The sequence below is a fragment of the Rhipicephalus sanguineus genome, chromosome 4 (assembly GCF_013339695.2).
Source record: "Rhipicephalus sanguineus isolate Rsan-2018 chromosome 4, BIME_Rsan_1.4, whole genome shotgun sequence".
In the NCBI taxonomy this organism is placed as follows: domain Eukaryota; kingdom Metazoa; phylum Arthropoda; class Arachnida; order Ixodida; family Ixodidae; genus Rhipicephalus; species Rhipicephalus sanguineus.
The window spans coordinates 150,744,701-150,888,879 of NC_051179.1; the positions used below are offsets into that span (position 1 = coordinate 150,744,701).

Genomic DNA, 144,179 nt, shown 5'->3' on the forward strand with positions numbered 1-144,179 from the left:
GGACGAAAAGAAGACACGTACAGCAGACAAACTTCAAAAAAATTTTAGATGAAGGGGTACTTATGAGTGCAGAAAGGGATGTGACTGTGGTGACGTAACGAGGTCTCCAACGCATTGAAAAGGCAATCTTTTTATCTAAAAATCACACTGACGGCCGTCTAATGTACGTGCCTTCAGACCGCACAAAAGAAAGCCTCGGGGATCTCTCTTTCTATTGGGTCCCTGTAACGTGCCAAAAGCTCGGTCTGATCAAAGTTTGGACAGCAAAATTGCAACGCTTACAGTTGGACGACACTTAAACATACTTACATATGTCTCATTGACATTTTGATTATTATTTACGCATACCTTATATGCATCAACAAAGTCATTTGACAGGGGGCCAAATACAAAGGTCAGAACAAAGTTCGTTATTAATGAAAACGCCTTGCAAGTACAACAAGGTAGCGGTAAGTATAAAGCGAATCATATCTCAAGTTAAATTTGTAGTGTGCACGTACCTCACAGGAGTACGGCCACTAGCGTGGGTTCGGACTTAGCGAGCCACAGGGCCGCGTTTGCCGTCGCCTCGCGTGAACTAGCGCGCCGCTGCACACGTACGTTCGAGCGCAAAGGCGCCGAGCGCAACGCGGCAAGTACACAGTACTGCTCTCGAGATCCGCAACGGTTTATTGCCTGCGGCAACACCACAAAACGCAGTACAACACCCGCTCCCAAAGGTGGCGGGAGAAGCAAAACAGGGTTCACCACGCCACGGGCGAAAATACAACACAAAGGGTGCCGCCAGCACGTCTCCGCGGGCAAAAGGGCTCACGGCGACACGCCGCTGAGAGAAAACGGGTCCCTCGCGACTATGCTGCGTACTCTAACGATCCGCGACCACAGGGCCCGATCGCTCGAGTGAGGGCAAACTCCGCGCGCGTTGGCTTCGATACGTACGGTTTCGGCGTAGTATGACCACGCGCGAATGCACCGCACCACTCTTCAGCCTAGCGTTCGGAAAAGACAACGTAAGGTAAGCGCCCGCCGCTGGCGCAAGGCACCGTTAGCGAGCTCCGTCCGAGCGAGCCCAAAAGAGGAGCCGACGGACGGGAGAGAAAAACGTGCTCACCCTACGAGGTCCAGAGAGAGTCGCCCCCTTCCGCCGCGCGAAACGTCTCGCGAGACGCGAAACTCGAGCGCAGCGCCACCGTCGAGGTCAGACGCCGGGAGAGTGAGGTTAACGTCACTCCCCCGCTCGCCCAGCGCCGTAAGACGGCGGAGGAGGGGAGCGTCAAATGATCGGAAGTGGGGATGGCAGAAATAGGCGAAAAACCAGCGCAATGGCGACGGGCAAGCCTCAATCCCCACAAATTACAACGTATAATGTTTCAGAAGACAAAGACTCATACGCTCTACAAGACGATAACTATATGCATCATTAAACGCAACAAAATGTAAATGAACAGTTTATTACTCATATGGAGTACGTACGTGTTGCACAAATTGTACAGATTTCCAGTATATGCATATACTGTCAATCTCTGCAACTTGTGTAATGCGGAAGTACTCCATATGTGTAATAGACGGTGCATTTTCGGCGCATAACGGCGCCCAACACAACAAAAACCTAAGCGACAGCCTCAAGTTGATGAGAAAAAAATGTGTGAATCATGGGCACAAACGGACGAACTAAGCGTTATCGATGAAGTGTTGGAGCAGACACTCGCGAAAGTTATTGCGATTGTGCTGTTGGGCAATGTTCCACAGGCAGATGGCGCGCGGGAGAGACGTGAATAACGTGAATTTGCAAGCATTTTTAGTTCCGCGAATGCAGCTGAAGTTGTAGTTATTATGTAATCTATGCGATAAGTAAGTGGGATGTTGTAATTGTTCTAGTGGTGACCAAGTGGCATTGGTATATAATTATGAAGGGGATATAAAAGGGCAATGTCTCTACGGTTTTTTAGCGGATGGAGTTAAATTCGAGCTTTAACTGGGCTACGTGAACTTATTATAATTCCGAGAGTTGAACGTCAAAGCTCTCTTCTGGATCATTCTAACTTGCCTATTAAGTATTTTTGATGAGGCGACAAGGTGGATGAAGCGAACAGTAACTGGGGTCTGAGGAATGTTTGCTAAGCTTGTTTACGCGTCAGGTGAGTACTTGTGGAGTTACAATAGTTATGATAATTAACTAACTAAACTTCATTCACAAAAGATACTATCGACTACTCCTATGTACAATATGCGCTAGGTTTGCATCGTGTAACAGCGTTACTTTTTTTTAATTATTGGTGCTTGGGAGCTTATACACCCTGTGTACCTGGTTGCAGGGGGATTTGATAGATATTTTTTGTGCATTCTGTGTACTCTACCGCATTTTTTTTATCTTAAGGGTCTGCTTTTACTAGGTCATCATTGGCCAATTTCCACGGCGCACTAAAGACAAAATCAATATGCCTGTGCGCAACCTTCCCTGCGAAACTTTGTGCCAACACGGGATGATTCGTTTCCTCGTTCTATCAGCTGGTTTTTCTTTGCTACCTCCTTGAATTTCCTATTCGAGCTTTTGAAAAAGCTTATCGCAAACGCTGGAAGCTGAATAAGAGCATGGAAAGTAAAACCACACCATTGCTCTGAGAAACATGCTCTACAGTACACACAATGCCAAGATACGTCAAACCCCCTTAAGTTGCAAATAGGGGTGTGTAGGCCAAAGAAAACGTTATTACAATGAAACGGTGCGAGGACGCAACTCGATTGTAAGTAAAAATGCAGGTGGGCATACGGCAGAGCACTGTAAGTGTTCCAGTTGCTGTCCAAACCTAAATCAGAGCAAGTTTTTGGCCCGTTCCAGGGCCAGATTAGAAAGAAAGATCCTCGAGGCTTTTAACAGCTGGGCTGTTTAAGCTCGGAGTAAGGCCGCTGTCCCAGAGAGTGATCTCGGCTGGTATGGGCCACTAAAAGTGGACACGAGTCAAGCAGCTCCTTGCTTATCACAGCCATGCATTGTATAGTATAGCAAGGGGGTGAGAAGGGAAACTGAGCGTGGAGAGGCAGGAAAGGAGGAAGGCAGAGGGGAAAGCATGACATAGCCTTGTATAGCATAGTTTAGCAAGGGTATTGCAAAGAGAACTGAAGGACTGATGTTAGGGTGAGGAGGAGGGAATAAAGGGGACCATGAGGCGATGCGAAGCCGGAGCACTTGCACGATCGCGTTCCGTTGGCGTTCGTTGGGCATGCTACCGACCTGGCGACGTGGAACGCGAAGAGGGACGCTACGCGCGTCGTATCTTCCATCTAGCCTGGCCGTTAATTCTCACAGGGCGAGCGGGGAACGCGGTCGACAGGCGGGCGAGAGGGGGGCAGCGTAGGAGAGGAGAGAGAAGGGGAGGGGTCGCGCATGCGCTCGACCTCATCGCGGCGTTGCGCAGGAGAGAATTTCGGCATGTCTAGCCCGCGTTTCAGAGGAAGAGTGGAAAGGGGGAGGGGAGAGTGGAAGTGGAGAGGGGTATGAGAGATGGGAAGGGGAGAGGGGTGGGGAGAGGGAAAGTGGAGAGGGGAACGGGAGAGGCTTAGAGGACATGGGGAATGGTGAGGAGGAGTGGAGAAGAGGTGTGTGGAGAGGGTATGCGCATGCGCAGTAAGGGCGGTCACGCCGCACACCACCACCACCACCACCGGATTGAGCTCCGCCTTAAGATACTTCGCATCTAAAAAAGAGATGACAGGGTGAACCATAGCATAACCATATAAGTATAGCTTAGTAAGGGGTGGGAAAGCGAAGTAAGGTGAGAGTTAGGAGGAACGCAATGAGGAGAGAGGGCACTATAAAAAGGGATAGCAAATAATTACCTTAAATGATGAAATTAAAGGGACTGACAACTTTTTTTAGGGCACCTGTTTCCTTTAGCGCAACGGAAAGGTAACTGGTCAGAGTGTAGTCACGGAATGGTAACGTGGAAAACGCCGTAAAACGTTTTTAATCAGAATTTTTCTATCTGCGGCGAATATGAAGTCTTATACACACACTTGACAGCATATGCTGCAGACAGTGAGCGCGAGAGCGTTTCGTGTTCGAGTGCGACGGTTTACTGCGCATGCGTGCACTCCCCGCGCCTGCGCCGCGGCTAGACATGGGCCACTGGCGGCCGCGAAGGAAGAGCCGCTTCTCGGCGTGCAAGTCCTTTTACCTCGTAGGCAGCACAGAACAGAGGCGGGATAGATAATAATATACATACTCTAACTTTGAGGACCAATTATGGTGCGCATGACAGCATATCTGACTACAGCAAAGTGACCGACTTCATAATCCAGCTTCAAGGCCTTTCCGCTAGGCTGCGCGACATACCGGTTTTTGTTACTTTTAGGCGTGATTTAAACATATATATCCGACTCACAACACGAAAAGGATGCTGGAATCTGTCACTATATTTCACCGTCTTTGCATTTCTACAGGATCTAATCAGATGTTCTGGCCAGCTGTCAGTCCCTTTAAACATGCTACTGACGGAGGTCTATTTGTGGGATCTGTCTTTATCGGTTCGACGAAGGCTTTTGACATTATAAACCATCGCGTAGTACTTTCTAAACTCGAATCATGTGGCATGTCTGGTCCTCCACTAAACTTTATTAAAAGCTACCGCATTAACCAGTATCAAATGGCACACGTTAACGGTCATCTTTCATCGCCAAAGTTGATTAACGTAGGTGTCTCGCAGGGATAAATTTAAGCCCACTTTTATTTTTGATGTTTATTTAGGCCCACCTCTATTTTTATGAGACGACAAAACCACCTTTGCATCAAATAGATCAGTTTCTTCGCTGTAGGCTAACCTTATCACAGACTTAAATTACCCAACATTATTGTCCCAAAACAATCAGCTGCAAATTAATGCTACCAAAACCGTCTTTCAGGTGTTCCGTTCCCCGTGAATGTCACTTGATATACCACATTCCCTTCACATCGGCGATTACGCCATAAATGTTTCCAATGAAACGCGGTTTCTTTGTGCATTCTTAGATAGTGAACTAAAATTGTATGGACATCCCACATCACTAGATTAAAAAGATTGCATTTGGAATCCACGTTATCATCAAGACACGAACTTATTTTCCACCTCAGATCACAGTTTCTTCATGGCGTGCCTTTATTCAACGCCATATTTCGTACTGTGTATCATCTTGGGTCAACCCAAATTTCACTCACATCGAACGTTCGCAGCGACTTCAGAATCAAGCAGTTAGACAAAAGACTTTTAGCCCATTTTCTTTGTGCTGTAGCTCGTTGTTTCCTAAGCTTAACATACTTCCATTACGACAATTTTGCTTCTATTTCCTGTGTGAGGTTTTGAAAAATCTTGTCTCAAAAGTACCATTCATCCCTTTTCCTTGAAAGAGGCTCCCCTGAAAGTGTGTATAATATATGCTTCTTGTAAGCGAAGCTTCTGGGAGTTGCAGATTTCGGAAGAGGGAGGGGGGCGTAGCAGGGTTTTGATTCGCGAAAAAGCCGGCGCCGTAAGTGTGTACGGATATTCGGGTGTACGCAAATGAGGCCCTCGAAGGTGCGCCGGGCACATCCGTATGTCTACGCGCCTCTTTCAAATAACTGATGCTCTCTCGATCCTGAACTTGTCGGTGACCAGTGGTTTCTGATCTTAAAACTGATCTTTTATCGAGGTCACTTGTCATTTCAAATTCGCACATTTCAATGTTGCCTTTCATCGTTGAATTTCATTGTTTCATGTACGACCGTCGGTTCTCCCTCTTGTAACAAAAGTGCTGAACTGATAAGCACATGGGTGAAGATCCAATGCCCGGCATGTAGCAAGAAAAAAGTTTGGAGGAAGCATTGCGCAATGCGATAAAAAGAAAGAAAGAAAACAAAATAGGAGGTCAGGCGCGCACACGCCAAGCTTCGCTTTCCCGCATTTTCCCGATAGGGGAAGCGCTCCTATGTTTTTTAAATGCGAAGCATTTCTCAGCGAACTTCTGCGACTTTGAGCGTATCTATCTATCTATCTATCTATCTATCTATCTATCTATCTATCTATCTATCTATCTATCTATCTATCTATCTAGCCACCTACAACTTTGTGCTCTCCTGGTCATTTCGTTAATCGGATGTATACCAAAATTGGTATGGCAAAACATGACCGTATTACGAACATAAATGACAGGTCATAACATGAAAATCATGAAACGCATGTCATGAACAGCATGATTTACATTCCACGGCCTTGGGGCTCTTGCGGCCGTTCCGTTAGCTTCATATATACCAAAATTGGTATGGCGTGACAAGAGTTCATGACGAACATAATGACAGGTCCTAACGCGCAAATCATGACACGCATGTCATGTGCAGCATGACTTACATGACATGGTCTCGGCGTGCTAGCTGCCGTTTAAATAAATGGATATATACGACAAGTGGTATGACGAGACATTTCTGTATGACGAACATAACTGACACGTGGTAAGATGAAAATCATGACATGCATGTCATGTACGACATGATTACATGTCACGCTCATGGCTTCCTCTCGGCCGTTTCGCTAGATTGATATACACCAAAATTGGTATTGCGCGATGTGACTATATGAAGGACATGAATAACAGGTGGTAACATGAAAACCATGTCATGCATGTCATGTATGTCATGATTCACATGCCATGCTCATGGTGTGTTCGCGGCCGTTTCGCTAGCTTGACATAGACCACAATTGGTATTGCGCGACGAGACTGCATGAGGAACGTAAATGAGAGTGGTAACATGACAATCATGACATGCAAGTCATGTACGACATGATTTACATGCCACGCTCATGGTGCGCTCGTGGCCGATTCGCTAGATTGATATACACCAAAATTGGTATTGCGCGATGTGACTGTATGAAGAACGTAAATACCAGTTGCTAACATGAAAACCATACATGCTTGTCATGATTTACATGCCACTCTCATGGCGCATTAGCGGCCGTTTCGCTAGCTTGATATACACCAATATTGGTATTGCGCGTCCCGACGAACGTAAATATTGGTATTGCCGACGAACGTAAATGAGAGGTGGTAACGTGAAAATCATGGCATGCAAGTCGTGTATGACATGATGTACATGCCACGCTCATAATGCGCTCGCGGCCGTTTCGCTAGATTGATATATACTAAAATTGGTATTGCGCGATGTGACTCTGTGAAGAACATGAACAACAGGTGGTAACATGGAAACCATGGCATGCATGTCATGGATGTCATGATTTACATGCCACGCTCATGGTGCATTCGCGGCCGTTTCGCTAGCTTGATATACACCAAAGCTGGTATTGCGCGACCCGACTGTATGACGAACATAAGTGACAGGTGGAAACATGAAAACCATGATATGCATGTCATGTATGGCATGGTTTACGTGCCATACTCGTGGTGCACTCGCGACCATTTCGCTCGTTTGATATGTAACAAAATTGGTATTGCGCGATGTGAATGTATGACGAACATAAATGGCAGGTCCTAACATGCGAATCATGTTATATGGATGCCATGTACGGTATGATTTACATGACACTGTCATGGTGCGCTTCCGGCCGTTTTGTTAACTTGATATATACCAAAAAATGTGTGGCATGACACGAGTGCGCCATGAACATAAATGACAGGTCATGCATTGTATATACCAGAATATACGTTTCATAAGCATGGTATATACCAGACTGTGCATGCATGCGTGCATGGCAAACATGCGATATATCGTGAACTAGATGCCATGGCATGAATGGTTTCATTTGGCTCAAAGACAAACAAAGCGATGTATACAGCTCTTTGCTGGCTGCTTCGCATTACATCGATTCCCACAGTGCGTGGGATCTGCCGCATTTTTCCCCTCCTTTTTTATGCGTTACATTTTTTTACTGCGATAGCAATTATATGGACAGTCTCAGCCGGTTTTTGCCGCCGCCGTCATACGCCCTATATATATATATATATATATATATATATATATATATATGTATATATATATATATATATTGTGAAGAAGAAGATGCGCCTCCATCCAGCAGCATCGCCAACGCTCGGCTCGCTCGGCTCGTGTTTTCGGATCGCCGCTGTGCCTCTGGACGCTTCTTCTCGCTCGCTTGCCGCTGACGACCATTACGTCTTTCAACGACCAATAAACCTCTTCACATTTGGTGGAGGGTGCTGTTCATCCCCGTCGCTACACCCTGGAGCTGCGTAGCCGGACGCTACCGCCGATCATGACTGACCACGCAAACCCACCGGCGCCTTCGCCCCTGTCCGTCACCTGCACCGGGCTTCCTCGGCTCCGGGACCCAAAGGTCTTCAGCGGTGCAGATGAGACCGACGTGGAAGACTGGCTTGACCACTACGAACTGGTGAGCGCGCATAATAAGTGGGATGACCCCGACAAGCTAGGCTACGTCATATTTTATCTGACTGGCGTTGCCGAATTGTGGTACAACAACCACAAACAGAACATCCCTACATGGACCGTCTTCAAGACGTCCTGCTCTGAAGTATTCGGTCGACCAGCTGTCCGCAAGCAGCGCGCAGAGCAACGCTTGCGCGTCCGCTCACAGCAGACTGGAGAAAGCTTCACAAGCTATATTGAGGACGTCGTCGACCTTTGTCGACGTGTCAACGACACCATGCCCGAAGCTGACAGGATCAAACAAATCCTGAAGGGCATTGACGATGGCGCATTCCAAATGCTCTTGCCTAGGAATCCGGGCACAGTTTCAGAAGTCGTCAGCTTGTGTCAGAGCTACGACGAGTTGAAGAAGCAGCGCGCTCTGACTCGGCAGCCTCCACGGGGTGGCGAGTCGCTGTGCAGTCTCGACACCATGCCTGACCATTCGACGTTGCTTCAGCAGGTTCGAGACTTCGTCCGCGAGGAAGTTGCCCGCCAACTTTCCTTAATGCCTTTTACTCACGAGCCTACCGCCCGTCTGCCCACCCCCCTCCGCACTGTTATTTCGGAGGAGGTTGCCCACGCTGTTCCCCTTGCGCGCCGCGAGCCGCCTCCATCCAGCCCTGTTCACTACGCGCGTGCATCGGAGCCTGTGGCCGCTCCTGTCGCCTATGCGCAAGCCGTGCAGCCTGTAGCCGCGCCCTTCACGTATGCTGACGTTCTGCGTAGGCTTCCGCAACCACCTTACACTACGCACTCGCAGCCCACGCAACCGCCTGTCTATCCTTCCACTTGGGCAGCACCGACAATCGCCAATCCATGGAGGACGCCTGATAATCGACCGATTTGCTACGCCTGCTACACTCCTGGACACGTCGCCCGCTATTGCCGCCGTCGCCCCCAAACTTTCGGCGACCGTGCCCGGTCGTCGCAAGCCGGAAGCCAGCCCTTCCTCCAATACGTTCCTGGCCCATCACCGCGCGATGCCCCTACTCACCGCCCTGACTTCCAGCCGCAGCGCTCACCATCTCCTCGGCGGCGATCGCCGTCCCCCATGCGTCGCCGGCCCGGACCCTCCGACCAGGAAAACTAAACGCCGCAGTTCAAGAGGCAAGAACTGCGCCATCTCCGAACTGTCCAAGCCCTCACTCCTCCCCAACTAACGTGGTCGCCATAACTGTTGAAGGTGTTCGTACTTTTGCCCTTGTGGACACCGGCGCCGCCGTTTCTGTCATAGCCGCTAATCTCTGCCGTGTATTACGAAAGGTAACGACGCCGCTTTCGGGACTGTCGCTCCACACCGCAAGCGCGCAGCAAGTGACGCCTCTCGCAGCCTGCACTGCAAGAGTGGTCATTGAAGGCAATCTGTACATCGTTGAGTTCATTGTCCTTTCTGCCTGTTCGCATGACGTCATCCTCGGGTGGGACTTCCTATCCCGCCATAATGCCGTCATCGACTGCGCACGCGCCGAAGTTGAGTTTTCCCCATTGTGTGACGCCCCATTACTTGACGCTCTTCATCAGCCGCCCAAGCTGCTCGTTCGTGAGGATACCGACATTCCGCCTGGCACTTTCGCACTGGTCCCTGTTTCCTGCAACGCCCACACCGACGCTACAGTCTTTTTCACGCCGTCCGATGTCTTCACGAGTCGTAGAGCTCTGCCGCTACCTTTCGCAACGATTGACATCGCCGCCGGCAGCAGCAATATATTCGTCTTGAATCCGCTCTCTGCACCTGTCACGCTGCTTGCAGGCGAATGTCTCGGCCGCGTGGAAGATCTCGACTCTTCGTCTTTGGTTGACGTCCCGGATGACTGCTGCGACCCACCAAATGCCCTGTCGGCACACGGGGAGTCATCCAGTCATATATTTTCCAGTGCCATCGCCGATACCCTCACCCCTGCCGAACACGCTGACCTACTTGCTCTTCTGCACGAGTTCCGGAATTCTTTCGATGTGTCGCAACCTCAACTGGGCCGCACGTCGCAAGTACAACATTACGTTGACACCGGTTTACACCAGCCGCTGCGTCAAAGACCATACCGCGTCTCCGCTGAAGAGCGCCGCGTCATTAACAACCAAGTCGAAGACATGCTTCGTAGAGACGTTATTCGACCATCGCACAGTCCCTGGGCGTCTCCTGTCGTACTGGTGCGTAAGAAAGATGGATCTATCCGGTTTTGCGTGGACTACCGTCGTTTGAATAAGATAACCCGCAAGGACGTCTATCCTTTGCCGCGCATTGACGACGCCATTGACACCCTTCACGGAGCAGAATTCTTCTCGTCACTGGACTTGCGGTCTGGCTATTGGCAAGTTCCTATGGCTGAAGCCGATCGTCAGAAGACTGCGTTTATTACACCTGATGGCCTATACGAGTTTAACGTCATGCCCTTTGGACTTTGTAACGCGCCTGCTACGTTTGAACGACTTATGGATAATACGCTACGTGGTCTAAAGTGGTCTATGTGCCTGTGTTACCTCGACGATGTCGTGGTTTTCTCCCATGATTTCCCTACACAACTCCGTCGCCTCAGGCACGTTTTGACTTGTCTGACCAACGCTGGCCTTCAGCTTAACCTCAAGAAATGCCGCTTCGCTGCCCGGGAGCTCGTCATCTTAGGCCACATCGTGTCCAAACAGGGCGTATTACCTGACCCTGCAAAACTTCGTGCAGTCGCGGAATTCCCTAAGCCCACGACCATGAAGGAACTTCGAAGTTTTGTAGGTCTATGCTCCTATTTCCGGCGCTTTGTTCGCAATTTTGCATCCATCATGTCACCGTTAACCCAGCTTCTTCGCGGCGACGTGAACCTCTCTTCCTGGTCCTCTGCATGTGACGTAGCCTTCGCTACACTGCGCCGCCTGCTCACCTCCCCACCTATTCTTCGTCACTTCGATCCGACGGCTCCTACCGAAGTACACACAGACGCCAGCGGGGTCGGGCTTGGCGCTGTCCTCGCTCAACGAAAGCCCGGCTATTCCGAATACGTCGTCGCCTATGCTAGTCGCACGCTGACGAAAGCCGAAACGAATTACAGCGTGACTGAAAAAGAGTGTTTGGCTCTGGTGTGGGCGCTTGGAAAGTTCCGGCCGTACTTATACGGCCGCCCGTTCGATCTAGCAACCGATCACCACGCGCTTTGCTGGCTCGCCACGTTGAAGGACCCTTCTGGCCGCCTAGCGCGATGGGCACTTCGCATCCAGGAGTACGACATTCGCGTCGTATACCGCTGCGGACGCAAACACTCTGACGCCGACGCCCTCTCCCGCTCACCTTTACCGCCAGATCCAGCGTGCGCAACCACATGCGTCCACCCCTTGTCATCTCTCGATCTCGACTCCATTGCCACCGAACAACGTCGTGACCCGTGGATCGCTTCTCTTCTTGATTATCTATGTGGAACATCCACCATTCCTGTATCTCGATCCCTCCGTCGTCAAGCTTCCCATTTCACCATCCGCGATCAACTGCTTCATCGCCGCAACTACGCTGCCGATGGCCGCCGATGGCTACTGGTCATTCCACGCAGCTTGCGATCCCAAGTATGCGCCTCTCTTCACGACGATCCGCAATGTGGCCATGCCGGGGTGTTCAAGACATACGAGCGCCTTCGCCATCGCTATTACTGGCGCGGCATGTACAATTTTGCGCGGAAATTCGTGCAGTGCTGTCCTGACTGCCAACGACGCAAATCGACACCTTTACGTGCGCCCGGCGCATTGCAGCCGCTTCCATGCCCTGCCAAGCCATTTGATCGCGTCGGCGTTGACCTCTACGGTCCCCTTCCAATGACCGCAGATGGCAACCGGTGGATTATCGTGCCTGTCGACCACCTGACACGCTACGCCGAAACTGCCGCTTTGCCTAGCGCTACCGCTCGGGATGTCGCCTCTTTCATTTTACGTCACTTCATCCTTCGACATGGCGCCCCTCGAGAGCTCCTTAGTGACCGAGGCCGCGCTTTTCTCTCCGAGGTCGTCGAAGCTCTGCTCTCGGAATGCCACGTCATTCATCGGACAACCACAGCATACCACCCGCAGACTAACGGGCTCACAACGGTTTAACCGCACCCTGGGTGATATGCTCTCGATGTACGTCGCATCTGACCATAGCAACTGGGACCGTGTTCTCCCTTATGTAACATTCGCATACAACACCGCGATACAAACAACTACCGGATTTTCGCCTTTCTTTCTCCTTTACGGACGCGAGCCTTCACATACTATTGACACCCTACTTCCCTACCGTCCTGATGCTTCCGAGTGTCCACCTGTCTCCGAAGCTGCTCGACAAGCCGAAGAGTGCCGCCAGCTCGCCCGCACGTTTACCTCGCAAGAGCAGCAGCGACAGAAAGAAAACCGCAGCACTTCACTTCCAGACCCTAGCTATGCCCCAGGGTCTCTCGTATGGCTCTCTGTCCCATACCAGACTCCGGGACTCTCCTCGAAGCTCGTTCCAAGGTACGAGGGCCCTTACACCATCTTGGAGAAAACCTCTCCAGTTAATTTTCTTATCGAGCCAGTTTCTCGATCGGATGACATGCGCCGGCGTGGACGTGACATCGTCCATGTTTCCCGCCTCAAGCCGTACCATGAGCCTCTACCTGAAACTTCTTAGGTCGCCAGGATGGCTCCTTTTTCAGCGGGGGCGATTGTGAAGAAGAAGATGCGCCTCCATCCAGCAGCATCGCCAACGCTCGGCTCGCTCGGCTCGTGTTTTCGGATCGCCGCTGAGCCTCTGGACGCTTCTTCTCGCTCGCTTGCCGCTGACGACCATTACGTCTTTCAACGACCAATAAACCTCTTCACAATATATATATATATATATATATGTGTATATATATATATATAGAGAGAGAGAGAGAGAGAGAGAAATGCTTCCGAAGCGCGGAATTGAACTAGCGACCTCTCGCGCGGCAGCGCGTGGCGCTCACCACTACGCCGCAAAGCGCAGAGCCTTCAAGTAGCTAACGGCGAGCGTTATATACACACCCTTTACCGCTGGCAGAACTCAGAGACGGCAGGCACTTATACGCGTTTCTTCATTACCAGCGAGATGGCGCAACGGGCGCATTTAAAAGTCGTCGGCCAGCTCTCTCGCTTCTTCTAATAGTTGCGCAGGGAGAACCTTGCCCTTCCGCTGTCTGCTCGCGCGGTATTTGCTGCCGGGGGTAGATGTTTCTGCAGCGTAGCAGCGCGTCCATCATGGGCCACTTTTCTTGCTATCGCATTCATTGGTTCGTCCCTGGAGCGAAACTGTGAATTTTTCTCTTTACGCAAGTTACACCATGATGACCACATCAGTGTCCTGTTGCTGACGCAACAACATTTAACGTTCGCAACACCTTCCGAGTCTCGCTTCGCAGAGGTCAGGTTCCGGCTTTTTCAATTTGTAATGGGTACGTGTTCCCATCCAAGGAAGCTGAGTTGCCTAATGTGTACACTCGGTTGCCGAGCAGCTGACACCCCTTCCCCCTTCCGTATACTCTTTCCCTATGGCATTCGGGGGCCTGTGATGAACCTGCGCGTCAAAACGGTTGCTTTACTCCAGCACTTCATCGAAGCATTGAGGATGACGAAGTCATCCCGGGTAACCTAAACGATATTCTACGGCCAATGCACAAAATCATAGCACTTGCTAGCTTGCGCGCTGCGCGTTCACGGAGTTAAGCGTGACGGTAATTTTTTATCGAATATTTTTTCAGTATACACACTAGTGGTGCTCCGACATGCGGATCGCACCATCACGACTCGGGAATGCTGAGGATGGAACAGCGACAAAATAAGGATCTAAATAACCATGACTAAGAAATGGCGAAAGTGGTATGACAACTATTGAACGACAACGTAAAGCTGTGCCCTCTATGACGTAGACGCAATGGTTGCGTCAGCGCGAGGACTATCGAAGAACAGCTAGAGCGTGTGAGAACAGGGGAGTGCCCGGAACGATCTTCGGAAAGTGAAGCCCAAACGGGGTATATTCGCTTGTGGCGCTGCGATCGGTAGTCAGTATGGAAATATTCTCATTGCTACAGTAACGTACTTCGTTAACCGGGGCACGTCATTTCATGAGTTCTGCGTTCCTTGTGAAAGACCCAAGCTCGTTGGATAAGCTGAATGAGTAAGCGAACACCCCGACCGAAACATTCCAATGATACAGTAGCAGGCAACTGAGCTATTGTTAAGAATCGTTCTTTGAAGCATCCATTCACTTTCACTCATCACCGCGACTAGTGCGCCTTGCAGCTTCTTGACGTAACCAGGCACCAAAGATTCTGAAGTCAGCGATGATAGGAATGTCGAGACTACATTTCTTCAATTTGCGAGGTTCCACACTAACATCTTCCAGTACGTTCATCTCCGCTGGAGCATTTTGCATAGCGTCCTGGGAACATGAAAACAATCACGGAACATATTCGGCGTTTCGTTAGCTTGATAGCCTGTTAGTTTTGGTCATGTTGATCTGCTGCCGTCTCCCTAAGGTACAGCAGGCGGCACGTAGTACCTCAACTTTTTGAAGGAAAGCGACTTGCCTCTATACTGTCGTGTACTAACTGAATATTTCGGCAATTGTGACAGGTCATTCTGTTTCGTTTAAAGGTGAAGGCAGTTTAAAAAATGAAATAAAATGAGATTTCTAATCCGCCAGCTTAGAGATCCTCGCGAATGACGTGTTTGGTGGCGCTGGATTAGAACACACGCACTACCAGTTCTTGTACGCATAGGTGCAGGGAAGATGCCTGGCAAGATGCCAGGAAAACAGCGCCACGGTAGCAGTTGTTTTTCTAGCCGATTTAATACCGTTTCTTTACGTATGTATGTATGTATGTATGTATGTATGTATGTATGTATGTATGTATGTATGTATGTATGTATGTATGTATGTATGTATGTATGTATGTATGTATCGCAAGAGTACATTAGGTCCACTCAGCGATCTTTAGGGCATCTTGACTGCAGACTATTAATTGTGCGGCGAAAATTGTTAAGGTTACGGCATGTACTGCGGCACATAGAGGCAACATGCGGCAAGGTCGTTGTTGTACGTAACTATATATATATATATATATACAAAAAGGTATTTCGAATTACTTACTCATGGGTCAGCATGATAGCAACAGCGAGAAAGCTTAAAGTGAACATCTTTGTCGAAAACATCTCAAGGTATGTCTGCGTAATCCTCTCTCTTACAAAAACATCTTTTGCGGAAGTGGGGCCATTTTTATGCAACAGTAGTGACGTCAGCAATGTATTTCTCTCCTTGTTCTCCAACGCCGAGGCTATTGTCGCCGTCCAAGAAAGGCCAGCAATACTTTATATTTAAAAAAAAACGCGTGTGCGTGTCATTTTCCCGAAAGAAACGCTCACGCTGTTCTCTGAACTCCGCGCCGTATAAATGCAATTTTGTAGCATTTCTAGTGCACACGGACTATTTACAGCTATCTAAAAGAAAGGAACGAACGGACGTAGAGAGGCGGCACGGACAAGTGCTGTCTTCCATATAAAGTTTGTATTCAAAAACAGACAAACATTAAGGACAATTGCACAATTGCGAATCTGCGGAAGCAAAGAAGAAAGTGGAACACAAGAACTGCACAAAAAAAAACAACCTAATAACAATATAAAGCGTTATCTACGCCTCCGCAGGGAAGCGATAGAGAGAAATAATAATTTTTTAATAAGTACCCCGCAGTTGTAGGCCTGGTTTATCGCCAGGCTCGCTACTGCAGGTGTCGGGTGTTGACTATGGTATATACACTGATCATATATACACAGAGATAAGACGTATAGTCACGCACACACAAATACACAAAAGAGTCATTCGTAAAATTTTGTTAAGGTGTGTAGTCTTCTAGAACACCAACAGCGCTTTTAACGCAATAGCTTTAAAGAGCTCGTTTGGCATAAATTCCGGTGTCGGCGTCATTGGCTGCGATTGGAAAATCGGGTCATTTTTAGCTTTGTTACAGCGGAGCGCTAGACACGGTGAAAACGAAGGAAAACGCACAACACTGCGCCGAAAACTAGCAACCGCCACCGTGTTTATCGTTCTCGTTCTCTTTTTTTTTATGTCCGTGTCTAGATTTTCGCTGCAACGAAGTTCAGGTTGAATCCTATCCGACTGTCCCAGTCTGAGAAATCGACATTGTCCATGAGCGAGAAATCGCGAAAAATGCAAATAATGTATGTCATAGCTCCAAGGCGGCATTGTGCCCAGTGCATCTACGTCGTAAGCAGGTGCCCTACCACACGGCCACATCAGGGCTGGGAACTGCTCTGGAAAAACCCTATGTTGTGTGAGGAGTCGCGTTAACGCATGCAATATTCTGTGGCAGAAGAGTAAAATCGCACCGGGCCTCACACCGTCCTAATCGCAGAATGAGTGGGTAGTTTCAAGGACCGCCCATTACAGAGCGCTCACATGTATTAAATGCGAAGCGTTTCTTAGCGAACCTTAGATACTTTGAGCGTTTCTATCTATCTATCTATCTATCTATCTATCTATCTATCTATCTATCTATCTATCTATCTATCTATCTATCTATCTATCTATCTATCTATCTATCTATCTATCTATCTATCTATCTATCTATCTATCTATCTATCTATCTATCTATCTATCTATCTATCTATCTATCTATCTATCTATCTATCTAGCCGCCTACGTCTGGGTGCTCTCGTAATCGCCTCCTTAACTTGGTGTAGACAAAAATCTGCATGGGAGGGTAAGATTGTTTGACGAATATGACTGTCTGGTCATGACATGAATAACGTGAAAATCCCGTCGCCTACGTCGTCAAACCCTTCCCTCCAGACATTTGTGGCACATACCCGTTTACCACGGGCCGCTGTATACGGGTATGAGCCACAGGTGATTGACAGTTGATATCTATGAGGGAACAGCGAGTACAGGCACTGGTAATTTAAATGTGAGAGCGTTAAGAAAAACTGGCATCGGCAGCGTTGACCCAACGAATAAAAGAATGAAAATTCGGATCGCAGCAGGAATCGAACCCAGGCATTTTACGTGGCAGTCAAGTATTTTAGCACGTAGCCACGCCAGGTCTAGAAACTGCTTCGGAAAAACAGCCTATGCAGGCGTAATGTCGGTGCAAAGTCAATTGTGGTTGGGGTGCCAACTATGATATTTTTTAACGAAGCAATAAACACTGTAAATGTACTCCTACGAAACAGGCGTCATGTCATGTTAACGTCTATGGTTCCAGTGTTGGATCCGCTTTTATAGCAGTCTAATAAACTTTACATTTTATTCCTTTAAGTCAGCAAGCTACATTCAAGCGTTGCTCGACTCCGGATGAATACGCTAACGAAAGCTACGTAGGATATTCACATCATCGTACCTTAAAGTGCACTTCGTTTCGATAATACTGACGTATGTGCTCTAACGTGAGAGCGGACGTTACGTCAGACCGCAAGTTACCCTTTTAACGCCAGTGTTTTCGACGTGCCTGGTAAGTCCACAATGTGCACACAGCTACCACACTTACAAAAAACACGTCGATCGTTTTTTCTCGCACCTGCTTTTTGTCTCCGTTATTTCTATCTTTCATTCCCCTTTCACCTTCCGCCTGTCGGAGGGAAACAATCTAGCGAGCCAGCAAGAGAATGTGCTTACATTGTTAAACATCTCGCGAGCATGAACGGCAGGAGACTGATATATTAATAACGTTTGCGGCTTCTCTGTTTGGCGGTGCATTGTTCACACTGCTAAAGCACAAAACACGCACATAAAAGTAACCAAGAAGAGAGAGGAGAAGGTGGTCCCTTTCCGCAAGCTGTTTTTACTAAGAACAGCTCGCGCAGCACTGCGAACACTCTGTATATAAATATAAGAAAAGGTTTAAGGCAGGAAAAAAGAAGTGAAAAAAACAAACAAACCGAAAAGAATCTAGCACGCCCCCGAGTCGATATCGGCCAGACCCACGCAATTTTTCTCTGTGATGTGTTAGGTAATCATGTTCGCTTTTCATATTTCTATAGTGGGATTGCAATTATTTAGAAGTGGTGATGCAGGCTGCGTATGAGATTGTTTTGTGCGTTCATATTTCTTCCTCCCGCAACGCTGCATATGTCTCGGAGGTGCGAAAATGTGGTGGTTCGTGAGTGCGCATAAACTATGCACTACCTCGAAGGATCTCTGCGCTTGCGCTAGTTTCTCTTCAGATTTTGTCTGCATACATAGCTAGGGCTGATACCCGCCGCACCATGAATCGCTACCTATAATATATTTTATGAGTTCATAATCACCCTTAAGCAAACGTCATTAATTGTTTACAGAAGTCACATCGATAAACAACAGCTCGTGATAAACACAGGGGCCGCACGTTTCGGCGTCGCTTCTTAACTATCTGTACGGACTGATGTGATGGTGTTATTTTTATCCCTCTTTTTTCGTGTAAATACGCAAGCTGCCTTCAATAATAAGTGTTGTTTGAATGTCATCACTATGTCCAGTCTGGAATGAAAGTACACGTAAAAGCAGCACTTTGTCCTGTGTTCACTTTTATTTCCCTGTGTGCGTATGGTCCTGCGACATAAATTCTTTTTATTTAGCAATACTGCCGATCTCACAGGAGATCATTGCAGGGAAGGCATACATATAGAAAGAAAAGAAGTACAATCTAATCATATGTACTATGCGAAACAATAAGTGATCAATACACATGAAAATCAGTGGTAGCAGTACGCCTAGTACGATTACAAATCATAGCAAAAACTACTGATTACTACAATTATAGTGGTAGGCTGCGGAAGGATGCAATCAGGTTATTGAAACACAGAGTCCGGATACAAGTTACGAGGAGAAAAAAAAAACAGATGAAAAACAATAAGGTTCACAGAAACTGCTCGGCATGCACATTTACTTCTACAATATCTACGACAACATTTAAAGATGAGACATTAGTAGTAAAAGGAATAAGTTGGTTTCATTCTCTTTTGATTCCCGAGAAGTATGAATATTTAAAGCAATTTGAGTTAAAAGTGTATTAAGTATTTCAGAGTGACCGTAATGTGTTAATCTAGAGCGACGCAGTCTGGTGCGATGTCGCTGTCTCACGCCCCCACTTTTGCAGTGAAGGTCTTGCTGTCGAAAAATGAGGAGGAATAAACATTATTCAAAAGAGAGCCGACGGCACAGTCGATCAGGGTGGGTGGCGTCCCTTGTCCAGGATGCCTTGGGCCTGAGCTGACAGCTTGGTCAAGTTCTGAGATGGGCATTAGGAACTTTAGATCCGCGTAACAAAAGCACACAATTTGCACCAAAGATGCCTGATCAAATTTGTCATGATTTTGAAACGTCTTAAGCAAAACAGTAAAAAAAATCAGGCAAAGCTTGCACTAAACCAGGCTTGAAGCAGTGAAACAGGACGATTCTGAAGACTAATCTGGTTGCTTCTAGGTTGTTCCTAAGCCTTAGCTAGGTGATGCAGGTTGTTTCTAGGTTCCTTCTAGGTCGTAGCTAGGCTTTAGCTAGGTGATGCTAGGTTCTTTCTACATTGATTCTCAGCGCAGAGAGGCTCGAGTTAAACCGCAGACAGTCAGACACGACACGGACGTCCAAACTCCAGAGACAGAACCTTGCGCTGAAACCAAGCGTTCGCACCTCTCGTAGATCTACGGGCACGACTACGTTGGCGTGGGCCTTCCATCGCTTCGGTGTCTTCTCGCAGCCGCCGCAGCCTTTCCCGTTCCCTAGCACTCTCTCCTTGCACGTACTCGGGGTATTCGGCTCGCTGCCGTCGCTTCACAGCCATTTGTTGGGCTAACTGTTGCTTCTTCCATTTATTGAAAGAAAGAAGATGACTTTTAAGCGCTCGTTTTTCTTTGTTTGACAGAGTATTAATGTGAACCAGCAAACATTAATGCCAACGAAAGTATAGGGAATGTTATTGGTAGTAATTACGATATAAGTGTGAAGAAAGCAAAGTGGACGAAAAGAGAACCTGCCAGCGGCACGTTATCTTTTCGTCCCCTTCGTTTTCTTCACACTTATATCCCAATTACTACAAATAACATCCCCTATACTTTTGTTGGAAGTATGGTCTGTTAGTTCTCATTAATACTTCTTCCATCTATTGGAAGTTCTGTGTAGTGGTATTTACCCAATTTCTATGGCGCATACCTCTTTATGATGATGATAGTTTTTTGGTACGGGGTGAACAAAGAACGACTTGCTAAGCAGCTTCGCCATTGAAAGACACCCGTTGAGCCTCACTTGTCCAGAAAAATTACCAATATCGCACTAAACGGCGTTTGAGGAAAACGCTGCCTTATCGCTGTACGCTAACGTTACATCGGGCCTATAGAGTAAGATGGCGGAGGTCTCGTTTCACTTTCAGGACATGATTTCCACTTCAGTACCCACCACGGTGGTCGACTGGTCACGGTGCTCGGCTGCCGACCCGAAGGTCACGGGACTGAATGCCGGCCGCGGCGGCCACATTTTCGGTGGAGGCGAAAATCCTTGAAGCCCGTGTAGTTCGATTTAGGGCCATGTTGAAGAACCCCTGGTTGTTGCAATTTTCGGAGCCCTCCACTGCTGCGTCACTTCGTAATCGTATCGTGGTTTTGGGATGTTAAACCCCAACGATTATTATTATTTCCACTCCAACAAATTTCGTAAACTTCCTTGCATTTGTCGAAGAAATATCTCGCAATGACTGCAATCGAACGACACGTATTTAACACTGCATGCCAATTTTTCTTTGCGCTGTTCTTGCCTTTATTGCTAAAATTTACCTCATAGGCATTCATATATATATATATATATATATATATATATATATATATATATATATATATATATATATATATATATATATATATATATATATTGTTGTCTGTAGGCCATTGACTGGCTAGGACAACATGACAGCTGCAGTGTAGCCAAGCTCCTTCCCACATTAGGACATTACTCGTATTGAATCCTGATCCAAACTACCGTCGTACCAGAAGTCGGCTACAGCGTTATAGAAGTTCTCACTGGCCGTGGTCAGTTCGAGAGACCATTCCCAGCTTCCCTTTTCCCACCTCTAATTTTTTTCTCGCGCCTGCTTTTTGTCTCCGCTATTTCTTTCTGTCTTTAATTCCCCTTTCACCTTCCCCCTATCGGAGGGAAACAAAATTGCAAGTTTACAGCAGTATATCACTACGCGATACCAAAATTTGTCCGTCCTGTGTACGCTAAAACACATAGCGCATATGTGCCACATAAATTCGGCAAGCCCACTACTTACCACTCGTAGAGTAAAGATGACGAAGGGTGTCACTTGTCCCGTTAATCGGGTTGGCAATCGCCGGGCGGATTCCAAGGGCTGGCGTCTCGGCCCTCCGAAAACGCACCACGAAAGCGCGGACAATTTAGAGTTGGTCCTTTGGTGAGCCAGCGAACGCCGGTTGTGGTCCAAAGACCGAGTCAGAGCCGAGAGTCGATAACACAAACGAAAACGAAATATATTCTCAGTTAAGGCAATACAAATATCACAAGCACGTGCACACTCGGCTGGTACCAGTTACAAGTTCACAATATAACTCAGATGGTGTTTATACAACGGGAGCTAAATAAACAGATCACCCGCTACAAAATGCAATCGCATGCATTACAACTATTCAAGTACCGTTAAAGTCCCGAACGTACAACGGCGTATCCAGTCCACAATTCTTGGACGGTAATAGAATGCTTCTCTTCTAGGAAACACTCATGCCAGCTCCAGCGTTGATCGTCGTAGCTCAACCGTCGTCGTAACTTGTCACGGCTCACACGGCGTCGTCATCCAATTCTTCCAGATTGACGATCGACTGACCGCACACCATCATAAACACGTATTCTTTGGCTAACGGAGCCACACTCAGCTTACTTCACCATCACCGGGCCGACTGACTCACTCACTCCTTCACTGACTTCTTCACTCACTGACTACTGTCTCCTTCTGCCGTTTGAAAGCGGCCGCGCGCGCTTTATAATGCGCTCGTTTGTGACAAAGGGAAACGCAGGCGGAAAAGACGAAAGATTTGTGGATAGACGTAACCAATGATTAAAAAAGGCTTTAACAAACCGTCCAGATTAACCCAAGGAGGTCCTTGGATTAACCCATTGATAAAAACTGGGGCCACATGTTTCACCTCCGCTGGTTAATCATCTGTACGGAGTGGTTGGGTGGTGCTTTTTATTATGGTTAACCACCCTCTCTTCCTCGATGGTCTTTGATCACTCTTGTCTAGATGTCTGGCAAGCACAATCGTCATCACCGCCCAGAGCGTTAGAAATGCAACGCCTGTAGCCACATCATCGTCCTTAACATCATCATCATCATTTTACCAAGCCGCTAAGAAGAGAAGAACCAGGCTTCCAGCGAAACATGTCCGGCGGCATTCACTCCGGCGGAGGCATTCTTTTGGCGAGCACGGCGCCGCACGAGCGCCGACAGTGGGCCTCAGAACTCCAGGTGACCCTGTCATGCGCCAGTGTCGCCTTCGGCCTCGTCAGCGCCTGGCGTCTACCAGCGCTACTCTACGACAACGGCGGAGGCATGTATCTTGCGTCTCCTGGTAGCTGTTTAGCGTGCTAACGACGACTATCAATTGGACTACATAGTGGATTACAGTGGACGCATTATTGATGCAGTGCAGATTACTTCTAACTTCAATATGACCGCTGTCTTACCATGTACCAAACTTTTGTATCAATGTAGTTCTGGTTTATGTTCAGGATCGTTCCTGCTGGCATACACAGTGCTTCTGCCTGTGTTGGGCTACCCTCTGCTCTACCTGGAGCTGCTGCTGGGACATTACGCCCGCCTCGGCCCTGGCGCACTCACGCGCTGCCTGCCCATCGCCAAGGGTACGCATCTCTCTATACCAACAATCCTTGTTTCATCAAATGGCGCCGTCATGTGATGGTGTTTCTAGCGCTAAGAATGTGGGGGAAAAAGAACGCGGTAAACAGCCAGTGACAACAAAGGTATTTGTAGAAGTAGAGGTGTAGAAAAAGTAGGCGCATCCGTGTCTTGCACAGAAAATTCCCAAGGGAAGTCGTATGGGCGCGTTTCGCTGCGTAACAGTGTGATATCACAACAAAATACAAGGAGATGCCAAGAGAGGGGCCAGGAAGTTGAGTAGCGTATTACAACACTCAGCGTGATAATAAAATCATGACATTACAGCTGTCACAACAATTAGCTATGCCATGCCGAAAAGGATTGCGCCGCTACAGTTTCGCTAAAGCAAGTAATTATCGTACAGTCGCAGCAAGAAGAAAGCGAGGCAACATAGTGGCAATAAGGGCATACTATACAACACACACTCGGCAAAGAAAAAATAGCACATCACTACAGCTGTCAGGACAAGGTAACCCAGTTGGCGCAAAAAAAAAGCAGGCCTGCAGTTGTGGAAGAAGAGTGTCACTATAGTTGCGGCAAAAGCAGCAATATACAACTATAGCGAGAAAAAAAGCAGGAGTGTACAGTTCCGCAGCAAGAAACCGCACGACATAGTCGGTGCAGAAATTGAGCAGACCACTAAAATTTTGCCAGGTCTCCTAAATCGAAATAATTTTTGCGCACTATATGACAGTATCCCGTTGAGTAGTTTGTTGAAGAACGCATGACGTGCAAACACGTTCACAAGAGAAGCGAACCTCCTTCGCCGTCAATCTCTGCCAACCAGCACAAATAATGTCTCTCGTATTAAAGTAGTCTCTCGCTTTTATTTCCACGAGATGTGGGTTTGGCTTTTTGAGCAATAAGATTCCTAAATTATACAGGAACTTGAATGCTGGAATGCCATACAGGACTGGAATGCCATCTACGATATCCAAACATTGCAAACAATCGCAGACAACAGCGTTATATTCCGGGGATGGACAAACAAGGTTGTAATTAACAGGCATAGCTGATGTTCAGATTGAAAGCTTCAATGAACGCATTCCAATTACCGACGGCGGCAATGTCATCGGCCGCAGCCCTGACCGCTGGTGTTTGTCGCAGCCATCACGCATAACGGGAAATGATATCTATAGGTTGCGACAAGACCCAGATCTTCAACTTTTCGTAGGAATCAGGTATTCAACCGCTGAGTCACGCCGATGTTCCTAAGTTGCTCCAAGCGAAGACATAGATGCGTGCTATCACGCCAGGAGTCAGGTGGGCCCCTATGTAATTGTTCACGTGGTGACAATTAGGACGTTCCCTCTGGTTGTGGTTTTCCTTTCACTCTGTGTTGTTCACAGAGAACTGTTTCTAATGCATTGTTTCTGCAAAGTTAATCAGAACGAAAGATGAAGAAACAAGTTAACACGCACACACAAGACCAGTGCTGAACTACCAAGTGAGGTGCTTCTCATAGTGTCACTCGTCACCACTGTCAAGAGCTGCTCTCATAAACGTAGCAAGTAACAATAGTCAAACATCACGCTATCTTTTTAACAGAAATCAGGGTGACAACAGAGCCGAATGCACACAGAAGCGCGTCGCGCGTCAATGAATCATGTTGAAAGCACAAATCTTATCAATTAGCGAACAAGTTTAGTGTGCAGAATTACCATCGTCTCGTTAAGACGCTGCAGTGCGCGAGCTCGTCTCAAGTCATCAAAAATAAACAAAATTTCAAGGCGACTAAAAATCACGCTAGTTTGAAGATGACAAACGTACACAGTTTCGAGCGTGGAACCAGTGAAAGAAATAAAACAGGGAAGTGTGGGAATGCTCTGTCTTTCAGAAATTTGAAGGCCATTAGTCGAAAAGTAAGCAGTGTCTACTTCGAAAAGACTGAAAGAGGCACTGCGGCACTTCTCGAGCGTGGTCAGAAAACGCTGCAGATCGGTAGTCGAGGCTCCCGAGAACATGTGAGCCGAATATTATAGCGGAGTGCGCAGTGTGTACTTTACAATTAATTTCCAAAGTCAGCTAGAAACCGCTCGCTTGTCTCTCGAGAAGTGACGTCATAATTCAATATAACCGCACCATCAACACAAAGTCCGTGGCCATGGGCTGATATGAGCATCGCGGGCTGCATAATTACCGCTGCCGCCGCGGGATGTCGCGAGGTGCACGCGCTGTATTCCGTTGTCATAGAATTACACACACTATAGAATTACACCATCGCGAACAGACGTGGCTTCCTGCCCCCTCCTAATCCCCCCTCCCTGCGTAGCTTTCAGCGCACTCGCTGTTTGGAAAGGAAAGAGAAAGCGCTTAAATCCTGCAACAAATCTCTGCAGCTCCGCTCGTACTTGACGGGTTCTAAAAAATTTTGCACCAGTCGATTCGTGAGGCAACAAACGCATTTATTGGAGTCATTCCCTAATTACTTGGAAAAGTGTTACAGGGTCCCTTTAAAACTGCTCATATTGGCCTTCCAAGAATGCTAGCTTGTCTTTTGAGAGAATTACGGATGGTTCGCTAACCCAGCTTTCAACAGCTTTGTTCATAAAAACGACTTTATCGTTTCTATTACCAATTTGTTCTTCGCTCTTCTTAGACATCTGCTTCTCTGAAAATCTGGTTCGAAACAAAACCCCGATCATTTATGCACATTCAACCTGTGCTCTCTTTCATCGTCATTAAAACACCGGCCTGTTTGCCCGATGTATTTCCGTCCGCAGCTGAGCGGAATTTCATAAATAACGTAAGACCGGGAGGTAGTGAACATGTTCCTTTGCTTTTTTTTTTTTTTTTGCTCTATTCGGGCTCCCTGTCCACTAGAGAACACACCCTTGAAAGCTTCTGAGGGGCGGAAAAAACATTTGCATCGTATCTTGTTGGCACTTTTTTATGTTGTGCGAAACTCCATGTAGGCAAAGAGTTGCCTGTACGCGTGCTCTCTTATTTTTCCTTCCTGTTTGTCTGTCCATGTACATGTTTTATTTTCTGCAGCAACTGCTCGTACATCGAAGCAACAGTTAAAGGGGCACTCCAACACTTTTTTTGAAGCGCCTACATCGCTGCCGACCGCATCAACGTGTAGTGGCGCTCGCCAGAACTATTGCGGGCGGAAATGACGAAGATGAGCGCTGGCCTATGATTGGATAAATGTAACGTTGGAAGTAATAATGGCGTTGCATCACAAAAGGGGTTATTATTGGGTTTAGTTTTTCTTTAGCATGCTTTTGTCAATCCAACTAGACGAACACCAACTAGACGAACGATCTTATACCCGTGTCACACGGACACTAAAAAGTCTTTTAAGCAAGAAGACTTTTTTCCGAAAAAGAGTTCCGCGCGCTGTCACACGACAGAGAGCGATCTCCTTTTCAGAAGCGGTCTTTTCTGGAAACGGCGCTCGACGAACTCTTTCACGGCGGTAAAGGAGTAGCCTCGAAACCAGTGGGCGCCAGCATTTATGAAGTGGTGAAAAAAAACGACAACTCTTTATTACGGTGTCACTTGGGCTTACCATAAAAAATAAATTTTATTTGTCCTAAGCAGCGTAAGAAAACCATTTAAACTTCATTTTTTGTATTGGCCTCGAGATCTTGGAGTGGCGCCCTCTCGCGTGTGACGTCAGAGCGGGGACTCCGCTCTCAACCGCGCTGCAGCCGCCGCTGCTCCTGTATGCGGATCGTCTGCTTCAGGCGGGAACTTTGTCGAACGAACAGCCTCGCGACGGTCAACTAACGCCTGCAACGAATGTTTTCGAGTGTAATCTTGAACTTGTTTTAGTTGCGGCCCAATCGACAGGGCCAAAAAATTATCTGGATGGCCGACGAGTGCGTCGATGCCACCGACCGCATTGCTGGTAAGAAAGTGAAACAATGTGTGAGTGTTCTCGCTCGTTATCTTGTTTCCGCCGTACGAATTAGTTTGGGTGTTTCTTTCGATATTTCAGTAAGCGTGCCGTTCTCCAGCATCTACAAGTACGTAGATAAAGCTTGTGAAAGGTCGTGGTGCCTCATCGAGGGCGGGGCGGTGTACGACGCAGGCCACGTTGTTAAATGCGCGGTCGATGCCGTCAACGGAGATCGCATCACCGTCGCTGCTGTCGTCCTGCAAACAAGTGCGCAAGTGCCGCCTCGTTGCACACCCCCCTGACGATGCCCATGATCGCAGTTTGTCCCGTAATGTTGGTTCAGTGAGAACAATTTACGTCGTAGTTCATATTAACACCGCACAGGGCCGTCGAATGGGCATTAGAATATAACAAATAGTTAATTGCTGATTATACCACGCACAGAGCCATGGAGATTAACGTGACAAAGGCAAGCTGGGTCGAGTTTCACGCCACGCAGCCTGACGAAAAGCTTAAAGAGCTCCGCTTTTAAAAAAGTGTCTGTACTGCCTTGGGTGAAAACTTTTAGAGAATGTGCACTAAACAGCGGCGACAGGTTTCGCTTATGAATTTACGATCAGCAGTCCGCTAGGCGCGCGCTTGCCTTTGTAAGCAAAATACGTATGTATACACCATCCAAATGCCGCCGTAGTCTCAGATATCCTGCGCCGCTCAGCTGAGCTCACGAGGCGCGCTTTCCTGCGAGGCGATTCGGAGGCCGCGTCGTCGGCTCCTTGTCTAGGGGCCTTCGCGGCAGGTTGTGGGACGGCACCGCACCTGGTGTAAGTCACCTATGCTTACAGCCTGCGTGCAATAAACGGCTTAAGTATTGCCGATGCGCTTAAACACGGTACAAGCTTACCTAGGAGTGACGCGTACAGTGGGTAGCAGTAAAGTGGCTTTAGGTAGCAGAAGTCACTGTCCGCGAAGTGCTTGCTGCACACGGTCGATGAAGGCGTAGGGCGCTTTCCCATTTTTCACGAGCGAACGAAGTACACTGAGGCACAGAGCAGTACTTCACCATTGCGCAGCACTCGCCGCGGAGACACGCGGCCGCATTTCGAAGAAACAAAGAGCTGTGGTTTTAAGTGAACGTTAAAAGCAGACCCACGGTTGTTCGAACAGCGTCAGTAGCCACCATACGCAAGATAACCAATTGAACTGCTTTTTTGTTGAGATTTACCACAACGGTGGTTTCGACACGGCGCTGGGCCTACGTAGCAGACGAAAGCGCGCGAATCCCCGCTCTGACGTCATACAAGCGCCGTTCGCAGCGCCGCCATCGGTCGCACACCAGGCCAATACTCTCGTAAACAGGACGAACGGGTTGGGGTTATGTCCGCCCGCATAGACGCGAGCATGGACGCGAGTGAGCGCGGAAAGGCGAACGCCGGTGTGCAATCAGACCGTCGCCGCGTCTGCCTCGTTTTCCGGAGAGTGATGGTACGCTACTAGTCTTGCAATTGTCAACGGACAGATTTAGTTGAGCGTCCGAAACAACGTACGGACGCAGCCTGCCATAGGAAATGGCTGGCAGGCTGCGTCTGTACGTTGTTGCGGACGCCCAACTAAATCTGTCTACTTTTTCCTCCGTACGGTCATCCATGGCGAGATTGACAAGAGCGCTAACAAGGAAAACAGACGACCACTGTTGCCACAATAATATATAAAGGCCGCCAGTTGTGCAAACGCTTCTTAAGATACTACTGCATGAACCATTCTTTTTTTCAACTGGGGTTGTTATATTTTTGTCAACAAACGTGCCATACAATAAATTTGGACATCTTCTGTCGAGATACATAATTTTCTTTTCGCTGGTTCTGTTTTGAAAGCGAACGCCACTCTTTCGGTAGCGCTTTCAGAAGGAACCTCTAAAAAGAGATCGTCGGTGCCGTGTGACAGCGACGGAACCCCTCTTCATAAAAAGTCATCAAACATAGTAAAAGACCGCTTACGTAAAAGACTTTTTGCGCGCCCGTGTGACACGGGTATTAGACTTTTCCAGGTTTAAAACTGCAGAGACCGGCAAAGAATGCGGCGAACGCCACGGCGCTGGAGGAAACGTGCTGGGGACGTTTCAGGCGCCGTTGTTTGAAAAAAACTGAAGAAAAAAAAATGTAAGAGCGTTGATATAGACGCCGTCGCAGGAAGAAAGATTACTAAAACTACCAAACATGATAGAGGCGTTCGCGATCTGCCTCGTTTCGCACGTGCAGTTCACTCCTAATGCATCACGTTGTTTGTTACTATCGCAACGGCGTCATCATTACGTTGGAAACAGTGCTGGGCAGTATCAAAGATACATGTATCTTAGATACTATCTCAGATACTCTTTGGGTATCTTGTATCTGTATCGCGATATGTCTCGCAAGACGAGTATCTGTATCTGTATTTCCGATACATTCAATAATGTATCGTGTATCTTAAGATACAAGATACTCCTATAGGAACACCAGCGTACGAAACAATAATCGCTGGCTCAACTCCGCTTCTCAAGCTGGTACTGGTGCTACTAAAGCGCCTCAGTAAAACTCAGCGCAGTGACATAATTTTATTTTTCCGGCAAAGTCCACCAGTGAAGGCAGGCAATGAAGTGTGCGCGTCCGTTTTTGGTGGAGCAGAGCAACTTGACAGCGCTCGCGTAGTGACGACCGAACAAGTGCGCGAACGTCCAGCTTAGCTCACGTGCCTTTCGTTTTCTCGATTTTTTTTTCTTTTTTTCGTGTGCCAGTGCCATGATACTTACCCTTATCCACTATCCAGCGCCGCGTACCACATTGCGTGCGGCTACTATCGCGCAAATTCTGATGCCGCTCCCTTGCGCAGTGCTTCGTTACGAAATCTGAAGTACAGGGTTGCTTTGCTTGTCGTGGCTTTCACACACAAGCGATTTGAAGGATCTTGTGGCTGTAAGTTCGACTTACATGCGATTGACTTATGTGCAAATAAGATCCTAACTGTAGCACCACTAGTACCGATGCTAGATCTAATAGATGAAGCGCTTATCTAACAGAATATATGTTCGTGTACCGTATCTTTTTCTTCCTGCTGTCAATACAATTCCAGCCGCGGCGGTCGCATTTTCGATAGAGGCGAAAATACTTGAGGCCCGTGTACTTCGATTTAGGTGCACGTGAAAGAACTCAAGGTGGTCAAACTTTCCGGAGCCGTTCACTGCGGCGTCTCTCATAATCGCATCGTGGTTTTGGGGTGCTAAACCGTAACAATTATTATTATTATCTTCCTGCTATCTTTATTCAAAGAGCTTTTGAAATCATTATTTGATCGTTAGCACAAGTTCTTTCTTAGTTGTCCTTCTTTTGCATCCCGTACATTACCTAGGGCTCTGAACTTTTTTCTCCGGTCTGCTCGCACAAATATGCCTCTTGTAACGTGCTGCCAAAATAAGTTCTCTGCTTTACTCTTACATTGAACTGCCTGCTTTATTTCTGCTACTGTTTGCACATTTATATTTCGCTTTGGCTTACTGTTCTGCGAGGTGATTTTGAAAACAAATATGTAATCATGTGGGCGCGCACTGAGTATGCAGTACCAAACATCCTGCTTACTGCTTAGTAAAAGAGCGAAATTGAGTTTGCATCATAATTATGGAAATAATTATGAGCCATCTTAAAGTTGTTAAGAAGGATATTCGAGAAACATTGCTATACCAAATGATCTGTTTTTCTCATGAGCGTCCCAACGAGCCGTTTCAGTCAATTTTTGATAGGCACCAAATATTTTTACTGTCTTACATTAACAAGTAAGTTCAAGATGCTTCATGATTAATTGTCATAGCCATTAAGGGTGCCGCCTGTATTGTGTTTCAATACTTATTCACGATGAATGTTTGATACAGAACGACTTTTCTATTTTATTTAGATATATTTGATTTGTTTTCCTTTTTTAGGCCTCCCTAATTTTTTTACTATTACTAATCGCCAGTTAATCGGACATATAGGTGGCAATACCGTGAATAGCAGCGCTGTGCTGCGAATATTTGTGCAACTTGCCACGCGCTCTCATTTCTTTATTTTGGTGGGATCGGGTTTAAACTGCAAAAACATTATTAGCAGCGCTCAGCTCAAGACACGTCGCGATGTTTCGGAAGCTTCGCAGTTGTTTTAGATTGTTCTGTTAAGATTACGCGCGAATCCCAGCCGCGGCGGCCATATTTCGATGGAGGCGAAATGATCGAGCTCGTGTACTTAGATTTAGGAGCACGTTAAAGAACCCCAGGTGGTCGAAATTTCTGGAGCCCTCCACTACGGCGTCCATCATAATCATGTCGTGGTTTTGGGATGTAAAACTGCAATAATTATTATTAAAATTATGCGCAGGACGCGAGCACTGTAGTTCATTCGGGAGCTTACGCGAGCATCATCGGTAACGCTGGAAGGCTCGATCGCTGATGTGACCACGCGTTCCGCCGATGATCAGAATACCGAAGGCCAACGACATTTATTGCCGCTATCAGTGTACAGAGTACTTTGCCGGTATTATGAGTTGCTTAGTTTTCTGGGCATAAGTTTGCCCAGTGAGCAGTTTAGTCTCTACTAGAGTGACTGCCGCCTTCTTTATCCTCACCACCACGTGACAATACAATAGGTATTAGGCATTTCTGGGGTGAACATATTCTCTCGTTGAAGAAAAATTGTTAAAAGATTGCACGTTAGTGAATATATTGATAACGAACCCTTTACGCCAGCAGATAATTAGAACATGAAAAGTCATTGCAGTTTTATGAGCTCTACGCATACACTGTGCGTCACGAAAAAATATCGCCAGCAACGTTGTTGCTACTATACACCGGTGGTTCGGTATTGCGTGAACGGCCTTTTACAGACAAGGTAAAACTCCACACCGGTATTTGCGCCATCGTGCGAAGGCTTCGTATTGAAGTTCTTGTGATTAGATCGCAACCTGCTAGCTGGTCGGCAAGCTGAGCAGCGACACCAATCAATTGCAATAATGACAAGCAAGAGCCGCTATCAATGAAGAGCTGTCCTGTTAAGCAGCCAAAACAAACCCCAATAAGTTCTGTCGGAAGTAAACTAATGTACTTGGAGGAAGAAGGACAATACTTTTGAAATACTAACGCTCATTTCATTAAAATTAAACAAAATTGTCACATTAATGAAATTTTCAAGCAAACCTTTTCGTGCATAGGCGTTCGCTACTACATTAGGGGGTCTATAATAACAAATTTGCGAATGTATCGAAGTATCTTAAGATACAATTGGCAAGTATCGTATCGGATACAATTATTGCGGTAGTATCTTGTATCTGTATCTCCAATACTCCTTGCCTGAGTATCTTGTATCGTATCGCGATACAATTTCAAAGTATCTTTGCCCAGCCCTGGTTGGAAACAACGGGCAACATTGTATACAAGCTTCCCGTACGTAAGATCTTTCAGTTCATTTCATTGGGGCGCCATCAGACGTCACAGGGCGAGTGAAACGTGGTCAAGTAACCCCGCGAAAATTGAGTTGAGGGTAGGCCTCCATTTTATTGTATTTTGAGTTTTCTAGGCTGAATAACTTCGGACTGCGTGCACCTATCGCTGCCGTTCTTGCTGCACTAATCTCTTCAGCCTTCAGTCTACGCAACCCAAAAGTAAAAAAAATGTAAAACAATGAGGTCTGGAAAAGTGTTCGAGGGTCCCATTAAGGCCAGGGTTCCTGAACATGACAGGCGTGCGCTATGGGCGGGGAGAACTCGGCTGCACACAATGCGAACGAAAATTCATTAACGATGCACCCACACAAGTCATGACAATCCTTCTTTTAGTTTTCGGATGCGCACTATCGTAAGGAGGTTTATCGGAACGCGGGTTGTACACGCAGCAGGCACGAGCTTCGTTAAAACTCAGGCGTGTTATGTAAAAACGGAATGATGCTGTGTTTCGGTTTTCCAAAAGTAAAACGTAATCCCTGTCACATAACTTATAAGTGCTGATCACAAAATCAATAGAGCTGTGAAGGTCGCAAATACGAACATATTTCAGCACAACTAAAAATCATTAGCGCATTTGAAAATTTTAGTTACTCTTTAATGAGTAAGATTAGCCAGCACATTTTGATCAATACCTGACAAAAAAATATTTCATATGATGGGAGCGACAGGGGCCCTATACATATACCAGCTCTCTGCGCGTAATGCTTGTCCTCGAATATGCGTGTCCACTCATAATAATTCTCACCTAGAGCCACCAAAGCGCTATTTATTCGCATATGAGGGTAGCAAAAGTCGTGCAGACGAGCTGATTCCGCCTTCCGTGTCAACTGGAGTCTTAACTTGACATGTGCATGAGCGCTACTTTTCAGTTTAACACCGTAAGCGGCGAGCCATTTGTTTTAACGCGATAGCGTTAAAGAGCTCGTATCGCAGAAATTCCGCCGTCGGCGTCGGCACCGTTGGTTGTGAGCGAAAAATCATCATCTTGTCCGTGACCGAAAAATCGAAAAAGCTGCAAATAAAATAAATAATAAAAATGTTGGGTACGAGTGAGAATCGAACCCAGGCCGTCGGCGTGGCAAGCAGGTGTTCTACCACACAGCCACGCCTCTGCTTGGAGTTGCACTAAAAGTAATTTTGATGCTTCCCAAAAATACGCGTCCTGCATACAGGTGTCACAATACGAGATGTAATATCGCAGTAATATTGCGTCGTACAAGCGTACATTGCCATCGGGCGTCACACCACGTCAATATCATAACGAATTGGTGGTTTAAAGACAGCCACCCATTACAAAAGGCACACACATTACTGCGCGTATTCCCTTAAGACCACGTACACTGTAAAAAGTTCACCGTAGTTTTTACGGTGAAAGCACTGGCAGCTGATGCTGCCAGACTTTTACCGTAAAAAAAACTGCGACCCGTATTTCAAGTTTACGGCATGCATGCCGTGTATATAATGATATCGTGTATAAAAAAATCTGGCCACTGTTTTTTCACTCCACAATACTTTTCCAGTAAAAATAACCACAGCCCGTAAAATCTACGTTGCACCAATTTCGTGTTATCTAGTGTTTAAGCCGTTAAATGTACGGTGGTTACACGGTATATTCATCGTTACACGGTGGTGTGTAAAACACGGTGGTGTGTAAATTCATCGTTAGGCAATGCTGTGTAAAACCCCAGCAGCAACATTTTCTCGTGTTGTAGCAGACTGTAAAATATGGAGTGCACTGTGAAACATGCATACCAACATTTTCTGACTTTCTAACCTCTAGGCCGTAATATATGACGTGTCCTGTGAAATGAGCACAACGACATTTTGCTGGTTTTCTAGGTTTTCAGTGCAAAATGAAGACTAACATCCCTTTTGCGTATAGGCAACTGTCTGCCCATACTACTGGAACGTAACTCATGCAGATTTGTCAACTTAGGTGATTTGTAATGTACACAAAAGATATTCTCGATCTTCAATGCCCACGCTATTTCATGGTGTGAAATTCATTCGACCTGATTAACACAGTTGCAGCGCTGCTGTTTTTCTACTATGCAGCCACGTATGGCACTCTGACTAAGCCTAAAAGCTGCATGCTTGGATTGGGACACTGCTGTAATATGGGAAGTGTAACTATGCTGTGCAGGAAGACAATGCAGTGGAAATGGGCAATACTGCTATTTATTAAAGTTCTCCACACACCTGGATTCTGCATTTGGCATATGTCCATTGCCGGCACAATAAATAACTTTATCATAATCTCTTTGTAACAGTTTGATCTATCTTGTACATTTTTAGGTGTTCAAAAATCTGCAAAAAAGAAAAGAGCGTAAGACAATACAATATACTGCTCTTCGTGGAGAGACTATATAACACTACCTACGATGTGACTTTTAGGCTATGGAGGTTTAAATTAGAGTACTCAGGCTGTTAGCATATAATGAGCGGCCACAGCAGAATGCAGCATTGAAATAGTGGAGTGATTTCAGACATAGATCTTCTCACGGCACCTTTATATGAAAGAAGAAATCGGTTATAAAGAGACAGTTGTCTTAGTACATCAGTCCGTGCTTTACTTCTATCATCAGCTTAAACATGTCTACTCTGAACAAGGCATCTCGAACTTTCCTTCTATTAACCCTTACCTAGTAGTTGCACCAGCCTCAGCGCCCTAGATTTATTAATTTCAGCCTCCCATGTCCTTTTTGTCACCACTACAGCACTTGCTATTGCTTCAAATCCACAGCTTCATCCAAAGTGATGATCTGTTTCTTTTTTTACACTTGATGCACTGTCCATTCATATATTCTATTTAGTTTCAGCAACAACATCATTACTAGTATTTATTTCATAGTTTATTCTGTTCTCTTCCGGCCCTTTCATGTTAATCTTTCATTTAATCTCAACCTCATCTATTATCCTGCCCTATATGGGTGAGTAGTGGCAAGCTTTCGTCCTGACAGATACTGGAAAGCCGCGACTATGAGTACCAGCGAAGTTTATTTCACGCGATTCTTAGCTTCTCAATTGTTTCCCTCTTATTGCTTGAGTTAATGGTAACTCCATGGCCAAGCAAATGAACTTATTTATCAGTTCTATTCTTTCACGACTTATGGTTAACTGATGTTCTGTTCCTTACCAGTTGAACATTAGGTTTTCTTCCAACTCCTTGTTATGTCCACCCTAGTGCTTCACTTTTTTTGTTTCACCATCATCCTCTGAAGTTGTCTCGTGATTCAAAAAATAAAACGTTATCATCACAAAATTTCAAATTGCTAAATAATTCACTACAAATTTTTACTTAAAAGACTCTCCAATTACATTTCTCTGATGCCTCCTGTAAGCACACAATGAATACCATTGCATAGGTAGTCGCTCTATACTAGACACTTCTTCAAGGAGAACTTAGCTTGGGGCACAGTCAGAATAGATATTTGACATATGCTTCATCTGCAGTCTAGTTGCAAAACGATGACCCCCTATTTACATTGCATGGACCACAAAGCATTTTACCTCCTAAACAGGTAACGCAGCTGCTCTCAGGTCACTCCGCATCAACTACTGTCAACTTCTGATGCGTGTAATGAAATGGAAGTAGGTGAACTGACGCTAACAAGACTGTGTGAAATTAAATTTATCAGTAAGAGGTAAAAAACTAATGAAGCTAGGGAAGCTACCCAGATGACAAAGTAATCGATGCGCCCATCAGTAATCTGACAGTATAAAAGCCATAAGGAAAATGTCCGAGAACAAAATGGCACAGGCTTACTTAGTTTATCCCTCACGGTTTCTATGTTCCTCTAAGCCAGCATTTCCCTCGCTTTGACTGGACGTGTCTTCATAGCAACATTGACGAGCAAAATAGTTTTAGGCAAGGTTGCATTTGCAACATTGTGCATCCATACAGAACTCCTTGAAAATGCACAAGTGGCATCTCCAGCGGAAGCTACTCGGGCATAGAGCGAACCAAGCTGCCCAAAAATTGTGTTTAGATTGTTGGCTTTATTTTTGTACACTTATAAAGCTAGACTTTAGCCAGAAGTTTGAACATGTGAAGTTCATTTGCTGTAGTAGTAGTATGGACAACTGCTATGGTCCGTTGTATTCAATACTTCAACCTCAAGAAAATGCAGTCAGGAATTGTGCTACTCACGTAAACATTCCATTCAGAATCCATGATTTTTTCGTCAAACTGAATATTTTTGGGTTCTCTTTCCTTGCTTTTTTTCTCAGCCTTGCTTCCATGGTCTGGGTTAATACCAAAAGTGCCCTGTGCAAAAGCAGGAAAAAAACAATGCTAAATATTGCAGTAATGAAGCTGCTCATGAGCTTGTACCCAGATTTGTAGTAATTTCCAAAATATATTAAAAAGTTATGCAGGTCCTAAATGTTGAAATTCGGTGTCTCAGGGCTATCCATAAATGTTGTTTATACAGATATTTCTCCTTCTTAGAAATCACCCAATCTAACATAAATGTTAACCACTAATCCGCAGCAAAGTTTCACTGTACTAGTATTGATTTTATGCTGCAGCACTGACTTAGTGATTTAAGCATCTGCCTCACATGCGGATGGTGCGAGGTTCGATCCCCAGTGCGGCTGGGCGTCCGCCAGTGATGCAATGGGTACAAGCTTCCCTTGGCCTGCTGCTCGGCATATCTGCGGTATATTTGGAAACACTTGGAAAATAGGTCTTATATGTCACATTGAGCTCAGAAACATATTATGAGCCATGGTCCTCTTTGGCCAAGGTTGCTTTTGCACCAATAAATTCTTCGTCATCCGCGGCAGCATTATACTCTTGCCACGTCGCTGACTAGTTACACGCACGCTCACTCGCACCACCTGCCAACTTGAATTTGAGGATGAAAAGACCTTCAGAAGAAGTGCTACAGGATGGTAGGACGTCACATTTGGACGTTAAACCTCCGACACCCCTCAATAAAGGCATAATCATTAATATTTAAAAAAAAGTCGTTTCTTTACTGCAACAGTGCAACAGCCTATGAGATAGCATTCAGGGCACGTAGTACATATTTATACACTAATACAACCCTGAGAATGTGGATTATGCGACTATTGTAAAGACGTCATTTTTGTTTCAGCCCACGCTGAGAATTGGCATCGAGGATGAACGAGAAAGTACCGAAGTTGGGTGCTTTAACTATGGAACACTGATTATATCTGGGAGCTTAAAAAAGGCACTCAGGGCAGAAAGTTGGCGTTCAATGGCAAATTAAAGCGCCCTGAGATTGTTCTGTTACTAAAAATTGAGTTTTTGTAAGCTAGAAAAGACAAACGTTTAGTCGAAACGTCACTATTACCAGCCATCTCACAGGTGGACTGCAATAATTGTGAATGTGGATCACAGACGGTTGCCAGGCTTTTACTGCCACCTATTTCAAAACAAAAGTCACGGGAACCATCCCCTGATATAAGTAATAAGTTTGAATCAAATCGGAGAGTTTAAATCAAATAGCAGGACAATGTTTTTGAACAATTGTCACAGTAAACACGTATTTTACGTTCAGACAAACGTCGTCAAAGTCAGAAAGAGACATAGGTGATTTTCACCGACAATGACCATGTGTCCTTAGAGCGGCGTTAAAGTTCCATCACCATAGGTACAGCAGGCTACTATTGGGAGGTGTTTTCAAGAGAAAATCTGTAGGATGCTTGCAGATACAACAGCAAGGTCGAGACACCATCTTTGCAGATCCCTTGACACCACAATAAAGAAACAATGCTTATGTTAGCAGCTTTCTTTCTACAAAAAGGAGATGAAAATGCTCTCCAGAATGATTTAAATACACACCTTTGAACGAATTCCAAAGTAGACTACAATCTTTCAGCATAACAGACGTGAAAGGAAAAATAACTGGTGAATAACATGCAGAATACTGTAGTGACGTTCTCTAGCGGCTCCCAACACGTGGCGATCAACAAGAAGGTACTCCTCTGGGTTCCACAGGTCACCATCTAGGGTTAAGAGCACTGACAATGAAATGGCATTCTTAATAGTTCAAGTAGTTCCGGTTTTCATTTCAGCATGTATTGCGCAACTAAATGTCAGAAAAAAAATGAGACTAGTGCTAATGAATTGGGCGTACTGACACAGCTCCTGTATCATATGCTGATGCAACTGCAACAAAACGATGCTAAGTGGCTTCAAGTATTATTAGTTTTTATTTCAAGAATTTTCGGCACATTTTGGAACTTTGAAGAAACGCAACGTGTATTCCTCTGCTTAGTGTGCTAACAGAGGAGGTCACATTTTGCAATTATACAACCACGCAGTGCTGAAATACAAATGTATTTTGATAATCTAGGTTAAGTACAAAATAAATGAATTATTCAAGTCACAGCTTACAGTTGCAACCATTTTATTTGCTCTGCATGACTTCAACAAACATCTCATCCAATCGACAAGCATCCAACAGTTAGGCATACGGGCATGCAGTTCAGAAAAATCGCCCTGCGAGCTGTCACATTAAAAAGCGTACATTCAAGGCGCAATACATGTAAAAAAACGACGCTAATGTCGCAGTTAACAGAATATGTACTAAGCGAAAGAAAGCATTTGACCTCTCTTTCACGGCAGCCTCGGAAAGTCAACGCGAACCAAGACAGTTCAGAACTCGAAGCCGTAGCGCAGCAAAACGCGCACACGTGGAAACTCAAACCTCCTTCAGCTGCTGCTCCAGAAAAAGCTATTAAACATAACTATACAGCATGAGGCAACAAATATTACAGCACTTCAACGAAGAAAAAAAAATGCTTCCGCAACTATCACCGTTTCATTCTGCTTTTCGTGATGGAAAGAGCGCGAACTCGACGAAACTGCAGCCTACCAAAAGTGCGCATATGTGGGAACTTCAAAACACCTTACATTGCTGGCACGCAACACGCCGTTCACAATAACTACATACCTGTTGAATGTAGCCAATATTGACGGCGTGCTGTGTGTGGCCACCTTATAACTGTAAAGGCTCTGTTTTACTCCGACGTGCGTTCGCGTCAGCCCGCGGCTGCGGGAGTTGGCGACGTCAGGTTCGTCACGTTACGTCGACGCGAAAACAGAGCACTCTATACTCCCACTTCCGCGACGCAGTACGCCGCCTTGACGCATGCGCATTTGAGTGCACTCGGCGTCCCTTCTTCACGAAGAGACGCAGACGGAGTGCAGTCTGGGTAACGTCGCCGGCGCGGAATGCAGCATGTCGCATCTCGCGCCGGCTGCAGCCGGGCCGCGTTGACGGACGCCGGACGCGTCGGTAGCGCCGCGCGTCGGACTATAATATGCTGCGCGTTTGTTAGCGTAGCGTCGCTGTGCAGAGCGTGCGCGCGCGTCGACGTTACGCTGGAGTATATCAGCCCCTTAACTCTCGAAGGTTCATATTCATGCTTTCTTGCACTGACACATACAAGGAAAATAATCGCGCACTAAGTCGGCGCGTACCCATGCAAGGCGAAGTATACAGCAGTGCATGCGGTGCAAACACAAAGCAAGACGTCTATTCAAGAAAGTCATGAGAGCAAGTGCACAAAAACCAGCCAGTGAAGTCAAATGGCTTTCTGATACTTCCAGAGCACACACATCATTCGCATGCATCACTGCGCGATTAAGTTTTGAGAAAAGATTGCGACGTACCTGCAGCGGGAGTACAATACGTGGCCCAACGGATTCCAAACCAGCGCCGATAGAAAATGGCGAGACTGGTGACGCATCGGGCGCCGAGCCGGCTGTTCCTTGCCGTATCTGCGCCGCTCTGCGCATGCCCGGTTTCTCGCGAGTACCGTAACCACGGTGTAAGAAAAATAATTTAGGTGTGGACACTCTCCGCCCGCCGCGAAGGAGAGCGCGTCCAGATAATGTTCGCCTTTAATACATGCGCCGGCCGCAGTTTCGTGGGGGCGCTGCTACATGGGGGCTTAAGAAACCTATTGCGACGAGGCGAACGCGCGTTTTTCTTCATTTTTTTTCACCTCATTGCATTTTTTTTAACCGTGCACGCTAGCAACTAGAGCAAATAACGCATACCGCGTTTCTCGCGACCGTGCTCGCGACCGAAAAATGCGACGTGCGGCGAACGCGTCCCTAACAGCGTTGCATACGTAAAAGCGCGGCGTCTTGCTTAGATCGCGTGAGCAATCTTTCTGCTCGCTGACTTCTCACGAGCGCAACGCCGTTACGGACGCTACGCACGCAGCTCGTCTTCTATAGTACATGCGCGGGCCACGGTTGCGTGGGAGGCGCTGCGACATGGGGGCCGAGAGGAGGAAAGAGGCGAACATTATGTGGACGCGCCGTCGGGCGGAGTGTCCACACCTAAATTATTTTTCTTACACCGTGACCGTAACACAAGGTGCGCCGGCGCGCCAAGCAGTCGTCGCAGCGTCCACGCGCGTGCATGAGCGGCGGGGAACGAAAGGCGAGCGCATGACGCCGCTCCTCCTCTTTACTCTTTCCTTTCTTCTCTCGTAAAAGTCAATGCGCATGCGCGCGGCATGGTATACGGTGAGAATACCGTAGTTTACGTTTACGATGGCGACACCGCCTTTTTTACGCAATATTGGGCGTAAAAATAACGGTCTCTTTTTACAGTGTTGGGTGCATCGCAACTTCGAAAAAGTTTCTCGCGCACAATTGCTCCTGGTTTAAAGCATGCTACCCATTACATAAGGCACACACCTTATTGCGCGCATTCTGTTGTACACTCGTAGTGTTCGAAGTGCGCACTAGGGGCAGGATATCGCTATCGCGTTCAACTCTTAAAGGCGAAGCTTAAGCGTCCCCCAATTTTTTCTGCCCCTTTTATTCTCCTGCGGGGTTGCAGGTGTCGAGGTGAGCATAGCCCTGGTGTGCGCATGCGCCGCGGTCTCCATGGGCGCGGTGATGGCTGAGGCCGTGCTCCACCTGCTGCTCGCCTTCTCCGAGCTGCCTCCTCGCTGGGCCGGCTGCCAAGGCTTCTGGGAGAATGGGCCGCTCGAGACCTGCTTTCACCCTGGTTCCAGGGTAAGCCTCAGGTCCTGGCATTTAAGCTTGAGCCACGCGCATGAATGAATGCGTGAGGCTTTATTTTACTTTTTCAAATAAATATTCCCTCGCTCGTTGGCTTAAGCACCGCGAAAAAAAGGAAAAAGAAAGAAGGTGAATTCTTTAAACAGGTGCGCTTGTAGGCCATGTAATTCCCGGGCTAGACATAACCGCTGCGCGCAAAGCTGTGCGCCCCGTGTTCAGTCTGGCTCTCGTGAGTGGATCTTTGTGGATTTACTAGACAGTCTCTGCCACGTCTGCACAGGGTGTGGAAAAACCTACATTGGTTTCTCTTTATGAAACTAGCTCGGCTTGATTATGAATTGCAAATGCCCACATGATGCGAACCATCCAGACAATTTGAAAGTTTAGCTTATTAGTGCATTTTGAAAGCTTATAAGGCGAAGTGTTAATTACAGGAGAAGATAAAAAAAACAGCGCAGTTTCTTGTCTTTTCTTGTCCCGTTATTTAACGTTTTTCCTAGTAAGGTATGCCCCCTGGTTTCGGCGGTTTGGCATTTGGCGTCAGGGTATTTAGTCGTTTGCCTCTTCTGAAGCATTAGGACTGTCCTGAATACTTCCCCTCGTGCAGTTCTTTATTAGAACACTGGAGGGACACCTTTCACTAGCGTGTCTGGGAGCATATCTGTGCCGTTATGTTCGTTCGTTTAGTGTAGGAACAACTAGCAGGAAACTAATGCAACTAAAGTAGCTGCTTCTCGCTTTAAGGACGTAGGCGGTCCTCATGTTTACATTCTGTAAGATAACTGTTGTATCGCAAACATTATTTTTAGTACTTAGCTTTCCTCGCCTAAAAATGTCTGCTATTAGGACAGTGAAAGCAGAAATATTCATACACAATATTTCAAAATCATTACATATCGTGAATGCCACATAAGGAACATCGTTTAACATTGTAAATCATAGACATTTCATGGAACTATAGGAATGTTTGTAGAGAAAAAAAGACAAGACGTCTCAAATTGTGTTCAAAGGAAACTGCGAACGTAAAAAAGATGCCTCGTTACAATGCAGAGGTTGTGCACCCCCGGACAAGTAGCGAAAGGCTGCGTCAACATCACCGAAAGCATCAACGAGCACTTCTTGTGAGTACTGAAGCACCTCTATCTAAGGGTCCCATGTAGCCACTATTCGCCCGGCTGATCCCCATCGTACTGGAATGTGGCTTTTCACGGGCCCATGAAGATTACCTAAATGTAGCCAATATCCAAAAGTTATCGTGAGTAAAATGTTTTTTTTTTTTAAGTTTCTTTATATTAAGAAAAACAAATCTTCAAGCATCGTTACGTCACTCTCGATCATAACAAATAGCTACAATGGAGAGTAACGCTACGACGCTGACCTTTCAGATACGATTACACATTATCATGTTGATGTAATACAGAAAAACCTTAGGTGGCATCGCAAATCCACCGAAGACTACATTGTGCAACAAGACAGGAACATTTCACTTGGGACTTTTTTGTACATACCGCCATGATGGCTTATCTACTACTGCGTAGTGCTGCACAGCGCAAGTAGCGCAAGAATGGGACCCTGGCTTCCAGCCATGCGGCTGCATTTCGAAAGAACAGAATGTAAAAAAAAACGCCTGTGTACCTAGACAGAGGCCGAGTCAGTAATTCGAGTGGCACCGCTCGACTGGCGCCAGGCAAGCTGCAACAGTATTGACACCTGGACCCAGTCCCCGGGACTATTAAGGTATTCATGGCTCTTCTGCATTGGCTGTGCTCGCGCATCTTTAGGAAGGACTCGCCTGCATCATGGACGGCTTGTGACCGATACTCATCTCGACATGTTACATTAATCGGGGACAACAATCTTTTTTTTTCGTAATTAACCTAGCGTTTGCATTAAGAGAGCAAGGACACTTCATCTTTAAGCTGGAACCACCCGAGAAATTCATGTTTCCGAGATGATGTAGGGGCAAGCGCTGGCTTCACCGTTGCTGGCAAGGCGTTGCGAGAGCTTCTTTTCCAGAATTTTTAAGGCCTCCTTGCTTGTAACCCAGCGGCAGCGAATGCCGGTGCGCGCATTAAAGGCGCTGGCGTCGAGTTTTTGGTGGCGGGATCAACAGCCGTTGAATGATGCAATGCAGGCTCGTCGCAAACTAACTGAAAGGTGATATTGTTCTCGGCTTAGCCTCGCGTTCTTCTTGCTGTGCGCAGTGAATACCCACAGCCCCAAGTAGGAATCCTTACGGCAGGATGAGAGTCAGACATATCAGCAGAATAGTCGCTCACACTTCACATCGGTAACGATTTCAATTCCTTAAGTCTTCAGAAGAAACGAAATTCATCTGTCATGGGCAGGCTCTTTCTAATGTTGAAAATGCGATCCTTTCGGGCGGGCATGTGACAAGGTGGTTTTAGGTTCTAATCGACGAAAATTGTGTTTTCTTGTGAGAATCCTATTGACGGCTTCAAACGAAAATTTTTACGACGTTCGTAAAGAGGAGCCAAGCCTAACTGTGCTTCCGTATCTCCTCGCTGTCGTACCGGCTGTACTGCCCAAGAAAATGCCTTGCGAACAGCTATTGCATTCGCTCTAATACCGTAATGGTAGTACGTATCGGACCCGGGTCCGAAACAGGACAGGCATAGTAGAATATTGCCCTAATGTAGACCTTAAATGCGTTGACTGATTCCTTTACGTTCTTGGCGTAGCCACACATCCCTTGGCATGGCGAATGGCAACGACCAGGTGGGCGTCCGTCCCGAGCTCCTCGGTTGCCTCGCAGCTGCCTGGATTATCGTGTGGGCAGCACTGCGCCGGCGCTCGCCGTTATCTACGCAGGTACTGCCCATCGCTATGATCGCGCTGTTAACGCTGGGCACCGCGTGGCTGGTGGGTGCCGGTCGTGGTCTCCTGTACCTGTTCTTGCCGCGGCTCACCGACATCGTGAAGCCGGCGCTGTGGTCTCGCGCCGCTGAGCAGGTGCTGCTTGTACTTGGCCTGGCGCACGGGCCAGCGCTGGTCAACGGAAGCTACTGCCGTGAAATGAGCGACGTGCACAGGCGAGTTGTTTGTTCTGAATTTTCTCGATCACTAGCTGGACGTGCGCGTTGCACTCGACGATTTGCTTTTGATTTGCTTAAATAATAATTTAGTATTGAAGTAGGATATCTCATAAATTATATAACATCGTCAGCATCTGGCGTTCAATACGCTGCGGAAACCCGATGAGAGCACTCGCAGGGAACTTCGGAAACAGCCTAGTCAACTGGAAAACAACACTTCGAAAGAAGAGTGACGGACAGAGCGAACACCTCGCTGAGAAACCTCAGACGAACATTGGCAGGAGCCCTCCATAGACAGCCATCATGAAAAACGCCAATGCTGGTGCAGTGGGGCCTGACTATCGAAAGACGCAGAATTTCCTAAAGTACCCTCTCGCTCATAAATGTAGAAACCAGAGGAAGGAGTATATTAGAAGACGCGGTACATCGCCAGTACAGGAGCTAAAGATTTCTCTGAAGACTTGCAATTTGCAATAGCCGTTCTACGCTCGTTCTACGCAAAAAAAAAAAAATACAGAATGATGTTTTTTACGCATCAGAGGTATGCACCTTGGCAGCCTGAAACGCTAATATAAACGAAAATAGCAAACTAAGCTGATGAAACAAGCGCCATTAACAATGTATCGTGACAGGTCACTGTCGGAAACGGTTAGTGGCTGGTGTAGTGTAGAACTTTCAACAAAATTCACCCCACCGCAATGCATGATCCTACTTGCAAAACGAAGAATGAAGTACCACGTGCTTCAACAGAGTCGTCACGCAAGAGAGAAGAAGAAACTTTACACCACGCTTCTTCGACCTGGGCCCAAAAGTGGATGGCCGCCTCAGACCAGGCAGGCATGACTCCCTGCCGCCGCCCGAGCGCTGTTGACTAATTGCAGCTGGTTTTCGTGATACTGCGTGAGCAGCAGAGCCCCGCACTGTTTTACAAGTCTTACTCCTGCTTCGCTCTTTTCCGCTCGCTATCGTCTGGTGGTCGGGGTGACCACCATAGGCGTGCGCACAGGGGGGGCAGGGGGGGGGGGCGGCGGCGAAATGCGAAGCATCTCTTAGCGAAGCTTTGGCACTTTGAGTGTTTCTATCTACGTATCTCACTATCTAGCCGCCTACGTCGGGGAGCTCTCATGATCGCCTCCTTAACTTGGTGTAGACCAAAATTGGCATGGGAGGGTAAGAGGATTTGACGAATGTGACTGTCGGGTCTCGACATGAATAATGTGAAAATCTTGTCGCGTACGTTGTCAAACCCTTTCCTCCAGACACGTGCGGCTCATACCCGTTTACCACGGGCCGCGGTGCACGGGTATGCGCCACAGGTGATTGACAGTTTCTATCTACCCAAGAACGGAGAGAACAGACATTAAACGCAAGATCTTTAACAAAAACATACATCGGCAGCATTGACGCAACGAATGGAAAGAATGAAAATTTCGATCCCAGCAGGAATCGAACCCAAGCATTATGCGTGGCAATCAGGTATTCTACCACAGAGCCACCCCATGTCTATAAACTGGTTTGGAAAAACAGCCTAGGCAGGCGTAATTTCGGTGCAACGTCAACTGTGATTGTGGTGCTGGCTATCAAATTTTACAAAAAAGCAATAAACGCTACATATGTACGCCTACGGTACAGGCGTCATATCAGGTTAACGGCTGTGGTTCTAGTGTTGACTCCGCTTTTATAGCAGTCTCATTAACATTACACTTGCATTCCTATCATTCAGCAAGCTATATTGAAGCATTGCTCGACCCCGGAGGAATACATTAGGGAAAGTTTAGTATGAGCAATGCAATTCGCATGATTGCACCATAAAGCGGACTTGAGTTTCTATAATACTGACTATGCGCTCTAATGTGAGGGCTGACGTTATGTCAGCCCTCACATTGTCAGCCCGTTATGTCAGCGCTCACGATGTGCACACAGCTACTACACTTACAAAAACACGTCGATGCACATCGTAACGCTTGGCTCAAAGCTATAAAGTACAGCATCGAAGTATTCGCTGACTGCTTCGCATGAAACCGATTCCCACAATGCGAGGGATCTGCCTCATTTTTTCTTCTCAGTCGATATACTGATCCTCCCCCACCCCCCTTCGGAAGTTTTCTGCGCCGAACGTGGTTTTGCACGGCCTCCAGGATCAGAGGCCTTGCAAGCTTTATAAACCTCACCTGGTTTTGCACTGCCCCCGTGATCGGCCCACCTTTGGCAAAGTGACGATGTTATTGGACATCACGATGACATTATGGTGACTTCAAAAATTTTGACGATCTGTGACGTCACGATGGCTTCATGTAGTGACCTTATCATGAGATGATGATTTTTGCATCACTCGTGTTGACGCCGACGCCGCGAGACGCCGACGCTGAATTTTCGTGCTTGATGAGGCACCTAAGCCTTTCGCGTTAATAATTGCACAGCCAACGTTCCCTCTGTTATGCATGAAAGCTGCCAAATGGTCTTACATCCGCCCTATCGCAGGCAGTCCCAACCAGCACACTTTCTTGCGCCTAGACTTTCGAACACGCATGTACTTAAAGGTTTAAAAAAATCACTCTACAACTCGATTTGTCGGGATGTATAATCAAGAGCCACTTGTTTTCTGAACCAAGATAGGTTGCCGTAGAAACCTTGCTGTCGACGCGGTTGTCGCTTGTAACCCACTTATGCAGGTGCTGCATACTTGTGCATGGTTGTGTGCGGATGGTTAACGTAATCTTTAGCCAAAAAGAAGCTCGCGCCTAAAGTACTCTTACCGTTGGCGCCAAGAAGACACAGATGCTCGGAAGCGCTCTCTGGAATTGTGTTCTACGAGCTTTCGTTATTATATACTAATCGACCAGGCACACTACTAACAATCTCCTACACAGCCACTGCTCTTTCCAAAGTAGGCACCCCAGAGCGTTGCGACGACGTTGAATATTTCTTCATAAAGATTGGCGGACTCATAAATCTTCCTAGAAGTCGCGATAACAATAACAAGTACACTCATATAAAAGAAAAAGACACAGCCCAACTATCTACCAACTATTGTTTTAACTTGTATGCTGAAGCCTGTAAATAAGGTGAACTCATCGCATATCACAAAGCGTTTTATGCTCTAGTTACGCCCGTCCTCTGTCAGCACCTGCTCGCTCACATGCAGCGTGCACTCAACGCAGGACGGTGACGATAGTTCTGGCGCTCACAATAGGCTCCAGTCTTCTGTACTCCATCGTCGTCTTCTCGTCCCTCGGTTCTCTCGCCTGGCAGATCGACGCACCTGTAGACCGGGCTCTGCACTCAGGTACTAACAGTGCGCACTATAGTTGCAATTGAAGAATGTGTGATTAAAGCGAAAGTAACGGTTGAGATTCTCACGCGCAAGTGTAGACGAAGCTCTCATCGGCCAGCTAGCGCAGTATAAGTCATGAAAAGGACGAAAAAATATGGGCTCCATGTTCGCAAGGGCGTTGTTTTTCCCCGACTACAGTCAGGGCAGTTTCTACATGGGTCCCACAAGAGGCGCTAACTGCGACACGCTGCCGTCACCGCCGATAAAGTTTAAGTAAATCAGCGGAGCACACGCCTAAATGCACCTCTGCCTAGGTTCCATAGTTATATCTTTCTTCTTTCGTTCCTACAGCGTCGATGAAGTGAGTCGGTCGAATTACGCATGTAAAAATGGAAGAAATTTGCTCGTATTCACAAAATCTACATAGCAAAACAACGTTTTTGAATATTAAAGCATCAAACAATATATAGTGTGGTAGCTACAAATGCCCTACATATATACAGTAAAAGCTCATTAATTCCACAGTCGTTAATTCGGAAAATCGGATAATTCGGACGAGTTCTTCGGTTCTGGCAAGCATGTGTATTGTTTAAAGGGACACTAAAGGCAAATAAGAATTTATGTCGGAGTGAAATCTCAATGTATGACAACTTTTGCTGTATTCGGTTTTCGCCCACAAAGACTGTCAGCAACGCTCAGCGCGAACCGCGCCTCATTGTTCGAGAACCTTCGCGATCATTGTAGATCGTTTTGTTAAGATTGCGCGCAAGACGCGCACACTCGAGCTTATTCTAGAATTTGCACGACAGCCAGCGATAACGCTGGAATATTCGACGGCACATGTTTAAATTCTGACGCGCTTCACCGCTTGTCAGTTGATCGACGGTCGACGCTCTGTTCGCCGCTATCAGTGCATACAGTGTGTATTGCTGTAAATTACCTTTCTGTTTCTCGGCCACAACTTCGGACAAATAAAGACTTTCATCTCGGGACACGTCGCCGCGGTCTTCGTCCACGTCACGACCCCGTGATAATATTATCAACAGCAGTGCCCTACTTACCGAGAAATTAAGCTAAATGTATCACACGATGAGCGCCACGGGTGGGACATATTGGAAGTGATAGTGATGACGTGCGAGAGTCTGAATACAATTAATAACTAGTAATCAAACTAGCTGCAATAAAAAAAGAACCTTCCGTGCATCAAGAGACGTAATTAAATGCTGCTTGTTCGTTTCTGTTTGATTCATGGAAAAAGAACCTCTTTGGCATTGCCATGGGGAACGGCGCGCGTGGTTCAAAAGTTCCGTTTTCGCCGAACTGCGCTTCGTCCGGCGCCCTGCTTCGCTCACGCGGTCGCATCTCAGTGGTAGTCTCGGTATCGCGTACTGTCCCGTGTGTTTCGCACGCTCGGTAAAGTCGCTCTGACAGAAAGTTCCACAAAATACCGCATGCATGCGATGTTGCCAGATGCCCGAATGGTGCACGCCGCTAATGCACGCCGCCGCGCAGTAAAGGCGGGCAACGTTGGGCACGGCAACAGTAACGTGCAAAATACCGCTTTCAGGCGGGTGATTTAAAGTGCGCTAACGCGATGCGGACCACTAAAACGTGATTTCATTTCGAAATAAGCACTTCCTTGGCATAAGCGTAGCACTACGAGGTTTCTGGGTCGCTATTTCAACAATCAACGTCGACTTTATATTTGCCTTTAGTGTCCCTTTAATTGCATCAAACACTCGTTAATTCGGTCATATATGGCAACTCAAAGGAACTAAAACGGCGTTCGCGGACAGCCGAAACGGCCGCGGGCTTTCAGAAAGGCGGGGCCGCCATCTAGAATCGCGTTGTTGATACGTAATAAGCTATAGGTTCAGAACACGTTTCGGATTAAAACACGAGGATCTTGAGCCACGTTCACTTTGTGAACGAAGTCACAAATGACGAGAAACACAGCTTTTCCACCGCTCTTATGCAAAGCAAATAATTTACGCATTCCTCACGGAAATGAAAGCGCAACGATGAAATACACATTTATTGATTGCTTTTTGACACTTTCAATAATTCGGCATTCAGTTAATTCGGGCAGTTCTTGTGGTCCCGTGAAATCCGAATTAACGAGCTTTACGGAGTTTTGCAATATTTTTGTCTATTGTGCGCTACGAAAAATGCATTTATCTAATCATAAAATTCTCGTTATGTACTTCGTTTTTGTCGGCAAACTGTCCGTTGCTGCCATTTGAAGGTTTAAGGCAGGGACCGCCTCGTAAAGATAATAGCAGGAGTATAGCTTTCTGTGACCACTGCTCTATTTCATAGAAAGGTAAGTAAACTGCTAATTGAATTGAATTGAGCTAAGGTATCGTTTTAACTTCAGCCATTTATAGCAGCGTGCTACCTTTCAAAGTTTTGCCGGTGTATTGGTTAATCATCATACTTTTTAACACCAGGCGCCTGTCAGAAATGTAATTTACCCGCCATTTCACTGTGACTTCATGCACGCAGGTCAGGGCGCCATGTTTGTTGCCCTCAACAGCTACTCGGTGCACTGGGCCTACTCGGGCCTCTTCTTCCTGCTCGTTGTTGTCTTGGGCGCACACTCTCAGGTGAGCTCAACCTCTTCGTCGGGCTAGTTGCAGCACGTCATGTTTTATACAAGCAGAGTTAACCCGATGATTTTCTCAAGACGGCCCCCACGCTCAATAAGAGGGAAGAAAGTTCTGGTGGCGGCGCTAATTCATTGACTTATATGTCAGACTCGCAAGTCGCAGTTCGTGTGCCCTACTGTGTTCCTTAGGTTGCGTTGCGTTCCGCGCACTGCCGGAGCGGATCTCGGAGGCTACGTAGAAAAAAGCGTGTGGTTGAGATCTGCTCCGCCAGGTGCCACGATGATCCCATCCGCTCACAACCTTTCAATGAACTATTTTCATTAATTATTCTGACAGTTAATTGGGCCTTTTTTCTCAAACCAAGTTATGCTCTGATACCATATTTGTTCAATATAACTCTAAACTTCAACCAGAACTTTTGATTTCTGTTTTTTAGAAGACTCATCGGTAATATTCGGAAAATAGGCTCTCGACCGGATACGCTTGGAAGAGGTACTCGGTGCTCGTGCCACTAATAATTTTCGCAGAATCAACGCATTGTAGGAATTTATGTTGGCACGATACATTTTCCCTGCAACCTCTACAACACGTGCGAATTTCAGTAAACACGGGAGATAAATGACATGTTAAGATTTCGGTTTTTCTTTTTGCCTCAAAGGGGCCCTGCGACACGGATAAAGCACGCCATTTTTACCACTTCTAGTACGGCAGAATGCGAAGATGTCGTAACGCAAGTAGGAGCGTCGGAAACAAAGTAATTGTAATGCGAGCGCGACAAATGAATGACTCTTCATCATCTTCACATATCATCATCATCACTTGTACATCTTCGTCATCTGTATATATGATCATCACTGTGATTTACCTCGAGTGCGGCTGAATAAAGCAGTTCCACATAGTAGTTTCATTTCAATGAAGGAAGCACCTTTTCCTCCGAATGCAGCGGCACGCAACGGCGTTTTCAGCATCGGAAATGACGTGTGGTCATGGGACAGTCACTACAGTGGCCCCGATTTATTATCACCTTGACACCCCGTGTCGCACGTAACATTCGTGTGGTTCCTGTGAGGTCACACTATTGTGCACTAAAATATATAAAAACATTTTTTTTAATTTTTTATCAGATATAAAATGACTTTTGTTTTTGGATCTAATATTTTGAAGGCAATTGCGGCATTACGCGAAGTGCGGTGTACAGCAGTTAGACTTCCGGTATATCGCTACAAGACGAGCATCGTAACTGGAAGTAAGCACTGACGTCACTGCGAGAGTTAAATGCGAGAAGGAACGTTTTTTCTCGTCATCCATTCGATTTTCCATCATTTAAGACTAATGAATTCAGTTCCCGTGCGCCAACTCTCGTAATTTCTTGTGCGTTCCACTGAGTATTCAATACTGCACACATTCTAGTGTCGCAAAAAGGCGTCGAAAAAACGCTGTAGCACCGCTTTAACATCATAAGAAGGTAGTTACCAAAGAAAGTCTCCATTATGATCGGTGAACGCGATGGCAACACGGGGCCGTGGAAAGAGCCGGCATTTAAAAAACAGTTAAAAGAACTAGGTCCAGCTCCACACGGCTGACGTGGGACACTTTAAACGAGCACAAGTTCTGTATCCGTAGACTGCAACGTTGCTTTTCATTTTACATTGTTTTTCTCTCTTCGTCGGATCGGACGCCACTGCGACGTTGATGCCGCGGAAATCAGTCGCGACAAGACCACTGATGAATTAGGGTGGAAACTTAAGTGAGCTGATACGAAATAAAATTCTTGGATTGGACTTCGACATGATGACGATGATGACGATGATGATAACGACGTCGCCGAAACGGTACCAGCAGCATATTTCTGTACGAATCAAAAAGCAAGACTTTTTTGTTATTACTTTTACTGCAGTTTTGAGCCCTCAGTCTTCTTCATTTCGCCTTTCCTCCTTATCTTGCACGAGTTTTAATGGGACCCTGCAAAGCCTTTTTAAGTTATCATAGAATGACCTTACTATTGGACTTCGTTGCCTCCGGCATCTCCCGTACGTCGCAAAAGTTTTTCGAACCCATCATGTATAGTCCGAGTTACCGCGCCATCCGTGAGCTTTCTCTCTCATTTGTTCGCCACGAGCGCGCTGGCCCGCAGGGGGTGACGCGCCTCCCGGAAGTATCGCCGCCCTGTGTGATGGTTATGAACATTTTTACTTCTTCTGTCGTTTGAACATATTAGTCGCTACTTCTTACACGGAATGAAATGGGCTACTAATCACGCAAGTTTCATTCATTATAATAAGCAACTAAATTCTTGCAGTTACCCTCTATCTGTGCCAAAAGCAAGGACTCGTGCTTATATGCTGCACGCTCACAGGCCACCCTGCTGGAGTCTGTGCTGACGCACTGGGTGGACACATTCCCCGACATGGTACCCCAGAAGCCCGCCCTGGCCATGGCCCATTGCGCAGTCGGATTCATTGCCGGCCTACCGCTGGTGTCGCGTCAAGCGGGGTTACAGTTGCTGCATCTTCTCAACGCGCAGGTGCTCGGGCCCTTGCTGGCGTACACCGCGTTTTGTGAGGTGGTCGCCGTGTCCTGGGTCTACGGTACGTGCGTGCCTTTCTTCTACTTGGTTAACTTCCTACTGTGAAGCGGTGTATAATACCAATAACACTTATGCGCAAATTCACAAGTTCGATTACATAAATTCCAGGTTGTAGAAAGAAAGCGGCAAATACGCCTGCGTAACACGCGTTCACTACACGTTGGAGACTCTTATGCAAGTGAAGTTTTCTGCATATTGAGTTCACATGCTCGGTTACAGGAAGGCGATATAATTAGTGTGATCCACTTACCCTACGGGCTCTCTTACTAGCATGTCGTTGTCCTGCTAAGCAAGGAGGCGGTGGTTTGCATTAACAAACGCGACTTTGGAGATGGAACAAAAGAATCATCGTATGCTATGATTAAGCCGCACATCAAAATATGCTAGTTAGTCAAAGCTACTCCACTGCCTTTGACTACGGCAAGTGTCACGGCTGCTGGCTTCCTTTCGAAATTCGGACATGCGTGAATTTAACATTGGGACCTTCAACCAGTGTCAGTGTTTCAAAACACGTACACTTCAACCGTTGGAGCATTGTTCGAGCCATTGCCAAAGCAGATGCTAGCTTATTAGTAAACTAGCTGTTTCAGAACATTTCCTGCAAATACGTAGGGGTGTCGAGCCTTTGTGTGTGTGTGTGTTTGCAAGCCTATTTTTTATGGCGTGCTCTGTCGTTCATGCTGGGTTGCAAGCGAATGCTACCCCGCTCACGTACGAATCACTTGAAAACAGGCAAAGCGAAATGTATAGTCGTCTCAATATATTTCTTTAGCTCCGTAGCATCGTAAGGCTGTGATGAGGTCATTACCAGAATGTTTCTTGGAGTACTTGCATTACAAGCGACTAAGCTGCTTTGGCACGAAGCTTAAGTAACCTTGAATACAAAAATAACTTTTTCTATACTCATGTCATCAGGGACGGCAGTCACTTGAAAATGCCACGCGACGTAGTGAACATTGAAATCAGAATACAAAGAGAGAGCTTTTCGGTTCGGCAAGTGCCCGTGATTCTACTAAGCAAAGCTAGCGCGATGTATGTTGCAATGTACTGAATGCGCACGTCATCAAACGCCATAGGTATGTCACCTTCTTTATTGCCATCCGAGGACAAAAAAGTGAGGCTTTATATCATTTTATGCTCCCTGTTCACCAATAATGCCTCAAAAGAGTCATGAACCACTCTTCCAAATAATGATCTAATGACTTTTATTATCGGAGTTTACTGCTTCCCGAATATATTGCAGCAAAAATTTCCCGAATCCGTCAAGGACGAGCGGAGTGACGTTGTTTTGGCGCACGCTCTCAGCGCTTCTTCTATTTTCTCGTCCCGAAGAGCGCACTGGAAGCTACACAGGGAGAGATGGCACGGGGGAAAGAAGTTCCGTCAGCGCGCGTCATGAAACGCGATCGCCCTCCCGCTGTGATTCGCATGCGCGAGTGTGGCTGCCGTGTAAAGTTAGCACACTGAGGAGTGCGGTGCCGGCAAGTGGCGGTACCCCGTGGCAAGAAGCGCATCTGATCCGAACGCCGCTCTATATTTATGTCGGCTATCGGCCAATGCGGATGCTATGTCTTTTGCGACGCGGAGAAACAGATGAGCCACGTCCCCTGACAGACGCTCCGCCCACCGACAAGTGTGAGAACCAGCCTTTGTTTGAAAAGAAGGGAGCCTGAGAAAACAGCAACTTCGCTCTCCGCTTGTAGCCTTTAAGCGGCGCGCACGACTGCAATATTTGGCTGAGCAGTTCATAGCCGTCTCAGCTTTCCGTAGGATGTGTTTCTTCAACAAGACCAAGGGGTGCCTCATGACCCCTTTCACGACGCAGTCTCACAATTTCGCAGCGCCCGTCGCGATGGCTCAATCGTTACGGTGCTCGCCTGTGACACTGAAGATGCTGCTTTCGATCCCGGCCGTCAGTCCCATTTCGTTGGAGTCGAAATGCTAGAGGCCCGTGAGTAGTGCGGTGTCAGCGAGCACTAAATAACCCCATGTGGTCGAAATTACTCGGAGCCGTCCAGTGCGGCATTTCTCATAGGCTTTGTCTCATCGGGACTCTATACTCCATCAGCCAACCAATAAACACTTTCACAGCAAGAAGTAGCTACTTTCCAGAACGCATGCAGCCTAACTACCACAATATAAAAACCTATATTCGCGAATTATGAAGTTCTTATCAAACAGTGGTATATTAAGTGCACGCTAAACCGCCAGCCGAAAGGAGGTGACAACCGCCGTTTTTACCACTGTCACGCTCGCTGAAGCATCGCTTTATGCCTGAGATTGCTGGCAATCTCAGGTAAAAAGGCGTACGTGTTGCTCTCGTACGCGAAGTGCCCGTCGTGTCTCACGCACCGTTTAGACGTTTTCGGTGCTCCCTACTTCACTTCGATTGTAAAGTATTCACTTTAACTGCAAGAGCGTTAACGAAAAGCATTAACGAATGCCACTTTGGTATAGGGGACGCATACGCACTCCCACTGTCCACAGCATCAGATTATGCATGCAGCTTGGGCAAACTAAAATAATTACCCTCAAATCTCTGCATAAGGAACACATTGCTGAGAAAGTGTCTCCTCTACTAGGACCCAAGAAAACACATTTAAGGACGTTAGTTCGGTGCCCTGTTTATCGTGATCTTTTCTTCTCGCCATTTCTTATTAGTCCTAAGATCTACCAACTAGCTCTCTTGCTCTCCTTTAATACAGCTTAGGGCACACATTCACAAAGAATATCGGGTATGCAGAAGCTCTATCTCAGGCCAGGTGTGGTTTCGTTGTAGTGGGGTTCGACTATATGAGTCAAATATTTCTCGCACCTAAAATATATGCACATCATGTCTCACTGCACCCACGTAGGCTTCGAGCATTTCGGCTCGATGTGCTACTGATGCACGGCGAACCATGGAATTCGACACTTGAGGCGCTGTGGACCTGGGTCCTGCCGCCGCTCCTTTCGTGCGCATTGGTCGGCAGCTTGATGAGTGGTGGATGCGGCGGCGCGGCGGCTCCGCCTGGCCTTCCGGGAGCGTGCGTCGCAGCCTGGGTGCTCATCGCAGTCGGAGCTGTGCAAGTGCCACTGTGGGCCGCCAAAGTGGCCTCATCTGTCCGCCGAGTGAGTATCGATATCGATATCGACATATCCAGGCGTCGGCTTCACAGTGCATCAGCATTTTTGATGGTGGTACATGGCAAGGAAGCGCCATCGTGCCAGATAAACGATAGGACTGACGGTCCGCACGCACCATTCTTTCGCTCGAAGCATGGTTGACAGCGCTGTAATAATGAGCGCGATCGCGTGCGTTCATTTCATATTTCGCGGGCTTTCTTTAAACGCTTGAAAAAATCACCACGCAGTATGTACGATGCGACAAAAAACTGATCGGTTGTTTTGGGGTGTGTTCTACAGCAAAACGAAGCACCATTGGCCCTAAATTGAATATTCAAAATTTTTCCTAGCGTATTTTATTTAATTACCTAGATAGGTGGAATATAAAAATACCCTAACGAGCACCGCTTGGCGGCAAACCATGTGTCTTTAGTTGCGTTCAGTAGGAAACAAACTGGTTCCATGAAGTTGCGGTCAGCACATTTTTTTTTCAGAGGCTTGGTTCTAGTTACGTGAGACAGTCGGTATATCGCCACATTATTATTTGCTCGGAGGTCAGAGAATGTTTACTGACCTTGTAAAGAAAACATTACACTAAGTTTTAGCTGCAAGCATTCAACACTTTACTACAGCACAGGTCATTGCTTTAAATAAAGCATTCATTAACGAATAAAAAATGTACTTCGTTTCGAGCACATTCAACAAAGGTAGGAAGATTTCCCTCACTGCTATCCCTCCCAACCAAAAATATTCATCTCAGGTTTTGAAAAAATGTGACCATATGCTCATGGAATTGTGCATAAGACAAAGCTAATGCCTCCAAATACTATGTCATGATGGCACGCAAGGCGACATAGATTTGAACATTTGAACTCACTAATCACGTTGAATATGCGCTGTCGTGTCTGCCTATTTGCAGCCTTTTCTCTTTGGGTCATTCCACCTAAAGATTTGTTCAATATGAACAGTGACCAACTATCCCACCTCTGCCATTTCTCACACATTGTGCCAGCAGCGACCGAAACGGAGCGCTTTCGCTCGCCACAAACATGTCGCATACTGGAAGCCCTAGAAAGCAAAATTTTAGGAACAGTTTAGCCACTTTTCGTGCACAGTTTGTAGTTGTGATAGTTAAACAAGGGTTTCCATACCGTGTCACAAAGCCAAAGAACTACTCTACGATATGTGTGCAATGGTATATTCTATTACCACACTGTTTTGCTTGTAAACGTACCTTCCACAGCGTCGGTCGCATTTCGTTGGAGGATAAATGCTAGAGGTCTGCAGTGATTCCACTCCTGCGCCAACTGCGCCAAAGTGCGCCAAATTGTATTTACTGCGCCATCCTGATAATATCGACGAAAATTGCGCCAAACTGCGCCAAAGTCTTAGGTTTGGGGGCGTCTATCACCGGCAATCGCACGGCCGGCGCGTCAGAACATATGCAGCTTGATCTTGGGGCTGCCAAAGTCGCAACCATGGACCAAGAATTATTCCGCTGAATAAATAGCGCTCGCGCGTGCGTCCCGCATAAGCCACGATGCCAAGCACGGTGCCGACGCAGCTTCTGTTCTGCAAGTCGGCTCGACAGCAAAACGCGCTCTCCGCAGAGGCTCGTGACGTCTAGGCCTCTCGGTAGCGAGAAAGTGCGACGGCGATTCATTGGCGGACGTCGTCTGTTCTAGAAACGCTGCTGATAGCTCGTTTCAAGCGTCGCACGGCACGTAAGGAAAGCAATGTTCAGTAATAACTACATGTGTGCTGCTAAAATGTCTGTCACTTCTGTTTCCGGACATCGCGGAATGAAATCTGGGATCGCTAGCAGTATATATATGGAACAATATCGAATTTTCCTTGCTTCGCGTTTATGGAAGAGCACGCGAACGGTGGAAACGCGTTCACACTTTTCCTAGGATATACTTTATCCATGGATCTTCATTAGGAAGAGCTTTTTCGTAATTGCTTATACCAGCACGTCCGAGTTTAATCACTCTGCGGTGAATACCCCCTAAAAGGCCCTGCCCTTTCGAGCTCACGTGCTAGGGTTCCAATTCGAATTTGTTGCTTGCTTTTTAAAAATGTCATCTCATTAATAAAAGCATATATCCTGGTCGGAGCAGCCGCAAATACGCAGCTTGTCAGTAGCGGGCCCATCGCTGACGGCCCACAGTGAAGCGGCTACCCCATGTTACACGTCCGCCCCTCGCTTTCGGGGGTCAATAGCTGACGGGTAAAGAAACTCAGTTTCGCTTAAGGGCGAAACAATGAATGCGATATCAACAAATTGTATTGTTAAACGAAGTAAGGCTAGCAGCTAACTCTCTTGGATTCGATCTCGCGTAACTCAACAAAACACTAGTTTAAGGGAATATGGCCGCTCCAGGAACCGAAGCGTTTTCTTGCTCTGAGTTCTCTAAACACGAAGTAAGCGTTGAGAGCACAGCAAGTTTACGAGCCGTCTCCTGATGCCTCGAGATGGCGCGCGCGCAAGCGACTGCGCCCTTTGAACGATGCGGTCCCCCCCCCCCCTCCTCTGGCGTCCTTTCATGCTCCTTACGAAAGACGGGCGGGGCGTTTCCTCTCTATTTGATGAGCAATCGACGGCAGGCCCGCACGCGGGAAGATGTTATCTCATGCGCTGTCCGTGCGACGGAGACAGACGGCCGGCTAGCTTAATCGCCGCTTCAGCCGCGTTCGTCGCCAGCGCTCGCGAGCTTTTACCCGCGGCTAGAATGCGCGCGATGATGTTATTAATTTGGTCTTTATACAGAAAATTACGGCAATGGCGACGACAAAAATCCGCGGAGAGCGTCCGTATAATTGTTATCACAATAAACAATTTAAAAAAGTTGAGGAGCCATTTCACTCTGTGAAGTGAATGATAAGCGAAGCTGTTTCGCGCATGGCAAGGAGGTGACATGGTGGAGGACAGTTTGGTATGTAAGGCCAGGTTGTTAACGTTCAATACGCAATATTAATGCGAAAGCATCAGATGCTTTATCAAACACGAAAGTTGACCGTCGGCGGCGTCAATCGATCGATGCAAAAAATAATCATGTGATGACGCCATCACGACGTCATAGGTCGTCAAAACTTGTGACGCCATCATGGCGTCATATATCGTGATGTCACGTGATTACGCCATCACGACATCGTCGCTTTACACTGCTTCCGTAATCGGTGCGCCGATCACGGAGCTAGCGCAAAACCAGGTGAGGTGCAGAAAGCTTGCAGAGAAGGAGGGGGAGGATCAACCCGTCGATCGAGAAGAAAAAGAACCTGGCTTTCGCCTTGGAGTTTTCTTAGGGGAATGCATTAGGGACAGTGTGGCTCTTTGGCATTGAAGCACTGCTGTACGTCACGGCGTTTGTCTACAATGTCTGCTGATAACCACATAGATTTATTTAGAGTGTTATTTCTTGAAGTGCAATTTTATTGATCTGGTATTCTGTTTATTTGCTAGTGTCGAAAATAATCGCCGAAGAGGTTAATTCAGAACACTCAACTGCATGAGCCCTTATTTTTTGATTAGCGAGTGAAGTATGGTGTTCTCCTGAGATGATTTTTCCATGAGATTTGCAATGAATCGAAATATTTCTAGCCTTCATAAGAGCCCCATAGTAATATTCCGGTGCTTGAATTTATTGCAATATGCTTCTGTAGTGCACTCCAGGATGCAAAATTTGCTGCTCCAGAGTGCTCCCAGATGCAAAATTATCTGCTCCAAAGTGCTCCAAGATGAAAATTTTGCTGCTCCAAAGTGCTCCAAAACGGAAATTTTGCTGCTCCAAAAATTGCTCCAAATCAGAAGTCCTCGGTAGCATCACTGGGTCTGTGTACTGTGTGATGTCAGCACACGTTAAAGCATACCAGATGATCGAAATTTCCTGAGCCCTCCACTACGGCGCGCCTCATAATGATATCGTGGTTCTCGCATGTAAAACTACCGATATTATTATTGTTCTCCTGTTCTTTGTGCACGTTGATTGCGCTGCACACAAAAGCGGTGCATATCACGTATGTCATTTTTCTTATCACAGCTACTCTCTAAGTTCTCAATGAGAGGCTCTAAGATTAGCTCTTACTTGATGCAGAGCACTGCAAGTCGTTGCCTGGTGCCGTCATCTGTGATGGAGCTGCACCAACTCTCAGCATCGGACGGCGGACCCGCGGTGGATCAGCCACATCCCTAGCATGTGCCGTCTTGTCCTTACCGTTGCATTCGAAGGTTTCTTTGAATGCGGTATTGATCTCAACGCTGTTACTTATTACGGGGAACCCTATCTAAAACTAGGTCATATAATAAAGCATAAAATACGAGCTGGTGTCAGTGTCATCTAAACAAACTCGTAAATAAAAAATGATGCAGAATGCTATACCCTTTGTCATAAAGGGCTTGTTTGCATAACCCCCACAATAAACACTACTGATGCACTTTCGCCGTCCGTAGGTCCCCTTTGTGACTCGTAGGTTGTTTCCATTAGCATCGTTTAGAGTTCCGCAGATCATAAATACGTGCTGTGCCCTTCCATGTCAACCACGAATATGTATTCAAGTAAGCAACCATATAAAATGGCAGTGCATTTCTATGACCACCCATGCCTTAAGTCACAGTTATAAACTATTTTTCAGTCATTAAAACTATTGCACTATGATACCCACGCGCTCTCTGGCATACTTCGTTATTTTTATCTCGCTGTAGATTGTGACGCATAGCTTGGACACGACTGGGTGCAGCCACCGAGTTCGTGTCAGCGACCACTTTCTTCTGTTCCTTTCAATGGGTTACGCCGTATGTAACAAGCGCCTGCAAAAAGCTGGCAATAGCGGATATCTTGTTTCTGTCATCACGAAAGACGAGTCGCTGGCCGCCGAGAAAGGCGTCTTTCATGGGAGGCTGTTGATATTGTGATTGCCCGTCGTATGATGATGCAGATGATTTAATCCATTCGCAAACTCCATGAAGGGGGTGTAGTTGTGCCAAATTCCAACATGTGTGTGTTTTATGTGTACCCCGCAATAGTCAGTTGATAGTCGACAAGTGTAGCGATGTGGGCTCGTTGGTGCATCTTCAAAGGTAGTGGCATAGAGCTGGTGAAGACGAGGACGACAACGAAGAGAAACTGGACACATGGGCGCTGCCTTGTTGCTCTCGTCTTCACCAACACTAAGCTACTGCCTTTCTTGATAGTCGACGTTTATGTTGTTTCGTTCTCTTCTGCTATGTTCGTGAACGCAAGCCCACCTTCCTTCATAAAGTGTAACACTAGACTCCTAAGTATCCCCGATAACCTTAGACTCATTACAACGATTAGTGAATTGAAATATACATTGTCTAGATAGACTACAAAGCGCAACCAGACCTTAGTACATGAAATCCTCCCGGCTTTTAGGGGCGAAGCTGCTTATGCCGTGGGTCTGTCCATCCTCCGTTTGTAGGTTTGTAGGTTTGTAGTAGCCACCTCTAGTTCGTGAGAAGCGCGCGTTCTGGTATGCAGTAGAAGAAGAAGACGACGTTGACGAGTGAGACTCTTGTGCGTGTTCGCCTGTGTGGCATTCTTTCTTCTTTACTGCGCGTTCTGGTATGCAGTAGAAGAAGACGACGTTGACGAGTGACACTCTCGTTGCGTGCTCGCTTGTGTAGCGTTCTTTCTTCTTTACTACGTCTCGTGTTTTCAACAACACCCGAAGACAACATTTCAGAAGTAACGCGCCATGAGGCTCTCTCTTGGCACGCTTTCTCTTTAGCTCGGAGTCGTCAGATGGAAGACAAGGCTGCGGAACGGAGGGCACGGAATGCGGCGACAGAGCGCGCTCGCAGACAGAATCCTGACGCCGCGAAGCAGATTCCGCCGTTCGAGCCCGCGAAGCCGAAGCTGCTCGACAAGCTGCACGGCTGCGGCGCGAAGACACCGCCGTTCGAGCCCGCGACGCCGAAGCTGCTCGACAAGCTGCACAACTGCGGCGCGAAGACACCGCCGTTCGAGCCTGCGACGCCGAAGCTGCTCGACAAGCTGCACGGCTGCAGCGCGAAGACCGCGCCGTTCGAGCCCGCGAGGGCGAAGCTGCACGGCTGTGGGGCGAATCGGATCTTCAAAATGTGAGGGACCGTGAAGTGGCGAGAAAGCGCGCGTAGCGGCAGGCAGAGCCCGAGGTTGTCCGAGCACGTGAAGTGGCTGCAAAACGAATCAGGCGGGCTCTGCCCGAAGGCGCCGACACGCGCTTCCAGCGGGACTTCCTTGATAACAGTTTCGGCCATAGTTGCGGTGTGTGCGACAGATTGTGGGTCTCAAACAATCTAGTCACAATATCTTCCATCAAGAAGGACCACGCTCGCGCCAATGCCATCGTCGTGCTGCAGCGCGAGTTCGCTTCGCCCCACTCATCATCATTCACCACGTGGATATGCTGTGATTTTTTTAACTGTAAAGAGCACGAGTAATTCCAGAAATGTGAATTCTAATACGATTCGGTTCATTTTCACACCTGCCGCCTATTTCGTTGCATCCCCGAGTGCGTAATACATATTCTACTGGTCATTGTGAAAGAACGCACATTCGCCCTTATAAACAGCCACTCGCTGCCTTATAACCACAACAGAACTATTACTTCCGTACGTCTACTGTGCATTTTCCTGCGCCAACCGTGCAAGTTCCCAGCGCCTCTGAGAAGTAGAGCTATCACGATGGATGCCTCCTTGCTGTGACGCAGCTGAAATATTCCAAAGGGTGGAATGTCTGAGATTACGAGATCATTAACGACGTCATGATTCCTCTTTTCAGTTCTCATCGTCAGTCAGCAAGCTCGCTCATTAATGAACTCGCTGGGACTCACTCCAACTGAGACCTCGCCGTGAGTATGAGCCTGAGGGCGTCCAGCTGAGACGCATTCTGGTTAGCCTGAATTCGAGTGAACCCGACTGAGTTCAATTTTGGTTAATCTGATTGCTAGTTATTCCGGTTCACTATAATGCTCGTAAGCTTGAGTTCGAGTTGAAACGATTGACTACAATTCTGTTAAGAACGAGTTCGAGTCTAGTGATCGTGCATGAAACCACGTGACCCCTGAGCAGAAATATATTTTCTGAGTGTGTATCAGTGAGTTTGTTTATTTTGCTGACCTTCAGCCAAAGCGTTGCCGAAAATTATCAGTCTGAAATCGTTCGTGAGACTGTACAGAGGCGTCAGCGTTTACTGTAGCACAAATCATCACAGATCTTCCGTACCGCCAACCTCTGTCCACGAGCAATAACTGTTCTGCAGCAATGCTAAACATGCATTGGCCAACTTTACATTTTCGAAATCTGATGCTGCTTCCACAATTCTGATATTTCTACGTGTATAGGACGTACGACGCATGCGAATACAATTTCGAGGCGAATCATTTACGTTTGGTCACATGTATTATATATCCAAAAGTCGCTTATGACTACATCCACTCACACTTATTTATGTGAATGTGAGGTTGAGTGACTGATGAGGGAGAGAGGTGATGCGAGTATGCCCGTGTGTAAAACAACACCACTTATGTTCCTACTCGCGCTCGCTCAGCAACATTCATTGGCCTTAAATTAGTCAGCGGTAGTCACTGCCACTCTTTTTACATACACCTACTCATTGTCAGGTCTTTCGACTCGTCCTACTCTTCCGATCATAAATCGGCAAACCCTTTCTTGATTCTATTTGATCACACTCATACCGACCCATGAGTCGCACTCTTACCGACCTTACCGACGCCTGAGTGAGCCCGGCTGAGCATAGTATTGCTGCCCTTGAGTTTGAGTGAGCTCGACAGAGCACAACTTCAGTGAGGCTGAGTAAGGGTCCGCCCGGTTAAGTGGAGCTCTTGCGAGCCTGAGTATGAGTGTGCCCGAAGCAAAAAAAATGTTAATTTTGAGCACGTATGAGCTAGTTCCATTCATTTTGTTGACCTATGGTTCTCATCGACATTTCGTCCACAGCGTCCTAAGACGCTGCGGAGGCGCAGTGCAGAAAAATGCGGAGGCAGTTCAGTGATCATTTGACAGAAGTGAAATATTGCACTTCTGTCGATAGAAGTGTAGTAGCACATGTACTATTGGTGCGACTGAAAGTATTGCCAAAAAAATCGTACTACAGTCCCTTCGTAGCTTCAATGCTTGAAATAGTAAGGAGGTCATATTGCGCCGAAAATATCTGCAGGTATTGAAGCAAAACCGAAATGTTTGCTCAGCTCAAACGAGATTCCCTCATTGATTGTTCACATGTACGCAGACATCATGTTATGTGGTTTACAATGACCAGCCACCAGGAGATTTTAAGTGATCGAACTTACGCAATTCGTTAATATCGGAACGCGGTCGTCGCATTATGGCTCTCCACAACGACCTGATCAACGGCGATCGGGTGAGATAGCGTTAGGTTAGTTTTATAAAAAAATTGGCGCAACTTGCACTAAGTCCCGCAAGGCTGGGTCACAGCAGAGCTGGTAGGTACCTAGCTAGCTCTCGCTTGGCTAGGCTTTTTCCCTCTCACCTCTCTCTTTCCCAGCCCTTGCTATACTATATTATACACGGATATGCTTGCTGTCGCCAAGAATTTTTTTCGGCAAGATTTTCTTTCTCTATCTTTATTCCTCTTTCCTACTCTCTCTTTCTCTCTCTGCGTACTCGTTCTCTCTCCCATCAGAGTTGTTATTGCATCCCTCGCCGGAGAAATGGGCGCACGCCTTCTGGGAGCGAAGCAGAAGAGGAAGAAGAGGACGACAATGAAGAAAATAAGGCGTGCCGGTTCGTGATGATGATAATTTTCTATCTACAACTCACGGCCAACCTCGAGCATAACGGCTCTTCTGTAAGAGTGTCTTGTGAAGTATACACTCAAAAGCTTGCTAAGTGGTCATTTTTATTTGGCTAACAGAACATAATAGCGCAAGACCGCCAGCGCTTTTGAGCATGGTGGCTACAACATACTCGTACGTTTCATCCCCAAGTAAATGTGTGCCTCATAATTCAGGGAACACCTTTGACCTGCTGCTGGCGATATATGCTCCCTCCTCGAAATATTTCGATATACCTGTCAACACTTCACCTTCTCACTCCATCCTTTCTCTCACGCTCCTTCCACTACCAGGGTGATATTGATCTCTTTGTCATCTGTGCTTCCACTGCCACTGCTGCCCGTTCCTGTCCCGGATCCCGATGGCACTCCAAGACCTGGAACACTTCCGGTTCCTCCTCCCCCTGCGATGCCACCGGCAGGACTTCCAACGCCACTCAATCCGGTGCCCGTTCCTGTCCCGGATCCCGATTGCACTCCAAGACCTGGAACGCTTCCGGTCCCTCCTCCTCCTGCGATGCCACCGGTAGGACTTCCAACACCACTCAATCCGGCCCCCTGTTGTATCCCTCCAGTATTTCCGCTTCCTGTGCCTGTTCCAGAGCTTCCACCAGTCGGGATGCCTCCAATACCACCTACTCCCGGCACGCTTCCAGCGCCACCGGTTGGAATCCCTGGAATCCCGCCTATGGCACTGCCGCTTCCGCCACTGCCAGGGATGCTTCCTGGTGCACCACTTCCAATACTTCCGACTCCTGGCAGACCGCTTCCGATGCCGGGGATGCTTCCTGTCCCACCGATACCGGGAATCGAGCCTAACCCAGGAATTAAACCTCCGGATATTCCGCTGCTACTGCTGCTGCTAGTTCCATTTCCACTACTACCTGACAGACCTCCACTTCCGGATCCATTATTCGAGCCACCATTACTTGGTGCGGTAACACTTGCTGAGCTGTTCCCTGCTGCCCCTTGGGTGCCTCCGCTCGCGTTTGTACTTCTTTCGATGTCTTCAAGCGTATCTGCAGCTGTCGATGTCGTGTTACTGCTTGTTCCCGTTGCGTTTGCGCTTCCAGAGGAGTTTAAGGAATTGTTTCCGCTTCCGATATTTGCCGCTGATGAGTTGCCATTGCCAGAAACATTACCACTAGAAACTGCTCCATTTCCTGTTGACGTAGCTTCTCCCTCAGAACTGTTGCTGCCACTTCCTGTGTTTGTGGTGAGTGTCGAAGCATTATTGCCTCCTGAATCGCAAGCATCAGTTGAGTGTGAGCTGATTAGATTTCCGGCTGCAAGTCAGAAAAGAAACAAAGCGTTAAATAAAAATACAACGATCAGGCGAACATTAATAAAAAAGCAGGTATGGCGCATAAATTTGCCAGTTTTGAAGAAATGTCACGAGACTTTCTCCCTGAACGCTTAACTCCGCAAATCATTTACAGAAAACATTAATAGCAACAAAAATGTTCATAGAGGTCACCAGTGACATCGCCAATATCAAATACAATGCAAGGACGTGTTTTCTTGTCAAAAGCAAGGAACCCGTTAAGAAAAGCAACACCCACCACGGTGGCCTAGTCGTTAAGGTGCTCGAATGCTGACCCGAAGGTCGCGGGATTGAATCCCGGCCGCGGCAGCCGCATTCGGATCGAGGTGAAATGCTAGAGGCCAATGTACCTAGGTTTAGGTGCACGTTAAAAACACCAGATGGTCAAATTTTCCGCAGCCCTCCACTACGGCGTCCCTCATAATCATATCGTTGTTTTGGGATTAGCAAAGGATTATTATAAAAACAACTTAAAAGAAAAAACTTTAATTAGTGCGCGTTGCTATATGAATAACCAGAGTGGTATATCAATAGCAACGGCATTACGCAATCCGCTGAGAGATCTTCAGTGACAGGAATAATTTCCTCTTCGAGAACTTCTTCCAATATACTTCAATAATATGCTTTAGAAAGTTACTGGATATTGTACGAAAAAAACATTTCATCGGAGCACGATATACTCAACCAAGTGTATCTCAGAGGTGTACAAAATATTCGAAAATAGCATTCCGTTACCTCGAAGCTACTCGCAAGGTACATTTTATTGCGAAATTCGAAAGTTGTACAACGAAATTGTCATATATTGTAAATCTTTGTGGAAGAAGTACCCGTTTCTCCATCTGCTAATCCGAGAGTTCACCCATGGATTTCTTGAAAACATGGCTTTCAATGTGTAAAAACCAAAGGCAGGTTAAAGTACAGTAAAAGTTCGGAATGGCGGGAAATTTTAGAACCGCTCTGACTTCCGGTCTTCTGTTTCCACAACGTGCAAGAAAAGCACAAGCACAGCTGAGACACTTTCGTCGTCAACAGGCGCCCGCGATACAAAATATGCCCAGCGAGATACGCAAATATGCACAGCCGATGATGCAGTTTATATTATGTACTAGCGCATGGGCCACATTAAGTTCCATACCACCGTGTTGGTCACCTTGTAACCTGGGCGTAAGGCAGTAAGGCACTGCTTATGTTGGGTGCACATGCAGACCTGAGTGTGTGTGTGTGTGTGTGTGTGTGTGTGTGTGTGTGTGTGTGTGTGTGTGTGTGTGTGTGTGTGTGTGTGTGCGCGCGCGTGCCTCGCACAACAGGTGAAAGGTGAATGTACCCTAATGAAGGGCAGTACACAACTACGTGGCGTTATGAAATTGGAAAACTTGCAGACAAGCCATGAAGTCGACTAACGCAACGCAGCGGTAATTGGACATTACCGGCACAGGCACTGTACATAAGATGTTCTGGTGCTGGTGGTGCTGGCGGAGACCGTACGCCGTGGCAGTGTGATCATGCCGGCGACAATGCACACGAATTCTGTGCGCTCGCATATACCTTTCCCCAGCGCCGTTTCAGATGATGCACACCCACTGCTTCGACACTTTTCGATGACCGTGAACGCTAAAATGGAATTGCTTTGAAGCTATCACCTTCATGGCTAATCAACTTCTATTTTCCACATGCATGCATCATCCCCTTCTCTTGGTGCTTACAATCCGGGCAGGGAATCGAAGGAGATTAGCTTCTGTGGAGAGGACATAGTTAAATCGGCGCTTTAAGGGTGTCAGGACCGTGGCTCAACCAAAAACGAGCTGTATTCACGCTCAAGCACCATCCTCACGGCAGACCTTTCATACGGTAGAAACGTTTGGGCCCTAAGAGTGAAGCGTGTTCTTGTTAAAGAAACTGCACGCGAAGACACGCTTACCCCATGTGTTGAGGAACAGTGCCAAGAATAGCACACCCATCCCTCGCTTGATTGTCGGCGAAAACATATTGGCCGCGCAGCACAGCCTTGAACGACCCTGGGGTAAAACAATGAATGAATGGCATTTACAGTCAGTACAGGACTACAGCACTACAATATAAAATGTTATCTTTTCTTTGGGAAGGCATCGTTCGAAAATTCCAGCAATTCTTACTACATGGTCATGCCATGAGGAGGATGCTTTATCCAACAGCAAACCTCGATTGTGTAGCGTTAGCTACACTTGACTAGCCGGACCCGATTTCGCGTGGATCCTCATGAGCCGTGCTGCGCATGCGCGAGGATCAGTGATATCACACAGCTGGCTCACCGCTCTCCGCCACCGCGAACTCACGCGCACTCCGCCGCTGCCGCGCGCGACTCGCTGCCGCCGGTCTGCGCTTTCCAGAGGAGTGACGTCATAGCCGAAGTAGACGTACTAGCGCCGGCGCGCGCGCAGCTACTGGCCTTCGCCGTCTGACACTGCGCTGGAGCCGAATGATAGCGCCTCTGACTGGCGTTTGCAGGTGGGTAACGCCATGGAGAAGGAGAGCGCAAATGCTGCTCATCGGTGCAGAAGAGCCGAGAAGCTTATCTCATCGGATCCCGAAGTAGTTGCCTGGCAATTAGCGGTTCAGCCTACGAAGAATGAACAGAAGAAGGCTAATAATCCTAGACAACCTAGAAAGCTAAGAATAATCAGCTGAACATTTGCTAACGCTACGTATATCCTGGCATAGCCGAGCTAAGCCACTCCAATTTTTTTTTTTTTTGGTTCGAGTGTACGTGAAATGAAGAAACGCTCTATCACCTCGAGCCAGAATCGAATCCAGGCATTCTGCTTGACACTCAAGCAATCTACCACAGAGGCATTCCAGTGCTTCAAACTTCTTGTGCAAAAACCTCACACAAGTGTCATATCGGGGCAAAGCCAATTGTGGTTGCAGTCTTGGATATCAGCATGTATAACAACGTAATAAACATTGACTACGCAAGCTATAGTCAAGCGTTGCTCTAATACAGCAACGAATTCTACCTATCGCAATCGCACAATCGGACCTGTAGCGTGCACTTCGTTGCGATAGGATAAAATTACATATCCGCTCTAATGTGAGTGCCGCCATTACATCGTGCCATGAGCTGCTCTTTACACGCCAGTGTGCTCGACGTCCCTGGCGTCGATACATCTTGTAACGTGTGTCGCAAGGCCGAAAATCATGCGTACGCTGCTACTTCGCATGAAATCGATTCCCACAATAAGTGGTATCTGCGGCAATTTTTTTTGCTTTCTTTGTTTCCAAGTTAATAATTCTAATAAATATATTGATAGTCTAAATAAAACCTTCCCTACGTTGACAGATTTCATCTTGACACTAATTTGGTGTTACTTTAAAAAGATGAGGTTATTGCATTGGACAAGGCATATTTTCCCATCTAATTACTAGAAACATAATGGTAAGCAAGAAAAATAAAAAGCGTATGCACTGTCGGACACGCCAAGAAAGGGTCAACCGAAAACTTACGAAAGAAGCGACAGTTCAGCAAAGGGTTCTGCCTAACCACACTTACCTGACACTTCGTGTGGATCGGCTGCGAATTTTCCAACGATATGGCGCAGTCTGATTACGCTGCGCCTCTTTTGTTTCTGCAAATCTCAGCTAGGGCAGTTGTCACGTGAAAGCTGTATAAAAATTTAGTAGCAGCACAGAGATATCACGTGAGAGTCACGTTGAAACGTCCGCGGACTTGCACGGTACGCGCAAACACATGGATATGTTCAGTAGCGAAAAATAATCAACGTGCAAGCCGCAAAACTTTCAAGGACAAAACTGCTACCATATGTCCCGGCCTTACCGATGCGCCATATTCCTAAAGCGGCACCGTTTTGTGTGTAGCCCACAATACTGCGACGTCCCACATTGTAGCCAGTCGTCCTGAGCTTTGTGTGAAGCTGTAATTGCGGGTCAATTACTGTACTGTTATTTCTGCTCATCCTTTCACTAAGGCACCTAATTCAGGGAGAAGTTCACATTATGTGATTTTTTTTTGTTTAAACACATGCGACCAATGCTACTTATGCCAACAATTATCAATAATAATCAAGATTTCATTATCTTTATCAATGGAGAAACACAAAGTAATTAAGAAATCTGTGATCAGTCAGTTTATTCTAGAGAATACTGAATACCCAAGTTATTGACAAGAACATGCTTCAAATTTTCTTCGGAAACTCCAAATATGTACCATTTATTTGTACTTAGCTTATCTATCATTCATTACATGCAGAGGTCATGTTAGTTGTGCCGGGAGTCCATTCCGGTGGAGGGAAGAAAGACGTCCTCAGAGCTCGAGAGAAGAGTAGGCTGACTTTATGAAAAAAAAAATTGCCAACGATCACGATACCGCCTAACGCGAATTCTGAGCGCAGCTTCGTGTTGGGACAAGACCAACTGTGTATGAAGTTTTCGCTTTCCGCAAGGTATCGCTACGCCAGAAATCAAAATTTTTGTGAAGTAGGACAGCACCCACTACGCCATTATTCGTGTTTCTGCGGATAAGCGAGGTACCCGCAACACATCTGTAAGGTATTACGTGCACTTTGTTGATGCTGCATGTGGCTGATGATGATGAGGAAATATGGCTGAGCACTTTGCAGTGGGTGGGAAGCATTAAACGACACACTCGTTGCGCAGCTAGCATTGTGTAATGGCTGGGTGTTATTTTACGCTTCTGCCAGGCTATATTACATAGGTCAACGCGATGACACTTCTATAAGGTATTTTTGCAAATAAGCCTCAAACACCGCCGTGGCTCTGTGGTGGAATATTTGACTACCGCGCAGAGGTACCGTGTTCAAATCCCATTCGATTCTGGGCATTGTTTTCTCGTTTTATTTTTTTCATGTCTATCGGTTACGCCACCGACGGCGACGGCAAGGGCGACGCCGCTCAATGCAGGAACGGGCGCCGAAGAGCTGCGCAAAAAAAAAAGAATAGGCGCGCCAATGTGCGGGAAAAATGCCACTTGGTTCTTTGACAGACTGCGGAAGTTAAGGCAATGGGGTACGACTGCAAAAGCGGCGGGACACGAAGCTCGGACAAATAGCGGGGCGCTGACTCAGCATCATGGAACGCCGCCGTGCCGCCAAGCGCGGGGGTACAGTGTTCCAACAGGTGGTCGCTAAGGGTTTCATGAACCGTAGAATACTGTGTGCGGGCTCAGTAGATGCCATCATTTTCTATATGTTTGTCAGTTCCACGAAGCGTCTATTAGTATTCACTATCATCGCTTATATGCTTCATACATGGAGTGGACACATGGTATGCATTGGCGGAGGCCGCCACACTGATGGGAAGCACCGGTAACAAAGCAACAAAACGCAGCGAGAATAACAAACAGGCAATAACACTGTGAGAATGTTTCCCAGTTGCAGAAAAGAAAACTCCAAAATATTTTTAACTGTTTACTACATCATGCTATATTGAATTACTATATTACTTGCACAAAACAGCGCTCAGTAAACTTTACGTTTAGCCATCTCGTGCATACTGCTGGCATACAGATTACAAAAACGCTGTAGATTCGGCGTTAGCGACTTCACAATCTGCTAGCACCGAATTTCGCAAACAACCCACGCATCTGCGGCTTCCGTTCTCAATACCATTTATCACTACAATTGCCTACCCTTAACTCTTCACCACTGGGAATAGTAGCAAAACATAGCCCAACCCTTTACGTTCATTACTAAGTCCCGTTCCGTAAAAAAATCATCTCTTCAAATAAAGAAACAAAAACGCAGGCCATTTTCCACGTCGCATAGAGCCTCGTTTACTAACACCGAAATAGCTCTATGCGTCACCATCTGCGTTGCGAACGAAAGCCAAAAACATGCGCAGTCAGCTGTATGCCCCCTACGTACCTTGCGGAAGCGTTTTGGCACAACACATGCTGTTGAGCCTTCGTTTCTTTTGTCATCGTTTTTTCAGAAAAACGGTGGCTATGCTATTTCTTCTTTTCTCTGCCTGGTGACCATGTGACAAATAACTACGCAGTTGAAAGTGCCCTAGCACAGTCAGGTTGCATCTGAGTAACCATTCTCAGGATTTGAGGACGATCAGTGCGCTGGCGCCATCTCTCGGCGTTAGCAACGGCGTCCTGCCGTACTGAATGGGAAATAGGCGAAAAAAAAAAATCATATCTCTTGAAGGAAGCAAGCTATCAAAAACGACTGGGGTTCTATACAGTAGAGACCTACTGGAACATTTCGGTAAAAGTGCAGTATCGCACTACAAATCGTGTGGCTTCCCAGGACAATTGAACACCGCGCATTAGAAACACACCGGGCTCCACTTTAAAATTTTAAACACTCTGGGAAGCCACGCGGTTTGTAGTGCGACACTGTAATTTTTACAGAATGTTCAAATAAGTCTGTGCTGTTAGAACCGGGAGTCGTTTTTGATAACTAGCTTTGTTCGTGAGATTTGATTTTTTTCGCCTGTTTCCCATTCAGTTACGGCAGGCCACCGCAGTCACCGACGCGAGATGGCGCTACGTGCACATGTCCTCAAATCCTGGTCGTGCTTTTCTTTCTTCGCCGTAATGCTTACTGCCTATCTAATGCTGTATTCCTTTACATCACGTTTTTTCTTGATATCAGCGAGCGCGGGCAGCTGCTGTCCCATATGCAGCATAGGCTACATATAGGACATATAGGTCGCGTGTAGGGAGCGTTTCTGTCGGTTTTCGCTTAACTCTTTAGGAAGGGTTTCTACGTAAACAAAGGTAGCCTACTCTATTGCGTGGTAAATCGACGATACCTCGCAATTACATTAATACAGATGGAAGCTGAGGTGATTATGCTTGCAGGTATGCAGTGCAGTAGACATATTGAAGAAGATCATGTTCCTCCCGCGCATCTAAAAGGACACTAATAATAACAGAGATAGCGGAAAAACTCGAACGAATAAAGACGTCTACGAAAACGCATGCGCAACGCATTTGTGCAGTCACCTTGCTTAACAAATTCTAACAGACACCTTCTAGCGTGAAGCCGGATAAAGATGAATGGGTAATCCTGGTCGGCGTTCTCTAATTTAATTAAACTTATTCTAGGCGCGCGTTTAGGGCCTTCAGTAATGATTCTAATGATAATTATGTGAAAACATTTCTTGACTAAGAAAATGTGCAGATTTCGGCAGCCAAGAACACTCTCGCGAATTTCCTCATTTTTAAACTTCCAGCGCACACAGCGACCAAATGGTAGATTTGGAATGATTTTCCCGAAAAATAACAAGCAAAGTGGAAGCTCACGAGCATTTTCATTAAACTTTTTCACAGAAAAACTCGTGAAAAAAACACATACTTGGCAAATGGCCCGAAATAACTGCAATCAAGGAATGTATTTCTGTGCAGCACTCATACCGACGTCAATAAAACTCATGTGCAGTGGCTACAGATTCTTGTGTTTGTGCTTTTTGTTTTTCAAGATAAGTTTTATCACTCTGCGAAGCGATGTTATAGCTAAAACATAGGCTAAAATAACAGAAGCGTTATGTCACTATGCCAAAACCTTGCTCCTTAATTTCGAAGAAATTGCCTGTTTTTTTTGTTTTTTTTTTTTGGAAATGGTATGTCTAGGAGCTACTTCGAGTGCTCCCTGCAACTCCATTCAAAATAACACCAAGCTAGGTCATTGCAGATGAAGCCTTGTGTCACACTGCGATATGACTTGCAACAAGAACGTTCGTAGGGACTGCCATGAAAACACTTTCCTCTCCAGAGTGTAAACATGCTCAAGCATCAGAGACTATGAACTGCGTACCTTCGTGAACGTTCCGTCAGGGGTTCCACTCCTCCACCGTGCGCTTATTGCAATGACTCCGTGAGAACTATGGAGCGCTTCACATGACCCTGCAAGCGCTTTTGTACTAAGTGAACGAGGCTTCTGAGCAACGTGATGAAGACAGGATTTCCGCTGGAGTGCACTGAAATGATGTCTTCCAGGGCAACATCTCTTTTACAGGACGAAGTACTGATATTGTGTCTCACATTTTAACGCGATAGCATTAAAGAACGAGCGTCGCAGGAATTCCAGGGTTGTGAGCGAAAACTCGGCAGGATCCCTGACAGAAAAATTGCGATAGATGCAAGTTAATAAATAATAAAATTGCTAGGTTCGATCGGGAGTATCACCTAGGCCTCCTGCATGTAGTCAGCCGTTCTACCACAGAGGCACGCAAGAGATCGAAGTGGCTTTGGGACAGAAAGAAACCTATGCATGCGTCTTGCATGGAGTGCGAGGAGCCCCGTTAACACGTGCGAGCAGTCCGCTGCATAACAAATGCGGGACACTCTAAAATTAGGTCTTCCATTGTCTCATAGCAGCCACAAGGCGTACACAACGGACTGTCCTCACGTCCTTGACGATATAACCGTTCGCGCACTAATACAGAGTCAACTATTAGACGCACTGGACTTATGTGTACGACCCTTGATGGTTGCCTGTTCCCGGAAGGATGCGCTTCTCTGCGTGGCGAGGCCCATCGAACCCTGCTAACTTTCACGAACAAAACCGATTTGGCCTCGTGTTTATAGACACCTCTCCATGTGGCTGCTTATATGTGTTCCCGTCTGTGTTATTTGTTTTTTATTTGCACTTTTCTCTTTCTTTCCTATATGTTTCCTTCTTCCAGGAGGAGCAGGAAGGCGTTCTCCCTTTTAGGTGGCAGCTGACAGCCTCTTCCTTCCCTATTTCCTGTTTGTCTTTGTGTTTTTTGTGTATCCAAACCAAATAATAGTAATAACGCGTGTAGTACTGCGTGGCAGAAGGGTATGATTTCACCAGGTGTCACACCATGTCAATTGCACAAAGAGTCAGGGGTGCAAAGGCCCATTCATTACAAAGTTCTCAGGCTAGCATCATAAACAACAGCATCAACAAAGTGTGCGGCTGCGCGTATTGCCTTACGAACGCGTAGTGGGTACTTCGCTTACTTGCAAAATGAATAACTTGTGGCGTAGTGGGCACTCCGCAATGGCACCTGCAGTCAACACGCATTCCAGGAAAGTTTAAAGAATGTTACGCGCACAGGCGTTCATTTACTCGTAGCACGGCTGAGGTGCGCACCAACAAGCGAAGCCTCGCAAGCGAGTGAGAAGACGATGTGAACGGGGCCCGGTCACGCTATCGCGCTCTGTTCTTCAAGGCGAAGATCAAGCGTCCTCCAAGATTTTTCCGGCAATGCTGAGAGGAACTCGAAAATGACGTTGATTGTAAGATAATGTTACGTCGAAGAAGACGTTTAAGTGACGAAATAGCCGGCCCGGTCTAGCTCCTGCGATTATGCGGCAACATCATAACCACCATCAACACATCAGCATTAAAACCTGTCTTTAATATTTTAACCCTTCCTGAATTGGAGCGTGTTTTTTTATAAAGATACATTTACTCACATGGCACACAAAGGGTATTGAACACCCATTTGCTACTCGTATTGGTGTTACTATATATTGTTCTTAGGACTTGCCACGGCAGTCTAGTGGTTATGGCACTCTGATGCTTGCCCGAAGGTCGCGGGATCGAGTCCTGGCCGCATTTCGATGGAGGTAAAATTCTAAAGGCCCGTGTACTTGAATTTAGGTGCACGCTAAAGAACCCCAAGTGGTCGAAATTTTCGGAGCCCTCTATACAGCGTCCATCATAATCAGGGCTGGGCAAAGATACTGTGAAATTGTATCGCTCTACGATACAAGATATTTGGGCAAGAAGTATTTGAAGCACATATACAAGATACTGCTGCATTAATAGTATCCGATGCGATACTTTGCAATCGTATCTTTAGACATTTCGATACATTCGCAAATTTGTCGTTATTGATTTGTACAGGGTGATCAAAATTGCCCTTGATGATTTTCTTGCAATGTCACCTCTGCATGTAAGTTGTGTGGTCGAAGGGACACAGAGTGAAAGGGTAATTATCGCTGCAAGCCGCCCAGTTGATATGCAACGATGGACGTTTTTATTTGCTGCATTAAGCTGGCATATTTGAATGGAAAAGTTAGAAGCAGTCGCTTTTCTACACAGATCAACTTGAAAAAAAATTCTTCTAGCATGTCCGTGCTCCCAATTATCCAGCTGCAAAGTTTAATTGCGGTTCAAATGATTAGGCGTGCAAGACAGCGAGGATCGGAGCAATGTTTCATCGTGATGTGACGCGCAGTCATTCCTTGATATCGCCCGCTGGTAATAAAAGGGTGACCGTCATATTTGCCTAAACGCCACACGAAACTTCCGCGGGACTTCGGAGCGTTGCTTTGCGCCAGTCTGTATAGTGCCTTGCGCGCGTAATCATGTGAGCCGCAATTAGACCTCGCGGCCGGACATCCAGGCGCACGGACATGATGGAAGAATTCTGCCAAGTGGAAGTGTGTAAAAACACTACTGGCTCAAACTTCTCAATACAGACATGCATGCCCACTTACTGCAGTCAGAAAGAGGTTCATTGTGCAATCTTACATTGTTAATTAGGTGGGTTTCAGCGATAATTATCATCCCACTTTGTGTCGTAACTCATTTGGAAAGTTAGTCTTCACGTACCTTCCAGTGGCGAATTTTCAGAAAACCATAAAGCCTTAACTCTAATCATCATCTATATTGTAGGATTAGATGTATATTCGCAAAAATGTTTGCATTGAACATTTCTTAACTGCGATCAACTTTCTGTCATTTGAACAAAATATCTGTTAGTATCTCATAAGCTTTGTATATCTTGCTCCAAGTATAATAGTTTCATTACGAAACAACTTGTTTGGTTTATTTTAGGTGCTTAACGTGGCAGCTGTTTATACACTGCACTGTCAGTGCTTCCTGCTTGTCGATTTCGTAATTGACGGGAGACGCTGCTCTGCTTGCCGACCACCTAGGGTTTTCCATCTAATTACAAGCACTTTAATAAGAAGCCTCCGCATGATGGCGCAAATACCGGTGTTTTGCACGTTGTCCGCAAATGCATTACCGTATCCGCAACACCGGATCACCGGACAGATGTACAGCAGCAACAACGCTGGTAGCGACATTTTTGTGACGCATCGTGTATGCGTAGAGTACATAAAACTGCACTGACTTTTCATGTTCTACTTATCTGCTGGCGTAAAGCGCTCGTTAGCGACATAGTCACTAACGTGCAATCTTTTAACATTTATTCTTCTACGACATAACATGTGCAGCCCAGAAACGTCTCAGACGTATTGTATGGTTACACAAAGCATCGCAGGATACCACCGCTATTCACACTATTGCCCCTTACAGCTCCCATAATATGGTGATTATCAGCAGAAAAAAAAATTGAGACCTAAAAAGGAAAAATAAATATATATCCAAGTAAAATAGAAAGGCGGTTACCAAACACTCACATTGAATAAGAACAGAAACACTACACAGGCGGCGCACCTCATGGCTATCACAATTAGGCACGAATTATCATCAACTTACCTGCCAAGGCTAGACATTAGAAAACTGACTCACTGTGGAAAATATCATAAAACAGCTTCTTGAGACACTGATGTGAAAAACGGTGCATTTCGTGTAATAATGTTTCTCTGATCTTCTCCCTAACATCTTCAAAAGGTTCATAATCATTTCTGTTATTATATCTGAAACTAAATTTCGCTGTTATACGAAGTAGTAAGTAGAAGTTTTGTTGCTCTGTACTCTAGCCATCCCCGTATTATATATCTCTCCTCAACATCGCCTTGACATAGCAATAAACTCGAGTGGAATATAAATAATCAAACAGCAGCAGAAATATCGCACATGGTTAAAAGTAAGAAAAAATGCGAGAGCTCATTTCGGCAGCATGTTAAAAAACATATTACTGTAAAACAGCAATATGTTTTTTAAATAGAATGTTTTTAGAATGAAGAGACCTAAGTAATGTATGTCATTCAAAAGAAGGACAGCTAAGCAAGCACTAATACTTTAAAAAATTATTTGAAGAAAGATAGCGGGGAGAAAAAGATACGGTACGCAAGATATGCTCTGTTTCTTTTATTACATCTAGCATCGGTACCGGTGGTGCGATAGTTGTTATAATCTCATTTGCAGCTAAATTAATCTCATAGAATATGTAACTCAAAATTATATCCACGAGATCCTTCAGGTCGCTGATGTGTGAAAGCCACGAGACGCAGAGCAACCCCATTCTTGGATTCTCCAAACATTGTAACGAAGCATTACGCGAGAGAAGATTCGATAACGACTCTACAGCGGCATCAAAATTTGTGCGAAAGACGCCGCACGCAATGGAGTACATAGCACAGCAAGTGTCACGGCAATTTCCCTACTAAAAAGAAAAGTCACAGTTTCGCCGCAACGGCGAAGCAATGAATGCGATAGCAACAAATTGGAATGTAACGCGAAGAACGGAAAGCAGCTCGAAATTGCCGGCGCGTCGCTCGAGCCCAAAGGACGCACGAAAAGAACGCACACAGGACGAGCGCGAACTATCATGCGTCACAGCTTGATACTTGAAAGAACACTGCTGAAACATAAAGCAGGACGCACGAAACGAACGAACAGGTACACACAGGACGAGCGCGAACTAAATGTCGCAGTCGTTACTTATTTCTGTTTGAACAGCGCGCTCCTTTCGCAAACGCGGCCGCTGCAGCGCGCGAAGTGACCTTCGCACGCTCTGTGACTTCAGCGAGGTCATCGCGGGGAAAGCACAAGACATACAACCCCCCGCGCCCGTTGCGCTCCTCGCGCCATCTTGCTGGTAATGAAGAAACGCTTATAGCGCCTGCCGTCTCTGAGTCCGTCCAGCGGTAAAGGGTGTGTATATAACGCTCGCCGTTAGCTGCCTGGAGGATCTGCGTTTCGTAGCGTAGTGGTTAGCGCCACGCGCTGCGGAGCGAGAGGTCCCTGGTTCGATTCCGCGCTTCGGAAGCATTTTTCTGAATTACTTTTCTTTGGAGATTTTATATATGAATACATACTTATACATATACGGTGCATGACGGCGGCACTGGGGACGGACAAAAACCAGCCCAGACTGTCCATATAATTGCTATCGCAATAAAAATACCAACACGGCGTAGACGTGTTCGTCGATTTTGTCGAGACGCCGCGAGCGCCACCATGTGACTCTGCTCCACCAATAGGGACGCGGAGACATCATCGCCTGCCCTCGCTAGAGAACTCTGGCGGAAAGATCAGTGAATGTCACTGCGTTTAGCCACGGCCGCTAAATAAAAAAAAAGGAGGTGCCGGCCTACCGAACGCTCTTTTGCGCCGGTGAAAGCGCTAGTTCTTTCCCCCACCGCCGCAGCGCTGAACAACGGTAAAAGAAAACCGCTCGCACAGGAGGGCAGCCGGCTGCGCGCATTCGTTATAGGGGTCAGTATAGTCGCCTCGCCTTGACCTGTGATTGCATATCGGCTATTTATGTGCAAGACACGCCAGGTGACATACCAGTATGCTTTGTTTGCGGTCATTGCTACTATACACGAGCAGGCTTCGCTCGCGTGAAGATACAAGCGTGTGGCACAGCGTCGTTGCAAAAGATGGATGGATGAATGAATGCAAAACTGAACAATAATTGAACAATCATTATTGAACAATCATTTTTTTCTTCTTCTGCTGAGAAAAAAAAGTGGTCCACTGCTGTTCGTTGTTGTTCTCGGTCGTTTGAATGGTCTATACTTTGTTAGCTGCGTGGGACGATTTCCTCATTGCGGCCCTTTATTAGTGATGCATGATTAGTTTCTGCTCTTCAAAATAAACTAGCGCGTATATGATTGCTAAATCTGGTGCACTGCTACTTCGCATTGCACTAATAAGTGTCATTTTTAAATGACGCTCGATTCAAACATGAGCCGTTACCATTGAACAACATTGCTGAAACAGAGTAAATGCAAACGTCTCGCCTACATATTGTTCCAAAATGTGAAGATGGGCGAGTTGACGCGTACTCTCGTCTTCAATGAACGGCGCAGATGAAAAACGAACACAAAAAATTGCGGAAAGACACACAGCACTCCACACCGAACTGAAAGTTTATTGGGTTTTAACTCTCGCGTTTTAACGAGGTATTCCATGGCAGGGCTGTGTAGGCCGTCGTCCAGTCCAGAGAATCCTTCCGCATTCGACGTCGTTCCACTGAACACGATTTCGTTTTCAGCGACTTCTGCACGCAAGTGATTGACAACTTCTGTTTTCGACCTTTGGCACTCGTCTGTTCGATATGGAAGGAGCCGGCGAAACACGAACAAGTGATCTACCTTTCGAAGAGGGAGCGGGTAGCTTGTACGCTGAATAATACGAAAATAAAGGTCGGCACGGCTTTCGGTCGCAGCACCTTGCGCTCTACTAGCTCTACCTTGAAGTCGTCCTGCTTGATGTGAACGAAGTGAATATCCGACTTCTTCGCAGTTACTGATCGGTACCGGGCTACACAACAGGTCTCGGGCATCGCGGTTATCGTGAAATGTCCGATCACATTAGGCACTCACTCATAGAGCCAACGCAAAAAGAACCACACCTTTTCTGCCTCGTAAACAAGTGTACGGCTGCTCCTTTCCAGCAAGAGCGTTTGCTTGCGCTCGCCCAAGCCAACGCCCCGAGCGTTCGCTTACATGCGGCTATAGTGCCTAAATGCGGCCGTGGCTTACCGTTGTGCAGCGCCCCTGCGGTAGCGTATCAAAAGACTGCATGCCGCGCGTTCCCCCATTGAAAACGCACCCATTCGGCAGGCCATACCTCTTTTTTTATTTAGCGGCCGTGGTTTAGCTTTATTCAGGTGGCTCAGTGCAGCAGTATCAGCTTGAGAAGCTGAGTTCAGCCAGCGTTTATTGTTTTGCGAGGCGCGTTACGATGGAGTATCTTTACCTTAATATACACGATACATTATTAAATGTGTCAGAAATACCGATACTGATACACGTCTACCAAACAAGTATCTAAGATAGTATCTTCGCCCAGCACTACTCATAATCATATCGTGGCTTTCGGACGTAAAACCTGAACAATTGTTATTTATCTTATTGCGATAGCAATTATATGGACAATCTCTGTTGATTTTTGCCGTCGTCGCCGTCATGCACCATATATATATATATATATATATATATATATATATATATATATATATAGAGAGAGAGAGAGAGAGAGAGAGAGAGAGAAGTCCCAAAGAAAAATAATTCAGAAAAATGTTTCCGAAGCGCTAAATCGAACCAGCGACCTCTCGGTCCGCAGCGCGTGGCGCTAACCACTACGCCACAAAGCGCAGATCCTTCAGGTAGCTAACGGCGAGTGTTGTATACACACCCTTTACCACTGGCAGGACTCAGCGATGGCAGGCGCTTATAAGCGTTTCTTCATTACCAGCGAGATGGCGCGAGGAGAGCAACGGGCGCATTTAAAAGTCGTCGACCAGCTTAGGACAAGTAGTAACCGCGGAGCCGAACCATGAGAGTGAAATAACTAGAAGAATAAGGATGGGATTGAGCTCATTCGGCAAGCATTATCAAATTATGAATGGTAGTCTACCACTATCCCTCAAGAGGAAGGCATATAACAGCTGCATCTTACCGGTACTTACTTACGGAGCAGAAACCTGGAGACATACAAAGAGGGTTCAACTTAAACTGAGGACGACGAAGCGAGCGATGGAAAGGAAAATGATAGGTGTAACCTTAAGAGACAGGAAGAGAGCAGAGTGGGTCAGAGAACAAACGGGGGTTAAGGATATCATAGTTGAAATCAAGAAGAAGAAATGGATATGTACCGGGGACGTAGCACGTCGGCGGGATGACCGGTGGTCATTAATGGTAACTGACTGTATTCCAAGAGATAGCAAACGCGTGAGGGGGATACAGAAAATTAGGTGGGTGGATGAGATTAGAAAGTTTGTAGGTATGACGCGGCAGCAGAAAGCACAGGGCCAGGTTGATTGGCGGAACATGGGAGAGGCCTTTGCCCTGCAGTGGGCGTAGACAGGCTGATGATGATGATGATAATGATTATATGAAGCGTGACACCCGGCTCGTGGCGGCCCCCCTTCACAAGAAGCGCACCTGCTCTAAACTCCGTTCTTGCTTTATGTCAGCTATAGGCCAATAGCAGTAATCTGTTGTATGACGGGCCTCCCGAAAAAAGTGTACGGTCCTCAGTATGAAGAGAGGACGCTGAAGAGAGCGGCAAGTTCGCACTCCGCTTGTGAACTCTCCTTGCCGCGCACAACTGCAAGATTTGGCTGAGCTGTTCACAGTAGCGTCTGCTTTCCGTTTTATGTCGGTTTTTTTTTTCAGCAAGCACGAAGGTTGACTCAGGACCTCTTTAAGGCTGTAAATATTTTTCCACAGTGTGCATGTTAAAAATTGTTAAGCTGTATGTGGTAAACAATGCCTTGTTCCACGAACCGCTGTCGGAATCAACAAATAAAGTAAATTGTCCATCTAGATTGCTCTTTATTGACAGAACACAGAGCAAAAAGAAATGTAGACACACGAAAGTATCCTCGGAGGCACAACTGTGCCGCCGTCATCATTCATTCTACTGTTTAGCATTTGTCGCCATTTCCAAAAAGATCCATGGCTCGATAACTTGCGTTTATGACGAGCCCGTATTGTGCATGTTGGTAGCGACGTTCTATCTACGGACGCCGCCGCCGCCACCACTTGTTCCGGTGCCTGGGATACTTCCGAGCCCACCCGTGCCGGTCCCTTCTCCAGTACCAGTGGGTCCGCCTTCTCCACCAGACGAACTTCCGCTTCCGCTCATTCCTGCACCCCAGCTCCCACCAATAAAAGGCATAATCCCGCTTCCACCGGCGCTACCACCTGCGCCACCACCTTGACTGCTTCCACCGAAGTAACCACCGCTCTCACTACCGCTTTCTCCAGTTCCACCGCTGCCAGCACCGCTTGCACTGCTTCCGCTGCTTCCAACGCTCTCACTGCCGCTTTCTCCATTTCCACTGCTTCCGCTGCTTCCAACGCTCTCACTGCCGCTTTCTCCATTTCCACTGCTTCCACCACTACTTCCGCTTGTTCCACCGCTTTCACTACCGCTCTCTCCGCTTCCGCTTTCATCACCACTTGCACCGCTTCTACCGTTTACAGCACCGCTTTCACTGCTTCCACCACTTTCAGCACTTGTACCACTACTTCCACCGCTTCCAATGCCGCTTCCGCCACTTTCACCGCTTTCACTGACGCTTGAACCACCGCTTCCACCACCTACACCCCCGCTTTCACTGCTTCCACCGCTTCCACCATCGCTCGTACCACCTCCACTGCCACTTTCTCCCGCTTCATTACTTCCTAGACCCGGAAAAATTCCGCTGAGCCATGACGGAATGTCTATTCCAGTACTTCCACCGCCTGAGGAACTGCCTTGGCCGCCTGTACCGGATCCTGATGATCCTCGTTGACGAAGTATAGATTGTATTTCTTGCAAGATTCCCGCCGCATTTGTACCCAGGCTCGTCATTGTTCCTGTAAGGCACCGACGAAAGATGGTATTAATAATTAATTCATTCATTCATTCATTCATTTACAGCATGTTTCAAGAGAACACTCTGGCAATTAGGGACGCGACAATGAATTTCAACACATTAGACTTTATGACGTGCAATGGAAGTAGTGAAGACAGATTTTATTCACCGCGCGCCCACGCAGGAATACTGTCACAGAGGCCTGGAATCACACATGCTACTTTGTGCCCAACGGCAGGGTACTGCGGCCACATATTCACAGTATGAATAGCTTCCAGTATGAGTAGCTAGTCTCAGCTCATTTGTAAGCAGTCATACGTGTTTGGATGGTTCAGTGTTATGGGCGTTATTGCGAACAACGTGTTCGACAGTCATGTGACCTTGCGTATTCGTAGCCATTCTTTTCTTTTTCGAGATGTGGCCATTATTTTTTGATAGCGAACTCAGTCAGGCCTTTAGCCTTATGGCTTTTACGTTGGGCTTCTTATCACGAGGCTACGGTTCTCACTTCTCAGTCTCTGGCTTAATGAGAGGAGTGGGCTCGTTGGATGGTTTTATGGGGTTTAATGTACCGAAGCGATTCAGTCTGTGAAAGACTCCGCAATGGAGGGCTTGGGGTAATCTTGACAAACTGGTGTTCTTTAACGTACGTGACATCGCACAGTACATCCTCCTCGAGCATTTCGCCTACATCAAAATGAGCCCGCCGCGGTCGGGGTCGAACACGCGTCTTCGGGTCAGTAGCTGGGTGGGGGGGGGGGGGGGCAGGGTCAAAAAGCATAAGCTGTTTGTGTTTAAGGAGTACTCAAATAAAAATTTTACATCTTGCTTTTTTCTGCTGCTATAAGTATCTAACGACCCACTGCTGGAAACCTCGTCTGGTCGAGTGCGCGACTTTTCATTATTTGGAGACGGTCTTACAGTGCCAAGTAACCGTTTCGGTCTCTAATAAGGCGGCACCCAGAATGGTTTTCATGTAAACCCCTCTGTCCCGACGTGGGAGCGGCCCGCTGCACGCTAATCGCGCGCACCGAAGGACTAAAATAAAGTTGTGCATCCATCCATCCATAGCTGTCTACGTGAGCACGCAAAACCGCCTCGCATATGAACCGAGTTGACAACTCTTTTCAAAGAACGCTACCTGGGTGCTGCTATAATCCCCTCTGGGATGTTTGAAATATGTGTGACTTACGTCCCCCCCCCCCCCACCAAAAAAAAAAAAAAAAAGATGCACTGCCGAGGCAAAAGCGTCAGCCTTTGTTAGTCCATAAAAGATCGGCGCCCTCTTTCCGTTGACGATGCATGCTAGGAGATGGCGGTCGCAAGGATCATGGCAGCCACCACAAACTCGTGACGCAGGTGGATGTTTGTTGCTTACGTTAAAAAGAAGTTAGTGTCGATGTCGCGACGGGCTGTTTCGTGTGAAAATGCGCGACACGTGCTTTAAGATTAGTGTAAATACGTTCTAGGCTATATTAGCCGTTGATATTTTGTTTATGATGCGTGCGTGTCAATAATTCTTGGGGTTTGACGTCCCAAAACCACGATATGATTATGAGAGACGCCGTAGTGCAGGGCTCCGGAAATTTCGACCACAGGGGGTTCTTTAACGTGCACCTAAATCTAAGTACACGAGTCTCAAGCATTTTCGCCTCCATCGAAGATGCGGTCGCCGCGGCCGGGATTCGAACCCGCGACCTTTGGGTCAACAGTCGAGCATCATAATTACTACACCACCGTGGCGGGTGATGCGTGTGTGTCCACACAAATCTATCGCACAAGTTATCTAGCCTTCAAAATTTTGTTTCCGGAGCACTTATTCAATAATAAATCACGACAAAATTCCCACCATTCCATACCCGCCAAATACGGCGTCTTCTACAACCTACAACTATGCTTACCACATGAAAAGCACAGGATGGCTACAAACACCACGGCCTTCGGCCACGAACTGGGCCCACGAGCCATCATGACGAGCAGCTTTTTGGATGTATCTCCTTAATCTGCAACACAAGCATAAGAGCAGATATCAAAATCTGTCCCTGCAAATAGTGTATACTTTACCGTATGTTCGCATTAGTAACGTCGCCACTTATAAAAATGCGCGTCACAAATGAATGTATGGGTACAGTGGAGGGTGATGGCCCTATCCAATGCTCGGTGGACATTTCATGTTGTAATATTTTGTGACTATTCGCCTATTTAAAAAATGAATAAAATGTAACCGCTGCGGTTGATGAAGTAAAATACAGTAAAACCATCAGAAATTGCGTGAATAGGACTGTGGCACCTTAACGTAGGCAATAAGTGAAGCGGACGGGCTCATCATTTTATGTGGTGCTTGCTTCTTACACATCTTTGATATGCAGCATATAGTGGTGCGACAAATATCAGTCGGGTGATTTGCGCAATTCTGGGAGCCGGAAGCGAAAGGCGAAGGGCACTGGCAGGTATGTCGGATGAAACCGCCAGCCAACTGTACCGCCATTAATAACAGTTCTGACACTGACACTGCGCTTATTCAACCAACAAAGTCAGCTGCCCGCGAAGAATTCTCCACAGCATTCCGTTCTTGTAAACCATCACTCAAAAGTGGATAATCCAAAAGATAACGTACACTGTAGGCGTATCAGTGCTCGGATCATTGGCGAAACGAGAAAAGAAAAGTAATTACAGCACCGCCGATTATTTACATCCACGTATAGCTTATTTCTGCGCGGCAGCGGTGACCTACCAATAATTAGGCGTAGCATCAAGCAACCTGTGTCTTTCTTTGGACAGCTTTTAAATACATCGCGCTGCGCTCGGTAATTCTTAGACTGCTTCGTAACGGCACTTCTTAATTTTCCTCATTTCGACGCCCGCATATTAGATTTACATATATCAGAGATGCATTTAGCCATATTGTTCTTATAGCTTCATCGCTTATCCGAAGGCACAAAAAAATTTTTGCACTTACCCAGGGAGCAGTCTGAAAAGGTATCAACCAGCTCAAAAGAACAACCGAATGTTACGTGGTGTAACAACGAATTTTGCCTCTTTTTATACGCAGTCAGGCGGATGCGTTCATCATCTGTCACGTGGCATTTGCCAGCATGGTGGTGGCCATGTTACGTAGCCAGCTGAAAAATGCTATGACAACAAGTAAAGGAGCGTGATTGTGACACAGCTGCACGCGTTATGCGAGCGCTTGTTTACCACATTGTAAATACGCCACAGAGCGAAATGGAGAGCTTATTAAAATACGCAGAATCTCAATCCAAATCCAAGGCTCTCTGTTTCACACGGAACTTGCCGAAATAGCATGCGAAAAAAGAATGGAAAAAAGTTGCAAATCATTTTTGTGCGAGCGGAAAGAGAAACCTCTGTTGAAACAAAAAGGCCACACTACCGCCCGCATAACGCGAAGCCGGCAGACACACAACTGACCCATAACTGACACATATTTAACCCGATATTTTCACTAATATAAAATTACGTAAAGAAGTACTTACAAAATATTAGGCTGGTTGACAGATACAGCGAAGAGCTCAGCCAGGGATCTCATCCCGGACACTGTCAAATTCCGCCACATTGACAAATTTTTGTTATGTCGACATTTCATGCCAATTTGAGAGTGCGTAGAAGCCCTCAGGACCATTCACAGTTGACAAGATGGCGAATCTGACGACACGGAGGAATTCGGTAGCGTCCAGAATAGCATCCCAGTAGTAGTAGTAGTAGTAGTAGTAGTATCCTCTACTGCATGGCTCATACCCGGGTATTTCATGTTTCGTCTTCTCAGACGTCTTCTCAGAAGCACGAACTTCATACGTATACAGAAAAATGTAACGTTTCATTGTCTCACTTTTGTCTTTCGTTGTCGCATTGACTGCGAAAGCAGTGATACACACATGACTAAATATTTTTTCGCGTGTTCTTTTTCGCGCCATTTGTTGCTCGCTGCGGAAAAAAACTGCGATAAAGTATTCAGCCTTGAGGATAGTAACTGTAGAAAATCATCCCTGGAGATTACCAGATCATTTGAACTGGGGATAAAAAGTTCATCCAAATGGAGTATTTGAGTGGACTGACAGTTCGTCCGGCGAGGTGATAATGTGAGAACTAATGGTTGCCCGGTAAGATGTAACTGTAAGGACTAAATGCTAGTCCATTGAGGTGATTTGTGGGGACTAACAGTTGCTCGGTAACGTGTAAATCTGAGGACTAAATATTGGTCCATTGAGGTCATCCGTGAGGACCAACAATAAGTTGCATGGGGAGTAACTGTAAACCCGGTGTCGTTAGTCCTTAAAGGGATTAATGGTTGTGGCAGTCTCACTAGTTTCCAAATGGACAAACCAAACACCCTCCTAACACCCTTTTGCCTTGGCGTGAACTTTCTCCCACGCCACACATGAGGGAGTGACCAGGAGATTAGGTGGTTGAGAACTTACATTGCCAAGGAACTTTGCCTGTGTCTATCCTGCCAAGTTATGATGTCATTATATGTCAGCAAAAATGAATGAAGAGGTTTCAGCCACGGATTTTGAACTCGGGTTCTCCTGTTAATAAGCCTGACGATCTACGGACACATAGAGGCACACACACAAACACACAACTACACACATACAACACTATGCCAAAGGCGCATGCTTCATCAGGAAGACTCCTCTAGAATTTACTGTGACCAAGCATGGGCGTTCAGACTCCTGGCACTCCTTCAACAACGCTGCTGGCCTACTGAAGAACCTCCATTACGCAAGCGAAGAAAACTTGGCGTTTCCACATCCCAGACAGCCTGCCGTCGGTCTCATCCATGTGGTCTTCTGCATACACCGTAGTGGTGCAAAGCCTGCAAACCACTGGCTGTGTAGAGATCGCGCTCACGTTTCTCGACTTTCCCGGTACACTTCCACGAACGCTGGATACGAAAAGCGCTGTCAGCGCGCAGGCGCATAAATCTAAGGAAGTCTCCGAAGAAGGTGATGATTAATCTCTCCCCGATGTAACGACCTCTTCGCTCACACGTTCGTGCCGGGCTACAGTCTGGGCTTTAGGAGTTCCGTTGTTGGCGGCACTCCCGGTTTAACTCGCCTCGCACACCAAACCACTCGATCTACAAAATACGTCGGACCGGCTCGTAACTCCCCCCCCCCCCCCCCCCCTTGGCTTAACGTCAAACATTTGGGCATCGGCGGCTCCTCGCAGACTACTTCGCATACGATCGATTTCCACAAAGCACGCGAACAGCCGGAATTTTCGGTTGCAGAGGATTCTGTTGAACACGAACACGAATAGGCGATGAAATGAATGCCTGTCACAAAGATAACAAAAAAAACAGATAGGAAGTACAGATGTTCGTAGGAATTTGCTGCGAATGATGTAGCATGGCCTTGTTTTAAAAGAATGTTTTTGCTAGTAGCGCTGCGCGGGCATTTCTTTGCATGCCTTATTTGTGGGTACGCTATGTTCACGCTACAACTAGATCGTGAAGTGAGAGAGATTGCTAATAACTACCACCGAAACTACAGCGCGCTCAGCTTAAATTTATAGTCAATGTTCGTCGGCTCATATTTACAGACATGACAACAACTTTATTTGAATCCTGAGAAACTCAGAACTAGGGAAGCCGGTGCCCCCCCTTCCCTCCCCAGATCAAGTCGGTGGCGCCACCGACGACGCGACCGCCACGATGTCGTAGGCCCTCTGGATGGCCTGGAGCTGACTGTGAAAATCACTACTCTTGGGGAATTCCTCTCACTCATCGTGACTACATCCTTGCCAATTAAGCCTCGTCTGCTTTGAACTTCTTTGCAAGAACAACCCTATCTTCAATAAAAATTCTTCAAGTCAACGCTCATGGCCCAAGCGCATGTTCAAATTACCTGTTCTACAACTTACCTTCAATTGTCAATCGATTGCACTTTAACAACTTAGTCCCAGCTCGCGAGATCACTTTATCTCGAGGCATCCTGATTTAATCATTTCATTCCACACAGCGTTACCACTCGGTTCATTGTCTCGCACACGCTACTCTTCAAGTTAGGTACTTACTAATATCCGCTCAAAAAAAATGTTCTGGGACTGCTTCGTCCAGATTTTGTCCTGTTACAATTCATGGCCTTCGAGTAGACTGCTTGCTGTTTTGGGCAAGCCAAGCAATCGTTTCGTCGAGGGACATCAATGTAGCAAAATCATAATCGCATTTATTAAAGACAATACATGAGGCATTTCAGAACTCCAGCTCGTCCACAAAATATCCATATGAAATTAATACATGGGGCTGCGAGTACTGTAAGGTATGTCTGCATTTAATTCAAAACCATGTCACACTCGCCTGTCGATCATTGACTTGCCTGCGTCTAGTAACGTCCAAACCTACTTATTGAGTGTCTCTCGATAGCAAGATAAAAATTCCTCGCAAAATCTGCTTTCGGAGTTCTCTAGTGATTGCTTCTATTGTCGGTTAGAGCCTTCCCTACAAAGCTGTTTTCTTTTCTTTCTTTTTTTTTGCAGGCGGCATTGGCTCGGCGTATTTCATCTTCCTGCTAGCGTCCGTAACTAAATACGTTACTCGTTACGCTAACAGAAAAGGAACGCGTTACCGCCCTACGTTACCTTTTACAAAAGGTAACGCGTTACCGTTACAGTTACCCTAAAAAAGTAACGGACGTTACTTCTGCCGTTACTCGATGGTCAGAAATTTTATTCACTTCATTTCCCCTGTAGGAACCCATTTCCACTGTGTAGGAACCCAGCGCTCATCCAGTCTACTGTGTTCCTGCGTCCTCGTCCTTTATTGCGCTGTTTTTCCCCAGCTAAACCCAAATAACAGTTTGGCAAAGCTGATATTTATAATTCACACAATACTTCTATCAGAAACGTCAGTTTTTGCACGAAGTACCAATTTAAGGAGAATAGGTTGCACAAATGTGTGGTACCATGGCAGCACTAGCGTTGCCAGAAATTTCTTTCGGGGGTTGTGCGGGGGCTGTTAGGCTATACTTTATGTATGGTTGTGCGTGCGTTTGTGTGTGTTCCTGTACATATACACATGGAAAATTGAAAGATTTCGGGGGGAGGGGACGGGGGAGGAGTGTTCAACTAAAGGTTCAACCACCCAACCTCCCTCCCCGCCTCCCCCCCCCCCCGCAGCGCCAGTGGTTGGCAATTGGGCGTGAGGCCCACCACTGGAGACACGGGCGCTGCAATCGCTGTGACGTGCAGGGTTAGATCACGTGATCTCACCTCGATCTGGCGAAGGGAAGCGGACCGTTGAATGCGCTGCTTTTAACCGCGATTTCGCGGCGTTTTTCCTTTTGAACAGCATTCTTTTGCTCTCACTTTATGTCTACGGAACCCTAGAGGCTACACAATCCGGAAAAGTGCAGTAAAAGTTACCGGCGGCCTGGTACTTTTCTGCTCCGTGCCACAGTGCGCTATGCGTACTCGAAGGAACCAGGCGTGAACTTTCACTTATACCCTGCTTTGCCAGAGGATGATGCCGCTGTCACCGGTCTTTTTTATTGTTATTTCTAGCCCATATGGTTAAAATGGACTCCGACCACGCATGTTCACACAAAAGCAAGACGTTTCTGCTCCCGCATGGGAGCCTTGTTCACAACGATAAATGAATGCGCAAACAGTCTGGTTATGTATGTTTTAATATATGACGTAAACATGCGCACACGTGTGGGAAGTAGCCGTCATTACGCTTAATTAGGCGTGTGCGCCATTGTCCGGATTGTCAGAGATTCAAGATTAAGCCGAGAAGTCCAGTTATTTTCTCTCTCCGTTATTCTTGCCCTATTCCAGCCTATTTCGTGCCAGTTGCTTCTGCGTGCTCGGCCATTGCGGTTCGATGAAACCTTCTTTCTTACATCATGCATGTGCTGCTTGAATTTTTGCTGAAAGTTACCTGTATATCCGACGAAACTTCCACCCCAGTCTGCGTAACACCTCCGCCCCACTCGGGTGTCCATTTTAATCGCCCTCATGTGACACTGATTCAGCTTCTAACAGCAGCAGCGAAGTGTCATACTGCTCATCAATGAAGCTGTAAAGGCTGGACGCTGATATTTTAACCGAAACATAACATTGCCATTTAGACCACGGTAAGCCACATCTTGCAGATGCTCATTCAAGTGCGCAAAGTAATACGGCCGGCTGGCACACGGTGCGTATTCTAGCGCAATCGAGCCCTATCGGCACCGTATTTTTCGATCGCGATTGACCCCTTTGTAGAATCTGGAGAACTGAGGAGTCAATCAACGAAAATTTGCATCCCTATGTGGCTTGATGGCGATCGAAAGTGCACCGTCGGACAACCGTAGAAAATTTGCCCAATAAGGAGCAACAGGTAAATATTAAGATCTTGCCGCAGAAAAACTTGTGCTCATGTAAAATGTTATCTAGCTACAACTCCGAACGAGACACGCGCGTGCGTATGGCTCTCTTGCGTTTTCCTCCAATCATATCAGAAAGGTTGCGGCTGCATGCAGCTCTAAGCATGCTTGGTTGCTTTCCACAAAAAGGAGAATCCGCTTGTGTCGTGCTTCATAGAGATATGTAAGCTAAACAATCATGTAAATGTGCGCATGCTTGTCGTGTCAGCCGTGGCCTGTTTTTCGATGCTAACATACAATGAATGAAGTTGCATGGTTGCACGCATTTCTTGGAGCAAAAATATGTGTATTAGACGCAAGCACGCGCTAAAGCTCATTTAATGCTTTAATTCGACACAAGATGGTTCGTAACCTTCTACAAAATCAGCGTGCTCGGCACCCGTGGCTTCCATGTAGGCGGCCATAGCAGACGACGTCGGCAGTCAGGGCGTTGTCTAAGGCATTATGAGAAGCGTAACATTTTTTGAGAGCAGGTATTTAGCACTTCAATTGTCAGTGACGAAGCCGCTGCAGTATTTTACTGATTTCGTCACAGGAAAGTGCAACGAGAATAATAATAAGAGAGACGCAAGAGCGCCTGTGCGGGAGGGGGCTGGCGGAGCAATCCAACCTTGCACGTCACAGGGATGCCTCCGCATGGTGGCGCCACGGTATGTCCTCGCGCCCAATAGTGGAGTGACCTCAAGTCGCCTGTACAGTTACATGTGATGGATGCTAACTCTGTGGCGCACAGTAAATCCATCTTGTCAGCGTGACGTTAAACACATAATTCGATTTTTTCATGAACGCTCTCCTTAAAGAAGACACCACAACTATCAACAAATTTACAGTAATTACAGATGAAAATAGGCATAAAGAAATACTTAAACAGCTTAGTTTTTGGGAAAAAAGATTCGCACAACCATGCACTTTCCCCCATTAAAAATCTATGCTTGCCTCAAAAATTGCGAGCGTTTATTTGAAGGTGTTCAAGGTCAGCCTCGTTCGCTCAAAATTGGGTAACTATAGAAACGTGTACCCGCAGATGGCGATAGAAAGAAGCAAATTTCATTTTGAAAGCAAAGTTCATAATCTTCGCTAGAATATTGCAAGGAGAACTTTCTAATAAGTACCGCTTCTTGTACAAATAAAGCAACAGCTGCATTTACAAAGCTGTCAGTGGACAGATTGCCTCTCTTCTTAATGAATACCTCCGCACCTACAACAAATAAGCACTTCAAGGACGCAATGGAATGGTACTCTGAAGGCCTGATGAATGAAAATAGCGCGAAAAAATGTAGGACGAGACGAAGGAGGCTACAGCACAAGCACATATGCTGTAGCCTTCTTCGTCTCGTCCTACGTTTTTCCGCGCTATTTTCATTCAACATGAATTACCAACTCGCCCAACAGTATTTTCTTAACGCCTGCCGGGCCGGCATGAGTACGCCGCTGCGACAATAGAACGTCGGGGCGAGCTCTGCAATAGTGGCGCCTATGAGACGAGGAAATTTTGTGTAAAACTTCCGGGATAATTGAAAAAAAAAAAACATGCTGATCCCTCTGTCACACGAATCGTTATAACACGAAAGTGAAACGTGTCTTCACAGACGTAGTTGAGCGTGTGTTGCGCATTCTTTCTCCCCAAAGGCGAAGGAATGAATGCTACAGCAACACATTGTAATGCCACGCGAAGAACGGCAAGCAGCTCGAAACTTGCAACGCGCTGCTCAAGCAGAAAGGACGCACGGAACGAACATACACAGGATGAGAGCGAACTAACTTTCACATTTGTAACTTATTTCTGCGTGAGCACCGCGCTCCTTTCGCAAAAGCGGCCGCTGCAGTGAACCAAGTGACCTTCGTGCTCTCAACGGGAGACGTACAAACCACTGCGATCACGAGATAAGCGCACGCACGAGCGACCACGCCCTGTAGACGCGGGCGCTCGTCGCAACGGCGACGACCTTCCCAGCGCGCTCTTCTACCCTCTTCTACGCTCTTCGAGCCCTTCGCGCCATCTCGCTAGTGATAACGAAAACACGTTGTAACGACGATCTCTGAGTACCGCCACCGGCAAATGGTGTAGATAAATAGCTCGCCGTTAGTATTGTGAGGAACGTACCGTCCGTGGCCGAATCGTTTCGCGCTGCGCACTGCGGAGCGAGGGGTCGTAAGTTCGATGCCCGGTGACGGAACTTTTTCTTCTGGTTTTTTCTGTCACGTCATTTCCGCGACAGAAATACGTCAGTGGAGCCGTGGTGGACCCCGGCATAAAACACTTTCGCGTTAAAAAAGTAACGACTAACGTGACACCTACGTTACCGAAAAATGTTAACAAGTACGTTACCCTTTACAGTTCCTAAATAGTAACGAGAACGTTACTAAGTAACCGAAGAAAGTAACGCGTTACCGGTAACGCCGTTACTTGTAACGCGTTACCGCCAACACTGGTAGCGGGTACCTCGCTTATCCGCAGAGAGACGAATAATGTCGTAGTGGGTGCTGTCCTACATCACAAAATTATGATTTATGGCGCAGTCAATACCTTGCCGAAAGTCAAAACTTCAAATACGGTTGGTCTTGCCCTGAACACGAAGCTGCGCTCAGAATTCGCAATTAGACAGTATCGTAATCGTCGGTGAATTTTTATTCTCCATGGAGTAAGGATATTGCCTCATGAAATGTACATCAGTGTATAATGGCTGCTTCAATGCTAAATATATCGTGCTTCGCTGTTTTCTTGTTGATTTCTATCTTGAAGAAACGCGAAGCAACTTACGAATGAGAGATGACTCAAGTATTTAGCTGACAGCTTGTGGTCGCATTACTAGAACTATGAAGTACCATTTGTTTATTGCAATTTCTGAGAAATTGACCCTTTGTTTCAAAATTACCTACGCGCGACAGCTCATAGCCTTCCAAAAGAACACTCATCCTTGCACTATTGCGTACTTGGGTCCTAGCGTGGGTGTTCATTCTTTATGTTTCTTCCTTCTGTGACTGAGTGCAAGGGATGAAAAACAACTCGTCAAGGTAGAATGCGATGGCAACCAGGATGTACGCAGGTGGCGAGACTCCCGTAAACAAACCCCTTTGTGCACGACTTTGCGTGAGTACGGTGCGGAGTCGCAGTTGCTGCTACCGTAGCCCGACTGAAAAGGAAGAGTTAAATATAAAAAAAATTCCCCGGGCGCTTTCCACGGGGAACGAGGTCGCATCCTACACAGCCTACAGTTACGCTGGCGATGACGCATTGGCCGTGGCGCGTACACAACATCCCTTTGCACGTTATTTCCACTTTTTTGACCAAGGTATCACCCGTGTATTTCAACGAATGCAGCCTTCATCCTGCGACCACATGTGGTACATATTTGTTTACGCAGCGATTGAGGATTCGTGCTTATTTTTTTCTAGTCATCTTATTTAGCGTAGCTGCACAATTCCAAGCTCGCGTAAAAAAAAAACAGCTACAATAATTCCTCTTAGAATAGCGAGTCGCTTTAGTAAACGAAGCATAAGGAATTGCTTCTTGTAAACGCAAAAGAACAAGCGTTGAGGCATATCTGCTTTCTTGGCCAATCCCCCAAAGTGGGTGTGAGCCATTCATAAAGGCAATCATCATCATCGTCATCACCTGCGTTCAGAATTTCGAACAATAAATTTGCGTAAAAAAATAGCAAAAGTGTACCTAAATTGCCTGTACTCCCGTCTTTACGGATTTAATTCGTTCCGCCATTCATTTTTCTGTCTCTCCATCTGTCTTTTACTCTATTTCTTTCTCTCGCTCTCTTCACAGCGGCTACCGAAATCACGAGTGCCTGGCCCCGGTGGGCCCCTCAACTCACCATGCCAAAGACTATCACCATCGTGTCTTCGCGACAACAAGAATCATGCGAAAGATTCAGGGAGGAATTGGTTCGCCTGCACACAAACTCCGCATTGACACTGACAGCATCGTATGTCACGTCCCCGTCGTTGGTGCAGCTCACCCTGCTCTGTTGGTAACTCAGGGTAACAGCGTAGAGTAGAATGGTGTTGCAGCACCCGGCCAGTCCCCCTGTTTTTAAAGACGATAGTCTTTCTCGGGGAATTTAAACGCAGAAATTTTGGTCTGTCTTTGTTTGTCGGCACGTCACTTGATTCAGCCACCCGGCCAAAGTTCAACAACTTGCCCAAGGGCCAGCCATCTTGAACGGCTGACTAGGTTCATACTTGTGTACATTGTTGATCAAAAAGCAAACATTACGCATATCTGAGGCACAACATCACTACGTAAGTATTAGGTGGCGTGTTCCTTTAATAGAAAATACATAGATACGTAATTCTAGAGACCCTAGTTTCTTAAGCTGCGCTGAAACTTGCCTTCCTCCGTGCCCTCTGCACGAGCTCGTTGTTGTGTTTCGGTTTCGGTTCAGTATTGCACTGTACGAATGCCATGGGGCGCCGCTCTGGCATTCCTATTTTACCCAGGCGACGTGTAAATAAAAGAGTGTGTGGAGAGTACTCGTTGAGTGCGGACGTTTCTTCTGCTTCGGCGCTTCGCGCCAAACCGCGTGTTCGGGCTGGCTGGCGTCCCCGCCGGTCGCGTTAGTCACCGCCGGTCTTCGCCTGCTGCTGCGTCGGGACTACCAGCCCGCAACACAGCACTCATGTTTCCCGACGTATTGCCAGATGGCGTTCATATCTCACGCAGCGCCTCTTCTATCATCTTTAGACGACATTTGCAGCGAAGCACGCAGATACGCGGCGAATTTTTTCTTCCTTATGTCATTGCATCCTTGTTTCTGAACCTTCGAAGCATTCTTGTTCCACTTGCCTTCTGTGGAGTGCTGTATGCACGGTATACATATGCAAGGTTAAAAATGAATGTTAAAGAAACTGAACGCGTTGTTAATTACGTTGAACACACGGAAGGCGATGATATCACACATCATTAGAACTAATGAACTCGCAATTAGTCATAATAAGACCCGGTATTTTATGGAAGGATTAGCAGAACAGCGACCTGTCCTGGAGCCCTCAAATATCATTCACGAAAAAAAAATTGTCATCACCACCCACATGACAACAGTTCTTGAAGGAATATTGCGTGGTGCAATTGTATGTGATGCTTCAACTTTACGCTGTTCTTTTATTAGTATACCCGTGCTAAAGACTGCCTGAACTTGGCAGTAGCCTCAGGAAAAAATAGATCTATGTCAACCAGTAGATGAGAGATCAAACTCAGAGAATTTTCTTGTCAGCTCAAAGGCAACTTGGAAGCCTATCTAACGATTCCCAGAATCAAGGAGAAACCTATATTGTCATATTTGGTATTGAAATAGAGCCCACTGCAATTTCTGCATGAGAGACACAGCGGACGCCTTCAGCCTTCCCGTCCACGCATACGACTGTTTCATGTGCAAGTTCAACAAGAGCAGTGTTTATTCATAGAGATCCTACAGGATGAAATTCATGTATAGGAACCGCGCCGAGCGAGCGTGCTCGGCGCTCGGAGTCCACGTTCGCATCGTGTTGTGTTTACTGTGCGGGCACGGAGTGTGGCCTGGGAACTCGAGTTACGGCGGCCACATTCGAGCTTGTCGACGGCTGTACGAATCACAGTCGTCCGTGCAGCTTCATAGGTAGAATTAAAGGGACACTAAAGGCAAATAACAATTTATGTCAGAGTGAAAGCTCAATGTATGACAACTTCTAAAACGGCAATATTATCAACAGCAGTGCCCTACTTACCGAGAAATTAAGCTAAATGTATCACATGGTGAGCGCCACGAGTGGGACATTTTCGAAGTGATCCCGATGACGTATGAGAGTCTGCCTACATTAAATCACTAGTAATCAAACTAGCAGCAATAAAAAAAGATCCTTCCGTTCATCAAAAGAGGTAATAAAATGCTGTTTGTTCGTTTCCGTTTGATTTATGGAAAAAAGAACCTCTGTGGCATTGCCATGGGGAACGGCGCGCGTGGTTCAAAGGTTCCGTTTTCGCCGAACTGCGCTTCGCCCGGCGCCCTGCTTCGCTCACGCGGTCGTGTCTCAGTGGTAGTTCCGGGATCGCGTACTGCCGCGTGTGTTTTGCGCGCTCGTGAAAGTCGCCTCTGACAGAAAGTTCGACATAATGCCGCATGCAACGACGCCGGCACTACGAGCCCTCAGCAGCATACCGCGTTCATCGGGGCTCAAGTCGCTGAAGTGGAGCCCAGCGTCGCGAGCCAATGCCTCGTTGTCAAGTTCTCCGTCCACATCCATTGCGGCGATTGCGGCAAGCTTCGATGGCTTCGATGGCCGTTGTTGCTGCTGTGGGTCCCGCTACTTTCTCTCTGCTGCCACTAGTGTCGGCGGCCGCACAGTAAAGGCGGGCAACGTTGGGCACAGCAGCAGTGACGTATGAAAGTCGGATTTTAGGCGGGTGATTTGAAGTGCGCTAACGCGATGCGGACCATTAACACGCGATTTTATTTCAAAATAAGCACTTCCTTGGCATAAAAGTAGCACTACGAGGTTTCTGGACCGCTATTTCAACAATCAACGTCGACTTAATATTTGCCTTTAGTGTCCCTTTAAGAACCGCCCCATAGATGGTCATTCTGTCAGTTCCATGTCTAATGACTCTTTTGTTGATGTCCCCATTTATGCGCACTCCAGTGTGCTCCCGCTTTAGACATACTTGACAGTCTTCCGTTTCCACTAGGAAGAACCGTCAGACATTGGTTGATACCATGCTTACCACAGAAGATGCTCAACGCGCTAGTGCGCTTATCGCAGAAAAGTGGACTTATGTGTATTCTTCTCTGGCATAATCAGCATCATCAACCCCTTACCTTACCTTACCTTACGTCCACTACAAGTCGAAAGCCTCTACCAATGATTTCCCACTTACGTTGTCCTACGCTAACTGATTTCATTTTGTGCCTGCGAATTTCTTAATTTTGCCACTGTACTTCATTTCTTAATTTCATGCACTTCATTTCTCCGTCACACGCTAGCGAGGCAGTCTAAAGCGCTAGCTAACCTCCCGCTACTCGCACCTATTGCCCCTCTTCCTCCTTTAATAGTTTAGGTTTGAGCTTTATTGAAATGTGGCCGCTACGGCATCCTTCGCCACTCGGATATCGAAGCCTTGACCTAAAGCTCTGAGGCACAACGCTTCAACCTGGGAGGTGACAAATACGAAAAGATTTCAGACCACCACCGATCCGCTCATATATTTGGTTAAGTAATAGAACATTGGCGGTCTCGGAAACTGGCAGGTCAATTTTCTCACGCTTGGGACTCTCTGCACCGCTCACACATTCACCTCTTTAGGTTTTAAACATACCGCATGCCTTCCGGGGCAACATCACCATACCTCCCTGAACCTGCAACGTGCGCCCAATGTGACGCAAGCAGAGAAGGGAGGCTCGGCCCGTGCAAGCAATGCGATGTAACACCTCCGCAGTCTAGAAGATGTGGCGACTTACCCCAGTCGAGCAGCAAGAGCAACCACCATAATACTCAATAACGAACATTGATGTAGCAATCGATCCTGCGAAGCAATCTGCTAGAAGCTGAGCAAGCGGCCATAGCCCTTGCTCTCTTTGAAACCGATATGACAGTCATCATTACCGGCTCTCAGCAGGGATATCACAGCTTTGCTAACGCTTAGAACCATCTGCCTAAAGCCTTCCCCCAGACCAGTCATGATCATAAGGACACCAGCTCACCATGGAATTCCTGGCAACGAGGTCGCCAACATCGTGGCTCGAGATTTGACCTATCGAGCCGACGACGAGCATGCCGAGTCACATTGTACGCACCTCGCACAGATTGCAGTCTCTCGCACGAAGACATCACACAATATTGTAAGCTCACCCACAGAACATATCCTACCGACAAGTCGCTACCTGGAGAGCAGATTACTCCGATCTCTACAGGTGAGCAGATAGCCAGGATAGCCAACCAGAAGGATAGCCAACCAGAAGTCACCTCATAGCCTTTCTCTCCGCAATGCCGCTTCTGCTGAAAAACCATGTCTTTTAAACATACGGCACTAGGTTGAAGACAACCCTACTAAACCCCCAACCCTTACCACACCAACGAGCTTTCGGAGAAGGCATTGACCAGCGCCAACACTGAGGATCAACTACGTCAGCTACGGCTGCTTGCGAGAGCCCAAGAGCTCAAGGCACCCTGGACTAAGGGCGCTTCTCCTCACCTATATTCTAAAATAACCACGTTTGTTTTTTCTCTACTTTAACCACAGTGCGCGAAAGATTACAACAATAGCTGAACATAATATTGTTGCGCGGAAGAAAGGAAGAGAGCATCGACGACTGAGAAGCCTGGGGTGTTATGCAGGACACTCTCGAACACCGCCATGATGTCTAATTCCCTATGTTATCGAAACGAATAGGGCCAGAGGGCTGCTACGGAATCTCTGATTGGCTTAAAATGCCGCCATTACGAAAGATAACAATGTCGCGTAACCTGACTGTGCAGACTAACATTCCTGGCTGGGCTCATCGTTCTCTTTGTCAAGTATTTTAATCTTTGGTAAATATATTGTGTAAATGCAGGGTAATTCTTTCAGAATCGACCTGTTTCATTGGGTTGTAGTTTTGTTACCAATTATTGGATTTTAGTGCAGTTTGCGGGAAAAGATTCAGGAAGGACTTAAACTTGACCACCCATCCAATTTTTAAATTTGCAACGCCAAGAACAATAAGTAAGAAAGAACAAAAATCGCTACATTCCGCAGTTTGGCGAAACTCGGAATATTTCCGAGCTCTGGCGACACCCCCTTTTGAACGAGCTGACAGTGCGAAAAGGTCAAATCCATCCCTCAGCGCGCGCTGCGATCCTTTGGTTACGATGGAACGAGGCATCACATCAAGGGCCGTCGACAAAGTTGGGTGGTGTCTTGAAACCAGAGGCATCTTCTTTCGTTTGTTTGTTCTTGTTTCATTTGCGGCGAGAAATGCTGCTATTTACTTGTTTGTGGAGACACTGTTTATACCGATTCGTTACTGCAGAAACATCTTCAGACGTGTAATGTAAGTAGCAGTAACATGTCTATTTGTCTGTAATATTCGACAGAAGCGAAACGAGCTGCACGAGAGTGCTGCGTGTGCGCCCTTGTTGCCTTCGAGAGTGTAAATTTCCACTACAGGTGGAACGACAGAACCTGCCCGAGAGAGGACAAACGCCCACAAACACGCCTGTGGGAGGCGCGACGTTCAGTCGGCAAAATGGCTGCGCGACAATCACGCTGACGTCTCTGCACTATTGAAATGTTAACTGAGTGGCGGCGCTCACGCGTTCTCACTTGTTGTTTCTTTGGAAACCGTCGCAAATATCACACATGCGTTTGCTACGCCATGCTTGTTCTTGTAGCCGTTTTTATCGACGTTATCGCGCGCTTCCCTCGGTCTTCCTATCATTACCGCCGCAGTGCGAGCTTGGAGCAAACTCGTGTGCCCAAAAAGCTCGGGCCATTCTGCATAGCACCCAAGGGATGCTATGGAGGATGGCCCGAGTTTGGCGAAACTCGGAATCTTTCCGAGCTCTGGCGACACCCGCTTTTGAACGAGCTAATAGCACGAAAAGGTAAAATCCATCCCTCAGCGCGCGCTGCGTTCCGTTGGTTACGGTGAAAGGCAGTGTCACTTCAAGGGCGGTCGACAAAGTTGGGTGGTGTCTTCAAACCAGAGGCATATTCTTTCATTTGTTTGTCGTTCCACTGAGTGCAGATGTGCACCCATCCAAGAAGAGTGTCCGAAACTTTTACTAACCACATTTTTTAGAGGCACGGGCTGTCTAAATTCTTTTTGAAGCTATTAATGTCTGCATTAAGTATCCTTTACAATAATCAGCACCGTGGCCTCTGAGATTAGTTCCGGCCGCGCGCCCTCTTCGTTTTCTTATTCATCGTCTTCTCGCACCCCGAGCGTGCGCCCGGCTGATTAGCTAACTGGCTGGGCGGTATACCCAGCTACTTAAGTTAGTACATGCTATGAACAAGCTCATTAAGCCAAGTCATGCTAACACCAAGCTAATTAAGCCACATCTTACTAAGACCATGCTAACGAAGCCGTGTAAAGCTGAGACAGAGCTAATTAAGGCAATGCTAATTAACACGACGCTAACAAGGGGTTTACTAATTAAGCCTAGCTATTTAGGACCTTACTCACAAATACTATGCTTATTAAGGGGTGTTAATTAGGATTATGCTAACTAGCTCCACACTAATTAAGACCTTGATAAACGAAACCCGATTAATTCGTGTTGTGTTAAATAAAATATTAGCAATTAAGGCAGCACTATTCAAGATCATCTTGATTAAGACCTACCTAATTACTACCACCAAAACTGAGACCGAACTGGCGCGGTCTTCACTCCGAAGCAGACAGAGCAGACAGTACACGAGCTACGTCAAAAGCTGGATGAGGCTTGGTGATCACAAGCTCCTCGGATGGGCCCAGCCTTGCATGAGTAGTGCGATCTGACCAAATAAGCAAAGAAGCTGCTGCTTAGCGTCCACCGCATGAAACGCTTGACAAGCACACTGGCACTACGACAGTCCCAAGTCGAACTGGGGCCTTTTCAGAATCAGCGAGTTTGTACCAGAGTTCACGCGTCCGTCAGTTTGATTGACAGACGCCCGCGAGGAAGATCGGGTCAGCCCACCACGTTTGTTCTTGCCGAGGAGCAGTCCTCACGTCGCAACGCCAGCGAGCGACGCGACAGACTATGCAAACACGCACGAAGAACTGAACATTATATCACCACGTGGCTACGATGTCTCGCATTCAATTTCTCCGTGCTCAGGACGTACCACTCATCGATGCTATGAGCGTCCCCTTTATAACGGGGCGGTGACAAGTGTGCCACCAGGCTCGACAAAAAAAAAACTTTACTTTTTTTTTCGTAGCGTTGGCCTAGTGTCTTTACTTCAATTAAAACTATTTTACTCCAGAAGAAAAAAAAGAAACTTAAGTTTTCAGTTCCGTTCTCCGCCCTTTACGGCAGAGAACTCACAGCCATGAAGCAAGCGCCCCTGGTGGCATTTGCAGCGAGAAATGTTACTATTTATTTGTTTGTGGACCCATTGCTTATACCGATTCGTTACTGCAGAAAAATCTTCAGACGTGTAATGTAAGCAGCAGTAACCTGTCCATTTATTTATCTGTAATGTTCGAGAGAAGCGAAACGAGCTGCACGAGAGTGCTGCGTGTGCGCCCTTGCTATCTTCGAGAGTGGAAATTTTCGTGCTTCAGGTGGAAGGAAAGAACTTTCCCGAAAGAGGACAAACGCCCATGAACACGCCTGTGGGAGGGGCGATGTTCATTGGCAAAAAGACAGCGCGACAATCACGCTGACTTCGCTGCACTGTTGGAATGTTGACTGAGTGGCGGCGCTGAAGCTTTCGCCTTTGAAAACCGCCGCAAATACCGCGCATGCGTTTGCGACGCCATGATCGTTCCTGTAGCCGTTTTTATCAACGCTGCTATCGCGCGATCCACACTGCCTTACTATCATGACTGGCGCAGTGCGAGTTTGAAGCAAACTCGTATTCGCGAGAAGCTCGGGCCATCCTGCATAGCAACACTGTACTTTGACCAACAGGGCGTAGTCGCCTGTGCTCGCGCGCTTATATCTTGAGTGGGGTTCAACAGATGCCTCATAGATTTGTACGACTTTTGCTTTCAACGCAAAGTGTGCGTTGAAGCCATAGACCGCACTAAGGTCACTTCGCTCAGTGCAGCAGCCGTGTTTGCTAAAGGAATGAGCTGCTAACCTTTCATCGTATGACATTCTAATTCCTTGCTATTGCATTCATCATTTCGCCCTTAAGGTGAAACTGACTTTTTCATCCTTATATTTCCTATTTTTTCAACCAGTCTCTTGTGAAGCACAAAGCCTTGGATCTTTAATGATATTCTTCTATTTTGTTAAGCTCTTCAGTTCGCTCTCTCTAGCCTTTACAGTGTGATAAACAAGTGCTAGTAAAGCGCGTACAGCTGCGGTGGAAGGACACTTACTATTATTATTTTTATAGTTATTTTTTTATCTCATTTTTCAGCTATCTACGCAACATGGTCACCGCCTTGATGGCAAATTCCACGTGTCAGGTGATGAAAGCATCCGCTTAAGTACGTATAAAAGGACGCAATATTCGTTCTAGTGCAACATCTCGTTGTTCACTTGAGCCTGTTGATATCTTTTCAGACTCCGTTTCCTAGGTAAGTGAAAACATTTTTCGGGCCTTTGGAGAAACACATCGAACAATGAAGCCATATGAACAAAAATGTTTTATTCAATCTCACAGTTAGAGAATTTTATGCGGGTATGCTTGCGTAGAAATGAGGAAAAAGGAAATGCTGTTACGCAGCACCTTAAGCATTACCGAGCTCCACGCGAAGTATCCAAATGTTTTCGAAATGAACACGTAGGTTACTTGATGCTATGCGTGATAATTTGTACGCTATGGCCGCCATGCAGAAACAAGATATATGTGGATGTGATGCAATGGAGGGGTTGTGATTGTTTTCCTTTCAACATTTTGTCATGCTTCAAGCAATGCTGCGTCTGTAGTACACGCTATCATCTGGATTATCTGCTTTTCAGCGATGGTTGATAAGAGTGGAACACAGTAGAGAATTGTAACACGTGAGGTTTTGTTGGCTCGATCAGTGCAGCTTTTAATGTCCGAACTGCTATTAGTGACAATATAGCTTGCGGTTCCATCCAAATTACCTTTTCACGCATTTCGTCTTTCGCTTCCGGTCTAAAAAATATCCAAGCCTTCCGGCAGATATTTGGCGCACCACCTAACCTCACATAACGCATATGTGCAAGAGGAAAACATCGCATAAGAATGTCGGCGCACTTAGCTTATTCCATAAGTTGACCTACCAGAGTTCTGTTCACGCAGTCTGTCATGGTTTCGGCGTATTTTACTGCATCAGCCTTAACGCCTAAGTCAAGGTGGGAGCTGACAGATGGAAACACAAAACACATATCTTTTGACAAAGGCAGGTCCTCCTATAGAAACCTTGTCCAGCCTGACTGAGCCACTTTCTCCTGCTCACTCAACCTTAGCGCCCATATTTTATTCGTGTTTTCTAAGATAAATGAATGGTCGTGGACTATTCCATCATGAAAACTTCAGCGAGCAACGGATGGCGCCATGGACTTCCTATGTGCAGGGGTGGTCAAAATTTCCCAGCGCACGCTAACATAGGATTACGTGGGATAGCGGCCAGGAAACGTTTAACCACTCGCGTACCTACGGATTCAGTTTTCACATACGTTTTTATGAACGGAAACATAACTACAGCGAACATGCGGTAATTTACAGATATACTAATGATTGCTTCCGTGTTTGTTCTGCTGTTCCAGATTACGGACGAACTTCCACAAAGCTGCTCGCCATAATGACTCATGGACCTAATCCGAGGTTGCAGGCCATTATCATTATAGCCATCTTGTGCTTCTCATGTGGTGAGAATAATATCGAACACATTTTATTTATTTATTTATTTATTTATTTATTTATTTATTTATTTGTTTGTTTGTTTATTTATTTACAGCAAGCTGGAAGAGACTCCATATTTGGCTGCGGCTAAACAGTTTAGACTTTGCAGTGATTCTTTATTAAGAACAGACTAGCTTATTTATTCTGACCCTACCCCCTCGGCCCGGCCACATCAAACCGGGGATCGAGAAATGAGGCATCTAGCCTTCTGAGAACCAGCCTAAGGCGAACGCCAGAAGGCTAAAGGACGGAGTTAGTCTGGCATCGACACCAATAATGGGCGCACCAGCAAAAAGGAAATAATGGCTACGCATCCCCGTGGTCATATCACTGTCGGAAGCGTTGAGCGCATAAGCATCAATACCCGGTGTACCATCCGGAGAGGTATGACCAGTTAGAAATGAGCTGAGACTAGTTACTCATACTAGAAGACGCCCTGTCATGATGACTTGAAGGCCACCATATCCTGTCGTCGGGCACGAAGTCGCCTGTTCGATTCTAGGCCTACGCAGCAGTATTCCACCATGGTCGCACAGTGAGAAAAATTCGTCTGTATTGCTTCGATTGTGCGCCATGAAGTCGCACATGGGAAAATTCAATTCAGAGCCCTTCACCACCGTGATTCCAAATGCTGGTGGGTTGTCTTGGAACTTTCAATTCATAAAGAAAAATGTCACAGTTTCGACGCAAAGCCGAGGCAATGAACGCGATAGCAACAAATTACAAGGTCGCAAGAACAACACCAAGCAGCTCGATACTTGCAGCACACCCATCAACCTCAAACGAACACGCACATGATGAATACGAACTAACAACGGTAACAGCTCGACATTTCCAGCGCGCTGCGCTGCTCACACACAACTAAGGACGCTCGAATGCACAGGTATACACAGGACGAGCGCCAACTAACTGTCCCAGTTACTTATTCTTGTTTGAGCAGCTCGCTACAACCCAACGCTCTTGGATATTTTTTGCTTTCCTGAAAACTGCGGCGCGTGGAGTGGCCCTTCCGCGTCTCCTGCCGCGCGGTGGCGTTCGACGCATTGTTTACCCAATGTTCCACATCGCGTGTTGGTGCAGAAATGGGCCTCATTTTAGTGCGCGTCTCAAGGGTAATTTTCAAAGAGAAGCAGTATCACCCGTGAGATTGCTTTAAAGCACACCGTGCAAGCAATCTCACGGGTGATACTGCACACGCGGAAGCACCTCCAAGCTCTGCATACCACCAGCTAAATGGCGTATATAAATAACTCACCGTTATTATTCCGCACAATCGGTGGCGCGTGGCCGAGTTGTTCAAAGGGGCGCGCTGAGGAGCGAGGGGTCGCCGGTTCGAATCGGGGTGCCGAACTTCGAAAATCGTTTTCTTGTCATTTTATTTCTCTTTGCTGGTTTTATTTATATATACATACATATACATATCCAGGGCATGACGGCGATGGCAAAAATCAGCCGAGAGTGTCCATATAATGGCGATCGCAATAAAATGAATAAATAAATAATGAATATTATCTGTTCATGTCTGTGCCTTGCAGGGACAATGAAGAGCCCGGGTTCAAGTGCGGCCGGTATCCGGCAAAAAATCCAATCTGTAATTGGTCAGCGAGGATCACCAGGCTCCGGTACAGGCAGCCAAGGCTCAGGGGGAAGCAGTACTGTAATAGGCAAGCCATTGTTCGGATTGGCCGGTATCGCAGTTTTCGCGGGTCTAGGCAGTAGTGGAACTGCAGGAAGTGACAGTGGAAGCGGTGCGAGTGGTATTGGAAGCGGCGATATCAGCGAAAGCGGTGGAAGCGGAGAAAGCGGCAGTGGAAGCGGTGGAAGTGAAGAAAGCGGCAGTGGAAGTGGAGAAAGTGGTACTGGAAGCGGCGGAAGCGGAGAAAGCGCCAGTGAAATCGGTGGAAGTGGAGAAAGCGGCAGTGGAATTGGAGAAAGCGGCACTGGAAGCGGAGAAAGCGGCAGTGGAAGTGGAGAAAGCGGCGGTGGAAGTGGAGAAAGCGGCAGTGGAATTGGAGAAAGCGGCACTGGAAGCGGAGAAAGCGGCAGTGGAAGTGGAGAAAGCGGCAGTGGAAGCGGAGAAAGCGGCAGTGGAAGCGGTGGAAGTGGAGAAAGCGGTATTGGAAGCTGCGGAAGCGGAGAAAGCACCAGTGGAAGCGGTGGAAGTGAAGAAAGCGGCAGTGGAAGTGGAGAAAGCGGCATTGGAAGCGGAGAAAGCGACAGTGGAAGTGGTGGAAGCGGTGAAAGCGCCAGTGGAAGCGGTGGAAGTGGCGAAAGCGGTATTGGAAGCGGCGGAAGCGGAGAAAGCGGCAGTAGAAGTGGTGGAAGCGGATAAAGTGGCAGTGGAAGTGGTGGAAGCGGAGAAAGCGCCAGTGGAAGCGGTGGAAGCAATGGTACAAGTGCTGAAAGCGGTGTTGAGAGTGGTGGTAGCAGTGCAAGTGGTGGTGAAAGCGGTAGTGGAAGCTGTGGAAGTGGAGGAAGCGGTGGAACCAGTGGTGGAAGCAGTGAAAGCGGTGGTGAAAGTGGTAGAAGCGATGAAAATGGTGTTTAAAGCGGTGGAAACAGTGCAAGTGTTGGTGGAAGCGGGGGAACTGCAGAAAGCGGTAGCGAGAGCGGTGGTTATTTCGCTGGAAGCAGTCAAAGTGGTAGTCAAAGCGACAACACCGGTGGAAGCGGGATTGTGCCAGTCATTGGAGGGAGCTGGGACACAAGAACGAGTGGAATCGAAAGTTCCTCAGGTGGAGAAGGTAGCCCCACTGGTACTGAAGGAGGTACAGGAACCGGTGGGCTCGGAAGTATTCCAGGCACCGGAACAATCGGTGGCGATGGCGTCCGCCGATGGAACATCGTGGACAAGGAGAGAAAATATGAGCTCTCAAGAAACGCAAGTTATCGAGTCAAGGATCGGCTTGGAAATGGCGACAAATGCTAACAAGTAGAAGGAATGGTGATGGCGGCACACTAATTACTCGGAAGGCAACTTCGCCTGTTGATATTTTTCGGCTATGTGTTCTCTCAATAAAGAGAAATATAACTGAACAATTTTCTCCATTTGTTGATGTTGACGACGGCTTCAGAGTATGGCTATCGTTCGTTCTATACAGGTTTACACTTTTTTAAACGCATTACTGTACAAAAAATTACACATCATCTCCCCCTACTGGCCACCACGGTGTGATGCGAAAGCATCGCGCGGAGTGCGCATGAAGTATCGGTTCGTCTTATGTGACTTATGAGACGGTGGTTCGCGAGGCGTTTGAATTACCGCTTGCCGAAGCTGACGTTCGGCTTCCCGAGCCTTCCTCTGCTCCGCGGCGGTGGCGCTGCCGCTGCAACTAGCGCCGACGTTGACGTTGTTCATAGCGTTTCGTACACCGTTGCACAGTGATATAAAGACGGAAGCACAGCGAACGCGCGCTTTCGCAGCCTCGCAATTTCGAGATTCGCTTGGCGGCGTTGCCGTTTACGTTCAGCTTCGCGAGCGTCCATAGCGCCGTTGCAAAGGGGAGTGCAACGCTTGTCGGCGTTGCCGTTTGCTTTCAGCTTCGCGAGCGTCCATAGCGCCGTTGCGAAGGAGAGTGCAACGGGAGCGAGTGCGCGCCGCATTATATACCAGCGCACAGCTGGGCGGAGAGAGAGAAACGGGAGAGGAGGAATGAAGCGGAGGCAGCGCTCACGCCACCTCCTCCACCCCACCTCTTCGCTCTCACGCGAGGAGAGGGGGAGAGTTGGCGCATGCGCAGTGTCCGTTCTGCGGACGCCGCATAACGGACACTGCCCCAAGCATAAGATGCTTACGCATCTAAAACGTTTCCAACTTTAAGGAAGCCGAAAGTGCGCCCTTGCTGCTGTATACCGTCCACTTATATGTACTGCCCCAGTTAAGCTGATAGCATGACCCAGTCGTGTGGGCGAGAGCATCACAACAATAAAGCACCCTTTGCATACTCAGTGAGAAATTTTTTTTAATGTATACTTGTATCCTAGAAGTGTAAGCGTATAAGAGACAGGTTTTAATACTAACGGTGCTGATGTAGATGATGATATCATTGCTACATCAGCCCAGGAGCTAGACCAGGTCGTCTATTGGTTCTCGTTAGCGTATTTTTGCAATTCACAATATTTCACCATAAATGCCGTACGGTCTCTTGCATAAATTACGAAAGATTGCGAGAGACTTCGCCCCACACTATCTGTACTTAGTCCTGCAAAACATCATTTCAACTCGCTGCATGGGAAACCTCTTTCTGATGCAGTTCAGACACCTTCAACTTGTTAGGACCTAAACGCTTGCAGGTCAACTTGATGTGCTCTATAGGGCCCACAAAAACTCAAAGGGTCTCCTATGCATTACCCCAAGACGACTTAAAGGCTAAAGCCATTCAATGTGGCTGTACAGGGAAAGCGGCCCTAGAGCCTCTTGTGAGTTCTCTAAGGGCGATTAAAGTTGCAAAGCCGGCTTGCTGGTATGACAGATTTTATTAAAAGAATGGTTGCGCAAAGAAAAATAAATAGGACAGAAGAAAGTCACACAATGATACACTTAAACGCACACAGTACTACGCTTAAACAAATGTTTATTATCAGGCACCACGCCGTATTTATACACTTTTTCACTCCGCTGCAACTAGCACGTGGCAGAATGTAATTAGGAGCACATCAGCCATTTTGAGCAGATAATCATGCATTGTAAATAATATCAGAGAGAGACTTAAGAAAATCCAATCATCCAATGCTTCAGCTCATGCGCAGATAGTGCAACGAGTTTCTTGAAAGCGTCATAGATGGATCGCTGGCGCATGCACTACCAACTAGATGTACCCATTCATCTTCTACAGTCAAACGCGTTACCTCGCACCCATTTCTACCTAAGATGGGATGGTGACATTTTCAAACCATGGACTGCATTCTGCACTTTTCTTTGCAATGACAGAAAACGGTCAGGTGGTGTCTTGTTCGCTTTGGTGCGATGTGGGGGCACCTACTGCAAGTACTGTTGCGAAGTACTACGTCATAATTGATCACCAGTTTGTGAAGTACCCACTACGTGTCTGTGAGGTAACGTGCGTATCAACGAATTGCTTTCTCTAAAAGCAATATTATTGAGCCCTTAAAAATCATCTCCTTTCCTTTCTCTAAAAGCATTTTTCAAGCTTGCACATTTGTGGTAAAGCTCTGAGCACCGGCGTGGCGGCAGGCAAGCTTCTTGTTTCTACAAAATTTTAAGGCGAAAGCCTCATCAAACGCGAAAATTGACCGTCGGCGGCCAGCGGCGTCGGGCACAGCACGAGTGATGCAAGAAATCATCACCTGATGACGTCATCATGAAGCCACAGATCGGCAAATTTGTGACGTCATCATGACTTCACATATTCTGCCGTGACGCCACGTGAAGTAAGATCACATGATGCCGTAATCACATGACATCGCAGCTTGGTCTAAGGTGGGTCGATCACGTAGGCAGGGCAAAACCAAGTTAGGTGCCTCCGAACCTGCAAGCAGTGCAAACCACCCTAGGTGCACAAAGGTTTCGGAGGGTGGCGGGGCAGGATGAATACATCGACTGAATAAAAAATAAGGTCGCTTTCGCCTTCGAGTCGTGATATGTGTATGCACAAGGAACCCTGTGAGTTTTTACAGTATAACCGCGCTTCGCAGAGGCACTAAAGTTGTGTTTAAAAAAAAGACCACATGTGAAAATTTGTGCTTTTTGTCTGGTCTACAAAAATTAATTCCTGGATTAGAGTTGCAGAAGAGTTGAGATCTGGGCCAGTTGGTTCATGATACTCGTTGAAAGCCGCCAAAAGAACGGGACACGAAAGAGAGGCAGACACAAACACCGCTGGAACTAACAACAGGTACTTTATTGAAAAAAAGCATTCAACTAAGGAACCTCAAAGCGCATGTGCAGCGCGTCTGTATCACCTACAACGTCACCCGGTGAAAGAGAATACACAATCATCTTTCTTGCCATCGTTGCAACACACTAAATTCCTTGTCAATGAGGCAAATTGACGGTGTGCTTAAACATGCATATCCTCTTTTCCTAATGTAGCATGCCTCCACAATTTCACGTTCTTCTTTGCCCTTTCCTCTTGCCAGATAAATGGCATTACTGAAGAGCGGGTGCCACACAACACATGTGGCACATTTCGTGAAACAACGCTCGTGTTTCGTAGTGCACACCGGATTGCTAGTCTTTCCACGAGCCACCTGTGAGCATAGGCTAGCAAGTTTGCAGGCCGTCATCAGGACATAAGGACATCAGACATCAGGACTACAGCCGTCATCAGGACATTGGAGGCGGATAGTGAAAATTTAGAAATCGGAGTGCTGTCGACAGGTGAGGCTTCTACTTGACTTGCTACGAGTTCTTTGCTTTGTCGGACGTGATCAACATTGCGGTGTTTCAATGCCTCGTGGATCATCGGCGCATGGCGGACCAAGCCATTGATGTGTAGCGCCACCGACATCGACGGGATGGCACAGTGAAGAAAGAAGAGGTCGGACGTGACCTCGTGCGGCGCGGTAGCAAGGCTGGCGCGAGGGGCGCACAAAAATAAAGAAAAAGTTAGTTGGTTTTAGGCTTCGGCGCTAGACGGACGTGTCGAGTCGTTTTCTTATGTGTGCTCCACAGATGTAATCTGGAACCACTTGAGTAAACACCTACCGAAGAAGGGAAGGTCCGAGGCGTTTGGTTACTCGGTCACTTACCTTGAAGGTATCTCTGTTCCGGAAGAGATACATGAGCTTCTACAGAATCGGCCTAAGTTCACTATGACCCCTAGTGTCAATATGTCTGCACTTTTGGCCACGGTTCACAAGGTGTCTGAAAAAGCGGGCAAGAACGAAAAACAGCGTTGCTTGTCCGAAGGAGTGGATGTGCTTTCAAAGGTTAGCCGTAGCCAGCTCGGACATAGAAATAGTCTAGTCAATCGTGTTGTCGACTACTTCAATGAAAAGGACTTGACTCTGATCTAGGCGGACAACAAGGGCGGTTTTGTTGCTCTCCCGACGAGCAAATTCGCAGAAAAAGCACTGGATTCCGTAGCCAAGAACTTCCTGTCCACAAAACAAATACCTTCAAAAATGAAGACAGCGGCACTGAAGCTTTTGAAGGATACAAAGTTGGACAGGTTTTCTGAAGCTGTGAAGAACTGTAAAATTAATTCTCTTCGGGTGTCTTTCGCAGCAAAAACTCACACGCCAGAGTGTCCTTTCAGAGCCATTGGTTGGCAGTCAGGCAGGGTGGTGGCCTCGCGGCGGCTTGGGGGCAGGCGTGGTGGTAATGGCCGCAGGTCGGGCTAATGGCAGTTCCACGAAGCGATCGGCCAGCCGTTTTGTCAGTTCTTGCTGACTGATGCCCAAGCGGATGGCCGCTGCAAGTACGGGTTGCGGCGCCATTGGTCCAATGACGAGAGACCGTAAAAGCCGCCATGCTTTTGCGCCACCTCTTGCCTGGCTAAGAGAGTGCAAGCTGCCCTGGAAACTCTGCGGTCTGCGACGGTTGGCATATCGTCGGCGTACCGCATCGACACGGTTGAAAAGCGTGCGATGATCTAGGCACTGCGCCTTTAGGTACCATCTCAGCCCTGCGTCTGGCAGCCCGTAAGTTCAGGTGGCGGAGGTCTGGCACACGATGGTTATCGGGCACCCAGGATTGGATTGTGGCTGCTTGCGCTGCTGTTGCCACCAGATCCAGGAAGTGCTGGTCCTCCGGAGCGTCTTGGAGCTGCTGCCGGAAAGCTCGCCAGTCGACTGTACTGCACTGCCTGGTCCTTCGGATCTTCGCTCCCGCTGGTGTAATGACGATCGGCAGGTGGTCCGAACCCCAGGGGTCAGGCTGCGTTGCCCAGTCGTACCGGTCTCCATCGCTAGCCAGGCTCACGTCAATGGCAGTGCACGAGGGTCTGCCTGTTTTGCGGACGAAGGTGAAGAACCCGGTGTTCAGGATTTGCAGGCCCAGTTGATGGATAACATCCACCAGATCCCTTCTTCGTAACGAGCAGGTGCGACTCCCCCACATGGTGTGATGAGCGTTCATGTCACCACAGAGAAGGTAGTCGTTTCCGAGACGAGCCGTCAGCTGTAGCAGATCGGTGGCGTTAAACCGCTGTCCGAACGCACCCACTGTCGTATCCACACCACGTAGCCGCACTGTCAGAGCACAACACTCGAGGGCACCCCCAGTGACATCGGCCACGTTAATGTTCGCGTACGCGCACGTACACCGCACATCGAGGTCGACCCTGGGGATGTGCACTCACCATGCACGGCGCGGCTTGGCACGAGTCGAGAATACATGACGTGGCGCTATGGTAGCCGATGTATCCGGGGAGTCGCAGGTCGTCCGCTGCTACGTACACCTGCAAAGCAAGCACGTCATACTCGCACCGCGAGAGGTGCAATGAGAGGTCTGAATCCCGCCGCTGCAACGAGTAAGCGTTCCACTGAAGCATACACGGGCGGCGGCGGCGGTGGTTCCCTGCTGGTTGCAGATGATTGTCAGCCATGGTGGCTGTTAGGAGGGTGCACGCCGCCTTCCTGAAGGCAGATGGAGCGCATCTGGTTCTCAGGAGGGAGCAGGTCCGCTACCGCCCTTAAGGGGAGCCTCAGGTTTGCGTTCTCCTGATCAGCATGAGGCTGCGAGGTTGCCTTCGTGGGTGGGCGAAGCTTGGCTGAGCCCTGCTTCTTGGGACCAGCAGGCGGCTCCCGCTGCTGTGCGCCTGTTTGGCGCGGATCCTTGGATGGAGCTCCCACCGCCGCAGCGTAGCTCTTGCCTGTGGCCTTGTTTAGTTTCGCCTCGCACTCGTCCCGCTAGAGCTTGACCGCAAGGCTGCTTGAGCGTCGCGATGAGACAGGTACGTGAGAGATGACGCCTTGATGGTGGTCAGGCGCCGCCCTCTTTGCCAGAGCTGGCATTCCGCGGAGTCAGCTGAATGTCGCCTACCGCAGTGCAGGCACTTAACCTTGCTGGTGTAGCTGGCGTCCTTCCTATTGTGGTCACCGCATCGCAGGCACCGCTCTAGTCTCCGGCAAGCTGCAGTGATGTGTCCATAGCGTCCGCACCGCAGGCACTGAAGTTGGCGAGGCCGGAATGGCCTCACTTCAAAGGCCATGCGAGAAAGGTGGACACGGGCGGGAGGGACGTGGGAAGCGAGCCGCAGGATCAATGATGTCCCTTGTCGCCTGGCTGCAATCACCGGCACCTCGGACGTCACTGCAACCAGCAGGGCCTCGTCAGTGTACTCGCCGTCTACGCCCAGCACCACACCGCTGCTTTGTGAGCGGTCAGCAGGAGGGTGGGCAGTCACGGGTATTCCCGCGAGCTCCGACGTGGCCAGTAGGCGATCCATTCATTCTGCTGTAGATGCGTCGGCTGCCATGATGTTCTTTTTCGTGTTTACTCACACCTCCTTGACGCCGGGCAGCGCAGCGAGAGTTTGCGCAATGGCAAGGCAGGAGGTGCGGTGAAAGGAAGCACCGGCGTTTGCCGGTCGGAAAAAAGAGTGCCGGAATCCAGCGGCGACACGGCCGAGGTCAGCATGGTGTCTGCAGCTGCAAGCACTCCTGCAGAAGCGGCCTGAGTCGCAGTGGTCGGATTGCCAGGCCCGACACAACGTGGGCGGTAGACGGGTGCGCGGCAGGAGTGGCCACAGGTGCGGTGCCAGGAGGAGGGCCGATGTTCCCAACTGGTCGCGGAGCCGTCGAGGCGCGCTGGCGGTGCTTCTGCGACTTTGAGAACACGGTCAGAAACTCGGTCTCGTTGGTGCCATCGGCGTCGTGCGTGTCGATGTGCTCCTCGGCAATCGTATCCCTTGGCGGTGCGGTGGGCGACATAACCGTGATACGTTCGGTTGCTACTGCTTGCATCTTTCGCAACGCACCGTCGTCGTCGCTGCCCGACTTGCTAGGACGCGAACGCTTGCGCGTAGACGTAGTATCCATGTCATCAAGCTCAGGTTCCGTGTCTACCGGCAGTGGTACGTTCCGCGAGTCGGAGACGAGAGCGGAAGAAGTCATGGGCCTACCGACTGTGTTGGGAACGCCGGGAAGGGCTGTTTGAAGTGCGGCCGAAGTATCCGAAGAGACAGCGGTGCTGACGGTTGGGCAGGAGGCTTCCGAGGTCGCCAGGCCCCTTGCGATTGCATCAGTGTCGGCAGCAGGCGCCGGTAGGTGGAGCGCTGTAAGTTGCTCACGATGACCATGCAGAGTCGCTGCGCTTGTTCATGCCTCAACCGCACCGTGTTGGCGCTGGCGATAAGGTTCCACAGCATACGGGTACACGCGACGCTCTCCGAACGCCTGTGCGACGATGTGCGTACGAGGGAGCGCCGTGCGCGTTCGAGAGGGTTCGCCGAAGATGGTGAAGACGTCTCTGCGATGGTAGCCTTGATGACGGCTGCGTCAGAGACGCGCCGGTGACAGAAGACACTGTCGCAGGACTCAGGTCCCGAAAGCGACGACAGTTATCGAAATGCAATGTCCGTGATGAGCACTCTGGTCGAAAGATCTCAAACAGGAAAAGAGAGTCCAAGAATGTGATAAGCACTGCGTGAGACGCTATAGGCACCGTACACTGGCCAGAGGGAGCTGCGTTCCTCGCACTGGCCCGTCCCAAGTCCGCTGGCATTGGCCGTTAGGGGCACCCAGCAAGTAGACGCGCTCACGCGTCCCCCGTGTAGCCCGGCCACAATCCGCGCACTCGCGCAGGGAGGGAGACGCGCGCATCGCGTTCAATTTTGACGGACCCCGTCTCATTATTGCTTTTTTTATCCGCTAGGCTTTGCGCTCTGGCGCTGCAGTCGCACTGGAAAACTCGACTGTACGGTGCCTATAGGCACCGTACACTGACCAGAGGGAGCTGCGTTGCTCGCACTGGCCCGTCCCAAGTTCGCTGGCATTGGTCGTTAGGGGCACGCAGAAAACAGACGCGCGAACGCGTCCCCCGTGTATCCCGGCCGCAGTCCGCCCACTCATTCAGAGAGGGAGACGCGCACATCGCGTTCCATTTTGAGCAACCCCGTCTCATTATTGCGTTTTTTGTCCGCTAGGTTTTGCGTTCTGGCGTTGCAGTCGCACTGGAAAACTCGACTGTACGGTGCCTATAGCGTCTCCTGCGGGCGCGATAGCTCCGAGCAACACGTCCGCTCTCTGTGAACGCTCGAAAGGAACTCCCCCCGTGATCGGCCAGTCGGTGAGTGGTACACTCTTCTGGAGAGCTCAAAGAGAGAGTAATTAAGGAGCTTAAGATGACCCCGGGCGAGTACCACAGGCGGTTCCTAGACATCAAGAAGGAGGCAGGAGAGTCGTGGGGTCATCTAGCAACGAGAGTGGAAATGATGTTCAGTTACTATCTACGCAGAATAGAAGTAAATTCACTTGAACAGTTGCAGGCTCTGCTTACCGCGGATAGACTGAAGCAACTCATGCAGCCTGACATTAGCTCGTTTGTCACACAGGGTGAAATGAAAGGCTGGCTGCAAGTGAAAGACTTAGTAGAGCTGGCAGCCCAAATTTTTAGGAAAGCAGAGGAACAACGAGCTACCCCGATACCATTGCAAAAGAGCTGCTGCATACTCATCAGGGCAAGGTCACATAATACGCAAATAACTTGCACCTTGAGCGCATGCGGTGCTTCGCTTGCGGCGAGCCGGGACATTTTCAGAGAGATTGTAAGACGCAGCGTGGCAGTGATGTTGGAAACAAAGAGATTTCCTGCGTAGCCATAAGAAATGAAGACTCACGTGAGAGAGCATACCCCGTGAAGCGCTCACATAGGCGCATAAAAAATAGCACGCATCTCGGGAACAAGCTAGTGCGGATTTCTTACATCACCATAATAAGGGCAAGCGAAGTACCAGCTGAAATTCTGAGAGAGAGCTGTGGTGACCTGAAGCTCACGGGCGCGTTTGGCCACGCGATTACTGCGGAAGTTATGTACGTTCCGCCTGGCTTACCGTGTCCTGTAGGGATTGTAAACCGGCGTGTACCGGTGCTCCGTGCGGTGACCCCAGAATTGGCTGCGAGCGCGGACCTGCTACTGACTCCAGATGACTATCAAAGTTTGTCTTGCCGTAAAGGAGTCGTGGCGTCACCTCACAGGCGGTGAGTGTAAAATAGTAAGGGGTGACCTGAGCAAGAGGCTGATTTTGTGAGAGGAAATGTCGAGCCCGCAGCCCATACTAGCGCTGGTGACGCAGCGCGCCATGCCGTAGGTGAGGAACCGAGCAAGGGTGCTAAAGGTGACGCGTGTTGCGAGGTCAACGCGGGCCTGAGGAATCAGAAAGGAGTCGATCAAAGCAGCGAGATCATTGAACGCAAGGAAGTTGAGCCGCACTGAGATGATAGAGAAGAGATAATCACTATAGCTCGCATGGACACCTCCGGAGATCCGCGACAGGTTGGTGGTAAAGAAGGCAATGAGCGGATTAGACTGTCTACTGAAAGCCCTTTTGCGAAAGAGCAAATTGAATCGGTAGCAAATACATTGCATCAGGTGGAGAACGGTGCTCATGGTACGGTCACTGGGAGCCAAATGCTGTATAGTGAGGAATCATTGGGCGGCAAACGACACCTGCGACATGTGATGCCTAAGTCTCTTGTGTTTTTCCGTTTAGCAATGTTTGCAATTTTGTTTTTTGCGCTGGTGAGTTCCTTTATGGAGCCTCGTCGCGGTGAAATGGGCGAATCAGCACACGACAGCGCGTGTAGTGCTCACTTTTCGAAGAAAAGGACCAGGAAGCGCATTAAGAGCCCATTCTTTTGTTTCTCACTGGCCTCCGAGGAAAAACGTCAGTGTTGCAGATGTCATGGTTGCCAAGTGAACTCGCGTAAACTGACAACAGAATGGGTGCACATAACACGCCCCACCCACTCGCGAATGCCGAGGTGGGTTGTTTGTCTCAACTACATTGAACAGGTCGATGTGAGCTAGTTGGGAGAGGACAATGTCTCACTTGTTCTGAGGGTTAATCACTCGCGAGTATTCTTTGTTTTTGTGGACAACGTTGTGTGCGCGATGCAATTGTTGCTTTGAAATGCAGTTGTGCATTCATTTGTATTATCAAGTAGTGATGTTCATGAGTTCTAGCTATTGTATTTTTGGGTGTGTTGTTAAATGTAAGGCGTCGTTTTTCGTACATTGTTTCGGTTTGATTTCAAAGAGGACCGTTGTTTCGTATGTGTGTGTGTTTTATGGTCACTGTTGTGTATGGTACGTCACCGTAGCTGAAGTGACCGCGATATGATAGTGTAGTTTTCAGTAGGGTTAGATGATACAGTGTGTTGATAGAACAGGTTTTGTTGGGTTACAAGGTGTCACTTGCTCCCAATGAGAGTGCTTTCTGAACCAGAGAGAGCTCGAGGCTTGTCTCACATGCTTGGACAATTGCGTGATGTATGATATTGCCACGTGCATGCAATAAGAAAGACGACGACAACACAAATGGGCATACGCTGCGTGCAGAAGATAGAAAGGAAGAAAGAAGAAGAGCTCGCTGCGCGCGGTATTAGAAAAACTCCGACCTGCTGTTCTTCTCTTGATCTGTACGTTACGACCTCTCTCTAGACGTCGCGACAGTGGTGGAGGTGCTGGAGCCTGCAATCTGATGCAGGAAAGCCTGATTCGGACCCGTACGCCCAGTCCGGAGACTCAACCTCTTGTCACGACTCCAGTGCACCGATTCAGCCGGCGCCTACTAGGCCTAAGTCCGGAGTTCTCGGCTGTCCCTCCTCTTACCAGCATGGCAGCGCCTACAACGTCGGTGGATCTCTTTCCATCCCAGGTGACACTTGAGCATCCTCGCGTTCCCGAAGTTTTCCGCGGGGAAGCGTATGAGGATGTCGAGGACTGGCTCGAACAGTTCGAACGGGTAGCTGTGCTCAATCGCTGGAGCGAACAACAAAAGCTTGGCCGTGCCTATTTCGCGCTGGAGAATAGCGCTCGTACATGGTACGAAAACAGGGAGGCCACTTTCCAAACTTGGGACAATTTCCGCCAGAAGCTGCTCGAGACATTCCTGAGCTCGGACCGGCGGGATCACGCACAGCAACTGATTGAAGCCCGCGTGCAAAAACCTAACGAAACCGTAGCGATGTTCGCAGAGGATATGGCCCGCCTGTTCCGCCGGGCTGACCCTGACATGCCTGAGTCGAAGAAGGTGCGTCATCTGATGCGGGGAGTAAAGGAACCACTTTTCGCGGGCCTCGTGCGAAATCCACCAACAACAGTAGACGAATTCATAAAAGAGGCTACTGTCATCGAGCGGGCACTGCAACAACGATGCCGCCACTACGACCGCCTGCCCAGCCACACGCCAGTAAGCGCTGCGGCTCAGAACGCTGCCGTTTGCGAAAGTTCCCTACGACAGATGATCAGGGAAATACTGCGTGAGGAACTTCGGGCCCTTGGCGTTCCTTCCACCGAGCCACCAGTCGCTTCTGTTGCCGAAATCGTGCGCCAGGAGTTGAGGCAAGCGTTCACATCACCCGCACCATGTCCGGAGCCACGTCCGAGTTATGCTGATGTGATCCGTCGGCCTTCGCCCGCACCTGAGGCAGCGCCCTTCCAGCCACGGCCCTTCCAGCCACGGTCCGCTGCCGTGCCTTGGTGGCAACGGGATTCTGTGAGACGACCACCAGTTCGCAGAACCGACTTGTGGCGAACGGCCGACCGTCGACCCCTTTGCTTCCACTGCGGGGAACCAGGCCACATTCTCCGCTACTGCCACCATCGAGATTCTGGGTTTGGCAACTTTTCTCGCCCTGCATCTTTTGGCATTGAAGACCATCGGGCCGACGACGGTAATCGCCTGCCGACCAGCCAAGTAACTTCACCACGTCGTCGCTGGCAATCTCCGTCACCTGTGCGTCAGACTTCCCCGAACCGCCAGAGCTACGCAGACGTCGCCAGAGGCCGTTCCCCTAGCCCACGCCGGGGAAACTAACTGCTGCGACCTCCGGGGGCAAGGTTGCCAATCGTCGAGATGCCGAAAAGTCCCCCCTACCGTCGAAAGAAGACGATATGACGACGACGACAACGACGAATACTAATGCCGACGAAGTCGTACGGGCCGATCTCAGTATGCTCATAGACGGACATCATGTGACACCACTGGTTGACACAGGCGCTGACTTCTCGATTATGCGGCAAGAGCTCGCCAACCGCCTTCGTAAGGTCAAGACACCGTGGACAGGGCCGCACATAAGAAGTGCTGGGGGTCACCTAATGACTCCCACGGGTAAATGCACCGCTCGGCTCCTCATCGGTAATTCTAGCTTCGTCGCCTCTTTTGTCATTTTGCCAGAGTGTTGTAGAGAGCTCATTTTGGGCATGGATTTTCTGCGAGATCACGGCGCCGTCATCAACATCCCAGAACGTATGGTGACGTTTTCAGCACATCCATATGTCGACTCCACCATTGACGAACCACACGGGCGTTTGCGAGTAGCCGACGATGTAACGCTCCCGCCGAGATCCTGCTGCCTTGTGTCGGTGTCATGTGAAAGGCAATGCCATAAGGATGTGATAGCAGAGCAAATAGTTACGCTGTTGCTTACGCAAGGCGTTTCCATCGCGAGAGGCGTCTTGGCACTGACTGATGGGCAGGCAGAAGTGCTCCTCACGAACTTCAGCAACGAGCGCCGTCACATCCCGAAGGGCACCGCAATTGCTTACTACGACGACATAGACCAAGCAAGGCATTGTTTCGCCTTGCAACCGGACGACGCGACTGACCCTGCCTCGACTCCTTATCTGTCGAAGTCTCCTCTACGCTGTCGCCATCAGATAGGAAACGCCTATTGGAATTGATACACCAGTTCCACGATTGCTTTTCGTCTACGTCAAAGGTCAAGCAAACACCATTGACCAAGCATCGAATAATTACTGAAGATGACACGCGACCAATCCGACAAAATCCCTACCGTGTGGCTCCGAAAGAACGCGAGGAGATTCAAAAACAAGTACAGAAGATGCTCGAGGATGACGTCATACAGCCTTCGAAAAGTCCTTGGGCATCCCCTGTGGTTTTGGTAAAAAAGAAAGACGGCACCTTGCGCTTCTGCATAGATTACCGCAAGTTAAACCAAGTCACGAAGAAAGACGTCTATCCGCTGCCACGCATAGACGATTCGCTTGATCAGGCTGCGGCATGCGCGCTACTTTTCATCCATGGACCTGCGAAGCGGCTATTGGCAGATAGAGGTCGACGAGAGAGATCGTGAAAAAACTGCCTTTGTGACACCCGATGGTCTTTACGAATTTAAGGTGCTTCCATTCGGGTTATGCTCAGCGCCAGCCACTTTTCAGCGTCTAATGGACACCGTGCTGTCAGGCCTGAAGTGGCAAACATGCTTGGTCTATCTAGACGACGTTATTGTATTTTCGGCAACGTTCGAGGAACACCTAAGCCGGCTATGCGCTGTTCTCCAAGCTATACGCTCGGCTGGCCTGACGTTAAAGCCGGAAAAATGCCACTTCGGCTTCAGTGAACTCAGCTTCCTAGGCCACGTCGTCAGTCACGAGGGTGTTCGACCTGACCCGGACAAAATAGACGCTGTGGCAAAGTTTCCTGCACCACAAGACAAAAAAGCAGTGAGGCGCTTCTTAGGGCTGTGCGCCTATTACCGCCGATTCATCGCGGACTTTTCATCTATTGCAGCGCCATTGACACGACTCACACGAGAGGACGTTCCCTTCCTTTGGGCCGAAAAGGAGCAAATGGCATTTAACGAACTACGTCAACGCTTGCAAACACCACCAGTTCTTGCGCACTTCGACCAGGAAGCCCCTACAGCACTCCACACCGACGCCAGCAATGTGGGTCTGGGTGCCGTGCTCGTGCAGTGGCAAGACGGCTCTGAAAAAGTAATAGCGTACGCCAGCAGAACTCTCTCTCGCACGGAGGAGAACTACTCGACAACCGAGAAGGAGTGCCTCGCCGTGGTGTGGGCGGTAATTAAATTTCGTCCATATTTGTACGGCCGCTCGTTCAAGGTTGTCAGCGATCACCATTCTCTTTGCTGGCTTACTAACCTGAAAGACCCATCTGGCCGTTTGGCGCGCTGGAGTCTGAGGCTTCAAGAGTTTGACATGACCATTATTTATAAATCCGGGAAGAAGCATACTGACGCCGATTGTCTCTCGCGGTCGCCTGTCGAGCCTGCCGCTATTGATGACGAAAGCATGGACGCTGCATTCTTGGGAGTCGTCAACACGGCCACCATTGCACAAGAGCAGCGCGGCGACCCAGAGCTATTACCGCTCATCGATTTCTTAGAAGGACGATGCAATGACGCGCCGCGAGTATTTGCCAGAGGACTGCCGTCTTTTTGCTTGCGGAACAATGTTCTGTACAAGAAAAACTTTTCTCCCACCGGCAGCGCGTACTTGCTCGTCGTGCCTGAATCACTTAGAAAAGAAATTCTGAACGCGTGCCATGATGAAGCCACTTCTGGTCACCTAGGCTACACCCGGACATTGTGCCGACTGCGAAGCAAGTACTATTGGCCAAAGCTACCTGCTGCCGTTAAACATCACGTGCAGACTTGTGCCGACTGCCAAAGACGCAAGGCGCCCCCTGGCAAGCCAGCCGGTCTCTTGCATCCAGTCGAAGCACCAGCAAAGCCATTCGCCCAAATTGGAATGGATTTCCTAGGCCCATTCCCAACTTCTACTGCGGGGAACAGATGGATTATCGTCGCCACCGATTACCTGTCCCGCTACGCGGAGACTAAAGCTATGCAGCGGGGCACAGCAGCAGAAGCGGCTCAGTTCTTCATAGAAAACGTCGTCCTTCGGCACGGCGCCCCAACAGTTGTGATCACAGACAGAGGAACTGCCTTCACCGCAGAGCTTTTGGAGTCGGTTCTCAGGCTCAGCGGTACGGCTCACCGTAGAACAACTGCATACCATCCCCAAACAAACGGACTAACGGAGCGCCTTAATAAGACCCTCACAGACATGCTCTGCATGTACGTCGACACTGAACATAAAAACTGGGATCAGATATTGCCTTACGTGACCTTCGCTTATAATACCGCTCGACAAGAAACTACTGGCATGACACCGTTCAGTTTGATCCATGGTCGCGAAGTCACGACAACGTTGGACGCTATGCTGCCGCACGAGTGTGACGACATTCATACAGACGCCGAAGAATTTACTCAGCGCGCCGAGGAAGCCAGACAGCTTGCCCGCGTACGCATCTGTCATCAACAACATCAAGATGCGAAACGGTACGACCTACGACACAAATTCGTTAGCTACACACCAGGCGACAAAGTATGGGTCTGGATACCAATACGTCGACGCGGACTTTGTGAAAAACTGCTAAGACGATACTTTGGGCCATACAGAGTCACCCGACGCTTGAACGACGTCAACTACGAGGTCGTTCCCGACAGTGATTGCAGCTCCAGTCGCCGGAAACATTCACCCAAAGTCGTTCACGTCGTGCGGATGAAACCGTACCTATCCAGCTAACTCTCGTGTATTGTGTGGGTTCCACTGCATATGTGTGTGCTTTGCTAAGTAGAGCGCCTAGGTTGCGCATCGGGACGATGCCTCTTTCGGAGGGAGGCAAATGCCACGTGCATGCAATAAGAAAGACGACGACAACACAAATGGGCATACGCTGCGTGCAGAAGATAGAAAGGAAGAAAGAAGAAGAGCTCGCTGCGCGCGGTATTAGAAAAACTCCGACCTGCTGTTCTTCTCTTGATCTGTGCGTTACGACCTCTCTCTTGACGTCGCGACAATATGTTTTCTTTCAGTGCAATGTTTGGTTATATGTCCGCGGGTCGCGATGCTGGGACCTTGCCGGCAACGCGGAAACGAGCAAGTGTTTGTAGCTAGGACGTCAATATGCGTTTCCTTTTTTGTTTAGTTTATGTACTCGTGTTTTTCTGTATTCTTTTCTGGTTATTGAAGAGGAGGCGTTTTCCTTTTTGTCATGTTACATGGACAACGAGTGTCCAGTAACATTCTTGAGGGGGGAGGAGTCAGTCTCAGAGAGTGTGTGCACCTCAGAATCTGTGAGCGGGCTGCTGCTCGTTATGTTTGCGAGTTGTTAGGCCTCAGCGGATGCGGGTCCGTGGTGCCGACACCACAGGGGGTCGTCGGGAGAGATGGCTCGAGAGCTGTGGCGGGTTTCCCAGAATTATTGCTTGAAGACTTTGTGTCAGGAAAGCGAACCATCGCAGCGGATTCTCGAAACGGCCAGGCGGTCGCCGCAGTCCAGGCCACGTGGCCGCAGCGACAGAAAAGGAGAAGCGATGTGCGAAGCGGGATATCGGGTTACGTCCGTCGGCAGCAATGGCCAACGCGGGTGGTTCTGTCGAAAGAGAGCGTCACGCGGATTCCTTTTCTCCTAGCTGAGAGCAACGAGAGGGGCAACGTATACTGTTTGTATTATTGTTTTTCAACTGAGCGGGAATGGCCCGGTTTGGAAGACGGAACTGGGGAGTTCGCTGGGCGCGGCCCGTGCGGACGGTCGTCGGGAATAAACGCTGCCTTCAACCAGACTCTGGCTCTTCCTTCGCGTTGCCAGCGTGCACTCGGACCATCGAGTGGCTGTCGATACCAAACTTAACTGTACCCCTATATCTAAACATGAAACCACCTATTAACACCGAACCTGTTTTCAGGGCCCTTAAGCCGCCAAGAGATGCCCATGGACTCCTCTCCGTGTGTTACCGCTGTCCTCAGTGGCCGTCGTGACGTCACCTGGTCTATTAGGTGACATCGCGAGCGACAGACGCTGTCGAGTGGGCAAACCTATTTGTGTGCTAGCAAGTGTGAACGCTCCCTGCTCTTTCTCCTGAAGAACGTGATAGTCTGCTAGTGCTCTGCACTTTTCGCCTCGCACTACGAGGAGCAACACTTGTAGAGGTCGAGAGACGAACAGTAGGGCGCCTTGATGCGCGTTGCGCATTTTGCACACATCGAGGCAGACTAACGAACAGATGAACGCAGCGCCAGTGAAGAAAACGAGCAAACGCCGGGTTTCGATCAACCAACGCAAGTAACTCTGCTAGCGTTCGCTGTGGACTCGTGCACAAATGCAACGCCACAACTAAATTTATACCTCTGGGTCGTTTAAGGGCCCTTCATTCCGCCGGTTCGCGTGACCAGAAAACTATCCTAATCATGAGGGGCATCTACCTTATATGAGAGAGAGAGAGAAATGGCATCTCGTATCGCCTAGCACCTGGCACCGTTGCGCCTTGTGCATGCAACGCAGTAACTCAGCCGGCACGCACTCTCTTCGTCCTCTTCTTCATCTTAGGATTGACTATAAATAATGTTTGCTCTTGGCGACGTACATTCGAGAAATGAGGATATGAGGATAGTTATAGTACATTTCTTGGTATCGCCTATTAACTTGGCGCATAATAAGGCCCGTGGCCAGCAAACATACCCATCGAGCTTGACACGCTGGATTTACTACAATGTAGGCTTTTCTTGAGTGCATGTGCCTTGAGGAGTAAGCAAAAGAGAAGCACAAAACAGATAAAAGGAAGAGAAAAGACAGGAAGAGATAAAGAGAGCGAAAGAAAACAGATCACTGACCTCCACTAGAAAAGCTGGACGGCGCATCGCCGCTACCCGAGGCGCGAGCTTGTGAAGCCACCGGAAGTTCCCCTGCTTGTCCCGGACGCCGCCGTCTGCTGCGCTTTTCTATGTGCACTAAACTGTTTTGCGACCGTGTTCCTTGTCGTTTTTCGAATATCACTTTTTTGTGGTCGCTAAAGCAAGAATAGACTGTTGGACGAGTTGGTAATTCATGATGAATGAAAATAGCGCGGAAAAGCGTAGGACGACACGAAGAAGGCTACAGCACAAGCGCATACTGACAACTGAACATTTATTAGAAAAACGAAAATATATAGGAAGCGCAAAACCACATGTTCACTACGAACAGAACCAATAACATCAGATGTACGCATCAACGTACCTCATCTCTGCCTTATTTAACGTAAGGGAAGGCTTTGCCACAGTTATCTCTGGCTTTCAAAATTAAGAAAGCTTCAACGAGCTCAGGTGCCGTCTGGTCCCTATGATGTGGTAGCACTTTGGCATCACACAGGAGAGGAATGCACCTACACTCACGGCAGTGCAGGGCCGAATTTGGCGGAGGCTGACCTTTCAAACATAGACGGTGATTTTGCAGGTGTGCGTTCAGACAGCGGCCTGTCTGCCCTATATAGCCTTTACTACACGTGAAAGGCACCTTATACACAGCTCCCTTGCCACAAACATAAGGGCTGCCCCTGTGTTTGACCTCACATTCATGCCATTTCTGCGCAGTCCCGTCCACATTCCTTTCAACGGCGGCGCATACTCTAACCAGCTTATTATAAGCCGAAAAAAGAACATCAGTATCATATAGTCCTGCGGTCGTGACGTCGATGAAGACAGCAGCCGGCGTGTTCAAGATGAAACTGTTTATTTGGCCGAAATGTGGCCGGGAAGAAAAGTCAAGCTACAGCAATACACGCTGTACACTGATAGCGGTGAACAGGGTGTCGACCGTAGAAAAACTTCGAAGTGGTGAGGTGCGTCGGCATTTATACATGTGACGTCGAATATTCCAGTTTTATCACTGGTTGTCGCGCAAGCTCTCGAATAATCTACGCTGTTCGCGGCCTGCGCGCAATCTTAACAAAATGATCTACAACAGTCGCGAAGCTTCTCGAACAATGAGGCGCGGCTTGCGCTGAGCGTTGCTGACAGCCTTTGTGGGCGAAAACCGAATACAGCAAAAGTGATAAGAAACGCACGTGGCAATGCCCCTCTCTGAAAAAGCATCCTCCCGATACTTAAAAACCTAACATGAATACATGCAATTCTGAAGAAAACTAATAAAGCAAGCAAACTTTAGACTCCTCAGCTGCGTTAACGAGCATAGTGCGGCTTAAGACGCACCACATGCACGACCTCGGGCCGAGCTCGGCGCCTCTGAGAGTTCACGATACCGTCGGAGCCAACCTCGTAGTCGAGTGCGCCGAGACGTCGAAGCACCCTGTACGGTCCGAAGTATCGTCGAAGAAGCTTCTCGCTCAGTCCATGTCGTCGTATTGGCGTCCAGACCCAGACACGGTCGCCGGGCTGGTACTCCACGAAGCGTCGTCGAAGATTGTAGCGACGGCTGTCGGTGTGCTGCTGGGTCTTGATGCGCAGGCGGGCGAGCTGTCGAGCTTCTTCGGCAAATTGTAAGTACGCGGCGGCGTCGAGACTTTCTTCGTCGGTGACGTTAGGTAGCATGGCGTCGAGCGTCGTCGCCGGGCTCCTTCCGTAGACCAACTTGTACGGCGTCATCTGCGTCGTTTCTTGGACGGCCGTGTTGTAAGCGAAGGTCATGTACGGAAGGACGGCGTCCCACGTCTTGTGCTCAACGTCGACGTACATGGCCAGTATGTCGGCGATGGTCTTATTTAGACGCTCGGTGAGGCCTTTGGTCTGCGGGTCGTAGACGGTGGTGTGGCGGTGGCTCGTCTCGCTGTATTTGAAGATCGCCTGAGTTAGGTCAGCAGTAAAGGCGGTACCTCTGTCTGTGATGAGGACCTCTGGGCTCCATGACGCAAGACGATGCTCTCCACGAAGAACTTGGCTACCTCGGCGGCACTGCCTTTGGGCAAGGCCTTTGTCTCGGCGTAGCGGGTGAGGTAGTCAGTTGCCACGACGATCCATTTGTTGTCGGAAGTCGACGTCGGGAACCGCCCCAGAAGGTCCATCCCGATTTGCTGGAACGACCGGTGAGGTGCTTCGATTGGCTGCAGAAGTCCCGCTGGCCTAGTCGGAGGTGTCTTCCGTCGCTGACAATCTCGGCAAGTCTTAACGTAGTGGGCGACGTCGGCAGCAAGGCGTGGCTAGTAGTATTTTTCCTGTATTCTGGCGAGCGTGCTGGAAACACCGAAGTGTCCAGCCGTTTGGTCGTCGTGTAGGGCCTGGAGGACTTCTGGTCGCAATGATGAGGGCACCACAAGAAGGTAGGCGGTTCGAAGTGGCGAGAAGTTCTTCTTCAGGAGAACGCCGTTCCGTAAAAAAAAACGACGGCAGTCCTCGCTTGAATACCTTCGGAACAACGGCCGTCTTGCACTCGAGGTACTCCATAAGGCTCCCCAGTTTCGCGTCGGCTTGTTGCTTTCGGCGAAGTCGTCGGTACTTATAGTTCCGAGGAAGCAGTCATCGTCGTCGTCTTGCGGCGGCGCGTCGACGGGGGCACGAGACAGGCAGTCGGCGTCAGAGTGTTGTCGTCCGTACTTGTACACGACGGTAACGTCGAATTCTTGAATCCCCAGACTCCATCGTGCAATACGACCTGAAGGGTTCTTCAAGTCAGCTAGCCAACATAAGGCGTGATGGTCACTGACAACATTGAAGGGCCTGCCACAGAGGTAGGGGCGAAACTTTGACGTAGCCCAGATGATGGCAAGGCATTCCTTTTCTGTTGTGGAATAGTTGGCTTCTGTCTTGGATAGTGACCGGCTAGCATAACTGATAACCCTTTCAAGCCCGTCAGTCTTTTGCACAAGGACGGCACCGAGTCCTACGCTGCTTGCGTCGGTGTGTATTTCCGTATCGGTGCAATTGTCGAAATGCGCAAATATAGGTGGTGTCTGCAGGCGTCGTTTACGTTCTTGAAATGCTTGCACTTGCGCCGTTTCGCACCTGAATTCCACGTTAGTCTTCGAGAGAAGCGTCAGTGGTTCGGCGATCCGTGAAAAGTTTTTCACGAAGCGTCTGTAATAGGCGCATAAGCCGAGAAATCGGCGCACGGCCTTCTTGTCGGTGGGTGGTGTGAAGTCGGCGATGGCAGCTGTTTTCCGCGGGTCTGGGCGCACTCCAGACTTGTTGATCACATGACCCAGAAACAAGAACTCGTCGTACGCCAATCGGCACTTTTCTGGCTTCATGGTCAGTCCAGAGGCCTTGATTGCTTAAAGTACTGCCTCAAGCCGCCAGAGATGCTCGTCGAAGGTTGAGGAAAACACGACGACGTCGTCCAAATACACAAGGCACGTCTGCCACTTCAATCCCGCCAGCACGGTGTCCATGACGCGCTGGAACGTCGCAGGTGCCGAGCAAAGACGGAAAGGCATGACCTTGAACTCGGAGGCCGTCGGGTGTTATAAAAGCGGTCTTTCTTCGGTCTCTTTCTTCTACTTCGATCTGCCAATAGCCGGTCTTGAGGTCCATCGACGAAAAGTACGTCGCGTTGTGAAGTCGATCCAGCGTGTCGTCTATCCGTGGGAGGGGGGTACACGTCCTTCTTCGTGATTTTGTTCAGGCGCCGATAATCAACGCAGAAGCGCAGCGTCCCGTCTGTAAAGGCGTTTATTGACGGCGGGATTGACGGCGACGGTGCACAACGACGACAGTCGCCGGAGCGCAGACTCGCAGACTCTCACGAGCACGATTACAAGGGGCGTGCTCTCCGAGAAGAGGCGAAGAGGGCGATGCACTAGAAGGCGCTCGAGAGGAGAACCAATTACAGCGTTCCAATGCTTCTCTACACGTCCTTCTTCTTCACTAACACCACGGGTGATGCCCACGGACTCTTGGACGGCTGGATGATGTTGTCGCGTAGTATCTCGTGGACTTCTATCTTTATCGCGTCGCGCTCTCGAGTCGAAACTCTAGGGGCTCTGACGGAGGGGCCTCGCACTTTTCTCTGTTGTAATTCGGTGTTTCGCCACCGGACTTGGTCGAATTCGTGACGACGACGAGAAGCAGTCCTTGTATCGCTGGAGCAGGGATTTGATCTGTTCTTGTTTGCGCTGGGGAAGACTTGGAATGACGTCAAAAGCAGGTTCCCGCCCTGGCGTTTTTGCGGAAGCTTCGGTTAAATCTCTGAGGGTGAAGGCATTAGTGGCTTACACAATTGCTTCAATAAAGGCGACTGTCGTACCCTTGTTCACGTGCTTGTATTCGTAGCCGAAATTCGTGAGCATCGCCTTTGTTTAACCTCCACGAAGCTCGGCTATTCCTCTTGCAACGCAAATGTCTTGATTGACCAACAGGTGCTGGTTACTCTCGATGACGCCTTCCATGTCGGTGGCTCTTTCGGTACAGACGGAAATAATGACGCTGGAGAGAGGTGGTATGGTGACCTGCTCGTCGAGCACACTTAAGGTGTGGTTTTTTGGCGTCGTGGGGGGTGGGACAGCTTCTTCGAGGATACGTTATGGAGTCAGATCTCACGTCTATTACGGCACCGTGTTTACTTAGGAAGTCCATGCCGAGTATCACGTCCCTGGAACAGTGCTGCAGGATAAGAAAGCTGGCAGGGTACGTTCGGTCACCGATGTTGATTCTTGCTCTGCAGGCTCCAGCCGGCGTTATCAAATGACCTCCAGCGGTGCGGATTTCAGGTCCTTCCCAAGCAGTCTTAACTTTCTTCAATTTCGCGGCGAATGACCCACTGACGACGGAATAGTCGGCCCAGTGTCGAAGAGAGCGGTAACGTTGTGTCCGTCGAATAGTACGTCGAGGTCGCAAGTCCGCCGTCTTGCGTTGCTTTTATTTCGCGGCATCCGGTCACGGCTACGTCGGTTTGCACCGCTGCTTCCGCGATGCGTCGTCAGGTCTCCTTCCGGTTGCAAAGTTTCGTCTTCAGGACGACGTTCGGCGTGCGGCGGGGGCTCGGGACTTCGTCGCGGCATCGTCGTCGACGGCGGAGGATCTTCAGTTATTCGTCGTACAGCAACCACACCTCATCGGTTGCTGCCCTTAGTTTTCCGGATACGGGCTGGGTGACCGGCCCCGAGTTGGGCCAGTGTATGGTCGGCGTTGGGGAGAGACGTAGCGGCCTGGCGACGGTGAAGGGGAAGGTTGTCGGGGCGTCCATTGCGTTCTCACGAGGTAGTCGGCGATGTCACGTGGTCTTTCCTCTCGATGTGGACGCGGCTCGTCGATGGCGAACCCACGCAGTCCCATCTGTTGGTACTGGCAGCGGCGATAAGTGTGGCCAGCTTCTCCGCAATGGTAGCAGAGTGGGCGGTGGTCGGGAGCGCGCCAAACGTCGGTCTTCCTCGGCGTATATCGTTGGCCGGCTGGCGGGTGGTATGACGTCGGTGGCGGCGGCGGTGGTGACTGGCGGCGGAACTGCTGGGGCAGCGCGGCGTCTTCACTTGGGTGAGGAGGGGGCCGTTGCGTCGGGCTGCAGCAGCATAGGTCACTGCTTGCAGCTGCGGCTGCGCTGACTCAGGGGCGCCCAGAGACTGCTGGATTTCTCTCGGACGATGTCAGCGATCGACGCAACTTCAGGATGTGGTGAGGGTAACAGCTTGCGCAGTTCTTCCCGCACGATCGCTCGGATCGTTTCGCGCAGGTCGTCGTAGACGCTGACGGCGATGAACAGCTGGGCGTCTTGAATCGATCGGCGATTATGCTGGCGGTTGCGCAATTTCCAGCGCCTTCTCAATCGTCGTCGCCTCTGAGATGAAATCTTGGACTGTCGAGGGTGTTGTTCCGCATCAGCCCAGCGAAGAGCTCTTGCTTTACCCCTCGCATGAGGAAGCGGACCTTCTTGTCCTCGGGCATGGCTGGGTCAGCGTGTCGGAACAGTCTGCTATCTCTTCCGCGTACAGCACCACGTTCTCGCTTGGAAGCTGCACACGGGTTTCCAGCAGAGCTTCGGCCCTCTCCTTGCGGACGACACTCGTGAATGTGGCAAGGAATCTTTGTGCGAAAAATGTCCCACGTCGTGAGGCTTCGCTCTTGGTTCTCGAACCAAGTTCAGGCAGAGTCCCCCAAGGTGAAGTAGACGTGTCTTAACTTGTCTTCATCGGTCAATTCGTTTAAAAATGGCGACGCGGTCGTACTTTCTCCAGCCACCTTCCCGGGCCTTCAGCGATGATCCGTGAAATGCGGTGGTTCCTTGGGCCTTTAGCAGCACAGGTACAGGCGGCATGGTTGCTGTCATTGTCGCTGTTGTAGTGGTCATGGTCGAGGTCTTCCTGGTCTTGCAGGGTAAAGGCTCGTATTCTGGAGGTAGCCGTTGTTTCCTGCGGCTTTGCTCGCTGCGAGGGGTAGGCGTCGATGTCTCGTTGCGGCCGGGACCGGGTTCACGCCTGACGGCGGCGACCGGAACATGAGCGAAGCAGCACCCTCCACCAGATGTCACGTGGTCGTGACGTCGATGAAGACAGCAGCCGGCGCGTTCAAGATGAAACTGTTTATTTGGCCGAACTTGTGGCCGGGAAATGAAAAGTCAAACTACAGCAATACACGCTGTACACTGATAGAGGTGAACAGGGCGTCGACACGTTGAAAAACTGACAAGTGCTGAAGTGCGTCGGCATTTATACATGTGACGTCGAATATTCCAGTTTTATCATGGTGGTCGCGGAAGCTATGGAAATAATCTAGGCTGTTCGCGGCATGCGCGCAATCTTAACAAAATGATCTACAAAAGTCGCGAAGCTTCTCGAATAATGAGGCGCGGCTTGCGCTGAGCGTTGCTGACAGCCTTTGTGGGCGGAAAACCGAATACAACAAAAGTGATAAGAAACCGCACGTGGCAATATTAGCACCAACCGTGAGGGCGATCGGAGATCTCTGTTCGTTCCGCGTTCGTTCTGGTGGTGTTAGGTCAGAAAAGTGGACGGTCCGCTGCTCTCTCCCGCCAAGAGGAAAAGGACAGCCAATCTTTAAGCGGTGAGCCTTCCGGAAGTAGACGCGCATTGTTTGCCCTCGGCAAGGGTACCGTATATACTTCAAAACGAAGTGTTTCTCGCCTTCTAATAAATGCAGTAGTTATGTGAAAAGATATTGTTTTTTCTTCTGAAGCTCAAACAGTTTGTGTAACAGCAATAGGCTTGAGTACTGATATTTATTAATGTTTTTCTAACGTGGTCGCTATGTCGCTAAAAGAAACGAAAAGTAGCGGTTGGCGCAGTTTTTCAAAATGTCGTCCTACCGCAACGTCTGCCTCGGCCCCCGGGTAGAGTGTACTAGAACTGTCGAGTGGCGTGAACGCGCCTCGCCGCCTGATTCCTTCCGCGTCGACCGTAGCGGCGGCGCTGCAGCCGCTCGGTACTGAAGGCACGCGGCGCCGCGCGCAAGAACTGCTGGGCGCGTCGGCGGCACCCGGCTAATCGGCACTATTACTGATGCGGCTTTGGTTGCGTGCCTATCATTATAAAGCGTAGGACTTGTCGTCGTAAGCCTTGATGGACGAAACTTCAACACTTCTAATGGATGCTTGCTTCATATATGCCTTTGAGAGATACTGCAAATTAGTTCTTGTAGCCGAAGCGACTGCTGGAAGGTACGCAAATATAAAAATGAAAACGGGCTGATACCGACCGTGAAGATTCACGATCTCAGTGTAATTAAGCCGAACTCATTGCTGGGCTAGTTAGTACATTAGACGCCGAACGACCGCCAGAAGAAAGAGACAAAGGAAACAGCTAGAAAGGGCTGCCTTATTCTGATTTCTTCTGTTTTAATGCTTTCTTCTGGGGTGATTAGGCGTCTAGTTTATTCAGAGTAACTGAGCTGCTTCACTGGAATTTAACTGCGCTCAGAAAGCTGCGTGCTGATATTCTGCCGAAAGCACGCCGAACATTTACCGCGCGATGGCGAAGCTGTGTGTACGGTGAGTATCTTTACAAATGCGCTGTGTAAATGTGACTTTTCGACATTACGAGAGCTCAAAGGTATTGGAAGTCACAGGTAACTCGACAGGTACAAATAACGGTCGTCCTCAGGGGCGTTACATGGATATTGTTATTGGCACCGGGTGGGGAGGTGAGACTTTACTGTCCGTATTTGTGCGTGTAAATATATATGCACTATATATAAAACATAATATCGCGAAGCGTAGAGCACCACCGCCCCTCCTGGCTTCACTTTGACGCTTTACAGATGAAGCAATGAAACTGTAATACAAAACATTGTCGAAAAGAATTTTTGTAATGGCGTCGATAGGTCAGGAAAAGTGCAATATATATAAGCTGTCCATTGAAAGGAGAACTGGTTGTAGTGAATTTAGGCAGAATAACCGACGGGCTATATATACATCTGCGCATTTTAAGGTGCTTGAGATAAGCCCTGATGCATGAAGTTTGTGCCTCGTATGTGAGAGCACGCTTTTGGTTCGGCTTCCTGGTATTTTAAGCCCTCAGAGATCGCATAACCGATGCATAGTAACCGCGGAAGCACGCTGTTGGAACAGTTAGCCTTTCCGCATAGAAACAGAGCAAAACTGGCAGAACTCATCCGTCACCAATATAAATGTTGTGATAGAGTTATTTGTACTCAGGTTACCATGAAACAGTCGAGCGCATTGAAGCTCATATATAGGACCAATGCTCTGGATATCGTAAGACTGCCTGCAGAAGAATTGCAGGCTTTCGTCGCTGGTTTGATATTTCTTCGTCGTCAGTGTTCGTAGTCACTTATATTGTAACGCGGCTCGAAGTGTTGCTTGCAAACCGCGCAGCAATCAGTGAGCAGCTAGGTGCATGTGCGCAAAATCCGATTGTCGCCTTCTTTGGGGGCCGGTAGGCTCCAGAAACAGAGAATATCTCGGCGCAATTTCGGCACGCCTGCATATTCACTCGTGCACCATGGCGCGTAGCAGGCGTTGAGCCACCGATTAAAGCTCAGTAACGCATTAAACGCGCTCAAAACGCGCAATTACACGCTTTCGTACGCTGCGACGCGCGCGCGCCAAATGCAGACGCTCTCCACAGCTTCAGTACAAAGTGACTACAGCGCCGCCGCTACGATCGCCCGTCGGAGCATCACCGGAGATGCGGCGCGGCCGCTTCGTTCGTTCCACTGCCCCCTTCTAGTACACTGTACCAGGGTGTCGGATCGTCAAAGGGAGCTTCTGCTGGCTTTTATGAAAGAGCACCGACAGATCGCGACGCCATCGTGCCCGCTGGGGCCGTCGTTCACGAGTGAGGGCCGGGACGACATTTGGCAGTAGCTGGCAGCGCTTTTGAACAAAGTTCGTAAGACCACAGCCAAGTGGCAGGCCCGTTCGTTTCGCTCGCACCGTGCGTTTCGAGAACCGAAAGCGATGCCGCACTCGTTCATATTTTAAACGCATCTCGCACCTCCAAACACTCTGCCTCTGCTTCGAAAGAGAAGCACCCGTCGCAAGCGCCATTTTCTCAATATCAGCTACTGCGGCAGCCTCCGCATCATGCCGTACGAAGCCGCTTGTTCGCTCAAGAGAACGCGCTCCAACGGTCTCGCGCTCCGTTCGTTTGTAGCAGACGACATGCTCGTTATGGCGCGGTATCACGTCACCAAAAAATAAACGATCAAGCAAAAAAAAAGAAATGGCTACTCCTCTCAGAGACGTAGTTTCTCCGGCTTCGGTCAATAGCGTGCGCCGCCGGAACGGGCGGCGCACGCTATTGAAATCTCCGATCGCCCCAATTATTATGATGCCTATGACGTCACCAAAAAAGAAAAGATCAAGCAAAAAAAATCACAGCATATCCACGGAGTGAATGATGATGAGTGGGCGAAGCTGCGGAGGTTCATCGGTAAACCTTGAATCTTCCGTGAATTCTGCCCAGTACATCATCACCGACGTGAGATCGGGCGCGTTTATACTAAAGATTCGATGAGTTATGACGACTTGCAGCTCACTTTAATTTTACATGTACGCTGTGAATTTTCATTGTTTAGAAAACCATTGCTTAGAAAACATCTGGCGTCTTTCGTTAAGCAGCTGGCGCCTTTTCGTTTTGCTTTAGAAACATCTGGCGTTCTTTCGTTTTGCTTTTACAGAACATCTGGCGTCTTTCGCTGGTTTATTTCATCAATCAACGGCGTTTTCAACAAAATTTTTATTGTTTAATCACGCACAGGATAAATCTCACCAGGCACTACCTTGGAGGTAAAGAATGGCTGCTAATGGGAATGAGAGACAGAAGAAGTCGACTTTTAGCTAACGCTGCGAATTTTTTATTGTTCAAAAACGCACAGGAAAAATCTCCCACCGGCACCACCTTGGAGGTCAAAGCGTAAGACTGGTTACTCACTACGACTACGACTACGAGGGACGAACGGGTGCCGCCTTAAGGAGCTTCGCCCCTAAAAATTACACCATCTCCCGCTAAAGGGAACCATGTGTGGATCTCCGCTAAAGGGAACCATGTGTGGATGCGAAGCAGTGGGTGGGAGATGATGTAATTTCTTTTTCTTGCGTTCTCTCGCTTGAGCGGGAGATGGTGTAATTTCTTTTTCTTGCGTTCTCGGTCCTGTGCCTTCCTGAGGCCTAGAATCGGCACTGTCTTCCAGTCTTTGCCCAGCTCCCGCTGCGTGGAACTGCTGGCATCCGAGGTTTCTGCAAATTCGCAAGATTATGTGCGTCTGCCTCTATGCAGTCCGTGCCAGTGGTGTCGTCGTGGGATTCTTCACCGAGAGAAGGAGAGCACTAGCATCTAGAGCCACGGAAGGAGAGGCGGCCATCGGCCGCTCGTGCCACGTCAAGACGCCGGAGGCGTCGCTGCTGCCTACTCGTCGCAGGAGAGAATGAGGTGCGCGAGAGGGGGGAGGGAGCGTAGGAGAAGAGAGAGAGGGGGGACGCGCGGACGCCACCACCACCACCACCGGACACAGCCCCGAGCAAAACGTGCTTCGCAGCTAAAAAAAAGAAATGGCTACGGACCTCATAGTCGTGGTTTTTTACGGCTTCGGCCAATCGCGTGCGCCGCGAGAACGGGCACAGAACAGAGATCTCCGATATGCCCCTTATTGAGACGATGGGAAACACCGTACATGCAAGGGATACTGGCGAGCGGCTTCTCCAAGTACCCTATCATTTTCAACCGAACCTTTCAGCTCAGGTTTCCTGACACAAAACCTTCAAGGAATAATTCCAGGAAACCGGCCACATCTCTAGCCATCTTTCCCGACGACCCCCTGTGGCGTCGGTGCCACGGATCCGCAACCGCTGCGACCTAACAGCTCGCAAACATAACGAGCAGCAGGGCCCGTATTCTCAAACTATCGCAAAAGGCGATAGTATCGGGTTTGGTGACGTAGAATATGATGCGCTGAATAACTGAACAAACACTTACCTGTGACGTCATTGTTGCACTGGCCGTTGGTGTTACGAATGTCTCACAACACAGGAGTGAGTGTACCGTACGAGCGCAGAGCGACCCGAGTGCGGCGTTTTCGAGCGTATGCTGGCTTCTACGCAGTGGCCAGGCTTGGCTGTGACTACTTGAAATATAGGAAGTGTTGAAAGTGCTTTCAACGTTGTTTTTTGTGCGATTGTTTAATGCACAGTATATTATTTAAAGAATGCAACTTTGCGTCAAATCGATTTTCTTTGAGAGTTTAACACGGCTCACTCGGAGAGTTCATACCTGTGTGCCGCTGCAGCGATATCGTCTCAACATCTCAGCATGTTGCGGGCTCGCGATAAGCCACGCGAGCAACGCACGGTTCATATTTCTGGGACGTTCAAACCACGAAAAAACAGGCGCTGCCAAACAACGAGTACTGATAACACCCAAGGTAACCTCGCTGAAGCTTCTGCGCAAAAAATTCTGCGTACATCCACCTACGATTGAATACTAGAAGCTACCACCTACGTCACTGAAATGCTAGTCTTCACCACCAGCCGACGGTGATATTGCAGGAGCGCCGTAGAGCACCGTCACGTCGACGGAAATACTAGATTGCGCCCCCACGTTTCCTCTTTTGGTCAATAGCCAATCAGCGCACACCAAAGGCAATATTTTTGCGATTGTCGCCTTTTGAGAATGCAGCTGCCAGTACTGTAAAAGAGCACAGAGGAGGTCGAAGTAGAAGTCCTGTCGGACCTGTCACTGGAGCCAGCTGAACGGCCAGACACCACGCCTATGCTTTATGTGCTTTATGCTTATGCTTTATGCTTTATGTGCCCCCAAGTTTCCTCTTTTGGTCAATAGCCAATGAGCGCACACCAAAGGCAATATTTTTGCGATTGTCGCCTTTTGAGAATGCAGCTGCCAGTACTGTAAAAGAGCACAGAGGAGGTCGAAGTAGAAGTCCTGTCGGACCTGTCATTGGAGCCAGCTGAACGGCCAGACACCACGCCTATGCTTTATGTGCTAACGTGACTCGTTTCTCAAGTTTTCTGCACTGATTTTGCCGTTCTAGTTTCTGGGAAATTTAAGCAAGACTAAATTCCCGCAGATACAGCAAAGTACTTCGTTTTGATTTCATATCTTTTAACCTTTCGTTTACATCTGCGATAATACAACGCTTCCAAAGGCTATAGCCGGAATCCAGAAACTACACATAGTTCTGGCTTCCGGCGAGAATCTCAAGTCATTTCTCCTATTAAAGACGATAGTCTTTCTTGGGGAACTTAAACGCAGAAATTTTGGTCTGTCTTTCTGTCTGTCCTTCTGTCTGTCTTTCTGTTTGTCGGCACGTCCCTCGATTCAGCCACTCGGCCAAACTTGAACCACTTGCCCAAGGGCCAGCCGTCTTGAACTGGTACAGCTGTTCATACTTGTGAACGTTGTCGATCAAAAAGTAAATATCATGCATATCTGAGGTGAAACATCACTAGGTAAGTATTAGGTGGCGTGTTCCTTTAATAGAAAATGCATACATACGTAATTTTAAGGACCCTAGTTTCTTAAGCTGCGCTGAAAATGCATAAGAATGGAAGCTTGAGCGAGTTGGTATGCGTTCATCTTTGTTGAAACAGCGCTCACTAGACGACGACGAAGTAAAAGAAGGCACAGGACAGGCGCTGCCTGTCCTGTGCCTTCTTTTACTTCGTCGTCGTCTAGTGAGCGCTGTTTCAACAAAGCTGAAAAGGCGACTGCGCTGAAATTTGCCTTCCTCCGTGCCCTTCGCACGAGCTCATTGTTGTTTCGGTTTCGGTTCTGTATTGCACTGTACGAATGCCATGGCTTGGTTGAAAAACTTTAGTTTTGAGAAGGCCAAGAAGGTGAAAAAAAATATTTAAAAAATAAAAAGCAGCGTTGTGGGCGGCCTTCAGGCTGCCAGTTGTGGGCGCCGCTCTGGCGTTCTGTTTTACCCAGGCGACGTGTAAATAAAAGAGTGTGTGGAGAGTACTCGTTGAGTGCGGACGTTTCTCTGCTTCAGCGCTTCGCGCCAAACCGCGTTTTCGGGCTGGGCGTCCCCGCCGGTCGCGTTGGTCACCGCCGGTCTTCGCCTGCTGCTGCGCCGGGACTACCAGCACGCAACACAGCACTCATGTTTCCCGACGTATTGCCAGATGGCGTCCATATCTCACACAGCGCCTCTTCTATCGTCTTTACACGACATTTGCAGCGAAGCACGCAGATACGCGGCCAATTTTTAGGTTCATGTTTTCCTCATGGAAACAGGTCGCTTCTAGGGCCACATTCCGAGACGATTTTGGAGATATCGCCAAATTGTTGCCACTGATTCGCGCTCACTGGCTTGCGAGGAAAACCGAAACATTAATCGCGCCGTTTATTATTTGCAGCGACGTTTGTGTTATGTCACAGTGCTGTACGCGCTCTGGATATGCCTTGAATAAAAGAACACTCCTTTACACCGTTGTTTGGCGTTAAATTTCGCAATATCAATGACACAGACAGTGGTTTCTAGTATTGTTCCATAGTGAATGTGCGCAGATTTTTTTTCTTTGAAGCTTTCAGCGAGCGTTACCTCTTGTGCTTTCAATGATTGTTGTTTGGTTAGCGCGTGTTTTGTTGAGGTTCGAACGAGCCAGCAGCGCGAAGCGCGCGTTGCTGGCCTGGTTTATCGGGCTCGGGCAAGATGTCGAACGCTTGAGACGATGTCCCTGCGGCAGTACACCACGGTTGAACTCTACGAGTACGCCGTTTTAAACTCTCGACGAAAATACAAGTCATGTAAGGTTGTGTTCTTTAAAAATTATACTGCGCTATCAACAATAGCGATAGAAGCCTTGGGTAATTTTTTATCGCTTGTAATTTTATCGCTTTTGCAACGTCGCGATACAGCGACGTTGCAAAAACACCAACGGCCTGCACACGATGACGTCACTGGCAATAGTTGATTCAGTTATGGAGTATTCCAGGTTCTACGTCTCTCAAGAGACGCTCATTGAACGTGATCATCTCAGCATGTGGTGCCTAAACTGTGTCTCGACCAACGTCACTGACAGCGTCACAGTCTTCTTTGTGATTGACAAACTTTTACGGCGCTGGCCTAACGACATTATGCTTCTCATGGAGCACACTGCAAGTCGCCTCAAGGCAACGGAGTTGAGCGTTAGCTCGAATGCTAGAAACGTAATGAACAATTCTACGCCGTGAATACCGTGGGACAAATATGATTGGCTGGAATACCACATGGTGACGTAATCGCCGCTAGATTCGAAATACATGCCCTTACAGATTCGAGCATCCATCGTCATTCTCACTTTAGCTCACCATCACTATCATCTTCCCCATTTCGTTTAATTAATTTCTTCGTTCAGTTCCCTGGTCGCGTGACCAGCGTCACACCTGCTGCTACTGCGTCTATACTTTACACACACGCACTACTCATACTACTACTACTATACTACTACTACTACTACTACTACTACTACTACTACTACTACTACTGCGATGACGACGACGACGACAGCACAGGGTCAGTGTGGCCAATCCCCCTCGTGGGTATGAGCCAGTTTCCTTTAGGCGACAAAAGAAAACAAAAGACTAACACAGCTTCATAGTACAAAATATTGGCAAAGCTTGCACTAAGGCGCGGAAGGCTTGAAACAGCGAAACTGGCCGATTCTGAAGAGTAATCTGCTTGCTTCTGGGTTGTTCCTAGGCCTTAGCTAGGTGATGCAGGTTGTTCCTAGGCTGCTTCTAGGTGGTTGCTAGGCTTTAGCTAGGTGATGCTAGGTTGTTTCTACGTTGATTCTCAGCGCAGAGAGGTTCGAGTTAAACCATAGACAGTCACAGACAAGACACGGATGTCCAAACTCCAGAGACTCGCGCTGAAACCATGCGTTAGGACCTCTCATCCACGGCCACGTCGTGGTTGGCGTAGGCCTTCCATCGCTTCGGGCATCTTCTCGCAGCCGCCGTGGCCTTTCCCGTTACCAAGTATTCTTCGTTGTACGCAATCGGGGTCTTCGGCTCGCCGCCGGCGCTTCGCAGCCATTTGTCGTTGGGCAAACTGTTTCCTTCTTCATTTTAGTGGACCAGTGGTAAGTAGTGGAATTTACCCAATTTCTATAGCACATGCCCGTTTATGATGATAGTTTTTTGGTTCGTCGGACAAGGAACGATTTGCTAAATAGCTTCACTCTTAAAGTAAAACATACCAGAAGCAGGCAATGGTTCAACCTATGAGCTAGAGCTGTGCACGGGCCGTATTTCCGAGCCCGAGCCCGGCCCGGGCCCGCTGACTTTGTCGAAGGCCCGCCGGAGCCCGACGGCAAAGGGCTGCGAGCCGGCCCGGCCCGGCCCGACGTACGAAAACACAATCCCGGGCCCGGCCCGGCCCGGCTTTTTGAAGGTTCGTTGCGAAAACAAAACATCGTTTTCCGGTAATTGGCATTTTATTGAGCATATCAAATACGATCAAATGACACACGACGAACAGTCTCTATTATAGAGATTAGAAGTTACAAGTAGACGGCCTCATGCCAGCAACCAGGGGCGTAGCCAAGGGGGGGGGGGTTCAAACCCCCCCCCGGAATTTTTCAGTTTTGCTTGCGTATATAGGCACGCACACATACAAACGCACGCACGAACATACATAAAGTATGGTTGAACCCCCCCCCCCCGAAAAAAATTTCTGGCTACGCCCCTGCCAGCAACAATGGAGTTCGCTCGCCAAAGCCGTCACGTGTATGGGGTATGCCCACGCAAGCGTCAGCTTGCACGAAGGCGATCTGCGTCGGGTCGCTGTCGCGTGCATTTTCACTCATATCTAACGCGAACAGTCGCGTGGCGCCGTCACTAGCTCAGGTGGTGGTACTTCTCTGTTTCTCGGAGTGCAACAGAGGCAGTGCTTTACCTGCTCCCCTTTTGTTTAAATTAGCGAATGGATAGGAAAAGCGGTAAAGGGCGGTCGCGGAAAAGGCGCTGCATGCGTGCTGGAAAACAATTCCCGCATTCTCTATATTTCGGGCTTGAGTCGGGCTTTGCGCCGGGCCCGAGCCCGGCCCGATAAATTTCCAAGTAGCCCGAGCCCGGCCCGGGCCCGAGGTGAAAATACGTCGGCCCGCCCGAGCCCGGCCCGCGGGCCGGGTCGGGCTCGGGCTTACGGGCTACCCGGAGCGCGTGCACACCTCTACTATGAGCTGTATAGGAGGCATACGGTGCATAAGAGTTGCTGCTGTGGGTGTGGAACTAGAAGGACGTGTGCGCGCTTGCTCCGTGAACGAAGGAAGTGGACTAGCGCCATTACAGACACTTAAATGAGACACGCAGGTCACCTGAAGTTTTCATTTTTCTATGGTAAATGCGTTTCCAGGGCGAGCGTTGAAGACGACTCGCAGCAGCTTGTAGATCTCGTGTGTGGACAACGTGGACAAAAATACAGTCAGAAATTCGGCAGATCCCACGTACCGTGGGAATCGATGTTATGCGAAGCATGCGCAGAAAGCTGATTGTGTCGCACTTTTTCGCATTGAGAGAAACGTTACGGAATGACGTTAGAGAAATGAACAAATGGTATACGCGCAAACATATTTGAAAAGTCGCACATGTATTTCATAACCAGTTGTTTACAGTTCCCTAACGATGCCAACAGTAACATAGGTGTTACCAAAACAAACGCAGTAAGCTGAATGTAGTGCTTATATTCTTCAATTCTGGATAGCACGAATTCGAATAGGACAATGAAGGAACACAGATGCACAGGAAAGGCGCTACTCGCAGCTAAGCTTTATTCAGGAAAGTTTCTCTAGGTACATACAGTGTGGAGTGGCACGCGCAGGCGCACTGCACATACGTTACACTCACAGTTGTGCAGCTGTTAGAGTTGCGTTACAGTTGTTATGCTTATACGTATCCGTTATGACGGAGAAAGCACGCACGTTTCACGAGCCTCTGTGCATATGTGGGAGGGATTCTGGGCAGTTCTTGAATAAAGTCATCATCAGCGTGTTCATTTAGCACCAGCAGCTGGACAGGACTTGTTATCGGGTCCGTTCGTGATCGCGGCTACGAATGGTCTAAGTGTAGTGAAGTGCGAGGTATAGTAGAGCTGGTGGAAACCGCGGATAGCTTTTACGGAGAAATGATCTGTGATGCCTTCTGTCCTGGACGTAGCACAGAGGTCTTGTGATGTCCTGTCCACACACAAGCCGTCTTTCATGCCGTCTAAGAACCAGGCGTTGTTGGGTTTCGATAAATCAATGCTGAAGTCACCGGTAATCATGAGGGACACGATCCTCTCGGCAGAATTATTGTAGGAAGCATTGAGCCCGG

The 144,179-nt window shown here is 48.1% G+C and overlaps 3 protein-coding genes and 1 long non-coding RNA gene across 7 annotated transcripts; 2 read left to right on the plus strand and 2 right to left on the minus strand.

Annotated features, from left to right (window-relative positions):
* The first annotated feature begins 23,145 nt into the window (after window positions 1-23,145).
* Window positions 23,146-60,796, plus strand: LOC119391733 (uncharacterized). Its single transcript, XM_049414929.1, has 4 exons — window positions 23,146-23,273; window positions 41,491-41,669; window positions 52,971-53,202; window positions 60,401-60,796. Exons 2-4 carry the CDS (start codon window positions 41,538-41,540, stop codon window positions 60,592-60,594), a joined length of 558 nt encoding a protein of 185 aa, XP_049270886.1. The 5' UTR covers window positions 23,146-23,273; window positions 41,491-41,537; the 3' UTR covers window positions 60,595-60,796.
* LOC119390802 (uncharacterized) lies at window positions 34,868-40,360 on the minus strand. 4 transcript variants are annotated; one of them, XR_005183497.2, is made up of 4 exons: window positions 40,305-40,352; window positions 38,469-38,632; window positions 36,807-36,923; window positions 34,868-34,963 (listed from the first exon to the last, which is right to left on the minus strand). It is a non-coding gene; the product is annotated as an uncharacterized LOC119390802 (long non-coding RNA). The 4 variants fall into 4 exon arrangements; XR_005183498.2 differs by lacking the exon at window positions 34,868-34,963 and adding an exon at window positions 35,830-35,871 and having other exon boundaries at window positions 40,305-40,360; XR_007415883.1 differs by lacking the exon at window positions 34,868-34,963 and adding an exon at window positions 35,857-35,881 and having other exon boundaries at window positions 40,305-40,360.
* Window positions 60,797-83,050: 22,254 nt separating the features above from the next.
* Window positions 83,051-85,895, minus strand: LOC119390803 (keratin, type I cytoskeletal 9-like). Its single transcript, XM_049415378.1, has 2 exons — window positions 85,799-85,895; window positions 83,051-83,898 (listed from the first exon to the last, which is right to left on the minus strand). Exons 1-2 carry the CDS (start codon window positions 85,866-85,868, stop codon window positions 83,051-83,053), a joined length of 918 nt encoding a protein of 305 aa, XP_049271335.1. The 5' UTR covers window positions 85,869-85,895.
* An 18,445-nt stretch (window positions 85,896-104,340) lies between these two features.
* On the plus strand, window positions 104,341-108,718 carry LOC119391734 (ion-translocating oxidoreductase complex subunit C-like). Its single transcript, XM_037659388.1, has 2 exons — window positions 104,341-104,376; window positions 107,495-108,718. Exons 1-2 carry the CDS (start codon window positions 104,341-104,343, stop codon window positions 108,716-108,718), a joined length of 1,260 nt encoding a protein of 419 aa, XP_037515316.1.
* Window positions 108,719-144,179: the final 35,461 nt, after the last annotated feature.

Excerpts from the sequence above, each read along its gene's own strand:
- LOC119391733 (XM_049414929.1), top strand. The coding sequence starts at position 41,538 with ATGGGCGCGGTGATGGCTGAGGCCGTGCTCCACCTGCTGCTCGCCTTC. Across the intron at positions 41,670-52,970 it reads GCTTTCACCCTGGTTCCAGG|GCCACCCTGCTGGAGTCTGT; the intron begins GTAAGCCTCAGG and ends GCACGCTCACAG. Across the intron at positions 53,203-60,400 it reads CGCCGTGTCCTGGGTCTACG|AGCACTGCAAGTCGTTGCCT; the intron begins GTACGTGCGTGC and ends TACTTGATGCAG.
- LOC119390803 (XM_049415378.1), bottom strand. The coding sequence starts at position 85,868 with ATGATGGCTCGTGGGCCCAGTTCGTGGCCGAAGGCCGTGGTGTTTGTA. Across the intron at positions 83,899-85,798 it reads CATCCTGTGCTTTTCATGTG|GAACAATGACGAGCCTGGGT; the intron begins GTAAGCATAGTT and ends GGTGCCTTACAG.
- LOC119391734 (XM_037659388.1), top strand. The coding sequence starts at position 104,341 with ATGGTCACCGCCTTGATGGCAAATTCCACGTGTCAG. Across the intron at positions 104,377-107,494 it reads TGGCAAATTCCACGTGTCAG|GCAGTAGTGGAACTGCAGGA; the intron begins GTGATGAAAGCA and ends TCGCGGGTCTAG.